Source organism: Microcaecilia unicolor, chromosome 3 (genome assembly GCF_901765095.1).
Source record: "Microcaecilia unicolor chromosome 3, aMicUni1.1, whole genome shotgun sequence".
Taxonomy (NCBI): Eukaryota; Metazoa; Chordata; class Amphibia; order Gymnophiona; family Siphonopidae; genus Microcaecilia; species Microcaecilia unicolor.
The window spans coordinates 185872367-185994272 of record NC_044033.1 but is presented as its reverse complement, the minus strand read 5'-3'; the positions used below and the strand labels follow the sequence as shown (position 1 = coordinate 185994272).

General features: G+C 44.2%; 2 protein-coding genes across 7 annotated transcripts; one reads left to right on the top strand and one right to left on the bottom strand.

Moving 5' to 3' along the window:
- Positions 1 to 24686: 24686 nt before the first annotated feature.
- NABP2 (nucleic acid binding protein 2) lies at positions 24687 to 59363 on the bottom strand. 3 transcript variants are annotated; one of them, XM_030196775.1, is made up of 7 exons: positions 59290 to 59363; positions 45998 to 46105; positions 31061 to 31199; positions 30336 to 30407; positions 29629 to 29710; positions 28276 to 28351; positions 24687 to 28180 (listed from the first exon to the last, which is right to left on the bottom strand). In XM_030196775.1, the coding sequence occupies exons 2-7, from the start codon at positions 46074 to 46076 to the stop codon at positions 27978 to 27980; spliced, it is 651 nt and encodes a 216-aa protein (XP_030052635.1). In that variant the 5' UTR covers positions 46077 to 46105; positions 59290 to 59363; the 3' UTR covers positions 24687 to 27977. The 3 variants fall into 3 exon arrangements, with proteins under 3 accessions (XP_030052635.1, XP_030052634.1, XP_030052633.1); XM_030196774.1 differs by having other exon boundaries at positions 59276 to 59360; XM_030196773.1 differs by lacking the exon at positions 59290 to 59363 and adding an exon at positions 47465 to 47497.
- Positions 59364 to 60200: 837 nt separating this feature from the next.
- Positions 60201 to 111142, top strand: RNF41 (ring finger protein 41). 4 transcript variants are annotated; one of them, XM_030196771.1, is made up of 6 exons: positions 60201 to 60250; positions 73974 to 74085; positions 107144 to 107415; positions 108691 to 108826; positions 109323 to 109426; positions 110112 to 111142. In XM_030196771.1, exons 2-6 carry the CDS (start codon positions 73996 to 73998, stop codon positions 110461 to 110463), a joined length of 954 nt encoding a protein of 317 aa, XP_030052631.1. In that variant the 5' UTR covers positions 60201 to 60250; positions 73974 to 73995; the 3' UTR covers positions 110464 to 111142. The 4 variants fall into 4 exon arrangements, with proteins under 4 accessions (XP_030052631.1, XP_030052630.1, XP_030052628.1 ...); XM_030196770.1 differs by lacking the exon at positions 60201 to 60250 and adding an exon at positions 60270 to 60351; XM_030196768.1 differs by lacking the exon at positions 60201 to 60250 and adding an exon at positions 60423 to 60510.
- The last annotated feature ends 10764 nt before the right edge of the window (positions 111143 to 121906 follow it).

Genomic DNA, 121906 nt, shown 5'->3' with positions numbered 1-121906 from the left:
AAAGAATTTTCAGAGTGATAGGGCTGAATCCGGGAATCAGCTGCCATTGGGGTTAAGAGAGCAATCCTCACTGTCCTTTAGGAAAAGACTGAAAACCATGGGGGGTCTATATTAAAAGCAATGTAACCAGCCAGAAATGGCTCCTGGCCAGTTAAATCACTTGTGCAGGGCTATCCGCTGATATTCAACGGCACTTAACTAGTTAGTACTGTTAAATATCACCACAGACTGCTAAACTGAAAGCTGGTTATTTGTGGGCGGTTCAGGGGTGGAGTCAACACTTTGGTGGTTAAGGTGCTGAATATCAACACTTAACTGTATAAGTGGCTAAATCAGACTGTCTAAAACTCAGTTCTATCTTATGCAGTGTGCTTAGGCGGTTAAGTGCTAAATACCACACTTAACTGTATAAAAGATAGCCAGCAACATAAACTCAGATATTCAATGCCACCAGCATTAGTGACGGCTAAAAATCCACTCACCGCCGCCAGCTGAATATCCCTATGTTGTACGATTAGGCCTATGGTTGCCTTAATTCATTTTGAAAGTACCAAAATCAGTTTGCGGGTGTTTATAGGAGTGTGCTTAAAGATTCCAACACGGGAATCTATATAACTAAATTATTCAAATAGGAACCTTAAATCTCCAAATAGGGAAATACATATGTATTAAGTGCTATCCCTATAATATATGGAGTCCGTTACTAACATAGTTTCCATATATTATAAGGATAGTTCTTAATACATATGTATTTCCCTATTTGGAGATTTGAGGTTCCTATTTGAGTAATTTAGTTATATAGATTCCCGTGTTGGAATCTTTAAGCACACTCCTATAAACACCCGCAAACTGATTTTGGTACTTTCAAACTTCTTAGAGGGGTCTTATATTTATTTAGCAAGTTTGAATTTCCCTGAATTATATAGAAATGTCTTAATTAATTGAAATTTGATTACTTATCTGTTTCTTTTCTTTTTTTTTTTTTTTAACTGATTTGTTTGAATGGAATTTTCCATAAAAATGGCATTTTTTTTTCTTTTTAAAAATAAACAGGATGGCAGAGGATGCAGCGAAAGCAGTCAGCATGGTATCAGAGGGACATGACAAGCTGCTTTGAAGGAGCAGATGAGGATCCCATCAAGTTCAGGACACATTCACTTAGGATTGGAGCACCATTGCTTGCCAGAGAGTTAGGCATGGAGGATGAGCAGATCTGCCAAATTAGGGGGTTGAAAATCAGATGCAGCTCTGAGAAAAGAGCAGTTCTGGCAACAGTGTTTGATCATCTTTATTGTTACAGTAAAGAAGACAACATGGAGCAACTAGTTATATGGATTGGGGGCCATTCATTCCTATTTTGGAGCACAGAATCAGTGGCAAAAGCAGGTGGTGAGGCTGTGGTAAAATAAATAGAGTGCTCAAGCTGGCTGTCATTATTATTCACTTACAGGCAGATGATCAAAAGCCCCGCGCTGTTCCAAACAGCGCTCTAAAATAGTGCTGGAACAGCGCGGGGCTTTACCGCACCAATGATCAGAGATAATGCATGCAAATTTAAGCAGCACAATTATCTCTGATTATGGGGTAGAAGTGCAGGAGAATTGTGCCTGAGCATGTGCTCAGCACAATCCTCCCCCACTTGTTTGACAGGTCTGGGCTGGAGACCAATGAAAAGAGGACGTCCATCTTTAAATCGGAAGATGGACGTCCTCAACTGCCCTGTTGCAGGGATGGCCAAATTTCAAGGAGGTTTTGGAGCTATAGCGACGGGGCAGTTGAGGACGTCCAAAATTTGGACTTTTCTGCAATAGGCAGTTAAGGACATCCAAAATTGGATGTTTCTATGAGAAAGACGGTCGTCCAAAATTGGATGTTTCTATGAGAAAGACGTCTTTCTCATAGAAACATCCAATTTTGGACGTCCTTAACTGCCCATTGCAGAAACGTCCAAATTTTGGACGTCCTCAACTGCCCTTGCTGGCAGGTTTGCTGTAGGGGGCAATGGGGGCCTGCCAGCATGCAAATGCATGCTAGACAGGGCTCTCCATTCCTCCCCAATGATCTGCAAACCCTAACGCCAGCTCAGAGCTGGCATAGGGTTTGTCGCGGTCAGTGACCCAATATTTGGCATGCTGGACGCTGATCATTGGTGATGAATGCGTTAAGCGCTGATTAGCATGCATTTGCAGGCTACTTGCACTAAGAGCCATGTTTAACATGCATTTGCATGCTACTTGCACTAAGAGCCCTCGAGCGCGTTGTTTCACGCGCTCGAGGACTCTGATCATGGGGCAGTAGCAAATGCCGGCACTAGTATGGCGCTAACAGCCTCTAGCGCCGGCGTTTGCTTTTGATCATCTGCCTGTTAGTAAGGAGTGATTCTGATGTGATAAGAAATCAGTTAATCATTAGCATTAAAATACGAGAAGGATCACAGCACAGTGGCAAGGTGTGGTTATCTTCAAGGTCCATCATTCCACAGTTCATATAGAGAAGACTCAAAGCAAGAGAGCACAAGAGGAAAGTAGGATAATGGCGAACAAGGAAAGAGGCGGCTCTTGTTAGGATCTTAGATTACATGCAGATAAAACATGACAAGCTAACTACTTAATGCCCAAGTTCATTTAGACTGGATGGAGTTTACCTCACAGATATGTTTGGAAAGTTTTAATTGGAAATTATAATTAGAAGCTGAAGCCTTAGTGAAGTCCTAGTGCAGGGGGTGGTGGGAGGATAACAGTCCTAATATGGGTTACTGGCCTTCCTTTGGTGGCAACTCACCAACCAACAAAGAGAACAGTTAAAACTGGGGGCACTTAAAAGTCATTACCTAGGGGTACATGGGAGGTAACTTAGTAACATAGTAGATGACGGCAGAAAAAGACCTGCACGGTCCATCCAGTCTGCCCAACAAGATAACTCATATGTGCTACTTTTTGTGCATACCTTACTTTGATTTGTATCTGTCTTTTTCAGGGCACAGACCGTATAAGTCTGCCCAGGACTAGCCCCGCCTCCCAACCACCAGCCCCTTGATTTGTATCTGTCATTTTCAGGGCACAGGCTGTATAAGTCCGCCCAGCACTAACCCCACCTCCCAACCACCAGCCCCGCCTCTGCCATCCAATCTCCGCTAAGCTCCTGAGGATCCATTCCTTCCGAACAGGATTCCTTTATGTTTATCCCACGCATGTTTGAATTCCATTATCGTTTTCATCTCCACCACCTCCTGCGGGAGGGCATTCCAAGCATCCACCACTCTCTCCGTGAAAAAATACTTCCTGACATTTTTCTTGAGTCTGCCCCCCTTCAATCTCATTTCATGTCCTCTAGTTCTACCGCCTTCCCATCTCCGGAAAAGGTTCGTTTGCGGATTACCTTTCAAATATTTGAACGTCTGTATCATATCACCCCTGTTTCTCCTTTCCTCCAGGGTATACATGTTCAGGTCAGCAAGTCTCTCCTCATATGTCTTGTAATGCAAATCCCATACCATTTTTGTAGCTTTTCTTTGCACCGCTTCAATTCTTTTTACATCCTTAGCAAGATACGGCCTCTAAAACTGAACACAATACTCCAGATGGGGCCTCACCAATGACTTATACAGGGGCATTAAAACCTCTTTCTGCTGGTCACACCTCTCTCTATACAGCCTAGCAACCTTCTGGTTACGGCCACTGCCTTGTCACACTGTTTTGTCGCCTTCAGATCCTCAGATGCTATCACCCCAAGATCCAGGGCCGGTCTTAGGCAGAGGCGACCGAGGCGGCCGCATAGGGCCCCGTGCCTAAGGGGGCCCTGCGCGGCGCACCTCGACCCTGCCTCACCTCTCCGACCTCGCTCGCCTGCCCTTCACCCATGTACCGCACGCGAGTCTCCTCATTCCCCTGCTGCTCCCCCTCCCTCCAGGCTACAGCCACCTGATCCCCCCTCCCATCTGAGCCCCCCCCTCCCCGACCCGCCAAACGACCCTCTTCTGCCACCCGACCCGCTGGCACCTCACCTGACCCAGCATTTAAAAAAAACCTCCAAGCGGCGGTGCCTCGCGTCTGAGAGAAGAAAACTCGCTTCGTCGTTGGCCGGCCTTCCCTCATGTCCCGCCCTCTGATGTAACTTCCGCAAGGGTGGGATATGAGGGAAAGCCGGCCAATGAAATGTGCATCTGTGATATTTTTCATGTAAGTTTTAATTTTTGTAGTATTGCCGCATGCTGAGTCTGACTTCTTGAGGTAACTTTCCAGTTCAGTATTTTGCATTCATGTGTTTTTCAGGTGTGATCAAGGAAGGTGCAGTATTCTGCTAGCGTATAGTTTGCAGCCCTTTTTGTTTTTTGTTTTTTCACTAGTTTGTGCACTGGTGTTTTAGAGCCCGGTGTAATTACAGTGTCCTTTCCACGCCACGCATAAGGTTGTAGCTCGTCCTGTCCTTGGAATTAGTGCTGTTTATGGTTTGTTAAGGTTATGAGTGTGTTTTTGCACACGTTTGTGTATAGTGTTTTGCAGTGGAGAGATTGTGTGTTGGCCTTACTAAGGTGGCACCAAACATCGGAAAGGTTGTAGAGCCTAAATCATGACACACTATCTCTAAAAGGGTGTTTTGTGGCTCTACATGAGAATTGTGATATTATGATCCCTTGCTAGCTTCATATTGTTGACAGTCTGCATTTTCCGTATGGCTGGTATATTGGTGTATAAGGTATTAATTGTGACTATTTTATTTTTACTTATTTTTTTTCTGTGTGTTGTCAGACAATTATGGATGACAGACAGTCGGAGTCTTCTTGAGTCAGAGAGTTGTGCTACATATTTTAAAACAATTTTAATACCTTGGTGGTCTATATGTTTTTATATTGTACATTATATTTTACACATCACTTTATTTTATTGTATATCTTTTCATTTCATTTTTATTTTATTGCATATATGGGTTACAGAGTAATAGGGGAATTTGAAAGTACTGAATCTCTTCTTAATATTTTTCCTATATTCTCCTTTGTTATGAGAATTGGAACTACTAATTGTAGTGGACTTGAACTGAATAATTTCTGGGGAGGGGAGGTTTCATGATAGCATTGTGCTTATTATTTCAATCAGTTTTTTTGTACAAGTTTAGCTTCATTTGTCTTTATTTGAAATTTCATAAATAAAAAATGTTCTAAAAATGGAATAATCTTATCAATGGGGTGGAGCTAGGGTGGGGGCGGGGCTACAGTGGGGGTGGAGCTATGGTAGGGCGGGGCTAGGATGGGGCCCCACCAAATTGGTCTGCATAGGGCCCCGCACTTGCTAAGACCGGCCCTGCCAAGATCCCTCTCCCCGTCCATACCTATCAGACTCTCACTGTGGATATTAGTCCTCTGGAACTCAAACTGATGAAACTATAAATATGAAACAAAGGTTGACTCAGACCACAAACAGAGGTGGCAAGGGATGTGTTTAAAAGAAGTTGGTAGGAATGCTACAGCACTGTCATCCCATGCCCAGACATCCAGTACTGCACAGCTGAGGGGCAAGAGTGGATAGTAATAAGCAAGGAGGAAAATGTGTCCTTGGCAGCATGTGCTGCATTGCTGTAGGCTTTGGTTAAAGTGAAATGTTCTATGAATGTATTTCCTATGGGCTATGGCCTATTTATTCCACTTATATTAAAGAAATTGGTCTGAATGGGTTAATGAAGAGACAAAAGGGAAGAAGCCAAGTGGTATGGCTGTGCCTACTTCATGCAGCATCTTCCAAAATCCCTGCTCACACCAAGTATGACCACTAGATGTCACCACTGTATAATAATAGCTGGAGCTTCCTCTACCTAGAGCTCTGAACGCTATCTCTCCCCCCCCCCCCCCAACAGTATGCTCTGCATAAGTTCCAATCCCAGCTCTGCCATTGACTATGGGGCTAAGGCAGAAAATTAGTGCAGGCAGAGGTGAACACTTAGCAAGAATTCTGCATGCAATTTTATGGCCGCAGACAAGTGTTTAAAGTAGAAGATAAGGTTGTACGGATCCATGCATAGGACACTGGGGTACAGCATATTAAAATTATTGCTAATAAGGCTATTATTTGGTTCTAATGTAGAGAAGTATGCAGAAGACTAAGGCAAGTACAACACTAGAACCTGAATGCCAGGCAGTGGCATAGCCACAGGGTGGGGAGGGGCAGCAGTGGGGGCCTAGGCCCCCTCCAAACATGCAGCTCTCATTAAATGGCTGGCAGGGATGCTGAAGCCCTGCCAGCCAAATAAGTCCATTGCAGAGCTGCTTCCCTCCTCCTCGCACTGTGGCAGTACAGAAGTCAGTGGCGTGCCTTCAGCCGCCAACGCTGGAACTCCTCACTCTTGCTCAGTTCATGCAAGACTTGAGCATGTTCAGGGAGTCCCTAGTGTCGATGGCTGGAGGCCCGCCGCTGTCGACTTCTGTACTGCAGAAGTGCGAGGACAAGGTTTGGCTAGTGGGGCTTCAGCATCCCCACCAGGAAAGGTATTATTTTCAGCACACTCGGGGGGGCAGGGAGGGAATGTGTTGCTCTACAGTTCACTTTTGGGGCTCCTCACCCAAATTAGAGGGCTGGCTATGCCCCTGATGCCAGGTCTGAGTTGTAGAAGGATTGGTTGAGAGGATTTAATGCCAGTTTTTGGGATCAATACCAGTTGTTTTTGCTGCAAGCATAATAATATCCATGACTTTTAAGTAGAGAGGCGTGGTAGCTGTGTTAGTCCACTTTTAAAGGTAATCAATAGAAGTAAAACAAAATAAAACATGGAAAAGAAAATAAGATGATACCTTTTTTATTGGACATAACTTTATTTATTTATTTATTGATTGCATTTGTATCCCACATTTTCTCCCACCTCTTTGCGGGCTCAATGTGGCTTACAATACATCTTGAATAGTGGAAGGATATAAGAAAATAGACATTTAGTGTTAGAAAGGGATCTTAGGCAATATGATAATGAAAAAAACAATATAGTAACATGAAGCAAATATTGTAATACAGTTCTGAATATATGTGGAGGCGTTATATGTGTTCACATTGGTTAATCTTTGTGGTAAGCTTTGTTAAAGAGATGAGTCTTCAGCAATTTGCAGAAGTCCGTTATACATTTCTTGATTAGCTTTCAAAGGTAGCCCTTCTTTGTCAGATCGGAAATAAGCAGATGTTGGTAGATGACAGTATATGTAAGTGAAACATCAAAGCATTTCAGTGACAGTCTAACAGGATGAGGGTGGATAGGTGAGAGACAGGAAGAGTCGGGTGGATGAGGGACAGGGAGATATGCATGGAGATAGGAGGGTGACAAAGCAGTACAATTTTATGGGTTATAATGGGCTAGAAAACCCAGATCTTTGTTAAGTCCTGTCTGGTGGGTGTCAAAATATTTAATCATTCGGACTTCAAAGGTCTTGCGTTCCTGTATTGTTTTAACGTTCCCTTTCAGGATTCTTACCATGAAATCACTGGTACAGTGAGACTGTTAGACTGTCACTGGAATGCTTTGATGTTTCACTTATATATACTGTCATCTACCAACATCTGCTTATTTCCGATCTGACAAAGAAGGGCAACCTTCGAAAGCTAATCAAGAAATGTATTAAGTTATGTCCAATAAAAAAGGTATCATCTTATTTTCTTTTCCATGACTTTTAAGAAAGAATGGGAGGTGATGGTTCTACGCACAGCTTGAAGCAGAAAAAACACTAACTGTATCCCTGCATGTACTGGAATGTTATTCTGCACATAAATTTCAGTATTGCAAAGAGTTTGTGCAAGACATTTTTGCAAGACATATTTATTTGCAGAATAACATTACTGCGTAAGAACTATAATCCGCAATACCTGTTGAGGTTGGCTCATCCAGCTTTTTGTCTTTTACTTGGTTTGTTTGTTCATTTTTGGTATGAGTGGCACTACATCAGTGATGGTGAACCTTTCAGAGACCGAGTGCCCAAACAGCAACCCAAAATCTAATTATTTATCGCAAAGTGCCATTCCCCTCCCCCCTCCCTCTCCCCCTCGTCCCCCCTCCATCTCCCCCCCCCGAGTTCCAGGGTCCCCCTCCCTCTGAGTTCCACAGGGTCCCCTCTCCATCCCAGTTCCAGGATCCCCCCTCCCCTCTCCCTCCCTCCCACCCACCCAGTTCCAGACAAAAGCTTTTCCTGAGCAGCCCACCCTCCCTCCGTTCGAGTACCAGGGCCCCCTCCGAAATGTAAAAGTCATACCTGGTCGGGGTTAAGGCGGCGTCGGCGGCAGCAGCAGCAGCAGTGAAAAGCGTGCTGACTCGGTGCACCTTCAGCCTTCCCTTCTGTCTCTCAAGCTCTGTGGTCCCGCCCTTGCAGAAACAGGAAATGAGGGCAGGACCAGAGCTTGAGAGACAGAAGGGAAGGCTGAAGGTGCGCTGAGTCAGCACGCTTTTCACTACTGCTGCTGCTGCCGACGCTGCCTTAACCCCGACCAGGTATGACTTTTAAATTTCGGAGGTGGGCCCTGGTACTCGGACGGAGGGAGGGAGGGGGGCTGGAACTGGCTGAGGCCCTCTCTGGCACGCGTGCCATAGGTTCGCCATCACTGCACTACATGATAGTTTTGGTCAGGGCTTTTTTTGAGGGGGTACTGAGTACCGGCACCTTTTCCATTGTCTGCTAAAATTGACCCATGGTCCCCAAGTTTTAATGAAAGAGCTCAGGCTCTACACAACAATTTTGACTTGTCATAGATTCTGTGAATGGTTGCAGGAGGCCTGGCTATTGTGGGGTGGGTCTCTCAGTGATCACCCCACCCCTGAAAGGTGGCCTGGCATTTGAGTACCAGCACCTTTTTCGCTAGAAAAAAACGCACTGGTTTTGGTGGTGATTTTTTGAATGCCTTCCTGGGACAGTTGCACGCAGTCAAGCTCATTCAGCTAAGTTGAATCTTTAAACTAAGACTACAGCATTGCGGTGGGGAGAGTTTGATGATTGGATGCAATTTTCCCTATTTTTGTTTCTTTCACATAATGCAATAAGAAAACAACAACGATTATAAAAGATTTGTATAACCACACTTAGGTTGGTTAGGGTTTTTTTTATGACCGATGATTATAGAGAAGAACCGTGATCAGCAAGATTCAGCCACTTCAGTTTTGCAGCTGATGGTCACCATTTTCTGAGGTCTTTTCCCCCATTTTTTATATTTTACGTTGCTAACCTATACCAAAACATAAGCTCGCTTTTTGTTACATTTTGAGTGTCTACGTTGATTCTAAGTGAGCTTCCCCTTTGCGTTTGTTATTTCAGAATAATATTCCACTACATTCACAGATGGGTGCTGACACTTTTGATTTGCTCGGACACATGCACAGTATTAGCTGCCCTTGGCAAAAAACTTTGTGCACATACGTTCTGTAGGCTTACCCTGATTAGCGCACAAGTTCTACATTCTTCAAATTTGCATCTGATTAATTTACTGCATTTTGATTAAAATTTTAATCACAATTAATCACATGATTAAAGGTGGACATAGCCAGCAGTCTTTAGGGGGGGCACAGGGATGGACTAGGGGGCTACACATGTCCTCTCCCTTCCCTTCCCCCACATTAGGTATCATACCTTTGCTGATAAGAATGCCGAAGACTTGTCAACTGAAGAAATCCACTGCCAAAGCCGCCCCCTTCCTCCTTGTACTGTCTCAGGAGTGAGAAAGTCAGCGTGGTGCCTCCAACCGCTGATGCCGGCACTCCCCAAGCATGCTCAGTTCATGCACAAACTTGGGGAGTTCAAACGTCGGTGGCTGGAAACATGCAGTACAAGGAGAAAGGGGGTGACAGGCAGCAGATTTCTTTGGCTGATGGGGCTTCAGCTACCCCACCACTCTCCCTCCCTCCTTCTGAGCCCAACCCTCTCTCTTTTGCCTCCACTGCCCTCCATCAGGTCCATTATCTCTCTCTTCCCTCTCTCTCAATCTCCCCCCCCCCCCACCCGGTCCATTATCTCTCTCTTCCCTCTCTCCCTATCCAGCACCTCTATCTTTTTCTTTCTTTCCTCCACCCTCGGTCTATTATCTTTTTCTCTCTTCTGTCCCTCCCTCCATTTGAGCCCAACATCTCTCCCTCTTTCTTTTCCCTCCATTGACCTCTCTCATTCCTTCTCTCCCTCAGGACCATTCTCTCTCTCTTCCCTCTCTTTTAACCCCCCAGTCCAACACCTCTCCCCATTCAACACTCCTCTGAAGAACCCATCTCTCTTCCCCCTCCACTGCACTCCCTCCATCCTTCGTTCCCTGTTTGGCTTCTCTCACGATTTCCCCCTTCCCTCCCTGCACAGTCCACCATCTCTCCCTCCCCTTTTGGCCCTGCCCCCAGTTCTCTCAATTCCCTCCTTCCCTCCCTCCACGGTCTGGCATCTATCCCTTCCCTTCCACACGGTCCTGTATCTCTCCCTGCCCCCAGCTCTCTCAAGTCTGCCTCCCTCCTGCACCTCCCCCTACTGTGCATGGTCGGGCATCTCTCCCTCCCTCCAGTACCTGCCTGCAGCTCTCTCAGGCTCCCCCCCCCCCCCCCCGCTGTACCTTTTCAAATCCTAGAAAGTCTTTGGCCCTGCAGAACACCAGCGGTAGCCTTACTCAAAGGCTGCCTGCAGCCTGCACCAGCCTTTCCTTCTGACCCATCCAACCCCCTTCTGACATCAGAAGGGCGAGACGAGTCAGAGGGAAAGGCCTGGTGCAGGCCATAGGCAGCCTTCAGAGTAGGGTTGCTGCTGGTGCGCTGCAGGGCTGAAGACATTCTCAGATTTGAAAAGGTGTAATGGGGGGGGGGGGGGCTGAGAGCCATGGGTGGGGATGGGAGAGGAGAGGGAGATGTTGAACCATCCACAGTGGGGAGAGGTGTGTGAGGGAGGCAGAAGGTAGGCAATTATGCTTCAAATAATTTTTATTAAGGCAACAAGTAGGAGAGCAAACACCAACTGCAGTAGAACAGATCTTCACAAATCCAAAGTTCTTCCCAACCCCCCCTCAAAAAACCCCCACTTACAGCAAACTGGAAGGAAAGAAACTCATAAATTCAGCAACTATATGCTGCTGGGGATAACCTGTTCCAGAATAGAGTCCAGAGTAATTGACGTCCCCTGAGTGAAGCAACATATTGGACCCCCAGTCACTTCAAGTCCATTAACATAATCATCTGGCCACATCACTGTTGAAGTGAGGGGCTAAAAGAGTAAGCCACTCCATCAGTATGACCTGCTTAGCCACTATTGTTAACTGAGATACAAAGCCCCTCATACCTCAGGGCACAGGTGAAGTCAGCTTGGGGCAACCAAAGAGAAAGTGCCAGCGCACTTGCCAAAACTGAGAAACGTGGCTCAAGACTGTCCACCAAAAAGTGACAAGCTGAGGGCAAGTCCAAAACGTATGTCCCCAATGTCACTCCCTGCATGCCACATTTCGCACAGGAACCAGTGGAGGACAGCCCCATATGAAATGCCCGTCAAGAAGCCACACAGAGTCTAAGGGCAAATTTATATTGTAATTTCCAATGAGAAAAAGTTGTAGTTCCTCTGTGGAGCGACTTGACATGAATTTTAAATTGAGATGCAAACAATGAGATGGAAAGATTTGTGCTCCAGAGGGCAGCTAATCGAGTGTAATTAAGTTCTGTCATTGTGTCTCTAAGTTGTCTGTGGTGAAAGGAAAGGGGCACCTCAGAGTATATACAGTGGTAAGCTCTTCTTGGCCATCTTCTGCTAAATCCTCCCAAGTCAGGCTGTTGACATAATGGCGCAACTGGAAATAATGAAAAATGTCTGTAGCTGATGATGAAAATTCTTGTTGAAGGGTAGGGAAGGATTTAACTTGTCCTTTTTCCGTCACCACATGGTACAAATAGGTCACTTCCCGCTGATGCCACCTGCGAAAAGTAGAATATTGCCCCAGTAGAAAAGTCGGATTCCCACAGATGGCTAAAAAGGGAGACACCTTTGATGAAAAGAGATGATGTTTGCAAATCCATTGCCAGATTGCTTTTGCTATTGGAAAGATGGAGGAGCTTTTCAATATTGGGGGTATACTGCCTCCTCCTGTGGTATGTAGGAGGCAGGAGAAATGAAAAGTGACAATCAATTGTATTTCAAGTGCTGTGGCTGAGAAGTCTTGTGTGGATCTAAACCTGTCATTGATTTGTCTCATGACACTCAAAATCTTTAGGTGGCATAAACTCACCAAACCAAGTCCTCCATATTCCACCGGAATCTGCAAAGTGGATACTGGGAGGTGTGCCCTCCTTCCCTGCCAAAGAAACTTTTGTAAGTAACAATTTAGACATTTCTCATCAGAAACCTTGAAGTACAGGGGTAACATCTGAAACATATATAGCCACTGAGGAACTATAAACATGTTGTAAAGTGAAATATGCCCCAACAGTGAGAGAAGGGTGCATTCCATGTCTGTAGCTTGGTATTAGTTTCTTTAAGCAGGCGAGTGACATTCACAGAGTACAGCTGAGATGAATCTGGGGGAATATACACACCTAAGTATTTGAGAGGGCCCTCTGCCTACGTTAAAGGAAAATGTCCTTCCCATGTCGCTTTCATACTAGGTATCACTGGAAGTTGTGAGGATTCCCGGATAATAGGTGAGGAAGTTGCCAGGGAAAAGAGCGGGAAGGGGAGATTTCCCCATGAAAACTTAAACTACAAGTCCCAGGTTCCTCAGGGGTAGATGGCCCACCCTTTCTCAGAAATACAAGCATCTTATTTCCTCTGAGATGGAGGAAGACTACAGTTCCCAAGAGCCTCTGCATAAAACTTGTGTATCTGTTCAGTTTAAAGATTAATCTTGCAGCGTGTTCTGTATGATTTGTAGTTTTTTTTTGTTGTGTTTGCTCTTAATGCCCAGAAATATGGCATTGCATTAGTCAAGCTGCGTAGGATAAGCATTTGTACCAGTAGTGCGAAGGCTTTTTGATCAAAGTGTGACCTGATCAGGTGAAGTTGTCTCATTTTGAACATGGTTTTCTTCCATAGTTGGTTTATATAGGATGTGAATGATAGGGAGGCGTCAAGGATGACTCCGAGAGCTCTAGTTTCTGATTTGACGTGAAGGTGATGTTGTTGGGGAGTATTAATGAGTCTGGGGCCCTAGTTTATTTGCTAGGGCCAAGGTCTGAATAGTGTTCATCCCAATCATTACCGATCGGATTAGATCTTGGTGTGAGGAAGTCACACCCTTCAATCATTGTGGGTTGAAATTCCATGTATAAAAGGGAAAAGGACGGTGATAGGAGTGTACTACCGTCCGCCTCACCAGGATGAGCAGGTAGACGCAGAAATGATAAAAGAAATCAGAGATGCAAACAAAATGGGCAATGTGATAATAATGGGTGACTTCAATTATCCAAATATAGACTGGGTAAATGTAACATCGGGACACGCTAGAGAGGTACAATTCCTTGATGAAATCAAGGACAGCTTTATGGAGCAGCTGGTGCAGGAGCCGACGAGAGAAGGAAAATTTCTAGACTTGGTCCTTAGTGGAGCGCATGATTTGGTGAGGGACGTTATGGTACTGGGGCCGCTTGATAACAGTGATCATAATATGATCAGTTTTGATATCGACCTTGAAGTCGATATCAAAACATCAAGTACGTTAGCGTTTAACTTTAAAAAAAGAAGACTATGATAAAATGAGAAGAACAGTGGAAAAAAAACTTAGGGGGACAACTGAGAGGGTAAAAACTGTACAACAGGCGTGGACGCTGTTCAAAAATACCATCCTGGAGGCCCAGGCCAAACGTATTCCACTAATTAGAAAAGAAAGACGGAACTCCAAAAGACAGCCGGCCTGGTTGAAAAGTGAGGTGAAGGAAGCTATTAGGGCTAAAAGAAATGCCTTCAGAAAACGGAAGAAGGAACCGTCTGAAAATAACAAGAAGCAGCATAAGGAGTGTCAAAGCAAATGCAAGGCGCAGATAAAGAAGACCAAGAGGGATTACGAAAAAAAGATAGCATTAGAGGCAAAAAAGCATAGTAAAAAATGTTTTTCGGTATATTAAAAGCAGGAAGCCAGCAAAAGAATTGGTTAGGCTGCTGGATGACCGAGGGGTAAAAGGGGCGATCTAGGAAGACAAAGACGTAGCGGAGAGATTGAATGAATTCTTTGCTTCGGTCTTCACCGAGGAAGATTTGGGTCGGATACCGGTGTCGGAAATGATATTTCAAGGGGATGAGTCGGAGAAACTTACTGACTTCACGGTAAACCTGGAGGAAGTAATGGGGCAGTTCAGCAAATCTCCTGGACCGGATGGTATTCATCCTAGAGTACTGATAGAATTGAAAAATGAGCTTGCGGAGCTACTGCTAGTGATATGCAATTTATCCTTAAAATCGAGCATGGTACTGGAAGATTGGAGGGTGGCCAATGTAATGCCGATTTTTAAAAAAGGTTCCAGGGGAGATCCGGGAAATTATAGACCGGTGAGACTGACGTCGGTGCCGTGGAAAATGGTAGAGGCTATTATTAAAAACAAAATTACAGAGCACATCCGAGGACAAGGATTACTAAGACCGAGTCAGCATGGCTTTTGTGTGGGGAAATCTTGCCTGACCAATTTACTTACTACTACTACAATTCATTTCTATAGTGCTACCAGTCGTAAAACATAAAAACATAAACACAAAAAAACATTAAAAAACATAAAAACTTTAAACCTCTGTATGAGAAAGATTTTACTTCAATTCTTTGAAGGAGTAAACAAACATGTGGACAATGGGGAGCCGGTTGATATTGTGTATCTGGATTTTCAAAAGGCGTTTGACAAGGTACCTCATGAAAGGCTACAGAGTCAATTGGAGGGTCATGGGATAAGAGGAAAAGTCCTATTGTGGATTAAAAACTGGTTGAAGGATAGGAAACAGAGAGGGGGGTTAAATGGGCAGTATTCACAATGGAGAAGGGTAGTTAGTGGGGTTCGTCAGAGGTCTGTGCTAGGACTGCTGCTTTTTAATATATTTATAAATGATTTAGAGATGGGAGTAACTAGCAAGGTAATTAAATTTGCTGATGACACAAAGTTATTCAAAGTCGTTAACTCGCGACAGGATTGTGAAAAATTACAGAAGGACCTTACGAGACTGGGAGACTGGGCAGCTAAATGGCAGATGACGTTTAATGTGAGCAAGTGCAAGGTGATACATGTGAGAAAAAAAGAACCCAAATTATAGCTACGTCATGCAAGGTTCCATGTTAGGAGTTACGGACCAAGAAAGGGATCTGGGTGTCGTCGTCGATAATACACTGAAACCTTCTGCTCAGTGTGCTGCTGCGGCTCGGAAAGCGAATAGAATGTTGAGTATTATTAGGAAAGGTATGGAAAACAGGTGTGAGGATGTTATAATGCCATTGTATCGCTCCATGGTGCGACCGCACCTTGAGTACTGTGTTCAATTCTGGTCGCCGCATCTCAAGAAAGATATAGTGGAATTGGAAAAGGTGCAGCAAAGGGCGACTAAAATGATAGTGGGGATGGGACGACTTCCCTATGAAGAAAGACTAAGGAGGCTAGGGCTTTTCAGCTTGGAGAAGAGACGGCTGAGGGGAGACATGATAGAGGTATATAAAATAATGAGTGGAGTGGAACAGGTGGATGTGAAGCGTCTGTTCACGCTTTCCAAAAATACTAGGACTAGGGGGCATGCAATGAAACTACAGTGTAGTAAATTTAAAACAAATCGGAGATAATTTTTCTTCACCCAACGCGTAATTAAACTCTGGAATTCGTTGCCGGAGAACGTGGTGAAGATGGTTAGCTTGGCAAAGTTTAAAAAGGGGTTAGACGGTTTCCTAAAGGACAAGTCCATAAACCGCCTTTGGCCTGGATTGGCCGCAGTCGTGGACAGGATGCTGGACTTGATGGACCCTTGGTCTTTTCCCAGTGTGGCATTACTTATGTACTTATGTAAGTCAGAGGTAGAAGCAGCATGATGTCATATGCGTATGGTAGAAGTAGTAGTTCTCCTAATCCCAGGTTTATAGAGCCAAGGGTGGACATGAAGAAGTTGAACATGTTGGATTATTTGTAGTAAATAATTAGCAGATTCTTATACACACAGCTTCAGCTTTAGAAATGTTAATTTCTTTTCTTCATCTCTCTCATACACCCCAGAATAATTCACTGCTGAGTCACTTTAAAGTTGAAGTAACAAAACATCTGTTTACTCACAGTTTGTAGTTTGATTATATTCAGACAGGCATATATATACATAATACTATACATTTGGATTATCAGCTCTTTCCATGTGCTTAGATGGTAATGGATGCTCCAGGGGCGTATCTGCGTGGGGCCTCAGGGGCCTGGGCCCCCGCAGATTTCGCCCTGGACCCCCCTACCGCTGCCAACCCTCCCCCTCCGTTGCTCGCCTACCTTCGCTGGCGGGGGACCCCAACCCCCGCCAGCCGAGGTCCGCGTCCTCCTGCCGCTGCCGGCTGCCTTTGGTCCTTTAATTCTTCCATTGAAGCTGGCGCCGACGAAAGTTTCTTTTGAGTCTGACGTCGCTGCACGTTGTACGTGCAGGACGTCAGACTCAGAAATTGTTTCTGAGTCTGACGTCCTGCACGTACAACGTGCAACGTGCAGCGATGTCAGATTCAAAGAAACTTTTTCGTCGGCGCCAGCTTCAATGGAAGAATGAAAGGACCAAAGGCAGCCGGCAGCGGCAGGAGGACGCGGACCTCGGCTGGCGGGGGTTGGGGTCCCCCGCCAGCGAAGGTAGGCGAGCAACGGAGGGGGAGGGTTAGCAATGGCAGCGGCTGGGGGGAGGGGGATCGGCAATGGCGGCGGCGGCGGGGGGGGGGGCTATAATGTGCCCCCCCTCTCTGGCCCTGGCCCCCCCTACCGCCGCAGTTCAGATACGCCCCTGGGATGCTCACACCACCATAGATCCTCTCAGCTTAGGAGAGATCATGAGCTCCATGTGCTGTGCCTAACCCCCACAGGAAGTTGCATGGGTGTGACCTCTCTAAGTAATTCACATCACAGAGTAATCACAGAGAAAAAACAATTTCTGACAGGCAATGCATGTAAAATACAATACATTCCAACAAACCCCTTCTCATGCATAACTGTCATGCAATTATTAATTCATACAAAGTCCAAGCTTTATACGCAGATTCTCAAAATGTTCTCTGGGTAACGGTTTGGTCATGATGTCAGCTGTCATCTCACTGGTGTGACAATAGTGTAGACTGATGACCCCTTCTTTCGCCAACTCTCGCACGTTGTGGTATCTCGTTGCGATGTGCTTGGTGCGTGACTGAACCTTGTCATTCTGTGACAGTCGGATGCAGCTCTGATTATCTTCCATTAACTGGATTGGTCTCTGTTCAGCTATTCCAAAATCCAGCAAAAGTTTTTCAATCCACATCAGTTCTCTGCATGCTTCTGATACGGCCACATATTCAGCTTCTGTAGAAGACAGACTCACAATACTTTGTTTATGACTGGCCCATGAAATTTGTACATTTCCATATATAAACACATATCCACTTGTGGATTTATAATCAGAATGATCCCCTGCCCAATCTGAATCACAGTAACATATTAGTTTTGGATTACTATTGGCTGAAATCTTTAATTTACAATCAATGGTACCTTTTAAATACCTTACCATCCTTTTAACTGCAGTCCAATCTGATTTGGTAGGTGAGCTGACCCTTCTGCTCAAAATTCCTACTGCATTTGCTATATCAGCCCTGTATGTGGTAGTCAGATATAAAAGCTTACCTATGGCTGATCTATATTGGATGTTATCTGGTAAAGGTTCTCTTACTGTTTCATCCTTCAGAAAATCAGTGATCATGGGAGTGCTTACAACTTGGGCATCTTGCATACCTAAACTTTCAATAAGCTCATTTATTTTCTGCTTCTGGCTTAGAAGATAAGAACCATCATTTTGTTTCTCAATTTCTATACCAAGATAGTATGACACATTACCAAGTTCTTTTATCTCAACATTCAGGTTTAAATATTTTACAATGTCCTTGTACTCTTGCTCACTTTCGCTTGCAATGAGCAGATCATCAACAAAAGCTAAAATGTATGCATATTGTCCATTTCTGCACCTAGTGTACAAGCATTTATCTGCTTCACCTTGCTTAAATCCTAAATTTGTCAATATTTCATGCAATTTGTCATTCCAACATTTTGCACTTTGCTTTAATCCATAAAGACCTTTGTTTAATTTACACACTAGCTGTCTTTGTTTTGTATTTATGAAACCTGTTGGCTGTTCCATGTACAAGTCTTCAGTTATATCTCCATGAAGAAATGCTGTTTTCACATCAATGTGGTTGACTTGCATGCCTTTTGAGACTGCAATGCTCAGAAGTGTTCTAATTGTCGTGTGTTTCACTACAGGTGCAAACACTTCATCAAAATCTTCTCCATATTTTTGAAGATATCCCTTTGCGACTAATCTGGCTTTATACCTTTCCACTTTTCCTTGTGCATTCCTTTTTAACTTGAATACCCATTTGCATCCTATAGCTTTCTTGCCAGGAGGTATTTTTGTAAGAATCCAAGTATTATTTTTATGCAATGCATCAATTTCTTCTTGTGCCGCTTTATGCCATTCAGCAGCTTCTTCTGCTGGCATTTTCTCAATCTCATCCCATGTTAAGGGCTCTTGAGCTTCTGCTGACTTTGTTAGGTAAGACAGTCTTGGGGGTGGAACACCTTTGTTTTCCCTGGATGAGCGTCTGACAACAGGTTGGTCTGACCTTTCCGCATCCTCTAAATCTGAGAGTCCTTCTCCAATTGATTCCCCTTCTCCAACTGTACTGTCTCCTGTGATGATCCTTTCTGTGTCTGCTTCCTCTGCCTGTTCCTCGTTAGATACAGATGAGTTGCTTTCAGACATCTGCCTTGGTATGGCATTATATACACTGGCATGTCTATTATGGTTCTAGTTTCATATTCTGGATGATAAGGCTCATCTGGGATAATCCAGCCTTTATCAACCCTTTTGTTTTCATCAAAATATGTAACATGTCTTATGCCAACAATGCCAGTTTTCAGATTCAAAATTCTATATCCTTTGTGTCCTGGAGCATAGCCAACTAAAATGCCCCTTTCTGTTGTGGAATCCAGCTTATGCCTTCTTTGCTTTGGTATATGAGCATATGCTGTACTTCCAAATGTTCTTATGTGTGACAGGTTTGGCTTCCTACCATGCCATGTCTCATGTGGTGTGCGCTCAGCGCCTTTAGTTGGCATTCTGTTTTGTAGGTACACTGCTGTGAGAATGGCTTCCCCCCCATAGTCTTTTAGGGAGATTGCTATCTGACAGCATACATCTGGTCATTTCCACAAGTGACCTAAATTTTCTCTCAGCAACAGAATTTTGCTCTGCTGTATAAGCTACTGTTGTGATATGCTGAATGCCTTCTTGTTCTAGAAATGTGCGCATGCTTTGTGAAGTGAACTCACCACCATTGTCGGTCTGAAGAACCTTTGGTTTTCTTTCAAATTTATTGCTCACCATGGCTACGTATTTCTTCAGCATGTCTGTGACTTGACTTTTTTCTTTCAGCAAATAGGCCACACAGTATCTAGAGAAATCATCCAAGAATATTAGCACAAATCTGTTATTTCCCAATGATGGGATATTAAACGGTCCACATAAGTCACTGTGTATTAAGTCCAGTACTTTATTACTCCTATTTCCTGTGTATGCAGGAAATGAGGGTCTCACACCTTTTTGAGTAACACAGTCTATGCATTTCTCCATTTTACCAGTATCTGCACGTATCTGAATGCCAGTGGCTAGTTGCCTACTGTAAAGATCCTGGATCACCTTAAAATCATGATGTCCCAGGCGGCGATGCCAGATTTCCAGACTACATTTACCATCATTCTTCCTTACTTGCGCCATATGTGAGGCTTCACCTGAAATGCTCAGTTTATAAATATCATTATGCATAAAAGCTTCAGCATACACTTCATCATTTTTAGAGATTGTGCACTTACTGTTTTCAAAATGAATCACAAATCCCTTCTTATCTAATGTAGATACACTAAGCATATTGCAAACTGCTTGGGGAATATACAAGACATCACTTACAGGAATTTCTTTAACTTCATTAGACACTTTGCATTTTAAGAATCCAATGCCTTTTGCTTGGATCTGAGTAGTCCCTGCGTTTGCAGTTTTAAGAATACCTTCTTCTGGACTCATTTCCTGAAAGAAATCCTTAGAATTGGTTAAATGGCATGTGCTCCCCGAATCCAAAATCCAAGTACTTTCATTTGAATTATTATTTACCATAGTCAAAGATTTTTCTACCATTAGAAAGCTCTTATGTTTATTATTGTCCTTCATACATTTCCTGGTTGGAGAATTCTTTTGTTCCATTGCCTTAGGTGAGCTAGAGGGGGTGTTTTGTGTTTCCTTACACCATTTAGATACATGTCCCTCCTTTCCACATGAGTAGCAAATCAGCTTGCCCTTGGGTGGAGTTTTCCCATAGCTCCGCCTTCCTCTGTTCTTTGCCAAGAAATTTGTTTCATTTCTCTCTGACTGACTTTGAGAACACTTCTCCTCAGAATCATTAATTATGCATTCCTGCCTCAGTTTTGATGCTGCCTGTTCAAAAGATTGCCCTTCAATGGCTTCATTTACAGACCTAAAAACATCAAACTTCTTTGATAGTGAGGTAAAAAGAAATGCTCTTTTCAATGCATCACACATGGGAATTCCAGAAAGTTCTAACTTTTGAAATGAAGACATAAGATGCATAATGTGATCACTACACTTACTTTTATCCCTTAATTTGGTTTCATTCAACTCTGCCAACCAAATTGGTTGCTGTTTTGCATATGTAGTTGCATACATAGTTCTCAGTTTATATAAAATTTCGTTTGCTGTATCTTTTTCTTCCAGCAATATGGCTTGTTTCTCTGAGAGAGCTTCCAAAAACATGCACTTCACATAATAGTTTGCATTGTCCCATTCAGCCATATTTTCAGCTGTTCTGTTTTGGTCTAAGCATATACTTAATTTCTTTGCTTGAAGGAGACATATGAATCTTAGTTCCCACTGCTGATAATTAAATTCAGTTAATTTAGGCACCTTGAGAGAGTAGAAAAATGGTGAATTTCCTCCCTCAGCCATTTTCTTAGCCTTCTGTTTGGTGTGTGGGGGGAGAGAGAGACAGACTGAATCTTTCTTTTAAAACTTAAGAGAAAAATGTGCCTTTTTTTACTGCCTGGTAATATTTCTCTTCCTTTTCAATTCCTGGCCCTGGGCCCATAACCCTTTTGTTGGATTATTTGTAGTAAATAATTAGCAGATTCTTATACACACAGCTTCAGCTTTAGAAATGTTAATTTCTTTTCTTCATCTCTCTCATACACCCCAGAATAATTCACTGCTGAGTCACTTTAAAGTTGAAGTAACAAAACATCTGTTTACTCACAGTTTGTAGTTTGATTATATTCAGACAGGCATATATATACATAATACTATACATTTGGATTATCAGCTCTTTCCATGTGCTTAGATGGTAATGGATGCTCACACCACCATAGATCCTCTCAGCTTAGGAGAGATCATGAGCTCCATGTGCTGTGCCTAACCCCCACAGGAAGTTGCATGGGTGTGACCTCTCTAAGTAATTCACATCAGAGGTCACAGAGTAATCACAGAGAAAAAACAATTTCTGACAGGCAATGCATGTAAAATACAATACATTCCAACAGAACAAGATAGGAAAGAGAGCTTTAGGGGACCCCACATTTTGGAATCCAGTATTTGGAAAGGTTATTGTTTTTGTTTCACAGAGTAGCTATGATTTGAGAGGAATTCATTGAACCATTTGAGAACCTGACCAATTATTCCAGTTTAGTTCAGCTGCTCTACGGACCACCTGCAACTTTGCCAGGTACATTAAGGAGAATTTGAATTTCTTTTCAAACAAGGTGGCACATATTTGGGAGAATAATAATAAAATTTATTTCTAGTCTGTATTATCTTTATGCTCAGCCACTCCATTAGCAGAATAGTCCTGAAAACATAACATTTTCTTGCATTCTTAATACACTAGCTTATCAGACCTCACTGCATGTAGTATCATCTGTTAGGAGTTTAAAGATAGAATTAAAAAATCATTCATTCTGCAAAAGCAGAACAATATAATCTCAGTGTGGTTTTAAACAAGATTATGCACATATTGAAGCCTTAAAACCTTTCTATTTCCTAAACAAAAATATATATTGGTGTTAGCTTCTATTGCTGGCATTAAGATCCTTCTTTAACACTGGTTTTGAATTCAAGCTAAGTTACAACCCCTGAAGGCGTCTCATTGCCGAAACAATACCCATGTTGGGTCTGGACTGCTTATGCTTTTTCTATTGGAGAATAAAACTTATTATATTTGGAAGATATTGGACTTGTAAAATTCTTGGACTTTTTTCTTCTTCTTCCACCCTGTGATGGTTTGTGCGATTACTGTGGAAGCATTTATTCCCTTTCCTGTTTGATAGGAGAATCTTATTGTTAATCACCTCATAAGTGTTACCATACCATACTGGGATAGACTGAAAGTCCATCAAGCCCAGCATCTGGTTTCCAGCGGTGGCCAATCCAGGTTACAAGTACCTGGCAAGATCCCCAAACAGTACAACACATTTTATGCTTTGAATAAACTTCCTGAGCCCTTACGCCAAGCCCCCTCCCTACCCATCTTCAAATCCTTGCTCAAAGCCCACCTTTTCAATGTTGCTTTCGGCACCTAACCTTTATACCTTTCAGGAAATCTAGACTGCCCCTATTTGACTGACTGTACATTTGTCCTTTAGATTGTAAGCTCCTTTGAGCAGGGACTGTCCTTCTATGTTAAATTGTACAGCGCTGTGTAACCCTAGTAGCGCTTTAGAAATGTCAAGTAGTAGTAGTAGTATGCTGCTTATTCTAGAAATAAGCAGTGGATTTTCCCATCTTAATAATGGCTTATGGACTTTTCTTTTGTAAAACCCCACTAACTGCTTTTACCACATTCTCCTCGAACGCTGTTGAGAATTTAGCAGTATCGAAGCCTCAGATTAGATTAGGTCACTTGCACCTTACATACTGGAAGACACATGGTGTTTTAGAGTCCTTAATGTGATAGTTTTGCTTTTGCGGAATAAAGTTCATTACTGAGGCTCAATGAACGGCGGGTAAGATTAAATAGCAGTTCTGGAAACGATTCTGCCAGTTTTCTTCATTAATCATTTAACCCATACATTACTTAAATGTTATTCTAGTAAACTTTCCTATTAATATTTCTGGGAGGATTTTTGAATTCTATTGTTGAGATTTTCCTCTCCTTGGGCTTTTTTTTTTTTTGAGAAGTTAAAGATGACAGCAAGAGGGCAGGAGCCATTGGGCACTTAGGTCCTATCCTATGTACCCTCTCAACCATTAAGGGGCCTGCATTATGGTTTAGTTACAAAGTCGGTGGCAGACAGTTTTCCAAGAAGCTGAGCAATTCAATGTCCAAAATCCTCTCTGGCAAGCTGATCAGACGTAAATTATTTGCTGAAGACCTATTTTGAAGGTCATCTACCTTCAACTGTGTGCATAGTTGTTCCTGTATGTGCTGTGCTGCTTGTAATTTCTCCTCTAATTTACTTGTGATGATTTGGCTCAAATTCCAAATCAACTATGACAGGGTCTATGTCCTATCCCAAAAGAAAATTCAGGCCTGGGAGGTGAAGGTGGGGACAGAAAGAAATTCTTTTATTTATTTATTGCATTTGTATCCCACCTATTTGCAGGCTCAATGTGGCTTACATTGTTCCGTCATGACAATCACCATTTCTGGAGTGAGAGATACAGTGGTATTACAGTAAAGATCTTAATTGATATAGTAGATTAAGCAGTCAGGTATAAGGAGTACATATTCGGAATAAGAGATAAGGTGGTATTGCGTTAGTTCATTCGTGGAGTGGGCCTTGGTAGTCAAGTATAGAGAGTTAGGTTTTATCCAGTTCAGGTTTGGATTTCGTTGTTTGTGTGATTTAGTGTGCAGGGTCCCACATTGTGGAACTCTCTTCCTTTAGACCAGTGGTTCTCAACCAGTGTGTCAGGACATACTGGTGTATCCCCAAGAAGTGGGAGGTGTGTCCCTTGAAAAATCCGTAACTGGTCCCTACTTCTGCTTCTTGACTATCCTACATAAGTATTGCCATACTGGGACAGACCGAAGGTCCATCAAGCCTAGCATCCTGTTTCCAACAATGGCCAATCCAGGTCACAAGTAGCTGGCAAGATCCCAAAAGAGTACATTTTATGCTGCTTATTCTATGCTGCCATCAGTCCCAAAAAGAAGTGCTGCAGATCTGCTGTCCATATCTTCTGTATGCTACACAGTTTCTCAGTAGCATATTTGCTGGTTTTTGTGTTACTTTCACAGTATATGACAGTAGAGAGATTTTGCGTTGCTGTTACTGAGGGGACACCAGAATTTGAAAATATATTTCTTTTGTATGATAAGCAGTTTAGACTGTAGTATGGATACATTTTCTTGACAGTAATGTTATTATAAATTTGCCTACTATACAGTCCCATATGGAAAAAGTGCATGCAATTCAGTCCCAGATTTCTCATTGATAAAGATAAAAATTTCTTTAAAAATGTTTAAAATCTAATAACTCTGTTTTATGAACTGTTGTTAAAATTAAACTAAATTGTTTAAGAATATGTTATATTTTTATTTCCCCTTGCATCATTTTTAACAATGAAATATACAGGTTTTTTTTGTTCCGCTGTGAAGTTTCGTTTTCAGTGTGTCACACACATCAACACTGTTTGCCAGGTGTGTCACAACAGAAGAAAGGTTGAGAACCGCTACTTTGGACCTATGCTTGACACATTTCCTCGACTTTAAGATTAAATTTAAAAATTGTTTCATCAAGCATTTGGGGTTTAGGCGCCTTGTTGGTGTTTGATTGGGGGGAAGGGGGGCCCATTATGTGGCAATACTGCTCTTTGACCTTTTCTTGGCTTTTCTTTTATGGTTCTCATTCCTTTCTATTATTGAAATTATGAAATTATAAATTGCTCTGATAGTTTTTCTCTGGAGCTGTATATTAAGTGTACAATAAAGTTAAACTAAAACTGACACCAAAGAATCAGCTTCAGTCCCATAAGGGAAAAATAGAGCTCACCTGCCATGTGAACCACAAGATCAATTCCCAGTGAAACAGAATAGGGAGAGCAAATGACAGATAGAGGGAGGTCCTCTGGCCCTTCTACTAGGATCCATGGATCAGCAGAGCCTCCAATCAGGCTGGGGGGTAGTGCATAAGGGAGGAGTCTACTGCCCTATAAAAAGAGGGAAGTGAGAACAGAGAGAGAGCTCAGTCTCCCTATGAGGCTAAGATGTAAAACGTTGGAACCCAGTCTGAAGCTTGCTACACTGTCTGAAGGTATGGGGTAGTCTTGCTTGTTTTATCTGTGGGTTATATTTTGCTGAGTATTTTTTTTCCCCACAGGATGCCTCGTTTTGAATGTGTTTTGGAAAAGTCCAATTGTGGTTTTATTTTTCCTGCCGGTGAGAGTTTGTAGCAGGCAAGTGGCCTACGTAGGTGGTGGCAGGCAAAAGCCAGGCCTAGCCCTAACCTGGGACCTTTTTGTCTTGGTTATTTGTTTAGCTAATGGTGCAATCGGTATGAACACTTTTCCTTTTGACTCAAACCACTAACTGTTTCGACTTATGCTAATGGATGAGATCTGAACTGGACTGTTTTGGGATCTGCAAGGACCCAGACTGTTTACCCCAAGTCGTCGAGAGGGTCCATTGGACATTTGATCCATGCTTATGGGTGGATAGTGTGCACAATGGGAGACTCAGCTCATACAGACGGGTGGGTGGCAGAGCGAGAGAATACTCAGCCTAGGCCCACGGGTAGACGGCATGACACCAATACTATCTAAACGTTCATGGACAGCTTCTACTTTGTTGAAAAGACTTCACAGTTGTTTGTCTAAATCAGCTTCAACTGCATTAATCATTTCTGCTGTTACTTCAGCCATCCATGCAAAGCTGACAGAAGGGCTGAGAGGGCTCTGTAGATCCACCATCTTGCCTTCAGGTATGTGCTGTTTTTGTCTCTACATTGTAATTTAGATGCCATAAGCAGATGATCTGCAGCATGAGTCCCACTGGTTGTTATTCACACTGAACTCTTTATTTGCAAGGATGGAGGGCTGTGAAGAATGGCCGACTCCAGAGCTCAACTTTTTAGCTGCTGTTTCTTCTCATGGCCCCATGTGACCTCAGGTTTAAGCATGGAACTGTGTATGTTCATCTACCCAACACATAGACAGCCAGAGAGGATTCCAGCCTGGGCAAACTGGATGGACTAACTTGTTTTTATCTGCTGTCATTCACTGTATTTATAGTCCCCTGGTTTTCTGTGGCAGTTCAAAGGTAGATTATGTGGCAAAAGTTACAAAATTATGTGGCACATTTGAACAAATCTTGAATGCTAGATAATGTCAATTTACATTTTTCTTTACAAAAATAAAATCATCTGCTGACATTTATTGTCTGGATAATTTATTTGGTTCTCTTTATGGAGAGAAAAGGGTTTAATGATTGGTACTGCAAAAGACAGGAGGATCTTGGAGTACAAAGACAGCATCCGAGGGACAGAAGAATAGCAGATGGAGGGGATGGATGGCCTGAAGGACTGGGGAAGGAACAGAAGAAAGTGAGATTTAAGGAGAAAATTGAATGAGAATCCAGGATTAGGATTAGGAGGGTAGGGAAAATCTACTGTCTCATATCTATTCTCCCAATGCTAATCCCCTCACTTATACAACCTCCTCCACAGGCCTTCTTGATTCCCTCAGTCTCCCCACCCATTCCAATCCCATCATTACCCTATTTCTCTGATCCCTTCATTCATACACATACATTCCTAAATAAAACACCCCCTTGTAATCCTTGTTCCCTCTCTCACCAGAAACCTCCTTATCTTTGTTGCTAGTATACCCTCTACTCTTTCATTCTCCCCACTTCAATCATTAAGAATCTAAAAACAGCATCAGTGGCGCCTTGTGCCATGTCCTCTTTCCCTGCAGCCTGGGGCTAGGGTGTCATTCTTCGCAGTGCACAGTTGAAAGCATGACACTCTGTTCTTACGCTGCAGAGGGAAGGGACACACCTGGAGGCATCACTGTTTTTAGGTTTATCACAGCCATGCTAGCAGCCTGTAGGGAGGAGGCACGTTGACCAACACTGCTGTTGTTTGACCCAACTCTCAATCTCCTGTGACAATCATTTGGCAAGTACTGAAAATCGTAGGAAACTAGGCACCCTGACTATATTACCATGCATCAAGCAGCAGGGAAAAATAGACCATCTCCAGGTATATCTTTTCCCTCTCTCTCACTGTATTTTCTACTCTCTCCTTGGAAATTTTAGCCTCATTTCTATACCCTTCACTTAGATATGCTCAGGCAGTAGTCATTTCTCCACAAAGAAGTGCAGCGCCCTCTAGTCGCCAGAGCTCAGTACTGTTGCTGGAGTCTGGCCCTCAGGCATGGTTATAGCACATTTGTTTTTACAATAGGCCTCACAGCACTTGTTATCCCCACTTACTCCTTTTCTATCCTACTAAATAAAAAATGTAATTTATTTCTATATTTCACTATATTCTCTCATGTTTTTGTGTAAATGCTGAATTCCTCTTGACAGTTTCTCTCAGGTTATGATATACCTAGTATCTGAAACTTCCTTTCTTCAGTCTTTGAGAAATATGCACCCATAAACGGCTCCACTTCTTAACTTCCCCCTGCTCCCCAACACATCCCTCCCTAGAGACCTACATACTTCTGATCCCTAAAACTCCCCACAGCTTCTGCGGCCTGCGTGTGGGGAGGCGGTGGGAAAAGAGGTCCGTGAATATTGGTTTCTGAGGGACGGGTCATGGCTCAGTAAATGGATAACACAGGAGGATGTGTCATATTATCTCTTGCTGCTTCGTCGGCTCTCTTTGCCGTTGCTGACAGAGTTACTAGACGTTGCACCTCCTGCTGAGCCCTGGAGCTGGTGATTCGGTTGACTTCTGGTGATCCTACCACTGGTAGGATGGGATGGGGCTTGTGGCGGATGTGTGGAATTTGCAGAGCCTGAAACGCCCAATGTGTTCCCATTCTGGTTATCGGTGGCTGAAAAAGAGAGATGGACAGAGAGTGACTGGTCTGTAGCATGGAAGCCTGCATGCATTACTGACAGGAAAAGGTAGGGAGTGGCTGCTCTGTACCTGGAGAGGTGCCTGCACTAGGAGGAGGTTGCGTAGCAGGGGGAGCAGAATTCTCATTCTGTGGCAGAGACTGTGCCTGTAAGAAACAGGAAAAAAAGTTAACAGTTTAAGCAAGCACAGAAACAGCAGATTTTCCTAGAGCACTCACTCCCTTCTCATGTAAATCTGAGAACTCCATCTTACTCCCAAATCTCAGGTCTCAAATTCTTCATCCTTCCCCCCCCCCCCTCCTCCCACCATTTTCTCAAGTTCTTATTCTACCTGTGACAAGAGGAAACACAAGCAGGTAGATGATCAAAAGCCCCGCACTGTTCCAAACAGCGCTCTAAAATAGATCAGAGATAATGCATGCAAATGTAAGCAGCGCAATTATCTCTGATTATGAGGTAGAAGTGCCGGAGAACTGTGCCTGAGCAAGTGCTCAGCACAATCCTCCCGCACTTGTTTGACAGGTCTGGGCTGGAGACCAATGAAAAGAGAAGAACGTCCATCTTTAAATCAGAAGATGGACGTCCTCAACTGCCCTGTTGCAGGGACGGCCAAATTTCAAGGGGGTGTCGGAGGTATAGCAAGGGGGCAGTTGAGGATGTCCAAAATTTAGACGTTTCTGCAATGGACAGTTAAGGACGCCCAAAATTGGATGTTTCTATGAGAAAGGCATCTTTCTCATAGAAACATCCAATTTTGGACATCCTTAACTACCCATTGCAGAAACGGCCAAAATTTGGACGTCCTCAACTACCCCGTCACAGAAACGGCCACATTTTGGATGTCCTCAACTGCCCTCGCTGGCAGGTTTGCTATAGGGGGGAATGGGGGCCTGCCAGCATGCAAATGCATGCTGGACAGGGCTCACCATTCCTTCCCAATGATCTGCAAACCCTAACGCCAGCTCGGAGCTGGCGTAGGGTTTGTCACTGCCAGCGACCCAATCTTTGGCACGCTGGATGCTGATCACTGGTGATGAATGCGTTAAGCGCTGATTAGCATACATTTGCAGGCTACTTGCGCTAAGAGCCCTGTTTAGCATGCATTTGCATGCTACTTGCGCTAAGAGTCCTCAAGCGCGTTGTTTCACGTGCTCAAGGGCTCTGATCATGGGGTGGTAGCAAACGCCGGCGCTAGTATGGTGCTAACAGCCTCTAGTGCCGGCGTTTGCTTTTGATCATCTGCCTGAAGGTGCCTCACTTCCAGAAACCACTCTGTACCCCACCCACCCCCAACATCACAGGGGAGCCAACATCTAAGGGTACTGGTGCTAGAGTGCCCATATTCCCTACAAATGAAGGCATGCTTCCTTTCTCTTCACTACATCAGAGATGGGGAGGGATTGCCTGCAGCCTCTAAACTCACCGGTTTGCTCTGAGCTTGCTGTGCCATGTATTCTGGGTTTGGTTCACTGAAGTTTGGCACCTCAGAGTAAACCATGCAGAATCTGGAAGAAAAAAAAATACTTACTGAAAATGGGACCAGATCCAAGCTCTCTCCCCCAACCTCACAAACATGCAGACACATTTTAACCCTGGTGCTGTCTCAGGACATGGACTCATTAGCAGCTTCATTTTAACTGCACCTGTTTGAGACAAACCAACAGGAATAGCCGGGATGAAAAGGCCTAGGTATACTTATACCTACTGTACCTGAATATAACTCACCTTGAACCTCTGCTGGAAAGGCATGAGCTAAACACTATACTTAGATCTTTTTTTTTTTTTTTTTATTAAGCTCAGAGCAAAAAACTGGACTGGTCCACCCTGGTCTGGAATTAAGCTTTTAAAATTCCCCTCTCTGGGAGTTATGTACTGCCAGTGTGGATGATGGGAGGTTATCAAAGAAGGCAGATCTTTAGCAGATCTCCTGAGACCTGCAGATACAGATCTGAGTGTATACAAATAAGTATATCCGAGTATAGTGAATTAGCAAGCACCCAAGTGTGCACATGGGGTACACAGAATTCTGGAATGTTCTTTAGTGTCTGTGCTTGGTTGGATCTCGAGCTCTGCCTTTGACCCTTTTGCCACAGTTCCTGAAATACAACTTTGAAGAACAATGTAACTTACTCTCCTATCTTCTGCAGCTCTCCCCCTCGCCCAGTGTAGAGAGTCAAACAGCCTTTAAACACACTTGCGTACCTTAAAAATAAAAAGACATGTTTTATAGGTGGGTCAGCTTCTGCCTGGGGCCCAGTCTGTACTGCTTTCTCCCCCCCCCCCCCCCCTCATGAGAACAAGCCTATTTATGTAAGTCTACAGACTACACACCTCTCTCCAGGATTAAGGATCAAAGAAAGTGATACTGATCTCTGGGGAAAGGTGGTTTCCCATCTCTGGGACCTGTACACTCCAAGAAAGAGGGCACCCAAACAAGATGGAGTATAGGGAACCATGCGCTAAATAAACACCCAAGACATTTGGGATATGCCCTTCCAATATCTGACAAAGTGAGAATCTAGCACACAGAGCCCAACACTACTGTTGGGCAGATTGGATGGACCGCACAGGTCTTTATCTGCTGTTACTACTGTCAAGGTGGAGCAGTGGCAACAAGTCAGCCCTCCTTTAAGGTCAAGAAAAACTCCTCACACAACTGGGTCTTCATCCTCCTCCTCCACCTCTCTACTACCATGGTCATCCAGCCTCTAGAAAGCTGCACCTTTATTTCAGGTGCAATTCAATTTCAGAGTCCTGCTACACTATTGTTGGAAGGAGAGTGCTATATACAGCCTGCCCGCCTTTGGGATGTTACAAGGCCTATTCATGTGGTGATAACATAGGCCTGGCTTTACCCTTTGGTAAGTCGAATGATGTCTCCAGGCTGGATAAGGTTTCCCACGTCGTCCCATATGGATATGTTGATACTGCCAGTTTTGTCAGCCACCCTGCAGGTCCGCACCTCGTGGCCATCTTTTGTTTTAGTCACTCTGCCTGAAAATGAAAGTCACAGTGTCACGAAGGTGGCCATTTTCAGAAACCTCAACAACACACAGATGACACAGTAGCCAGACACAGCACTACAGGCAAGACCATTTCGAAACTTTTCCTTAAATGGTGAAAAAGTTAAATGGATTAAATTTACAGCAATTTCTTGTTGAGTCTCTACAATTTTTTTTCACCAAGGGCCTCAGTCTGTTTTTCCCAACTTTCATAACTAGGAATTCATTCTATTTAGCTTCAGGGGCCTGAAACACACTTACATAGACAGAGGTTGACTCATCACTACTGGTTTTGAGTTCCAGAAGGCATCTCTCTTAGAAAATTTGGGCTTTGCCCAAAATCAACTGTAGTAAAAAAAATGTTAGTGCAGTGCTTCTCAATCAGTCTGTCACCAAGAGCTTGGGGGGTGTAAATACTTGACAGACAGCAAGCTTATGCTTTCCCTAACGACCACATATGACTGCAGGCTGGAGAGAATACAAAGCAAAGAGCCAGGTACCCCATAACTGCTCCCTTCTGGCCACAAGAGAGAGAAAAGGATGCAGCATTTCCAGCCCGGACTGGTGACTGCACTGGAAGCACAGGTATGTTCAGGATGTACTGCTGCCGATTGCTGGTGGGCGGAAGGAAACATGCAACATTTCCAGCTTGGGCTGGTGATAACAGTGATCACTGGGGTTGGGTGGGCAAGGAGGGGTGAAGCAGAATAAGGGAGCAGTTTAGAGGCTGACCGAATTTCAGTTTCGGCACTGAAACCCATGTTCAGTCGTGTTTTGGTTTCAGTCGAAAATGCCAGTGCATTTTTGGCAGAAAGCGAAACTCCTCCCCCATGACCACACTCTGCCTACCTCCATCCCCACTCCCTGAAGGCCCTCCCCAGGTCTATCTTTAAATGCCATGGTGGTCTACTGGCCTCTGCCCCTGCTGGTTCCTCGTCAAAATGGCTGCCGGGACCTACAGCAGCAATCTTGCAAGGCTATCACGGGAAGTCCCGGCAGCTATTTTGACTGGGGATCGCAACTGCTTGGAAGAAGTCACTAGACTACCAAGGCAGGGCCTTCAGGAAAAAGGAGGGGGGGGGGTATGGGTGTGTGTGCAAGGACCCACTCTCTTTTGGGGGGAGGCAACATTTTTTACATTGACTGAAATCAAGATGCAAAGTTTTGTCACCGATTTGTTTTTGGTCAAAACTGAGAAACCCCATTTTGGTTGCACTCTACAGCAGTTCTAGGCACACACTGGTTGAGAACCACTGTTGTAAGGGAAAATATCTGCTCTGTATAGGCTCCAGAATAGGTTAAAACAATTCTAAATGTTAACAGTAAGTTTAGTGTGAATTTGTCTACCATTAACCCCAGAGCAAAAAAAAAACAACCTGTACAGCACACCGGTCTCTGATTTCTTACTTATGAAGTAAGAAAAGATTAAAACATCTACAGAAAAAAATAAAATGTAACAACTGTGATTTCATTTACAGTTCATAAAAAAATAATTCTGTTAAGAATAGTTTGATTTCCCTTGCATTATTTTTCCCTACAATAAAATAATATTTGTGCTCTTTTTTTTGTTAGGCCACAGATCATAGTGCTCAGTATGTCATACATGGCACGTGTGCCATAACAGAAGGTAAGTTGAAAAGCACTGCATTAAAAAGAGATTTATTTAAAATAGCTTATGCCAATAGAGGAGAGGTTTGTTTGTTTAGTAATATTTAGGAAGGAAAGAAGGGAGTACCCCAGAGCCGTAGCGAGGTGAGCTGACACCCGGGGCGGGTCGCGGCTGCGCACCCCCCCCCCCGGGTGCAGCACGGCGCACCCTCCTCACGCTGGAGCGCACCCCCCCCGGAGCGCATACCTGCGGCGAGGGACGGGCGGGAGGGCCGATCCGCCCCGACTGCACGTTGCTGGGGTGTGTCGGCTCCGCGCTGGTGCACTGCTCTCTCTGTCCCGGAACAGGAAGTAACCTGTTCCGGGGCAGAGAGGGCAGTGCACCAGCGCGGAGCCGACACCCCCCCCCCAGCGGCGTGTGCACCCGGGGCGGACCGCCCCCCCTTCCTACGCCACTGGAGTACCCACACAGAAAAAAATACTCAAAATTCGCTTCAGTGGCCATACTCTAAAAACTTCAAGACTAAAACTACTGAAAAATCTCTTTCAAAAAGTACCAGGGGACACTCAATGAAATTACATGGAAATACTTTTAAAACAAATAGGAGGAAATATTTTTTATGATTCAACGATTTTTATTGATGACAAGTCAATGGTAACAAATCCACCAACGAGTAACCAGAAGGTCCAAAATCAAAGCATACATAAAAAAAGATATAACAGTACAGGCAGTCATCAAACTTTTGACAATTACTTCCCCCCTCCCCTCCCCACTATAGTACTGATATTATGTTACAACTTTTTTTTTTCACTGAAAGGATAGTTAAGTTCTGGAATGCGTTGCCAGAAGATGTGGTAACAGCGGTTAGCGTATCTGGGTTAAAAAATGTTTGGACAAGTTCCTGGAGGAAAAGTCCATAGTCTGTTATTGAGATGGACACAGGGGATTGGTAGCATGGAATGTTGCTACTATTTGGGTTTCTGTTAAGTACTTGTGACCTGGATTGGCCACTGTTGAAAGCAGGATGCTGGGCAACTTGCACCATTGCTCTGACCCAGTATGGCTATTCTTATGTTTTTATGTAAACAGCCAAGTTTGCACGGCTTTTTTTTAAACCTCATGGGTGACATTTCCTATCTCAAGTCCAAACGCAAAGCATTCCAAAGCTTCAGAATAAAATTAATAAAATAATGTGTGGAAATCTACTATTAACTGGCCCACTGATTTGTACTGTACTTATTGATTTATGTAAATTGTTAGCATGACTTTCAATAAAGAGAGTACAGTGGGCATATCAGGGGAAGGGGGGCTGGGGCCAGGGGGTCTTGTCTGCAGGGTGGGAGCAAATGTATACTTATAGTATTGGCCTTGAGGTGAGTGTGTGTGTATGTGGGGGGGGGGGGGGGGCGGAATGTAAGTGATTGTGTACTATATTGAGTTTGGTTATATTTGAGTTGACTGTAGAAGTTACGAGTCTCACTTCTTTCTTTGATACAGTGGTAGTTGTAGTTGGTGGTATTCCCGCTTAGGGTGTGGGGAGTTGGCTCTAATTTTGATTCCAATGGACCTCTCTACACTTATCTTATAATGTGTGGGGACTTAATTCCCCCTTCAAGTCGGCACAGATGTTTAAAGAGTTGAACAGATTACAAGGGGCTATTTGTTTATTGCAAGAGACCCATCTTCGTAGGGTACATAAGAAATTGGTGGTGGATGCGAGACATCCTACCCAAATTTGGGCCTCTAATGTTAGGGAGCCCAGGAAGGGAGGGGTGGGTATACTATTTGACAAAGCTCTGCAAGTCAAGATTTGCCATGTGAAAAGGGGTTGACAAAGGTCACTCTCTCCTAGTTGTGGGCTTGGTAAATGGGCAAAATTATGCCATAGTTAATATGTAGGCTACCAATGTGGGTCAAGAGTTTATTTAGATAAATGTTTAACTGAAATTCTTCACTATCAAGAGGGTACATTATTGATTGGGGGAGACCTTGAGTAACCCTGAAATTGGACAACACAGGGGGAGGACAGGCATATGGGCAAAGGGAACAAAGGCGATTTCATAAATTTTTGTTTAAATTAATGATAAATAGTTGGAGGGCAAAACACCTGTTAGATCAGGATATACCTTTTTCTCCTAGGTTCACCACTGTTACTCAAGAATTCATTTTGTGTTTGTGGCGAGGACACTGTTTTCATCCACAGAGTGGGCTAGAATAGAGGTTATCATGTGGTCTGACCACGACCCTGTGTGGGTGGATCTGCAGAGGAGAGAGAGGACTCTGGAGGAGTACAATTCTGGCATCTAAATGATTGCCTTTTAGATAAGCCCCAGGTGGCTTGTAGGGTCAAGGGGGTCTCCTCTGGAAGTACTTGATTTTGAATAACTTGGGGGAGGTATCACCTGTGACCTTATGGGAGGAACTAAAAGCAACAATGCAGAGACATTTGATAACAATAGCTGTCCAGAAAAAGCGCCAGACACAGAGGAAGTTGAGTGACCTGTACCACCTGCTTATTACCTTAGAGGGGCAGCACAAGCGACAGCCAGGTAAAGAGGGAGATTTTAATGCAGCTGGGGCAGGTGCGGAAGAGGCTTATGGACAAAACTACAGCTCCTCCATCTCTCTATCCACAACCTATACAGAAGTTCTACTTGTTCTTGTTAATGATCAGAGAATATGAGAGCAATTTATTTATTTTTATAGAATGCTATATGCCCCTGAGGTGGTGGTGGGGGACCAGGAGATTGGGGACTTATTTAGAGGGGACACAATAGGGGTCTGTGGGGGAATGGGAGGTGGAGCTATTATGCAGACTGACCACCGGAGTGGAGGTGACACGTGTTGTGCTCAATGAAACCAGGAAAGTCACTGGGGGTTGATGGCTTTACAGTGAAATTTTTAAGTGCTTCCAGCATGTATTGGTGGACCACCTGGTTAGACTAACTCCTTGAAAGAGGAGTTTCAGCTGCTGTATTATATATTGTTGTTGGGGATTACTCTTATTCCAAAGGAGGGGAAGGACCCAACGCAGTGCAGTCCTACTGCCCGATTTCTTTGCTGGGGGTTGACACTAAGATTTTTACCAGGATCCTTGGGAGTGGTTTCTAAGTACACCCACACCCAGACCAGTTGGGCTTTGTGGTGGGTAGGCAGGCAGGGGATAACATCAGAGGTGGCCTTTGATTGGATGTCATGGCCCTTCATGTTCCAGGTGTTGGGTCAGATGGGGCTGGTGCCCTGATTCTTGAGCTGGATCCGCACTGTTTACAACTGTCTGCTAGCATGCTTGAAGATCAATGGGGGATATTCAAAGATGTTTGAGCTTGCTAGGGGTACACGACAGGGATACTCTCTATCCCTACTGTTGTTTACCCTGGTGATTGAGCCCTTTGCCCAGAGGGTGCGGAAGGAGATTAAGGGACTCCAAGTTCGTGGTAAGAACCATAAGATTAGTCCCTTTGCAGATGATGTTTTGTTTACCCCAACTAATCCCCAGGAGCCCTTGGTGGCAGTAGTACAAGAATTGGAAGCCTATGGCCGTGTGTCAGGGTTTTGAGTGAATATGACTAAGTGGGAGGCTCTTAATATTTATTTAATTCAGAATATTTGATATACCACTATGGCCTACAAAAGGCATGAAGTGGTTAACAATGCATAAAAAAAAGAACAATCCTGAGATTAGGGAAAAAATGTGGTCAAGAAATCAGGAGGAGGGAGGGAAAGATATAGAAATAAGGTTTTCAGGGCTTGTTTGAATGCAGGAAGAGTTTGGGGTGAATGAGAAGTTGCCCAGAAAACAGGTGAACAAGGAGAAGAGAGAGAATAACATAAGAACATAAAAGTAGCCCATACTGCGTCAAGGCAATGGTCCATCTAGCCCAGTATACTGTTTTCCAAACAGTGGCCAAGCCAGGTCACAAGCACCTGGCAGAAACCCAAATTGTGGCAACACTCTATACTACAAATTCCAGGGCAAGCACTTGCTTCCCATGTCTGTCTCAACAGCAGACTATGGACTTTTCCTCCAGGAAGTTGTCTAAACCTTTTTTAAACCCAGATACGCTAACCGCTGTTACCACATCCTCTGGCAAAAAGTTCCAGAGCTTAACTATTTGTTGAGTGAAAAAATATTTCCTCCTATTTGTTTTAAAAGTATTTCCATGTAATTTCCTCGAGTGTCCCCTAGTCTTTGTACTTTTGGAATGAGTAAAAAAAAATTGATTTACTTCTACTCGTTCTACACCACTCATGATTTTGTAGACAATCATACCTCCCCTCATCCGTCTCTTTTCCAAGCTGAAGAGCCCTAACCTCTTTAGCCTTTCTTCATACGAGAGGAGTTCCATCCCCTTTTATCATTTTGATCGCTCTTCTTTGAACCTTTTCTAATTCCACTACATCTCTTTTGAGAAATGGTGACCAGAACTGAATGCAGTACTCAAGGAGCGGACGCACCATGGAGCGATATAGAGGCATTATAGTATTTTTGGTCTTATTCACCATCCCTTTCCTAATAATTCCTAGCATCCTGTTTGCTTTTTTGGCCGCCACCACACACTGAGCAGAAGATTTCAGCGTATTATCTACAATGACATCCAGATCTTTTTCTTGAGCACTGACCCCCAAGGTGGACCCTATCAGGTAACTATGATTCGGATTATTCTTTCCAATGTCGAGAGAAGTGGGAACCTTCTCAATGCCAGTGCACTCCCAGTGATTACGGTGTTTGGCATGGTGGGGGTAGGTTATCCTGTGACTGGAAAGAACACTCATCCTGCCCCCCCCCCAAATCATGATGTCAGTCCTCGACTGAGACAAGGCCCCAGCCTTACAAAGAGATTGGATGCCAGACTGATGTCCCTCCAGAGAAGAACGCTGGGCCTATAAAGCAGAAAACACCAGAACCCGCCAAGCAAAAGGCAAGTGGCCAGCACCACAAAACAAAAGGCAAGATGCAAGCCTCTGAAAATCGCTCAAAGAGACAGGATGGCTTTCCTACAAGAGATCAAATCCCAGACCTAAAGACGGGGCCCCCGTAACATAATGGGACCGAATGACAAACTTCTGGCCAGGTGAAAATGTCATAAATTCAGGAAAGGTCAGTTCCACAAGAAACAGGATGACAGCCATGGAATAAATCAGATGTCAGGGCTGAAACCCCCCCCCCCCCCCCCCACACACACACAAAAAAAAAAACAGATGCCAGCCCTGGAATGAGGCAGGACAACAAATTTGAAAGGGACAGGATGACAAGCCCCAAAGAGGCAGGGTACTATATCTAAAACAGAGCTGAGGTAGAAACTGAACCCAAGTGCCATGGTGTACAGACCATTGGCACAGAGAAGCAGGCCACCCACAGGCCAAGAAAGGAGAAATTGTCACACATGCCAAAGGCATAGAACAACAGTCCTGGAAAAAAAGAACAGTATGCCAGCACTGGAAGAGGCAACCGGACACTCCTGCCAAGAGGTACCAGACCAACTAATAAAGAGGCAACATGACAATCCTGTAAAGAAGCAGAAAAACCGCCCCATGAAAGACTGGATGGCAGTACTGCCATAAGATAGGACGTCCATTCTGTAAGAGATACGTCAGCCCAGAGACGGGGTGGCAAGTCATCCTGAAGGAAGCCAGGAAGGCAAACCTAGACAGGATGGCCGTTCATCTTGAAGGAAGCCAGGAAGGTAAACCTAGACAGGATGGCTGTTCATCCTGAAGGAAGCCAGGATGGTAAACAGAGACGGAAAGGAAGATCACACCGAATCGAGCCAGGATGGCAAACCTGATACGACAGACTGTCAATCTCTACGGAAACATGTCCAACCAGAGAAGAGACAGAATGCTACTGCGTATAGAGCAAGGGGACCAGAGACTACTCCTGGAAGGAAACAAAATGTCAACACCTATGCCATGCCAATCCCCTACACAAAGTCAAGGACAGCAGTCCCCCTGCATAAAGACAAGGACAGCAGTCCCTGGAGAAAAACAAAATGGGAACTGAATTCCAAAGGACTTGTCCCATAAAGAATAGCAAAGGTCAATCTGCCAAGAAGACTTTATTGCTGCGGAGCACTCAGAAATGAAGCAGAGCAACGGAATCCCCGCTTGCAGGACTGCAAGAGGCAATTCCTAAGGGAAAAAACTCGCCAGCAGGTTAAAAATGAAAAGAAATCGTTATGCTCTAGAGATTAGAGAGACAGCCTAACAAAAGGCATTCACACCCGGACAGGGAAGGAACATCCAAATTAAAGAACCTGTAGATGACATCGTCATGCAAAAAGGGCGTGAAGAGCACCTAGGACTGCGAAAGGCTACAGTGGAATGTGCACCATGTGAAGCCAGCAACCAGCATAGTTGCAGAGAAAAACATACAAACTGCGCAGGACCTGAGGCGATACTGCACCCATCCGGAGCACTAAAATAAACAGTCAACTGCAACCGGGGAAACTGGACCTCCATGAGGCATTCCACAGCACATGACCTCTGACTCAGCCAGGGTAGACATGTACTACGCAAGAAGCAGAATGCAGTAAACAGCCAACTTGAAGTAGAGGCAGATGGCCCAACATCGAGATTGAGCCAGATATAATGCTAGGCAAAGAGCCATCCCCATAATCACAAAGTGCTGCCTCTACCCATGAAATATAAGGCCCACAGCCCTTCATGCTTTGGGAAAACCAGACACTCAGCCAGAAATGAAACTGAAGACAGGACAGGAAACAGACCTGCTGGGTGGGGGGTCATGCTTTTTTTTTTTAACAGCGGGAAGAGATGGATAGGTCAGGTGATGCCACCTAAGCTTTAGGGGCACCGAAAGTTCTAATCACTGAGATTTCCCACCTGAGAGAACAGTTGAGAAAGCAACAAATCGAAGACCCCCCCCCCCCAAAAAAAAACCATCTCAATAGAAGAGAAATTAAATAAGGGGGGGGGGAAGGTCCCCTCCCCAATGAGCCACAGATCAAGCCCACCTGCCTGGAGAGCAAAGACAGGTTGAAGACCCAGATGGCTTTCTGCAGTCAACTGCCGCCAGCACCGGCTGAAGACCCTACTTCCTCCAGCCCAGGCAGCTGATGGTATAGACTCCGAATCTGGCTGAAGCCTCCACTTCCTCCAGCACAGCCATATGCAGGCAAAGAACCGTGGCTTGTGCAGCAGAACTTGAGGTGAAGGCGCCGAGAGGAGGAAGGGATAGGGGGGACCAGCAGAACTCGCACGCTGCCTCTAGTTATTTAATGTACAGGCATAACTGCAGTGAAAATATACTGACAAAACTGCAGCTCAGCAAGCATGGGAGCGAAAGGTTCACTGGCCGCCTCTCCAGAAGGACTCCATGTTGGAGACTTGCCCCCAACTCAGCATACCCCCGCAGCTGTGGTCAGAGCGCCACATGACTACAGAAAGGGAGGAGAAAGCCGCGGTCCCTCAGCTGGCGAATGTGGTTTGTTTGGTTTTTTTTGGTACTTTACTGACGAAGGCAGAAGTCCGTTCCCTAAAAATGGCACCAAATACCAAAAAATGCCACTGTGAGGCGACCGACAGCCATGGAGCCTACCAAAAAAAAAAGGAAGCTCTGCTGATTCCCCATTGCCAGCCCTGGGGAAGAGCCCTGGGGCTGACCAGTGGGGGGGGGGGGGGGGGGGGGGGGGGAAGCCAGATTCTGCTAACGAGGCAGGCAGTACAAGGTCCCAACACTGCTCACTGGGAAGCCTAAATAGGAACAGACTAAAAACTCTCCAATGGCGTGGGCAGGAAGGGAGGGTTAGAGAACACTCACAGTTCTAGGAGTCTGTAGTCCCCCGAGGTAGAGAAACAGCCAAACTAGTGCAAAGGCACCCGCTGCACTCATGACGCCCCGACCTTCTGTAGCTCCACTTATTTATTTATTTTTTGTTGCTTTGACAAGGCAGGAGAACAAACTTCCAGGGTAAACACCCGAGTGCAGAGAGGTGGAAAAGCAGTAGTGATAAGGGGAGGGGGGGGGGGGGGGGGGAGGAGGAACCAATTTTCGGAAATCACTGAAGACCTATCTGTTTAATAGAACATATCACAAAGACCCATCACCTGAACTTTAGTACATTACTGTTTTAATTGTTATTTCATCATTGATCTTGTTATACCTAATGTTTCATTTCACTATGTTACCCATATTCTTGTGTTATTATTAATTGTATCTCTACTCAATCATGGCAATAGCCAGGCGGAATATTGTAAGCCACACTGAGCCTGCAAATAGGTGGGAAAATGTGGGATACAAATGCAACAAACAAATAAATAAATAAAATAAACCTGGCCCCACCAGCTGTACCCCACAGGAAGGCAGAGAAAGCCAAGACCTCCAGCTCAACTAGATCTGTGAGAACAGGCCAGGCGCAAGCACCATCCAGAGAGCTGCACAGGATATGTCCATTCAACTGCTGAGATAGAGAGAATACTGAAAGTGAGGCTGCTGCACAGTATCCTTTATGGCAGAGGTCTGGCATTCTCTCTATCTCCACCTGCTGGTAGGAGGACATAGCCCACTTTTCTCTGGATTGATCTGTGGGACATAATGGAATAGAACAATACTATACTACTACTACTACTACTTGACATTTCTAAACTATACTACTTTAGGTATGCTACCAGACTTGCTCTGGATGCCTCTGGGGCGTACAGCTCAGTCCTATAGCATTAATCCGTATGTAAATCATATCTTTCAGCTATGGGCTTCTGTGACACTGTCCGCACAATTCCTAGTCTCTCCCTTGGCACCCTTGATAACTTTGTTTCCAGACACTTCCCCTGAACATGCCACATTAGTCAGACGATAGAGGGAGAAAGGTATTTTTCAGTTATCCCAATTGTTTCAAGGTGGTCTGCTAGCTCCCTCTGCAGAGGTTATATGGGTTGGGTAAATCTGATTTTTATTTCTACCTGCAATGCAGGCATGGTCTGCACTGTGAACCCTTTAGAGTGGTCCACACATGCGAGCTGAGCCACTTAGAACAACTTTGAGAGGGCATGAGATTGGGGGGAATGGCTAAGATGGCGCCGACACGCCGAGAGGAGTGAGTCTGCTTTGCATGTGCTGGAGGTTTCTTTTCTTTTCCTTTTGTACCGGTATGCCACACACAAAAAGAAAGGGGATTATTACGGCTTTACCAGCCCCAGCCCTTGTATCCTCTCCGAAACAGCGTAGATAGACAGTTTCACTCTCCGGCGCCCACCGATTGAGACCGGAGTTGGATTTCCGTTGGACGTCGGAGAAGGGAGCCCAACATCCCAGGAACACGAGACCATGCTTTCCCCTCCGGAGCCTGGAATTCCACCATGCCCAGCCGTAACGCGGGAAGAGAAGACAGGCCAGCAAGACGCGGAAGGCGCGAATATTGGGGCCTGTGGAGTTGGTTCTCCCCCGGAGCAGTTAACGGCGGGTTTTGAGAACTTGGAAAGGAAGGGGTCTATAAACCCCCCCATGGTGGTGATGCTCGACACTCTCTGGCAGGCTATAGAAAACATGAACTCCCTGATTATAAGATCAACTCAAGAAACAACATATTTAGTTTCTATGGTGGATCAACTCTCTAATTCGATGGATAGATTGAAACAAGACTTTAATGCCCAGGTAAAGAGATCTCAGAATGATATTTCAAGTATAAAGGAAAATGTTGCCATGGTTATGAAAGACAATTTAAGTTTACGTCAGAAAATAGAACAAATTGAAAACTATAATAGATGCTTGAATATGAGGATTTTGAATTTTCCTAAGCCAGTAGGGATCCTCCCCTTAGAACTATTTAAGAAATACCTTGTTGAAATTTTGAAGATTCCTCCTCAAAATATTCCCCAAATAAACAAGATATATTTTCTTCCTGTGAAAAAGAGTCAGGGAGGGATCCCTGAAGATTTGGAACAAATTCACCAAGAAGAGCAGAATGATGAATTGAAAGATATCTCTTTAATATTGGAAGATTCACTATCAGAAGTAATAAACAGGGCTACGCTTCTGATTTCATTCGTATTTGAGCAAGACTTTAATGCTATACTTAAATTATACTTTAAGTATATACATCAAACGTTTTGTGGACAAAAAATATGGATTTTTCCTGATGTCACTAAAGTTACTCAAGAAAAACAGAAACATTTTTTAGAAATGAGAGAGGAGACGAAGTCTATAGGTGCAACATTCATGTTAGCATATCCATGTAAATGTATAGTGAGATATCTGGGAGTAAAGTATGCTTTCTTTTTACCAGCACAGAAAAAAGAGTGGGAAATGGACCAATGACTCCAGGGAAACGGGAAATGAAATGCCAAGGAACCACTAAGTGGTTCCTTGGCATTTCATTTCCCGTTTCCCTGGAGTCATTGGTCCATTTCCCACTCTTTTTTCTGTGCTGTTATTTTCACGTGGGAGTTTGTGTTCATCCACTTAGGTGGATTACTCTCTCTTCTTTTTACCAGAACAACTTAGTTTTCATAGATCTGAAGAGGGTGTTGAGGTAATAATATCAGTAAGGCTAGATAGTTAACATAGGTGGGTGGGCATATTGCCTTTTTTTCTTTATATTCTTATAGTGATTTCCCTGATTTATCTGTCACTCCCCCTTTTGAATGTGGTCTAAAGAAGGGACAAAAGTTGAAATAATTTACCTTTGGTTAATCTCTGTTTAAGAGTATATATAGAGGCTTATTTTCAAAGCACTTAGACTTACAAAGTTTCATAGTAACCTATGGAACTTTGTAAGTCTAAGCGCTTTGAAAATGAGCCCCATATTGTTACATATCTTGATTTCTTTTCATTCCTGAATTGCATGTAACAAATTTATTACTTGTGTAAAATTATAAAAGTATAAATAAATAAATAAATAAAAGAGAGGGCATGAGATTGTTAAACTCCCGTATATACACCAATGGGAAGTGGAATTACACCATGAATTTGCTCTATCTCAACGATCAGAGACTGTGCTGAGGGCATCTAAGAGTAATATCTCTGCAGCTCTGAGAGAACAGCTCTGAGATACCAGAACAACTCCATAAATTTGAATAAGCTATACCATTGCAGTGTTGGAGGGGATGTGCAGAGCAGGGATCGTACCTCTGCATGTCGTGGTCTTGCCCCGTTACCAACACTTTTGGGTTGAGGGTGTTACACATTGCCAACTCCAATGCGGGGATCACCATGGACCCAATGCCCAGACTTTGTCTATTACTTGAGGGGTTTGAGGACTCCGCAGAGCATCCACAAAAGAGTCTAATGACTCGCCTTTTAGCAGCTAGATGTACTATTCCAGGGAACGGAAATCACCTCATTCGCTAACCATTAGAGCTTGGCTCGTAAACCTGCGCTTTGTGGTACTGACGGAGAAGCTCACGGCTTACCGGAAACATATTTACCAGAAGTTCTTAGACTGGGGGTCACCTCTTCAACAATACCTGGACACGGTATAAATATTGCTACCAGATACTGTCTTTAGTATTATTATTTTTTTAGAGTTGTTTCTTTGCTATGTAGTCAAGTGCCACAAGGATGGAAAAGGGGGGGGGGGGGGGATTGGGGGGTAGTTGGGTTGGAGGTTTATGCATTTTTTCAGTTTTGTGCAGTGTTCTATTTGTACCAGTTTCCAATGTGTATAACTATGCTCTGATTTCAATAAAAAAAATGTTCAAGTTAAAACAAAACAAAAACAACCCACTGAGCTTCATAACAGTACAGCTTCAGGGATTTCTTTACTGGTCCTCCCTTGTTGAGGTCCAAGTAGCACTATTTGATTGCCTTATAATGGGAATTATATATATATATATATATATATATATATATATATATACTAGTAAGAAAGGCCCGTTTCCTTCCCATCCCACTCCCCTTTTTCCTGGCCTTACCCTCCGTGCTTCAGGGTCGTGGCCCCCCCCCCCCCCACAGTGCCACGTGGAGACTGACTGGCTCCCTCGCTGCCTCCGACCTTCAGGCTGCCTGCCTCACTCCCTCCATTCGTCCGGGCTGGCTGGCTGGCTCCCTCGCTGCCTCCGACCTTCAGGCTGCCTGCCTCACGCCTTGCATTAGTCCGACGTTTGTGGTTTCGGGCGAACAGCTGACTCCCCGTTGCCAGACGACCCTGCAGGCGAAACGGCGCCCTCGCGTCAAACGTGATGAGGTCGAGGGTGGAGCAATGCGATTGGTAGAGTGTCATTTCTCCGCCCTCGACGTCATCACGTTTGACGCGAGGGCGGAGCAAACAGTCATGGGGAAAAATTCCGATCTCTGCCACCTCAGGAAAAATTCCGATCTCTGCCACCTCAAAAACCAGAAGTTGCAGCTTCATTAGAACGTTGAGGTAGCGAATTATGTGCGGAAGGGGCGTGGCTGCGGGCGGGTCTATCAGTGAGAGTGAGTGGTGCATGAGTGGTGACAGCCTAAGTGCAGGGCTTCAGTGTTTCCCTGCCACAGAGTGAGCTTCAGAATGTTTGAGGTGAGAATTATTTATATAGATAGATAGATAGATAGATAGATAGATAGATAGATAGATAGATAGATAGATAGATAGATATACAAACTACAGGGCTTTTTCGTAATTGAGCTTATATTTGTGTAATTATTTTGAGAAAACTGAATAAGTAGAAAATAAAACAAAAATACATAGGGTGAACTGAAATGTAACCCCAACTGAATACAAAATGTCTCTTTCAGTCTCCTCTGTGATATTATATGTTTTCTTCTGCTTCAAATTTCCATTACCTTTCTTTGTTTCTCTCTTCTCCCCCTGTCTCTTTTGAGATTATTTCATCACTTTCCACTATTTTCTGGCCTTCATTACCTTCCTTTTCCTTCTCTCCCATTTCTCCATCTCCCCTGCCCCATCTGGCTCTCTCACCTCTTTTTCACTCAATTCACCAACTTTCACTCTCCCATTTGCCTCTCCCTCTCCCAGTCTATAATTTTCCTCTTTCATCTTCCACTCAGCTCATCAGCTGCCAGATCACCTCCACCCATCTCCTCCCTAACTCAGCAAAGTTTCTTACTAATTGCAATATGAAAATAAGGTCATGCAAGAAAAACAGAACAGAATTCTAAATGAAAAATGCAGAGAATCCCGAGAGCCGCAGATTTTACGATCTAGTTATGGCCCTGTTCAGAACCCCATTTGAACCCACTCTTAACCCTCGCCAAACCTTCACACCCCAAGTACTTTACTTACCTGTCTCCAACACGATAAAAATTACATTTAAGTTTTTCAAACCGGGCTTCACATCTTTCACAAACGTCTCTGTCGTCATCGTATGTGTGACAGCTGTCCAATAATTAACTACAGAAAAGGAAAACAAATAAAAAAGGTGAACTGTGCAAAAACATCTAATATTCTCAAGACCCCACTGTCTAAAGAATACTCCCCTTTCTGGCCTGGTTTCTGCTTGGCTCTCCATCATCTTTCTAATCATTCTTTCGGGATGCTCATTAACAATCCTATACGACTCCAGTTCTGCTGCTCTTCCCCATACCCCTCTCTACAGATGACCACTATTAGCCTTCAAGCAGGGGTGGCCTGTGGGCAATGTGAAGGGATCCGAGGCCATGTGTAAAGACTCACTGCAGGGCTTCATTTGAAAAAAATGAGTAGAGCCTGAGAAGTGGGGCCCGAATGCAAAACGTAAATTCACTCAATTGTAAGGCTGTCCTGGCTTCATGCATTCATTTTCTGTGCGCCATCTCTGGAACAGAGACTACCACATAGTCCAATCAAAAACTCACCAATTCAAACTGGTGCATGATGACACACACTCATGCTACCATCCGATTCATTCCTAATTTTAACAATTATCAACTATGCCCTGTTCAATACTGCCATGTACAGATAAAGAGAGCAATTAGTAAGGAATCGAGCTAGGAGAAGTTGATATTATAAAATAGCTGCACTTTCTTTAGAACAGAGAAGGAATGAAGGCCCCTGAGACCAAGTGGGTTGACACCAGCAAGTTGGCGATCTATCGTCCAGGAAAACCAGAGACCAAAGGGGCAAGATGGTTTGGACACCAGCTTGACTAGTTCTTTTTGTGTATGTGTTTTTAGAATTAAACCTTTTAATGAAATAAATGTACAACATATAAGAAAATAAGAATAGTCATTCTGGGTCAGATTAATGGTCCATCTAGCCTAGTAACCTGCTTCCAACAGTGGCCAATCCAGGTCACAAGTACCTGACACAAACCCAGTTAGTAGCAACATTACATGCTACCAATCCCAGGACAAGCAGAGGCTTCCCCATATCCATCTCAATAACAGACTATGGACTTTCCCTCCAGAAACTTGTCCAAACTTTCTTTTAAAAAACCTAGACGGACTAACTTCTGTTACTGCATCCTCCCGCAACAAGTTCCAGAGCTTAACTATTCGTTGAGTGAAAAAATATATTTCCTCTTATTTGTTTTAAAATATTTCCACATAATTTCATGGACTTGTTCTACTCTACTCAAGATTTTGTAGACCTCAATCATATCCCCTCTCAGCCATCTCTTTTCCAAGCTGAAGAGGCCTATCCTCTTTAGCCTTTCCTCATATGAGAGGAGTTCCATCCCCTTTATCACTTTGGTCACTCTTCTTTGAATCTTTTCTAATTCCACGATATCGTTTTTGACATACGGCAACCAGAATTGAATGCAATACTCACGGTGAGATCGCACCATAGAGCGATACAAAGGCATTATAATGTTCTTAGTCTTATTTTGCACCCCTTTCATAATAATTCCTAGCATCCTGTTTGCTTTTTTGGCCACCGCCGCACACTGGGCAGAAGATTTCAGCATATATGACACCTAGATCTTTTACTTGAGTGCCGACGCCTAAGGTGGATTTTAGTACCAAATAACTGATTTGGATTATTCTTCCCAATGTGCATCACTTTGCATTTGTCCACATTAAATTTCATCTGCTTTTGGATGCCCAATCTCCCAGTCTCCTAAGGTCTTCCTGCAATTTTTCACAATCTGCATGTGTTTCTACAACTTGAACAATTTTGTGTCATCTGTAAATTTATTCACCTCGCCTAGTGGGAGATAAAAAGAAGCCTCAGCTGACTTCCCCACAGGGAGCTGTGGACCAACGGGAGGTTTCTTCTGAGACCTTGGACCTATCAGGTTTTTTAGAGCAAACTACAGAAGAAATTAAAACACGAGCAACTGCAATTGTTACATTTGTGTTTTTGCAGGATAAGGAAGCAATGCTCCGTCTACACTTTAAAAATATCAAACCTGAATTTATGGGAAGTAAAGTTCTAAGTTTCCCTGATATTTCCCGTTAGGCACAATATAGAAGGAAGGAATTCTTGGAATTGAGACAAAGAACTCTGTTGATTAATGCTTCCTTTCAGCTGAGATTTCCCTGCAAGTGCTTGATTACCTTTAAAGAAAATAGATATATATTCTATGAGCCAGAACAGTTGTGTGCCTTTTTAAATATGCAAGACACCAAGAAAGACTGACCGATAGAATTAGCCGGACTTTAATATATAGGATAACCACCTACTCATATTTCTTTTTTGTATTTGCTGTTAAAATTCCAACTTCCTGTGATAAAACCTTGGATCTCTCACTTTTGTGGACTATTAATCCAATATTTTTCTTGTATAAATATGATATTTTTTGTGTTTATATAACATAATAGGCTTATGTAATATTGGTATATCAGTCAAAGATTTATGTCTTTGTAATTATGAAAAATCAATAAAGAAATTAAACATAAAAATTAAACATAATCACCTCACCTATCATTCCGATTATCAGATGAAGGAATAAGCATTATGTATATGACGCTGGGAGTTTTTTCATAGAATGTTTGGCATAGAAAGAGAGCTTCTTTTTGGCTCAAATTGTTATTGCACTCTTTTGTATTGATGTTTATTTGTTCAAGAAAAAATAAAAAGATCCTATATTTAACCTGACATCCAGTTTGCATCTTCCTCTGTCCCATTATCATAACCTGCAACAATCCAACTACCACTAAAACTAATCAGGCTCAAGAGAAGAAGTGCTACTAAGCAGTGTGTGTGTCCCAAATTATATGGATAATACCCTTCACAAACACTTTGAGGCTCATTTTCAAAGCACTTAGCCTCCCAAAGTTCCATAGAAACCTATGGAACTTAGCCTCCCAAAGTGCTTTGAAAATATGCCTCTTAGTAACCCTATTGCTGAATCGAGATCAAAAACATTTGCTCGTTGGAGGATCCTACAACACAGCTTGGGACCCCGACCTAGATAGGTTACATAACTCCAAGAATTTAGAGACTAACAGGCTTATTTTCGAAAGAGAAGGACGCCCATCTTTCAACACAAATCGGAAGATGGCCGTCTTTCTCACAGGGTCGCCCAAATCGGCATAATCAAAAGCCGATTTTGGGCGTCCCGAACTGCTTTCCGTAGCGGGGACGACCAAAGTTCACGGGGCGTGTCGGAGGCATAGCGAAGGCGGGACTTGGGCGTGCCTAACACATGGGCGTCCTCGACCCATAATGGGAAAAAAAAGGGCGTCCGTGACGAGCATTTGGACGACTTTACCTGGTCCAATTTTTCTTACGACCAAGGCACAAAAAGGTGCCTGAACTGACCAGATGACCACCGGAGAGAATCGGGGATGACCTCCCCTTACTCCCCCAGTGGTCACTAACCCCCTCCCACCCTCAAAAAACAACTTTAAAAATATTTTGTGCCAGCCTCAGGTCCATCGCAGCAGTATGCAGGTCCCTGGAGCAGTTTTAGTGGGTGCAGTGCACTTCAGGCAGGTGGACCCAGGCCCATCCCCCCCCCCCCCCGTTATGTTTGTGGTGGTAATTGTGAGCCCTCCAAAACCCACCTGAAACCCACTGTACCCACATCTAGGTGCCCCCCTTCACCCGTAAGGGCTATGGTACTGGTGTACAGTTGTGGGTAGTGGGTTTTGGGGGGCTCAGCACACAAGGTCAGGGAGCTTTGTACCGGGGAGCTTTTTATGAAGTCCACTGCAGTGCCTCCTAGGGTGCCCAGCTGGTGTCCTGGCATGTCAGGGGGACCAGTGCACTACAAATGCTGGCTCCTTCCATGACCAAAGGGCTTGCATTTGGTTGTTTCTGAGATGGGCATCCTTAGTTTCCATTATCGCCGAAAATCAGAAACGACCAAGTCTAAGGACCACCATCTCTAGGGACGACCTAAATGTCAAGATTTGGGCGTCCCCGACCGTATTATCAAAACGAAAGATGGACGTCCATCTTGTTTCAATAATACGGGTTTCCTCGCCCCTTCGCCGGGACGTCCTGTGAGGACATCCTCAGGAAAACTTGAACATCCCTTTCGATTATGCCCCTCCACCTGTTCTAGAGTGCACCCCAGTTTGTGCTACCTGTTAGATCTTCTTGATGTTTGAAGAGTTTTACACCCATTGAAGAAAAGACTTTACACGCTTGTCATGGGCACATTCCACACAATCTCACATTGATTTATCTTTTTCTCTCGAGGAAAATGTTCACACCTGTTACTGAGTCACAGATAGGGCCATATATGGTATTAAATCATGCTTTAGTGTGGTTTGACTGGTTCCCCTGCGGAACTAGTAAACAGGATCATATTTGGACATTTCCACACTATCTATATAGGAATATTTAATTTAAAGAATGGCTACTAGAGTGGTGGAACACCTACAAACATACTAACTCAGTTCACGAGACTAACCCAGTGCTTGATTGGGAAATAGTAAAAGCTGTTTTCAGGGGCGAGATAATCAGCTATTCTAGCTACATAAAAAAAACAAGGGACTGTAAAATCTTACGTCTGGAGTGACAGTTAAACAACGTAAACATTTTGGGGACATGCACAGTGAGATTCATAAGCAACGTCTGTTGAATATACAAAGCCGCCAAATCATTGGCATATTATAAATATCACTTTTATACATTTGGGAACAAGGGTGGTAAAGTTTTGGCATGACTAGCTGCAGCTAAGCAAAAACTCTGTTGTGCAAGTAAAGGGTGGGTTACGTCTTTACTGCTTAGATAAGGGTATTATTTTATGCCCAGTAAGAGATGTGTGGAGGGTGATCGTGAGTAAATTGGGAGAAGACTCAACTACTACTGATCAGATACCCCTGAAAGGGAAATGTGGACTCTGAGCTAAGGCTAGAGAATCTTAACATTTTCCACCTGGGAAGCACAGAGAATCACCCTCTTGGAACATGAAGTAGGGGAAAACGGATCAATTATACCTTTTGACATTTTGCAGCAGCGAGTGGAGTTTGTTGGGGAAATAAGCATTATGTTAACGGATTAAACAGGGATTTGATTAAACTTCAAGCAGGGAAACAAATTAGGTCATTTTTTTTATGAAATATCCAAATTTACCACTTCCATTTCTGGTTTGCACAAAGCCCTTTATAAACTGGAGTGGTACAAAGATATGAGAAAATGAGAATGTTATATCGCTCCATGGTGCGACCGCAACTCGAATATTATGTGCAATTCTGGTCATCGCATCTCAAAAAAAGATATAGTGGAATTAGAAAAGGTATAGAGAAGCGTGACTAAAATGATAAAGGGGATGGGACAACTTCCCTATGAGGAAAGCCTAAAACAGTCAGCTTGGAGAAGAGATATGATAGAGGTCTATAAAATACTGTGTGGAGTGGAACGGGTAGAAGTGAATCGCTTGTTTACTCTCTCCAAAAACATTAGGACTAGGGGACATGCAATGAAGCTACTAAGTAGTACATTTAAAGCCAGAGAAAATATTTCTTCACTCAACATGTAATTAAACTCTGGAATTTGTTGCCAGAGAATGTAGTAAAAGCAGTTAGCTTAGCAGGGTTTAAAAAGGGTTTGGATAATGTCCTAAAAGACTATAAGCCATTATTAAGGTGGACTTGGGGAAAATCCACTGCTTATTTCTAGGATAAGCAGGAAAAAAAACTGTTTTACTCTTTTGGGGTCTTGCCAGGTACTTGTAACCTGGATTAGCCACTATTAGAAACAGGATACTTGGCTTGATGGACCTTTGGTCTATCCCAGTATGGCAAACCTTATTTTCTTATGGAGCTGGTGAAGTGGAAATGGGAGCAAGATTTAGGAAAAAGTTTGGGAGACTGGGAATTCAACAAAAATCAAAGGAATACCTGGGTTGACTTCGAATGCAAATTATAGGGAATGCTATTTCAGAGTGTTGCACAGAGCCTATTTACATAAGTACATACCGTATTTTTCGGACTATAAGACGCACCGGACCATAAGACGCACCTAGGTTTTAGAGGAGGGAAATAGGAAAAAAAAATTTTCCTCTTTCCCTCCTCTAAAACCTAGGTGCTCCGGTGCGTCTTGTCCGGGTTTTGGACCTCCGTCCTGTACTTACAGGATTCCATGTTCCCTGGTGGTCTAGTGACGTCGGGGCAGGAAAGAGCCCCCTCTTTCCTGCCCATCGCGCTGCTCTCCGTGCTTCTCAATGCTTTCTGACGGTCTCGGCGAGATTCAAAATGGCCGCCGAGAATCTCGGCGGCCATTTTGAATATCGCCGAGACCATCAGAAAGCATTGAGAAGCACGGAGAGCAGCGCGATGGGCAGGAAAGAGGGGGCTCTTTCCTGCCCCGACGTCACTAGACCACCAGGGAACATGGAATCCTGTAAGTACGGAACGGAGGTCCAAAAACGCTACCTTCGGACTATAAGACGCACCCCCCATTTTCCTCCCAAATTTTGGGGGAAAAAAGTGCGTCTTATAGTCCGAAAAATACGGTAAGTAATGCCATACTGGGAAAAGACCAAGGGTCCATCGAGCCCAGCATCCTGTCCACGACAGCGGCCAATCCAGGCCAAGGGCACCTGGCAAGCTTCCCAAACGTACAAACATTCTATACATGTTATTCCTGGAATTTTGGATTTTTCCAAGTCCGTTTAGTAGCGGTTTATGGACTTGTCCTTTAGGAAACCGTCCAACCCCTTTTTAAACTCTGCTAAGCTAACCGCCTTCACCACTTTCTCCGGCAATGAATTCCAGAGTTTAATTACACGTTGGGTGAAGAAAAATTTTCTCAGATTTGTTTTAAATTTTCACAAAGTTACATCTCTATAGGGCAGGTAGAGTGTCATCTCCATTTGGTATCAAATGTCAAGGGGAAGACAGGAATTTTACCACTCTTTCTGGGACTGTCATGTAATTCAAGGATTTTGGAAAAAGATAGCTCAATATATGGCCATTATTTCAGCAAAAAGACTTGAGGGGTCACCTGAACAACTATTGCTGGACAGAACTGGATCCTTCTGAGGTTACGATAAAGGAGGAACTTTGTTATTCAGGAAAATGAGCCTCTTGGCGCAGAAATGCATTTTTCAATCTTGAATGGAAATAATACCTCCTGAATATTGGAAATGGAGAAATAAATTACATTTGTTGGCTGTCTGGGAAGCTCATGGCTTCCCTAAATGCATGAAACAGTTTTTATAGATCTGGAATCCTTATATTCAGTCCCTAATCCCACTTGGGAGAAGTTTTATTTTAAACACCTTATGACTGCATGTGGTGGTGCAGAGAATATTGCTGAGATTTCATTAGAATATGGTTTGGCTGATTCCTGGGTTAGTAATGGGGTAGGGAGAGGCTGAGCTCATTTAGCTTCAGAGGGTCATCAGAACCAAGGCTTCCTGAGGCAAACCACTTGGGATACATTCTGGATTGTGTGGTAGGGTGGAGATGGGTATGAGAGAAGGGGGATTTTATTATTGGTGAACATGTCTTTTAAACTTTTGTATAAATGCACTAATTGTGCACGAAATGGAGCGAGACTTGGGTGTGATTGTATATGATGATTTTAAGGTGTCCAAACAGATAGAAAGGTCTTGAACGTAAGACCTTTGAAGTCAGAATGATTAAATATTTTGACACCCACCGACAGGACTTAAAGATCTGGGTTTTCTAGCCCATTATAAACCATAAAGTTGTATTGCTCTGTTTGTCACCCTCCTGTCTCCATGCATATCTCACCTATCCACCCCCATCCTGTTAGACTATCACTGAAATGCTTTGATGTTCCTTTCCACCCCCACCCTGTTAGACTGTCACTGAAATGCTTTGATGTTTCACTTATATATACTGTCAACTACCAACATTTGCTTATTTCCGATCTGACGAAGAAGGGCAACCTTTGAAAGCTTATCAAGAAATGTATTATGTCCAATAAAAAAAAGGTATCATCTTATTTTCTTTTCCATGTTTTATTTTGTTTTATTTCTATTGATTACCTTCATAAGTGCAGATAACCAGGCAATTAGCAGAGCTCAGCACATGTCCATCCTGGACACCATCTTGTTCCTCTTATGATAGAGAATGTTTTATATGTTGAAAACAGATGTTATGACATTGCACACGAGTAAATACGAATACAAGTACATATGCTAGTAAGAATTTACATCTTTGCATTGATGGTCCAGGGGATGTACCTTGGCTGGGGCAGAGATGCAATGTACATACTTATTTTATAAACTATATTTATACCTGGAGTAAAAGCAGTAGCCTAGTGGTTATAGCACCAGGTTAACAACCAGAGAAGCTCAGTTCAAATCCTATTGTTATGGCTCCTTGTGATCTTGGGCAAGTCAGTTTACCCTCTCAGATTATAAGCCCAACAGGGAAATACCTAAAGGGCATAATCAAAAGGGGCGCCCAAGTTTTCCTGAGGACGTCTTCGCAGGACGTCCTGGCGAAGGGGTGGGGAAACCCGTATTACATAAGTAATGCCACACTGGGAAAAAACCAAGGGTCCATCGAGCCCAGCATCCTGTCCATGAGAGCGGCCAATCCAGGCCAAGGGCACCTGGCAAGCTTCCCAAACGTACAACATTCTATACATGTTATTCCTGGAATTGTGGATTTTTCCCATTTAGTAGTGGTTTATGGACTTGTCCTTTAGGAAACCAGCTAACCCCTTTTTAAACTCTGCTATGCTAACTGCTTTTACTACATTCTCTGGCAGCGAATTGCAGAGTTTAATTACACGTTGAGTGAAGAAACATTTTCTCCGATTTGTTTTAAATTTACTACACTGTAGTTTCATCGCATGCCCCCTAGTCCTAGTATTTTTGGAAAGCGTGAACAGACGCTTCATACCCACCTGTTCCACTCCACTCAGTATTATCGAAAGAAGATGGGCGTCCATCTTTCGGTACGATAATACGATCGTGGACACCCAAATCTTGACATTTAGGTCATCCCTAGAGATGGTCGTCCTTAGACTTGGTAGTTTCTGATTTTCAGCGATAATGTGGTAGCCGTGTTAGTCCACTCTTACGGTTATCAATAGAAATCAAACAAAATAAAACATGGAAAAGAAAATAAGATGATACCTTTTTTATTGGACATAACTTAATACATTTCTTGATTAGCTTTCGAAGGTTGCCCTTCTTCCTCAGATCGGAAATAAGCAAATCTTTGCTTATTTCCGATCTGAGGAAGAGGGGCAACCTTCGAAAGCTAATCAAGAAATGTATTAAGTTATGTCCAATAAAAAAGGTATCATCTTATTTTCTTTTCCATGTTTTATTTTGTTTGATTTCTATATTGATAACCTCAGCGATAATGGAAACTAAGGACGCCTATCTCAGAAACGACCAAATACAAGCCCTTTGGTCATGGGAGGAGCCAGCATTTGTAGTGCACTGGTCCCCCTGACATGCTAGGACACCAACTGGGCACCCTAGGGGGCACTGCAATGGACTTCATAAAAAGCTCCCCAGTACATAGCTCCCTTACCTTGTGTGCTGAGCCCCCCAAACCCACAATTGTACACCACTACCATAGCCCTTACGGGTGAAGGGGGGGGCACCAAGATGTGGGTACAATGGGTTTGTGGTGGGTTTTGGAGGGCTCACATTTACCACGCCAAGTTTAACAGGTGGGGGGGGGTGGGCCTGGGTCCGCCTGCCTGACGTGAACTGCACCCACTAAAACTGCTCCAGGGACCTGCATACTGCTGCGATGGACCTGAGCATGACATTTGAGGCTGGCACAAAATATTTTTAAAGTTGTTTTGAGGGTGGGAGGGGGTTAGTGACCACTGGGGGAGTAAAGGGAGGTCATCCCCAATTCCTTCCGGTAGTCATCTGATCAGTTTGGGCACCTTTTTGTGCCTTAGTTGTAAGAAAAAAAGGACCAGGTAAAGTAATCCAAGTGTTCGTCAGGGAAGCCCTTTTTTTCCCCATTATGGGTCGAGGACGCCCATGTGTTAGGCATGCCCAAGTCCCGCCTTCGCTACGTCTCCGACACGCTCCCATGAACTTTGGTCGTCCCCGCGACGGAAAGCAGTTGGGGACGCCCAAAATCGGCTTTTGATTATGCCGATTTGGGTGACCCTGTGAGAAGGACGCCCATCTTCCGATGTGTGTCAAAAGATGGGCGTCCTTCTCTTTCGAAAATAAGCCTGCTAGTGTGCCTGAATGTAACTCACCTTGAGCTACTATTGAAAAGGTGTGAGCGAAATCCAAACAAATAAATAAAAGCAGAGATGGAGCAGTAGGAAAATGGATTGGTGTCCCATTATTCCAGCAAAGAAAGTGCTGTACTGAGTCAAGTTGACAAATTAAAGAGTAGTAAATCACCTGGACCGGATGGCTTATATCCAAGTACTCAAAGAACTTAAGCATGAAATTGCTGATCTGCTGTTAGTAATATGTAACCTGTCGTTAAAATCATCCATAGTACCTGAAGATTGAATGGTGGCCAATGTGATGCCGATTTTTAAAAAGGGTTCTAGGAGTGATCCGTGAAATTACAGACCCGTAAGCCTAACATCAGTGCTGGGCAAAATAGTGGAAACTATCATAAAGAATACAATTACAGACTACATAGACAAACAAGATTTAATGGGACAGAGTCAGTATGGGTTCAGCCAAGGGAAGTCCTGCCTCACCAATTTGCTTCATTTTTTTGAAGGCGTGAATAAACATGTGGATAAAGGTGAGCCGGTTGATGTAGTGTATCTAGAGTTTCAGAAAGCTTTTGATAAAGTTCCTCGTGAAATACTCCTGAGAAAATTAGAGAGTCATGGGATAGGAGGCAAGATTCTGGTGTGGAATAGGAATTGGTATTGGACAGAAAACAATGCGTAGGGTTAAATAGTTATTTCTCTCAATGGAAGAGGGTGGAGGAGTGCTGCAGGGATCTGTATTGGGACTAGTGCTATTTAATATGATATGAAAATCGGAAGAATGAGTGTGATTAAATTTGCAGATGATACAAAACTATTCAAGGTTGTTAAAACACGAGCAGACTGTGAGACCTTAGGAAACTGGAAGACTGGGCATCCAAATGGCAGATGAAATTTAAATGTGGACAAATGCAAGGTGATGCACATTGGAATGAATAATCTGAATCATAGTTACCTGATACTAGATCCACCTTGGGGGACAGCACTCAAGAAAAAGGTCTAGGTATCGTAGATAATATGCTGAAATCTTCTGCTCAGTGTGCGGCGGCTGCCAAAAGAGCAAACAGGATGCTAGGAATTATTAGGAAAAGGATGGTGAATAAGACTGAAAATACTATAATGCCTCTGTATTGCTCCATGGCAGTGGCGTAGCCACAGGTGGGCAGGGGCTCACCCACTTAGGACTCAAGCCCACCCAACACAGGCACACCCTTAGCAGTAGCTGGTGGGGTTCCCAAGCTTTGCTAGCTTAAGACCTCTCCCTGTTGGAGCTGACAATGCTGTTCTCCACTTCTGCAGTCTGAGCTTCCTAAGCTGTGAATACCGGCATCTGCGCATGCTCAGTTTTCAGCACCTGCCTGCTGCAGACTGCTGAGGTGGAGAGCAGTGTTTTCCCACAAGCTGAGATATTTTTTTAAGTTGACGAGGTGGAGGGTGAGAACACTTGGTGACCATCCACTTCTTGTCTAGGTCTATCCAAAATCTGCTGTCTGGCTACACCCTTGCTCCATGGTGCGACCGCATCTGAGTATTGCGTTCAGTTTTGGTCGTCGAATCTCAAAAAAGATATAGCGGAATTAGAAAAGGTTCAAAGAAGAGCGACCAAAATGATAAAGGGGATGGAACTCCTCTCATATGTGGAAAGGCTAAAGAGGTTAGGGCTCTTCGGCTTGAAAAAGAGAAGGATGAGGGGAGATATGACTGAGGTCTACAAAATCCTGAGTGGTGTTGAACAAGTAGAAGTGAATCAATTTTTTACTCGTTCCAAAAGTACAAAAGACTAGGGGACGCTTGAGGATGTTATGTGGAAATACTTTTAAAACAAATAAGAGAAAATATTTTTTCACTCAACGAATAGTTAAGCTCTGGAACTCTTTGTCGGAGGATGTAGTAACAGAGGTTAGCGTATCTGGGTTTAAAAAGGGTTTGGACAAATTCCTGGAGGATAACTCCATAGTTGCTATTGGTAGCATAGAATGTTGCTGCAGGATACTGACTAGATGGACCATTAGTCTTACCCAGTACGGCTATTCTTATGTTCTTATGTAACCTGGATGCAGCAGCTGATAGTTATCTTGCTTTGTTTTGGGAGTACCAAGATGGCAGGTGCCAGGAGAGACGGCTTCAGCCTCATGACATCAGGCCGTCTCCTGTTCTTTCACCAACCTACTCGGCATGGTCACTCCATACTAGTGCATTATGGGACTTGCAGCACTGATTTCAATAGGCAGGATCAGGTACTACAAATCCCACACTGCTTTGGAATGTAAAGTTCACATCCAGAACTGGCACAAAAAGTCTCCAACCCGGAACTGGATAACTTAGCATCTCTGCTATGCTAATATTCTTGAAACGGAAAGTAGGCGCCCATTTTCCTTATAGGCACATTGTATAACATAATTCCTTATGGGCATACTTGTAAACATATAGGTGGGCAATTACATAACAATGTTTCCCAAGTCTACTACTACTGCGCTGCACAAACATAGAAGAAAGACAGTCCCTGCTCAAAGAGCTTACAATCTAATAAATAAAGCAAGCAAGTCGATCTGGAGTCCCCTCTTGCCATTCATGTTTTCAGGATATCCACAATGAATATGTGTGAAAGAGATTTGCATATAATGGAGGCAGTACAAGCAAATCAAGTTCGTGGATATCCTGAAAACCTGACTCAATGAATATGTGTGAAAGAGATTTGCATATAATGGAGGCAGTACAAGGAAATCAAGTTCGTGGATATCCTGAAAACCTGACTGGCATGGAGGTAATCTAGGAATGACTGAAACGCTGGTATAGAAGACCAATCTCTTAGGCAATAGTGTTTTGTTTTGTTTTTAACTGTTCTCTTCGAATAATCAGGTGTTTTTGTTTTACACATTTTCTTCCTAAGAGCCTGATTTTCAAAAGATATCAAGTCACACGCCTTCGGCTGCCCTCACACTCTGACCACCCCCTCCTCACACGCATTCGGGGACCCCGTGGTCTGCCATCTCTCCCTCTGTCTTCGGTCTAGCATGTCTTCCCTCACCGCTGTTAAACTCATCATACCTGATGTTACCCACCAACAATCCCGCAGCTTTCTTTCTCCGGTGCCCTGTCCCCTATGACACAACTTCTCTCTCCCTCGGAGGCCTCCCGCCTTGTGCCGGAAACAAGAAGTTGCGTCAGAGGAGAGGAGAGACTACAGCAGAGCAAAGAAAGGTTTGCGGGAATCCCGCGGGGATGGATGTTGTGGTACCGCCTCCTCCTCAATAATTCAGCGCCGCTGCCGCATTTGTTCTCTGTCCGGGATGAAGCAGCGAAGCTCACCACCAAGGAGGTTAGACAGATTGAGAACAGGAAACGGTAGGAAGCTGCTGAGCCCTTTTGGCCTATTAGGTCAGGCAAGGAGGTTAGATTGAAAGCAGGAGATGGTACGAGGCTTTCTAGATCATGGGTTGAAGCCAGTAGGCTGAGATTGCCACCACACTGGTTCACCCAAAACAAAAAAAGATAAATGTCTAAACCGGAAAACAATAGACAACGTGATTAGCAATAAAAATCTTAAATTGTAAGATCTGCAGACCGTTGTAACTATACAAATATGCTATAATATACTAATAAATAAGAACCCCTATCTGTCGAAACGAGATGATGATAGAATGACATTCGTTCATTATGACAGTTCTACCCCGCATTTTCCCAAGAAAGCTCAGGTTCAATGCGGCTTACATATAACATATACAACACATGAATGATGAAGGCGTGAATATATATGTGAGTGGATTATGACAGTTATATTGTAAGGAAAAATGGAATACGACATGAAAATGGGAAGATGCATGAGTGAAGTGATAAATTTCCAGTTGCACTCTACACAACCCGCAAGCTTAATCACCCCGGGAAAAACCACAAAAATTGGAAACACGTGGAAGCCACACCCGGAAAACTGACGTCATAAACCTTAGGCCGCTGTCCGCGTGAGAGCGTCATTGACGTGCTTCCCTTTTTCTCCCGGCGCTATCCTCTTCTTTCACCAAGGAGGTTAGATTGAGAATGTCTGCGTAGTTCTTTCGCTCCGCCTCAATCCTTCGCGGTGCTCCTCTTCTCTATTGTCATTGGCTAGGGTCGCCGTCAGTCAGAAGGTGAGGGCGGGTTTTCGGCCCGGCTACGGACGGACGGCGGTGTGTGTGTTGCGTAGCAGCGCTGTGACAGGGGAGACGAAGGCTGGCGGGCTGCGACCGGGGAGGCGGCGAGCGCCGTGGGGGGCGGGGGGGAGAAGGCGGCTGTGGAGGCTCAGCGTGGTGAGTTACCGGGTCTAGGGCCTTTATCTACGGCTGGGTAGGGGCAGGACCGTGGCTTGGTTTATTGCTGTGTAATCCCTATCCCAGGGCAGTACGTCGTCGAGCTGGGGACAAAGTTAGAGTTCCACCCCGCCCCCAACCCCCCGGCCTCCTTTGTGGTCAAAGCTGCAGCGTTTTTACTTCATTCTGCCGTAGCTGTGGACTTGAGATTGGAGGGAATGGAGTGACGTGTGTGTGTGACCGGCGGTTGCCCTTCCTAGAGGCGGTGGTGAGCGGTTGTGGACGAGGCGGGTGAACCACCGGACTCGAGGCAGGACAGACCTGAAGTGAAATGTTTTCTTTAGAAGCTGGTGAGGGGGAGAAAGAGAGAAGTGTGTAGCTTGACCCCTTATTGCGCTTCCTCCCTCCGGTGAGCGGGGAAGACCTCGAGTTTTTGTCGGGTTTAATTTGGGTCCTGTGAAGGAGGGGACCCGCCTGGACTCAAAAGTTTACGTTGTTAGAAGGCTTTGTCACTTTTCCCCCCCCCCCCCCCCTGAGAAAATGATCTGGCTATTGAAATCTTTCCTTTGCCTTGTCGTGGGCCAACCTCGCTTATAGGTACCAGCTCAGTGGGGGTGTTGAGCAGCCTCCCCCCCCCCCCCCCCACACACACAAAATTGAGTAAATTCTCCCGTTTTATCCAAAGAAGGGTAGTTTGTGATGGGTTTACCACCCCCTGTCATTCTGAAAAGTTTGTTCCCATGATCTCGCTTTGTTTTCTGTTCTCATTCCTTTCCTGGGGGTTTTTTTTTTTAATGCTTGTTTAGTTTTTAGTTTAGCGATACATTTGTAAAATGTGTTTCAGGCGCGATTTGTTTTAGCTCTAGCGTTTGGAGAAAAATCATTATTGTAGTTTGCTTTATTGGGAGACGTATTTAGAGGGGCTAAATTCAGCATTAGTACGTGCTGCTTTTTTTTTTTTTTTTAGTAAGGGCACTTCAACCTAGGCAAAATGTTCAGCAAGCAAAGTACTTGAAATTTTGGGTAGAAAAATCAGTTGCATGAGTACAGATCAATCAATGTTAGGAGTTTCTGCCCAGGGCTAAGGTGCACTGGTAAACTTCTAAACATGAAGAAACTTGTATCTGATACTAACATTATATACTTCATAAATATAACTAAACTTTTTCACCAAATCACAAAGTACATTCTTAGCCTAGGGTTTTCAGTGTTTTTGCCTGACCTGCTGTGCCCCCCTAAGAGAAGAGGCTTCTTTTTTGTTGTTATCACAAAGGAGCAGTATGTCATCATTTAAATAAGAATTCTTTCAATGAGTATCTTTGGTTTTGATTAGACAAACTTTTTTTCTAGCAAATTGCTTTTTTTTTCTCTGCTTCCACATTTTTCTATTTTTAGTTTTCTATCCTTTTGTGATGAGACATCCACAGAAATGAGTCCGTCTTTGTAAAGAAAAGTGAATTTCAGTTAACGTAGAAAGGGCAGGTTAATGAGCTGATAATGGAAATGAAAGTGTTTTTTTCTCTCATATGCTATGTGTTTAAAGCTTGGACAAACTCTGTGTACTGATCTTAGAAATGTTTTTTAGAGAAAACATTGTAAAACTTAATGTTTGGCGGGAAGTGAACTTGTCAAGTTCTGTTTCTAAGGGTTAAGATTCATTTTGAATGATTGTTTCCATTACATTAAGACATGCTAATTGTTTATGGTTTGTGACCTTGTCTGATGGTACATCTGAATAAAACAAATGTGTGGTAACGGGAATGCATAATTTGTGGTCAAACTGCAGTTTTTATGTTTCTCTTACATGTCAACCTTTATTCCATTCTAAGACCTCATTTTCTTGTGTACAGTTATAAGGAAAAAATCCATGCTGGGGGGGGGGGGGAGGACAAAAAGCTACATTTTTTTCTGTATTATAGAATGTCTAATATATCTGTCAATCATTTTTCTGATCTGTGACTTGAAATGGTAGTTTAAAGTTTCAAGCTTGCTATTTCCAGATTTATGGCTTGGAGGCTAATTCAGCAGACTAAGCAGGCCTTTTTGTGGCTTTTGGATTGTTCTTCCGTAATGGCATAGCTACCTTTGTCTTTATAAAATTCTAGTGTATGACAGAAATTGCACCTTGAATGTAGAGGTGGACATGCTTGCAACCTTTACATGTGAACATTTTACGACTGGTCTCAAGAATGAAAAATTGAGTTTTTTATAATCAATGTATGTACTTGCAAGCTCTGTCCAGGCTGTGCCTATCAGCAGTGTGTATGTGCCTTTTGACAACATGCATTTAAACCAGTCGGTATAAAATTACCCCCATAGTGTCCCGGCTAGAGTTCTGATTGGGCCCTGAGAGGAGGTAGGACAGTGAAGATGAGCAGTACAAGGGAAATGGCTGAGTTAGTGGTATGACACCATGCTCCTTTGCTTAGCAGTGGATTTATGTCACAAACGTGCCTTGATGACTACTGCATAGTCTGTAGAAGATGCTGATTTGCATGCTGTTGCTTTTATACAATCTGGGAGCTAAGGATAATGGCTGTGGAAGAACTCTCATATGTAAGTGCCTTGTCTTCCTCCACCTAACAGGGATCCATTAGTCTTAGAACGTATATGAGCAGTTGTGACTTTTTTGTTTGCTTGCCCAAGTGATAGTAGTCATTAAGTTCACGTGTAGAAGTGGCAGCAAATGGTCTGATGCAAAGCAATTATGTAATCCAGAATAATTTGCATGTGACTGACTGCAGTGCAGGAATATAGTGCTGTGTATGGCAGAGGGAAAGGAAAGGCTTTAGTTGAGAGGCAAAGCAGCCCCATGTATATTGTGCATTGATGAAATAGCCTCTGCAATTATTAATTCTTCACTTTTAATGTTTGGCATCAACCATCTCTAGATCTGTAAACAGGACCTCATATAAGACAATTTAGAACAGATTGCCTCAGCTTGCATACCTGTGTCTGAGTGACAGTTTGTGGTCCACAGCACACTTTCTGCTTCTGCTGCTCCTGTTTTTTTCATTTTGTGTGCTTTCATGGAATTTTGATAAGTTCCTCCAAGCAGTATTCCATGAGTTGGATGTTATATTGCACATTGTCCTTGGAGATATCTTGGAAGTACCATAACAATCATCCCGAGAGAGAACTGAAGGCTTTGATAGTGTCGTCTGAAAAACTAGGGTAGATGAAGGCCCAGTCAACATAGTGAAGCCATTGGTTTTAAGATGAGCTGCTCTCATGAAACTGGTGTGCCTTTTTCAGCCACGTTTCTTGGGCTCTATGGCCAGCACTTCTCTAAGGAGGCCTGTGAGGTGCTGCAGAAGCACCCTAAGCTTTCATGGGAGACTGTTCTGTTGTTGAAATTAATTCATAGAACAGACCAGAGGGAAATACAAACCAAACATACAATGTATTGGGTCACAGGTGGAACAGTGAGACAAAGCCAATGATCAGAGGAAGTAGATTTTATTAGACCTGCGATAACCCATGTTTCGGCAAATGCCTTCATCAGGTGTCAATGTCATTACAGCAATACTAAGCTTCCTGTTTTGACTTCACAGTGATAGTATTATAGTATCAGAGATAAGCAAATTCATGCACCCTTTGCTTGAACAAACATGACAGCAAGTGAGTTTACCTGTGAGTTTACTGATCAAAACAGGAAGCTTAGCATTTCTGTAACAACGTTCTGACCCTTGATGAAAACATTTGCCAAAACACAAGCCATGTTGGATCCAATAAAATAGCTATCTCTGATCCTTTGTGTCGTTCCATCTGCGGCTCGCTATACTGTTCCATGAAATTAATTCATAAGCAAGAAAAGAGCTGGGTATGAGTTTAGTCAGGGAATAAACAGTCAGGAAGAGTAGAAATACAGAGCCAGGGCCAAGACAGAAGTGTGTTCTTGTTTTATAAATGTATCATAACAGCAGAATTGTGAAAAGTGCAGCTGTTCCAGGTTAAAATTGGTATTCGAGCTGCCCCTGTGGCTCACGGGACAGTGTCATTCACTTTGGTGATATGGGAGTACAGAGCTTGCAGCTGCACCCCCCCCCCCCCCAATCCTTTTGAGACTAGAAGTGCTTATAACACATCAGAGAAGGCATGGGAAGGAATGGTAGACTGTGCTTCTGCTCTTGTGATGACACCTACTGCCTAATGATCAGTGCTGATGGGGCACTTTTTACAGATGATCTTTGCCCATTGGGCCAGAAGGTGTCGCTCACATATGTTATCTGTGGATGGAGGCGCAAAGTTAGGAGGCAAAAAAAGGCCTTCTCAGTTTCAGGTGGCTCATATGACTTTTTTTTTTTCTAAAAGGGAAATTTGAAGTTACCATTGTATGGAAAGAATATTGGTAATGGACCTGTGGTTTTGCTGCATTTAAGCTTCCTCTGCTTTATTAATGCCTATTAGGAGCAAATAAGCCCTTTGCAGTCAGTCTCTTATTACAAAGAAAGTTTGTGTAGTAGTTTAGTGATGCTTCAGGGAAGATAATTTTCCCTCTGCTGCTCTGGCTCCAGAAATATTTTTGTAAACAGCCACGAAGAAAGCATTCTTTTTGCAAAAGCTTTGGGTAAAAGGAATTATTTTGAGTAAATCCAGAGGTTGTCCAGGTCTCTTTTGATGTCTAGCCTTTTCAACAGCTGCTGTGCTAGTTGTGGATTAGAGCCTTCGGTCCTTTTTCATGCTGGGAGCTGAACTTCTGTGTGGCTATGGTATCCGTATAAGCTTGGGATGAATAGCTGCTGTCAGAGTAGCAGTGCTGTCTCTGTACCTGGTGCCTGGATATTAGGGGCAGGGTGTGTAACATTTGGGGGTACCTGCAAGTGGGACAGAGGCTGAAAGTAGAACTTTTCCAAAACAGCTTATAACTGATTAATTTTGATTCTCATGTTGCTAGCGTGCCTAGCACTAATATCTGGAGGCAGACACTGACAAATTGACAAATGAGGCTGTATATATTGCAGCACAAAAGCACTCTGCTTTAAAAATAAACCTGGTGTATCTGCTTCTTAGAGGGTTTTAGATTTAGCTCAAGTCTTTCTCGGAATTCAAGATGTTGTATTTGAGAACAGTAGGTATTTTTTTCCCTCTGAGGCAATGGTTAAGTGACTTACCCAATGTCACAAGGAGTGTTGGTAGGATTCAACTTGGCTTCCCTAGTTCAGTCTGCTGTTCTAACCACTAAGCTATCTCTTCCCCAGGTGACAGTAGTCCTATGAGTAACTCTGGAGCTTGTGGCCAGTAGATACCTTTTGTAAAAGAACTAACCGCCGTTGGACTAGTTCTCTCCAATCCATGTTAAGCAGCAGCCATACAAACTGATGTGGCCTGACATTTTTACTATGAGAGCATATCTACTGTATTGCTATGTGCAGTGGTGTGCTGGTAAATTTTTAACAGGCTCTTTCCCCGGTCCACCTCTGTGCCCCCCTCCCAAATTGCAGAGCTGGCTATACCTGGGGAGAGAGCCTGGGGGGGGGGGCAATGCATTTCTCCAGGGGAAAAATGTTTTAAATGCTCCCAGGTTCCAATCTAATTCATGTTTAATATGGGATAAAATGCCATAAATAAGTAAATGGAAACTCTGAACGTTGAGCACCTGATTCCCATAACATGTCTGTTTTAGAAGCCCTTTACCAGGAGAAAAACAAAATCTGTGCACCAATAACAGGGTTAGGTGTCCCTATAACCATCCCCTGCAAATGACACACTGATTACGATTTATTACAAATTACCACTCTACCTATGAAAAGTATTCCCTTATTGTACTTCCTCTGTGTACATCCCTATGCACAAGCCGGCGGCATTTTAAAAAATGTAACTTTTTTTTTTTTTTAACAGTATCCTCACTACCCCTATTGCAGACCCTCCTCCCTGCTGCCCCAAGCTGAAGGATCCTACTCCCAGTGTTAAACCTGAAGGCAGTGTCCCTGATGGTCTAGTGGATTCTTTGGGGCAGGAAAGATCCCTAGTCTTTCCTGCCCGCTGCCGGCGCTGACCCTCCTCCTGCTGCATCTTCTTAAAAAAATTTTTTTTATTTTATTTGTTACATTTGTACCCCGCGCTTTCCCACTCATGGCAGGCTCAATGCGGCTTACATATTGTATACAGGTACTTATTTGTACCTGGAGCAATGGGAGGGTTAAGTGACTTGAGTTAGTAAGACTCTGAGACTGGAGTTGCTGTGTGCTCTGGGCGGCAATACATTCACCGGGTTGGGGAGGGGGGAATCACCATGACTCAAGTGGAGCCCCCAAGTCAGTCTGCCATCCTTGCCGATGAACTAATTTCCTCCTCAGTATATGTTTTTAACAGTACTTTCTTTTATGTATACTATAATGTATTCATAAACTCTTCAAAAGGAATGAGAATTATGTAGCCTTCCCCAGACCTGGATTTTATTAGCATATTTAGAGGTTCTTGTACAAAGCGGCGTTACTGATCAGCAGTGAGCTGAATATGAAGAAGGCCTTTCAGTTCCCATGGACTTCTTCACATTCATACTGGGTCAGACCAACGGTCCATCTAGCCCAGTATCCTGCTTTCAGCAGTGGCCAATCCAGGTCACAAGTATCTGGCAGAAACCCAACTAGTAGCACTATTCCATGTTACTAGTCCTATGGCAAGAAGTGACTTCCCCCTGTCCATCTCGATAACATATGGACTTTCCTCCAGGAACTTGTCCAAACCTTTTTTTTAAACACAGAAATCTCCTTCCTCTTTTTTTTTTTCCCTCTCCTCCATTCATATGCATCTCCTTCTTCTCTTCTCTTCCCTTTCATCCATCCATGTCCAGCTTTTTTCCTCTTCCCCCGATCCATGTCAGCAGTTCTCCTCTCTCCTCCGCTCCATCCATGTTCATCTCACTTTCTCTCTCTTCCCTCTTCCATCCATATCTGGCATTTCAACTCTCTCCCCTCCTCTCCATCCATGTGCATCTCCTTCCTTTGTCTGCCCTCCCCTCCATCCATGTCCAGAATTTCTCCTCTTCCCTAAATCCATGTGCATCCCCTCCCCACCACTCATGTCCTGTCTTCCCTCCCCTCCGTCCATATGCAGCATGTCTCCTCTCTCCCTTCCCCTCCATCTGTGTGCATCTCCTTCCTCTGTCTTTCCATATCTCCAACATTTCTCCTCTCTTCCCTTCCCTCCCCTCAATCCATGTGTATCTCCTTCCTGTCTTCCCTCCCCTCCATCCATCCATGTCCAGCTGCTCTCCTCTCTGCCCTCCCCTTCCTGTCCAACGATTCTCCTCTGCCCTCCCCTCCATGTCCAACGATTCTCCTCTGCCCCTCTTCTCCCCTCCCATCCATGCGCAGTGACTCGCCCCAGCCTCCACCTGCCCCCCGAGACGAATTCCAGTTCCAAACCCCAGCGCCGGCTCACCTGCCCGCCCTCAGCTCCTTGATAGCCTTCTTTTCCTTCCTGGCGCCACCCTGCCTTTAAATATTTTATTTTAGCTCAAGTTGCGCGTTGGCACTGAAAGCTGCAGGCTTGCCTCCAGTCTTCCATTTCTTCTGTGTCCTGCCCTCGCAGAAACAGGAAGTACATCAGAATGAAGAAGGCTGGATAGTGAGAGGGAAGGGAAGACTGGAGGCGGGCCTGCTGCTTTCAGTGCCACCATGCAACTTGAGCTAGAATGTGCAATAATGTTTAATATTATACTGCCTTATCTATTAAAATAGGTGAAGACAATTTCTACTTTTAGAACATGTAAGGGAAAAAGGAAAGCCAATTTCTGATAGGACAAACAGCCAATCTGAGAGCCAAACACTCTAAACATAGCAAATGCACAAGAAAACAAAACAAAAAAAACACTTCCAAATGCAAGGGCACAGAAATGTTTTTATTAGAGCTTTGAATTTTTTTGTATGATAGCTTTTCATAGAAAGTTGCTGGGAGATAATTCCATAGCTTAGGTTCAAGAAAGTAAGAAACAGAACATCTAGTGGATTCTAAATATGCTAATTTTGGTGAGGGTAAAACCAAACAATGGGAATCTATAGATTGAAGAGCTCTAGATGGTGTATATGGGTTAGTATAGGAAGCTAGAAACAAAAGCTGACCTGTATGATACTCTATAATCCAAGCAAAGATTGTATTAATGTTCAGAGCAATCGATAAGGGATTGTAGAAGTTAAGCTTTCTGGCATCATGCTTTATCAAGTCTACATGCTTTGTGCTATCCAATAAAACCTCTGTTTTTTCTTAGGCTGCTGTTGGGGTACATAGGCCAACCATTCATTAGCCATGAGTTTGACGTACCTGGTTTAAGTAGTAGAGAATTTTATTTTTGTGGCATTTATACCCCGCTCTTTCCCGCTCGATAGCAGGTTCAGTGCGGCTTACATGTATGGTACAAAGTATAACAGAGATAATACAAAGTATCGCATAGATGACAGTTACATAGAGTAGGACAAAAGTAATAGGTGTGGGGAGAGAATTGGAGTGTGGGTGATGCTAGTGGTGTGACTTAGGATCGGGGTTTAGGATTGGTCATCAGGGCACAAGGCTTGGCTGTGTGTCAGGAGGCAGTAGGTTATATTGTTAAAGCTTAGTAAAGGAATAGGTTGGAGGAGTGGTATTTATAGGTGACATAGTAAAACTTAATTTACAAGAGGTTGTGTGATAATGGGGGAGAAGGCCATGTATATTTTTGTGTTGGCTCCAAAGTATTTGGTCATCCTCGTTTTAGATTTTATCCTCTTTGTGTGGTGGTTCTTGGTGTAGTTCTGAAATTATTTACTTTACAGCTCAGTGGGGGGGGGGGCACTCGAAATTAAGATAATCAAATACTTTTGAACTGGTGTGAACGGATTTAGATAGATAGTGGCTTTCTCATCCATTCTCAGACACATGACAGATAATCTGCAACTTCCTGACATATAGAGCCAGCCTTATGCCACACAGATTCTGCAACTTTAAACCAATGCTGTCTTGTCTTCACTGAGCTGATGGAGCACAGCTCTCGAGCCAGTCAGTTTGGACTGACTTGGTCCAATAATAAGATAATGTATACAACAGGGCTTCCCAAATCTGTCCCAGTAACCCCATAAAGAAGAATTTGCTAGAACGCTTGTATAAGTTGCCTAAACCTGTAGTATGTTATGAACTCGAGAAGGAAGTTCTTTGGCATAATGCAAGTACTACAGGGAGTTCTCAGTTGAGATGGATCATACTTAACGTACCCTGGTTTAGTATTGAGGTTCATTACTGTCATGGTATGTGCAAAAGTTACCCGTTTGGAGAGATTGCCCCTGATAGTAACCTAACAACTTGACACCATTGCCAGTTTTCAGCATAGCCACAAAGAATATCCCCAAATCCTGACAGGCTATGTGGTCACCAGTACGTTTGGGAAGCCGTATAATTTGCCACTGGTTTCTGGATTGTTTCCACATATTCAAGGGCACCTACACAATAACAGCAATGCTTGGCTTTAAAAAAAAAAAAAAAGAGTCCGATTTGGAGCTGAGACTTCCCACGTATATACCAGTAATTCAGGAGAAATGCAGAAGCAGCCAGTAATCAGAATGACCTCCAAAACAGTTTCATGGTACATTGCCAAGAGCAGTTTCAGAGAAAAACTTGGGCTGCTGGCATCTGGGTTCCAGTACTGAGATGTGCTTGGGCAAGGTTAGGAGTTTAGGCAGGTACGCCTTTCATGTTAACCTCCTTCATACCATAGCCAGTATTATCTAATACATCAATCAGATGAACTTGTCTTTGGCTTCACCTAATTAAATTAATGAAGGGGTGTGATTTTTTTTTTCTTAGAAAAATTTTGTATATTTTTGGTTGTCATAAAGATCCAATATATAGAGATGTATCTTCATTGTTGTGGTTTTAACAGTGAATGGGCAATGTCTAATGTTAAATAGATGCAGCCAAGTCCATTCTCTAATCTAAGAGATGGAGTTAAACAGGCTGCTCACTGAACATTTTCATGTTCCACTTTGCTGGTAGGAGAGCACCTGGTTCCTCTGCAGAAGAATGCTCACTGGCTTAAGGTGCATTTCTTTTCCTTTTATAGAGGTAAAACTGTTTATTGTAGACGTGAAACCTGATAGGCCCCTTATTGTGGTGGAATCTGCATCATTTGGCACTAAACTGGACAGGTGTTCTAGTTTTCATACTGCCCATGGCGCAGGGTTGCAGGAAAACAACCTTAGCATGTTTGCATACCAAGCCTTATACAGGGATGTCATTTTTTTTAATTTTTCTTATATACCACACATGTAAGCCCAAAAGCCTTTGAAGTGGTGTACATTCGGGTACAGTAGGTGTTTTTCTGTCCCTAGAAGGCTCACAATCTGAGTTTTTACCTGACACAATGGAGGATTATGTGATCTGCACAAGATCACAAGAAGCAGTATTGGGATTTCAACCAATTAGGACACTGGACACATCTTGTTATAGGCCAAAACATTTTTTTTTATTGGGGGGGATGAAGGAGTTTGTTTTACCTTTTCCTTTCTGGACCTTTCAGCTTTCTGCTCATTCAGAACCAGATGTTGTAGGGTTCTAGCACTACAGCTCACTTATGACTACCAGGAGTGAAATTTTATTTTCCCATTTTAACCCCTCATCTGGTTAACCTAGTAATTGGTGACAGTCCTCTAGGCCTGAGGCTAGAGGCACCGGGTCCTTCTGAGTCTTAATTCTGGGTGCTGGCATTTAATGACTTGGAGACTTCAATCTCCCCTCCCTCAGGGTTTATCTGCATGACCGCCTAGGAACTAAACTTGGGTCTCCAACATGACAGCAAGCAGCAGTATTGCCTTGGGTCACCAAACCAATACTTCTTACATTACTTATTTCCAGGTGGTTACTGGAAGATTAATTATTTTTCAAAATTTTAAAAAGTTCAGTAGAGGAGTGTGGTAGCCGTGTTAGTCCACTCTTAAGGTTATCAATAGAAATCAAACAGAATAAAACATGGAAAAGAAAATAAGATGATACCTTTTTTATTGGACATAACTTAATACATTTCTTGATTAGCTTTCGAAGGTTGCTCTTCGTCAGATCGGAAATAAGCAAATGTGCTAGCTGACAGTGTATATAAGTGAAAACATTCAAGCATTACTATGACAGTCTGACAGGGTGAGAGGATGGGGGTGGGTCGGAGGTATGCATGGGGACATGAAAGCATATCATTGATATTCTAACAGGATGGGTGTGGATAGGTGAGGGATGGGGTGATCAACAGAGACATACAGCTTTATGGTTTATAATGGGTTAGGAAACCCAGATCCTTGTTAAGTCCTTTCTGTTGGGTGTTAAAATATTCAATCATTCTGACTTCAAAGGTCTTACGTTCTTGTATGGTTTTAAAGTTACCTTTCAGTATTCTCACTGTGAAATCACTGGTACAGTGTCCTGGTTCTGTGAAGTGCTGTCCCACTGGGGTGGGGGCCCTACTGGCTGTATTGTTCATGTGATGTCTATGTAAACTGAATCTTGTCTTAAGCATCTGGCCTGTTTCTCCAATATAGCATCCTTCATTACATTTTTTACACTGAATGATATATACCACATTGGAAGATGAGCAAGTGAAAGATCCCTTTATGTTGAATATCTTTCCTTTGTGGATAACTGTGGGGTCCTGTGAAATATTTTGGCATAGTTTGCAACTGGATAAATTACAGGGACGTGTGCCCTTCTGTTCCTTTTCAGTCTATGATGGAAGTTTACTTCTGATTAGCTTGTGTTTTAAGTTGGGTGGCTGTCGGAAGGCCAGTACTGGTGGGGATGGGAATATCTCTTTCAGTAGTTCATCCTCCTGGAGTATAGGTTGTAGATCTCTATGATTTTCCTCAGTTTTTCCAGCTCTGGATTGTATGTCTTTACAAGGGGGATTCTGTCTGTGGATTTTTTCTCCTTGTACTGTAGCAGATTCTCCCTGGGTGTTTTGAGGGAGGAGGCAATATTCTTGGAGATTATTTTGGGGTTGTAGCCTTTCTGTTTGAAGGATGCAGTCAGGCTTTTAAGGTGTCTGTCTCTGTCCCCTGGGTCAGAGCAGATACGGTGGTATCTTGTGGCTTGGCTGTAAATGATGGATCTTTTTGTATGTGAAGGATGGAAGCTGGAGTTGTGGAGGTAGCTGCATCTGTCTGTGGGTTTCTTGTATATAGATGTTTGTATACAGCCATCACTGATTGAGACTGTGGTGTCCAGAAAATTGACTTTTTCTGGGGAGTAGTCAATTTTGAATCTGATTGTAGGATGGTATGTATTGAAGGCAGAATAAAATTGTTTCAGAATTTCTTCACCCTCCGTCCAAATCATAAAAATGTCATCGATGTACTGGTAGTATTTTAGAGGTTTGGTCTGGTGTGTATTCAGAAATGTCTCTTCCAGCTCAGCCATAAAAAGGTTGGCATATTGGGGTGCTGTCCTGGTGCCCATCGCAGTGCCCATTATTTGCAGATATCATTGTTAAAGCGGAAGTAGTTGTGAGTTAAAATGAATTTGATTAATTTTGTAATAGTTTCTGGTGAGTATTGATGGTCCAGTGTGGATTTTTTTAGGAGTCTTCCACATGCAGCTATGCCATCCGCATGTGGAATGTTGCTGTATAGTGATTCTACATCCATCGTGACCAGAAGGGTGTTAGGTGGTAGTTGCTTGATATTTTTCAGTTTATTCAGAAAGTCTGTGGTGTCTTGTATGAAGCTGTTAGTTTTGTGTACGAGAGGTTTCAGAATTCCCTCTATGAATCCAGATATTTCTTCCGTGTGTGTGCCAATACCTGATATGATTGGTCTGCCAGGGTTTCCCGGTTTGTGGATCTTGGGTAGAATGTGCCCACAGCAGGCTGGTTTGGTATGAGTTTCTTCAGGTGAGGTTGCGCTTGTGTAGGAAATGTTTTGATAAGGTCTTTCAGCTGTTTTGTGTAATCCTGTGTGAAATCCTATTGCTGTGTAATCTTTCTACTTCAAGATCCTTTTGAGTGACCCTTCCCAAAGCTGGCTCCTGGGCTTCGAGTGAAGGATCTGTGTGTCAAGTAGCTGTTCTAGAATACAAAAATTGCATCTGGGATACTGTGAAGGGGTCAAGCTGACCTGTGCTTTTACAAGGCAAAATCCTGTTCAGTTCTCTGGAGCAGAAATTAGATTTGATGTTTTTTTTTTTTTTTTTCCTTTATCTAATCAGGAGATGGGGAGGATACAAACTTCCATGAAAGGGTTAGAGCAGTATTACAACCTGAAATATGAGAAGTGTTCTTTTTTTTTTTTTTTTTTTTTTTTTTTCCGCACCACACCCCAGCTTTTTTGTTTTGCAAGTGATTGAAACAGGTCTATAAGCTGTGGGGAATTGGAATGCAATGTTCACTTATCTTTGGAATTGCTAACAATTTGCCTGTAGAGAAGTTTTACAAGTGTCTCGGTGAGTTTTTGGTCAGGAGCAGCAGAGCAAGGTGTCCAGTTATTTGCCTCTCATACTTCTATTTGCGCTGACAGGTTCCGTTGCTGGTGATGAGCAATGGGGTATGATGTAACTCGCTTTCAGGGTGATGTGGATGAAGATCTCATTTGCCCCATTTGCAGTGGGGTTCTGGAGGAGCCTGTGCAGGTAAGCTACTTTTTGTATATTTTCTATTGTTTTTTGAGTGTAATGGATTTTATGTTTAACTTTTCCTGCAAAACACTGGAAATTTGATCTTCTCAACAGGTAAAGGGTAGGTGGTAGCAGCAGTACAAGCTCTACCTACCCATCTTATGCCTTTCCCCCACTATCTGAGATTAGGTGACAATCATGGTGGTGCTTTTAGTAGGATCTGTAAGTATCCATTGGTTGTAGTGCCCGCATATGACTTGTAGGAGAGATGGCCTATGTTGGATTTTGAGGTGATGGATCCAGAATTTGCATTCTGCTTATGTAACCAAGCAGTAGTACTGTCTGCATTACTTATAATAATTCTCTGGCTGTTGCTGGGCTCCGGTGCTGCTTCTGCCTGATTTCTTACAACTCCTTTCGTTTTTTGTTTTGTTTTTTTTTTAGTTTGGAAACTAATAACTGCTAAAGAAGTCTCCATTTTGTATGGATGCTTTTAGGTAATTTGCTGTTTAGCTTACAGAAATGAGTAAAGCATATTTGGCCTTTTATAAGAGGGCCATCAAAAAAAGCAATCCGGGTCAGTTAGATGGTAAGCCTGATTGCTGGGCAAAATAGTGGAAACTATTATAAAATTGCTGAGCGCAGACAAACATGGTTTAATGGCACAATCAGCATGGATTCAGCCAAGGGAAGTCTTGCCTCACCAGTGCTTCATTTTTTTTGAATGCGTGGATGAACATGTGGCTAAAGGTGAGACCATCTGATTATAGTATATCTCTAGATTTTCAGAAAGCATTTCAGTCCCTCAAACTCCTGAGAAAATTTAGTCATGGGATAGGAAGCAATGTTCTGTTGTGGATTAGGAATTGGTTGATAGAAAACAGGGTGTATAGGTTTAAATGGCCAATTCTGTCAGTGGAGGAGGATGAACTGTGGAGTGCCCCAAGGATCTGGACTGGTGTTATTTAACACTTACTAATGAAATGGGAATGACGAGTGAGGTGATTTAAATTTGCAAATGGCACTACTATTTAGAATTGTTAAAACGCATGTGAATTGAGAAAAATTATAGGAAAACCTTAGGAAGTTGGAAGACAGGGCATCCAAATGACAGATGAAATTTAATCTGGACGAAGCAAAGTGATGCACATTGGGAAAAATAATTCAAATCATAGTTACTTGTTAAGGTCCACGTTTAGGAGTCAGCACCCAAGAAAAAGATCTAGGTGTCATCCTAGACAATATGCTGAAATCTTCTGTCCAGTGTTTGGTGGCAGCCAAAAAAGCAAACAATGCTAGGAATTGTTAGAAAAGGATAGAAAGTAAGACAATATTATAGTGCCTCTATCGCTTCATGGTTCTACAACACCTTGAGTATTGTATTTAATTCTGGTCGCTGTGGCTTAAAAGATGTAGTAGAATTAGAAAATTGTTTTAAAAAAGTTGACTAAAATGGTTAAGGGTATGGAGCTCCTCTCATATTAGGAAAGGATTGAGAGGTTAGGACTCTTCAGCTTGGAAAAGAGACAACTGAGGGGGGGGATATGATAGAGGTCTACAAAATACCTAGTGGTGTAGAATGGGTGAATGTAAATTTTTACTCTTTTTGTACTTTAAAAAAAAAAAAGACTAGGGGGATACAGTTACTACTTTTACAACAAACAGCAGGAAATACTTTTTTCTCTAAAATAGTTAAGCTCTGGAAATCATTGCCACAGGATGTGGTATCAGCAGTTGTGTTTAAAAAAGGTTTGGACAAGCTCTTTGAGGAAAAGTCCAGAGTCTGATATTGAGAGAGACATGGGGAAAACCAGTGCTTGTCCCAGGGATCAGTAGCATGAACCTTGCTACTATTTGGGGTTTTGTCAGGTACTTGTAACCTGAATTGTCTAATGCTGGAAGTAGGATGTTGGACTAGATGGATCATTTGGTCTGCCTTTTTTTTTTTTTTTTTCTTAGGGTCTAAAAATCCAATACAAACATGGATCTTTTTGCAACTGTTACATGTTTGGCCACTGCACAGGTGTATGGACTCCTTTGTATTGGTCCAGGGATCACCTACCCTCCCCCAAGACCAGTGTAAAGAGAAAGTGAACATTGAAGATCGAGGAATTCTTAATCCTGGGAGGGTGGAGAGGGAGAGAACATGGGCCCAGGAAAAGAGATTTTGAGTGATTGCTCTTCAGATTGTCTTTGTGATGGTCGTCTTGTAATGTGTGTAGCTTTGTGTACTGTCTCACTGTTCAGCTTTCCCCTTTCTTATATTGTTGTCCTGCTGCATATGCTTATCAGCAACTAAACTAGCTCACATACTGTAGCATAAGTGTGTGGTTGTGTTTTGCTGATTAGTTTCCATGTTCTGCTTTGGGTTTCTAGCTGAATCAAAACTGGCCTCCACTGTGCTAGCACAATGAGAATGCTTTCACAACTACTAAGAACAAGGATTCCCTACATAACCTGCTGTCCAGCCTTTGAAGCAGCAGCCCTTAAGGCTTCTCAAACTGTGAAGCTCTCTGAAACCTAGTACATGTGTGCCCTGAGTCCAGCAATTGGGTTACATTGTTGTGTGATGGTTGGCCTTGGGAACAAAGTTCTGGCTTGGGACTTCAACCAGATCCTCTGCATAGCAATGCACAGAACATATTGCTAAAAAAATGATTTAGTACTGTACATATTATACTGATGTTTGACATAACAATTAGTGGTTGCTAGATAGAAATATGGTAATTGATGGTATATTTATGTAATATACATGGTTTAGAACCCTTCCTCTGTAGTAAGAGCTTAATTCAGTAAGTTGCTGAAGACATATTTGAACATGCATGGGATTGATTTTGTCTGTTTTTGAATGCTGTATTCTCTAATCCCTGTTGTCTTTTTTTTGTTTTTATTGTAACATAGTAGATGACAGCAGAAAAAGACCTGCACGGTCCATCCAGTCTGCCCAACAAGATAACTCATGTGCCACATTTTGTGTATACCTTACCTTGATTTGTACCTGACTTTTTCAGGTCACAGACCGTATAAGTCTGCCCAGCACTATCCCCGCCCCACAACCACCAGCGCCGCCTCCCACCACCGGCTCTGGCACACATCCCTGTTGCATTTAGACGTCTGCCCTTAATGGATGGTGTAATTAAAGGCACCTGTTAGGCGCGCTGATACTGGGTTACACTAGTATTCTGTAATGGAACCGAGATGCTTTGTTTCACCCTCAGGCAGCTCTGTTAAGAGACCACTATTGTTAAGCATCAAAAACTCACTTATTTTAATGATAATTATAAATATTTGTTTTACAGATGATATCATGTATGTCTATACATGTTTTTTTAGAACTCTTAAAGGATTGTTTTATATATGTTGAATCTCTTTTTTATATAATTGCCTTTTATTAGTTGAATCATGCTTATGACATTGTTAATATGTATGGTTATACATGTTTTTATACTTGTGTTTTGTTTGTTTTTAATAGTTTATACCCCTGACGCAGCCTGAGGGCGAAACGTGGCCACGTCGGGTATTGTTCCAATAAATACATTTGATTCCACTGCTTTGTTGTTTTTCATCTACTGTTTTGTAAGCAGTTGTGTGCCTTTTTGTTTTTTTTTGCAAAATACTAGTGTGACAGGTGAAATGTGCTTCTATTTCACCTGTGAACCATACATGAGCCATGGAGCTGGTGCAAATTCAACATTCATAAGTTTGTGTCCTGCCCACTTTTTGCCCAAATTCCACCCATGTCAACATCCACTTGCAAAGCATGTGCCATCAAATATTCAGTATAGAATAGCAAGTGGCTGGAATACGGTCATATTACACATGTCCACATGCACACACAAACGACTAGAATGTTCATTTGTGATTCGCCTAGTTGTAGTTGGACTAAAAACTTTTTTAAATTATTGTTGCAAAATACATTTTTTTATCCATTTAGACCTGTCCAGACAAGTGGGTTGTGTCCCCCCCCCCCCCCCCCCAAGCCAGCAGATGAATTCAGAGAACACTTTTTGACACCATCACCAATATAAGGATCATTGCATACCTGAATCCTGCCAGTATTCTCTGCCTTCAGCAGATGACTGTATTCTGGATTGGTATAACTAGAGTGCTTTTGGGCTTGGCTCCCCAGGACTCGGGTTGTGACAGGAGCCCTTGGAGGGGGGGGAGGGGGCCAAGATGCTGTTCTTGAATGATTGGTCTGTGAACGTTCCCCTTAGTTGAATGGGGTAGTAGCTCCAGTGCTGAGAACTGGTGGGTCCCCACAGGGTCTCTGCACAAGGGAGGGGGGGTCCTGGTTTGGTGAACAGGTGGGTATCCCTCCCCCCCCTTAGTGTGCTTGGCCTGCTCTTCTTTCCTTCCCCCCCCCCCCCTTCCCCACTGGTATAACACAAAGTAAAACCCTAAGTGGGGAGAGGCTGCTCTTCCAGCAGTTGTCAAGTGATCTACTCCAATGTCCAGCACAACTATGTAGGCTAGGGAATTGCTGCTTCTTGCTGCAGTTCCCACTACATTAGTACTATAATGGGGTCCTTTCCTTCACATGTGATTGGGCTAATGAAATGCATATGGTAGTGGCAATGGCAGAGTTGGAAGCATTACCATCAGAAATGCAACAGGAGATTGCAGCTGCACTGGGGGTAGTCTCTTAGCTTGTGAAGGGTTTCCCACGTGTAGGAACTGTGGCCATATTGCCATCTGTTGGTATTTTTTTTTTCATGCTTGTGAACACAAATGAGGAGGTGATACTGCTCTTTCACAAGCCCTTTCTATTAAATTATTGTCCTCTACAGTGTTCTGTGATTCTCTGCTTGTCTGGATTGATGGAATCGCTGGTATTTTGTTGTGTGGTTTATTGTCTTCCCCCCCCCAACACACACGCCATCCTCCTGCAGAGCTTCCTGGGAACCATGGAGCTCTCTGACTTGTTTTCACTTTATTTTGGTCTCTTGTTGCTTATAGGTAACTTATGTTGGATCTCTTTTTTTAATTGAATCAATACAGCAGCAACCAAAATGTACAATATGTAATAGTAAATGGTTCAAAGTTTTCAACGAAAGTCCATGAACCTCAAGCCCCCTCCAATACCAGTAGTCAAAAACTCCAGAACTTCAGGAGATTTTGTGGCTATCTGGTTAAGAACAGACTTCCCCTATTCCAATCCCTACCCTCATCACCCCCTTCCCTAAGGTTGCTAGAATAATCATGTGAGAACTAGACAAAAGCCTAAATCATTAATGACCCTATTCTGTGCACTAGTCGATCACAGAGCTTGGCTCAGCTGTCCCCCAGTTGTGCTTCTTAACATCCACTGGGTGAGGTTTATTCCGATAGGGCTCCTAGGGTTTTTTTTTGGCTTGAGAGCTTGACTCACAAACAGAGAGCCTTTCATTCCAATCTTTTGTTAAGGAAACAGCTGATGCCATTTCATTTCCTTTAAAGGTGGAGGATGAGCCCAGGGCCAAAATGCTCGAGGTCCTGGACTACACATCTCCTAAGGAGGCTGTGAACAACTGTCTCCATGAGGTGCAAAAGGAAGTCCTCGTCAGGAACTGGGCGTCCCCTCTGTCGTTCCCTGTTGTGCCAAGAAGATTGACACCCAGTATCGGATCCACAGTGAACTTGGCTTTAACCCTCATTTGCCTCAAGATTCCTTTGTGGTGGGCACCCTTCAGAAAAATGATTGGCTATTCTTTCTGGACTTTCTGGGAAAGACTTTGAAACTCGAGCAAGACCGTGGAACTATGATTGATTGCTCCGTACTGGTGATGGTAGATATGGTTCCTTCTGCAATTACCCTCTGAACTGTGGAGATTGGAGTGTTTTCTGACCCTCATCACACAGAATGAGGGGTTGCTTTTACATCCTAGCCTTCAGTCTCTGGCTCTTTCAGCTTGGATGTTGAGAGCCTAGAATTTGCTCCCTTGGGTCTTTCGGAGGGTGTGTCCCGGGTTTTGCTGGCTTCCAGGAAAGTTTCCACTGAGGTGCTACCCTTTTAAATGGAGAAGGTTTGCCGTCTGCTGTGAGCAAGGCCCTAGATCCCCTTACTTGCCCCCACACAGACCCAGCTTGAATACCTTCTACACTTGTCAGTCTGGTCTAAAGACCAACTCTGTAAAGGTTCAGCTTAGTGCAATTAGTATCAACATGTAGAAGGTAAGCCTATCTCTGGACAGCCTCTAGTTTGCTTCATGAGAGATTTGATTTTGTCAGAGCCAGCTGATGAAAGCTTCTTTCGAGCTACTAAATTCTCCGAGGACAAGCAGGCTGCTTGTTATCACTGATGGGTTGACGTCCGATGGCAGCCACATGTCCGGAAATCTTCCTAGCAACAAAGTTTGCTAGAGCCCTCATGCACATGAGTGCCCGCACCGCGCATGTGCATCCATCTTCCCGCCCACCGCGCGAACGTGCCCCTCAGTCTTTTTTTTTTTTCCCCCTTGGTCAGGGTGGCTGTTTTTCAGTCGCTCTGCGCCTCAGGAGAGAGCCCTTGCGTTTTTTTGCCGTCTTTTTTTCTAGTTTTGCAAGTTCGCTCGCTTGTGTTCATCTTAGCCGCCCTTCTCTTTAGTTTGCGGTGGTTTTTTTTTTGTTTTTGTTTCATGTGCTGCCCTCTTGGCCACCCGTACCGGGTTTTGTTTTTTCCCCTTCTTTTTGGCACCATCGCGTCTTTTGATTTCGCCGCCGCGATTTTTCCGTTGATGTCATCAAAGATCGCCAGCGGCTTCAAGAAGTGCACTCAGTACAGCCGGGCCATCTGAGTCACTGATCCACACGCTTCGTGTATTCAGTGTCTTGGGGCAAGTCACCGCCCTGACGCTTGTACTTTGTGTTGCGGTCTTAAAAAGCGGACACAAGCGTCGAGATTAGCTCAGTGGGAAGCGCCTGTTCCACGCTTCGCCCGGTCCTTCGACGTCAGCACCGGAGAGTGCTTCGACGTCCGGAGCACAGGCCAGAGACCATCTCACGCTGGTAGCAGTGGGCCATAGAGTGGGTCTCCACCTTCCTTCGAGGACCCCTGTGGTGCAGGCCCATCGGGACCGATCTTCGGACCCGACCTCGAGGAGACGTTTGGATTAAACATCTTCCTCGTCGGTACCGGTAGGTTCCGAGACCATGCATCAGCATCGGTCGCCCTCCCGCCACGGTACCGAGAGCGGGACGCCGAAGGATTCGGCACCCATGAAGCGTCGACGCCGGGAGGACCGCTTACCCTCCATTCAGGAGGTGTCGATGCGCACTTCTCCGGGCCTCAGCAGATTCGGGCTTCGACTTCTGTACAGACTCCCCAGCCTTTCACCGCAGCCACTCTTGACGAGTGCCTCAGCCATTCTTCCAGGGATCCTGGAAAGGCTGCTGTGATCGTCTGTTCCGGTATCAGCGGTGCTTGCGCCTGCGGTACCGTCGATAGATGCAGCAGCTGGCTCCCTATCCTTGGTGAGGCCTTTGGCGTTGGTGCTGCTTGCGGTGCCGGCGTCGGCTGCCACCCAAGTGGCTTCCCCGTCGGTGGAGGGAACTTCATCAGCACGGGAGTGTACTTCGATACCATCATCGAGGACCGTTCCTTGGCGTCGAGACAGGCCCGGCTTCAGACTGCGGTCAGAGAGATCGTGTCTGAGATCGAGGGAGAGGCCTCGTGGGAGGCAGAGGAGGACCCAAGATATTTCTCGGATGAGGAGTCTTGTGGTCTTCCTTCTGATCCTACTCCTTCACCAGAGAGAGAGCTTTCTCCACCCCCCGAGAGTTTCTTTCTCGTTTTTTGTCCGGGAAATGTCTATGGCCATTCCCTTCCCAGTGGTCACTGAGGATGAGCCCAGGGCTGAGATGTTCGAGGTCCTGGACTATCACCACCTAAGGAGTCATCCACTGTTCCCCTACCTAATGTCCTTAAGCAGACATTGATGGCGAACTGGATGAAACCATTAACTAATCCCACCATCCCTAAGAAAGGAGTCCCAGTACTGGATTCACGGGGACCCGGAGTTGATGAAGACCCGGTTGCCTCATGACTCTGGAGTTGTGGATTCCGCTCTCAAGAGAGCCAAGAGTTCTACGGATTACGCCTCGGCGCCCCCGGGGCGGGAGTCTAGAACTCTACTCTTTTGGGAGGAAGGCCTATCATTCCTATATGCTCGTGGCCAAGATCCAATCCTACCAGCTCTACACGAGCATCCATATGTGGAATAATGTGAAGCAACTGACGACTTGGTCAATCAGCTCCCTTCGGAGCAGGCCAAGCCTTTTCAGGAGGTGGTCAGGCAGCTGAAGGCGTGTCGTAAATTCCTGTCCAGGGGTGCTTGACACTTTTGATGTTGCATCTAGGGCCGCTGCTCAAGGTATAGTGATGCGCAGACTCTCATGGCTGCGTGCTTCTGACCTGGAGAATCGTGTCCAGCAGTGGATTGCAGATGCTTCTTGCCGGGGGGATAACATTTTTGGTGAGCGCGTCGAACAGGTGGTAGAACAGCTCCATCAGCGGGACACCGCATTCGACAAACTCTACCACCGGACGCCTTCAGCATCTGCCTCTTCAGGTAGACGTTTTTATGGGGGTCGGAGGAATGCTCCCTATGCTTACAATAAGCGCAGGTACAATCCTCCTTCCCACCAGCCTGCTCAGGCTAAGCCCCAGCGCGCTCATTCTTGTCAACAGCGTGCGCCTCAACAGGCCCCTGCAGCTCCCCAGCAAAAGCAAGGGACGGGCTTTTGACTGGCTCCAGGCGAGCATAGCCTACACAAGTGTCTGTGCCGGACAATCTACCGGTCGGAGGGAGGTTAAAATTTTTTCACCAAAGGTGGCCTCTTGTAACCTCCGATCAGTGGGTTCTCCAAATAGTCCGGCTAGGATACTCCCTCAGTTTGATGTCCAAACCTCCAAATTGTCCACCGGGAGCTCAGTCCTTCAGCTTCCAGCACAGGCAGGTACTTGCAGAGGAACTCTCCGCCCTTCCCAGAGCCAAAGCGGTCAAGCCCAGGGCTGGGATTCTATTCCAGGTACTTCTTGTGCAAAAGAAAACGGGGGATGCGTCCCATCCTAGACCTTAGGGCCCTGAACAAATATCTGATTCGAGAAAAGTGCAGGATGCATTCCCTGAGCACCCTTCTTCCCATAATTGGCTATGCTCTCTGGACTTGAAGGATGCTTATACGCACATCCTGATACTGCCAGCTCACAGGCAGTATCTTCGATTCCGTCTGGGAACCCAGCACTTCAGTATTGTGTACTGCCCTTTGGTCTCGCCTCCGTGCCCCGGGTGGTCACCAAATGCCTGGCGGTAGTGGCAGCATCTCTAACGCAAGCTGGGAGTGCATGTCTTCCCTTATCTCGATGATTGGCTGGTGAAGAGCACTTCCGAGGCAGGAGCTCAGCAGTCCATGCAGATGACTCTCAAACTCCTGGAGCTACTAGGGTTTATCAATTATCCAAAGTCCCATCTTCTTCCAGTCCAACAACTAGAATTCATAGGAACTCTGCTGGATTCCAAGACGGCTCACGCCTACCTCCCTGAAGCAAGGGCAGACAATCTTCTGTCCCTCGTTTCTTGGGTCAGTGTCTCAGCAGATCACAGCTCGGCAGATGTTGAGATTGTTGGGCCATATGGCCTCCATGTGACGCCTATGGCCCGCCTGCGCAGGAGATAGCTCAGTGGACCCTAGCTTCCCAGTGGTATCAGACTGCGGGGGATCTAGAGGATGCTGTCCACAGAGTTTCTCAATTCCCTCTATTGGTGGACAATTCGATCCAATTTGACCGTGGGATGTCCCTTTCAAATTCCTCAGCCACAAAAGGTGCTGACGACGGATGCATCTCTTCTGGGGTGGGGAGCTCATGTTGGTGGGCTCCACACTCAAGGAGTTTGGTCGCTCCGGGAAACCGGTCTTCAGATCAAACTCCTGGAGTTGAGAGCAGTCTGGAACGCGCTAAAGGCTTTCAGAGATCGGCTGTCCTATCAAATCATTCAAATTCAGACAGACAATCAGGTTGCCATGTACTACATCAACAAGCAGGGGGCACCGGATCTTGCCCAGTGTCAGGAAGCCGTTCAGATGTGGCTTTGGGCTCGCCGGCACGGCACGTTTCTCCAAGGCACTTATCTGGCGGATGTAAACAGTCTGGCCGACAGATTGAGCAGGATAATGCAACCTCACGAGTGGTCGCTCAGCTCGGGCGTGGTTCGCAAGATCTTCCGAGCATGGGACACCCCCTCGGTGGATTATTTTGCCACTCAGACCAATCACATGGTCCCTCAGTTCTGTTCCAGACTTCAGGCCCACGGCAGGCTAGCGTCGGATGCCTTTCCACTACATTGGGGCAAGGGCCTCCTGCATGCATATCTTTGGTGGGGAAGACTTTGCTGAAACTCAAGCAGGATCATGGAACCATGATTCTAATCGCTCCTTTCTGGCCGCCTCAGATTTGGTTCCCGCTTCTTCTGGAGTTGTCCTCTGAAGAACCGTGGAGATTGGAGTGTTTTCCAACCCTCATTACTCAGAACGAGGGGGGCACTTCTGCATCCCAACCTCCGGTCCCTGGCTCTCACGGCCTGGATGTTGAGAGCGTAGACTTTGCCTCCTTGGGTCTGTCGGAGGGTGTCTCCAGAGTGCTTGCTTCCAGAAAAGATTCCACTAAAAAGTTACTCTTTTAAATGGAGGAGGTTTGCCGTCTGGTGTGACAGCAAGGCCCTGGACCCTTGCTCTTGTCCTACACAGACCCTGCTTGAATACCTTCTGCACTTCTCTGAGTCTGGTCTTTAGACCAACTTCTTAAGAGTTCATCTTAGTGCAATTAGTGCCTATTACCGTGTAGAAGGTAAGCCTATCTCTGGACAGCCTTTAGTTGTTTGCTTAATGAGAGGTTTGCTTTTGTCAAAGCCCCCTGTCAAACCTCCTACAGTGTCATGGGATCTCAATGTTGTTCTCACCCAGCTGATGAAGCCTCCTTTTGAGCCACTGCATTCCTGCCATCTGAAGTTCTTGACCTGGAAGGTCATTTTCTTGGTGGCTGTTACTTCAGCTCGTAGAGTCAGTGAGCTCCAAGCCTTGGTAGCCCATGCTCCATATACTAAATTTCATCATAATAGAGTAGTCCTCCGCACTCACGCTAAGTTCTTGCCCAAGGTGGTGTCAGAGTTCCATCTGAACCAGTCAATTGTCTTGCCAACATTCTTTCCCCGTCTATCTGGAGTGGACAAGCCCATTCAGACAGTCCGCCCAAATGTTTGTTTCTTTTGATCCCAACAGAAGGGGAGTGGCTGTCAGGAAACGCACCATTTCAAATTGGCTAGCAGATTGCATATCCTTCACTTATGCCCAAGCTGGGCTGATTCTTGAGGGTCATGTCATGGCTCATAGTGTTAGAGCCATGGCAGCGTCAGTGGCCCACTTGAAGGCAACCACTATAGAAGAGATTTGCAAGGCTGCGACGTGGTCATCTGTCCACATATTCACATCTCATTATTGCCTTCAGCAGGATACTCGACACGACGTCGGTTTGGGCAGTCTGTGCTGCAGTATCTGTTTGGGGTCTAGAATCCACCTCCACCCCCCCCCCGGCCCATTTTTGTTCTGTTCCAGGCTGCACTCTTAGTTGTTTTTCAGGTCAATCTATGTTATGTCCTCGCCGTTGCGAGGCCCAATTGACCCTGTTGTTTTGAGTGAGCCTGGGGGCTAGGGATACCCCATCAGTGAGAACAAGCAGCCTGCTTGTCCTCTGAGAAAGTGAAAGATACATACCTGTAGCAGGTATTCTCCGAGGACAGCAGGCTGATTGTTCTCACCAACCCGTCCGCCTCCCCTTTGGAGTTGTCTCTTCCCTTGTCTTGCTTTGTAAGTTGACTGAGGGGCACGTTCGCGCGGCGGGCGGGAAGATGGATGCGCGGTGCGCGCACGAGGGCTCTAGCAAACTTTGTTGCTAGGAAGATTTCCGGACCTGGGGCTGCTGTCGGACATCAACCCATCAGCCTGCTGTCCTCGGAGAATACCTGCTACAGGTATGTATCTTTCGCTTTCCTGCCATCCCGAAGTACTTGACCCAGAAGGTAATTTTCTTGGTGGCTGTTACTTCAACTCGTAGAGTCTGTGAACTTCAGGCCTTGGTAATGGATGCACCTTTTGTACTAAGTTTCATCACAACAGAGTAGTCCTCTGCAGGCACCCTAAGTTCTTGCTGAAGGTGATGACCGAGTTCTATCTGAGCCAGTTGATTGTCTTGCCAACATTCTTTCCCCAACATCATTCCCAGCTTGACCAAAGCAGCTTGTACACCTTGGATTGCAAGAGAGCATTGACCTACGACATGTAGTGGACAAGGCCCCATAGACAGTCCACCCAGCTTTTTTGTTTCTTTTAATCCCAACAGAATGGACCCTGGTTTCTCAGGATGAGGGTTGCCATCAAGGAATGAACCATTTCAATTTGGTTGGCAGATTGCATTTCCTTCATTTAATGGCTGGGCTGGCCTTGGAGGGTCATGTCCTAGCTCATAATGTTACAGCCATGGCTGTGTCTGTAGCCCACCTGCGGTCAGCCTTCATTGAAGAAATTTGCAAGGCTGTGAATTGTTTTTTGTCCACACATTCACATCACACTACCACCTTGAGCAGGATACGCAACACGACAGTTGGTTCGGGCAGTGTTACAGAATCTGTTTGGGGTCTAGAATCCAACTCCATCCTTCTAGGCCTGTTTTATCTGTTCCAGGCTGCACTCTCAGATTGAGTTTCAGGTTAATCAGTGTTATGTCCTCGCCACTGTGAGGCCCAATTGACCAATGTTTGTTGATTTGCGTTAGCCTGGATTCCTCACATGAGAATATAGAAGCCTTCTTGTCCTCGGAGAAAGCAAAGGTACTTACCTACAGCAGGCTCTATATTCTCACATTCCCTCCCACCTCCCTTTGGGGTCTCCTTTGTTATTGTTTACTTTGTTTTTGCTGTAGAGCTTTGTGGAGAGTGAGACACGCTCCACTGTGCATGCGCATATACCTTCCCACCTGCTGCGAAAATGCGGTCTCAAATACTACAGCAAAAGTTTAAAAAAAAATAACAGGAGGCAACTCCCAAGGGGTGATGGGAGGGATTGTGAGAATGGAAAGCATGCTGTCCTTGTAGAACTGCTACAGGTAAGTACCTTTTTCTATCTTTTGACTCTGGAAGATAAGATCTCTGAGCTTTCCCTTCATCTGTGACATACTCTTGACCAGCTTGCACCCCACAGGTTAAATATCTTGTTGCGCTGCTCAGCCATGGTTCACCATTGACCTTACACAAGATCAATTCATACTGTTGAGCGTCAGTGGAGGAATGGATTGCCCGCCTCTCACTCGTCACATTTTCCAGGATAAATATACAGTTGTTGCTTGAGAAGTAAAATCTTCTTATTTTTCTGCTCAAGCGTTGCCATGCGGTAACTTCATCCATTGTTTGGTTGATGGGCTTTTCTCTGCTGATTCATAGATCAGTCACCTTGCCATATAGCTTTGCCTCATTCTTGAAGGTTCCTTTTCTTTGGGACACCTCAGTTTTTAATTCTCATACCTTTCTCCGCTTCCTTTTCTCTCCTCCCCCTAGCCTCTCAATTCTCATTAGAAGAATTAATGCTGTTCTAGTGGCTGCTAAGCAATTTTACCTCACTTTCAAAGGTCAATCTATAAGCTCATAACCTCTGGAAACACTTGGTGTCACTCTCCCCCCCCCCCCCCCCCCCCCCCCCGACTTGAATCAATACTAGCCTTCAGCAGGTTGGTGGTTCCTTTTCCTGGAAGCAGGCAGTCATTAAACCACAGCTCAAAAAGCCTTCTGCAGATCACTCTAATCTCAAATTTTCAGACATATTGTAACTCTACCTTTTCTTGCTAAGATGACTGAGAAAGCGGTCTGTCAAATTACAAACTTCTGGAATTCTAATACCTTCCATCCATGTCTGGTTTCTGAGAAGTCACTATTCCATATAAATACAGAACCCAGTTATTAAATGTAAGGTTACACTTTTCAAAAATGGCGGAAAAACGCCTCAAGAAAAAGCTTCTCCCAAAATTGTAAATGGGATAAAAGCTATCATTTCATCATCATGGGCGACACAAAAAACCTCCTTTAATTAATTATTTATATTTTTTACAATTTTATTTATACTTTTGCTATCCCCTTTGCCAAAAAATAGGACAAAAGATTTTTCACCCTGCCATCCAAATTGAAAAATTTTTTTACTTAGCTTGGGCAAACTTTAAACTCTCTCCTTTTGTGACCGAAATAAGACTGTGGTCCTATTTTTTGGCAAAGGGGATAGCAAAAGTATAAATAAAATTGTAAAAAATATAAATAATTAATTAAAGGAGGTTTTTTGTGTTGCCCATGATGATGAAATGATAGCTTTTATCCCATTTACAATTTTGGGAGAAGCTTTTTCTTGAGGCGTTTTTCCTCCATTTTTGAAAAGTGTAACCTTACATTTAATAACTGGGTTCTGTATTTATATGGAATAGTGATTTATTAGATTGAACCAGTTTCCTACCGATATTTTTGGTTTCTGAGAAGAACATGGTTCTTAATGATCTAGGTGCATGTAAGGATGTCCTTATTTAATTTGATCTTACATCAACACTTTGAAAACTGTAGACCACTCCCTCCTATTGTCCCGCCTTATTGAGACTGGTCTAAGAGAGACAGCACTTGGTTTCACTTTTTCTAACAGGACTTTTCAAGTATTTTTAATGAGACCCTTTCTTTTTCTTTGTGAAGCTCAAGGATCTGTTCTGGCACTCTATTTCTAGGATCTTTCACTACTTTGGCTCAACAGCTAGGGTTTTCTCCATATGTATGCTGCTGCTGTTCATCTTTTAATAGCCCGTGACACTTCGGTCCAACCTCTTTGAGAATCTGATCCAACCTCTTTGAGAATCTGTACCAGCTTGCAATGTGTGTTCCTGGTTCACTGCTAATAAACAGTCTTTAAATCCTCAAATGTGAGGCCATTTGGTTCTCATCTCAATGTTTCACCTGCCTTTCACACTCCATAAATGGGGTTTGGTTACCTCTTATGGACTCTATTTGATCTATTGGTGTGATCTTAGATTCTAAACTTACTTTTTCTTGTTTCTAAAGTTATACAAAAGTTGGTTAATGCTTTGGAAAACCTTTGGCCATAGCTTTATTATTGAGCTATCTGTACACGCTTTGGTTCTTACCAGACTAGATTATTGTAATTCAGTTTTTAATTGGCATACATTTATATCAAATTTATTGGTTACAGCTTATCTGAAGTACAACAGTGAAAGTTAAGTGGTGGCATTTTTCTCCATTCTTGTTTGAACATTATTGGCTCCCAGTTAGATCTCAGATGCTTAAGATATTGGTACTCAGGCATATTCCATAATATCTTATGTAGCTTCCCTTTTGATTCCATGCTCTGTCTGTTGATCCTTGATCATTTTAACTTTTTTTTTTTTTTTAAATCAATTTTCAAATTACAACCAACAATATAATTTAACTTTGGAGAAACAGTAAATGGCTAACATTTAAAAAAAATTAAAAGGCTTTAGTCCACCTGGACCAAATCAATTGAAGACTGTTGAAAGTTGCCTACTGTAGCTGGCTAGTATGAGTTTAGTCCATAACTACCTGTAGTATTACAAAGCACCTCCTTCTCTGACTCCAAGGAAAGTCATCAGCTGTTTGGGTTCAAAAAACAAATATGTCCACTCAGTGTCACATCTGCAGGAAAACTTTTTCAAACATATTTTTGTTTGAATTCCAATATACAATTATACTTAAAGTAATAGTATAATTTATACAGAGCATATAAAGAATACTTTTGCTTACTACTTTTTCACTTCATATAACTTTCTCGTTTCTACCGGTGCTCCAATAATCAAGCGTTGAACTTGGATAACTAAATAGTAGAACTTGGATGCTAAATAGTAGATAACTGCGGAGATGTCCACTTTGTGTACGGGTCCTGTATCTTGTGAAAGGCTATTACATGTCCATATTTTTGTGCTGTGAGCTCTGTAGAGGAAAACTTCAACAGGAATACAGCACCTAGAACCAGAATGCTTGATTTTAAAGCCAAGAATTCCCTTTGCCACCTCTTGTGTATCCCTAGAAAAAGCGGGAAAAACTTGTACGGAGGATCACAAAAAACAGCAATGACTTATGATGATAGGATAAATGAAAATATTGTCCATCTGAAGGGCAAAAGTAACATTGAGAATTTGTTCAGTGATGACCTTCAACGAGCTTTCCAAAATGTGGGTAAAATTTATAACTCCCTGTACAGGGCCAGAGCCTCTAGTTCTCCTTATCCCAGTTACATAATGAACATTCACAATTAGAGCATAATAGTAGCCATATTGGGTCAGACCAAATGGTCCATCTAGCCCGGTATCCTGCTTCCAGCAGTGGCCAATCCAGTTTCAAAGTTACCTGGCATTCCAAAAAAATAAATATCAATGTGGTCTTGGAAGTTGTGTGTGTGTGTGTGTGTGTCTTCCCCCCCCCCCGGCTTGGTTCTCCTTTATGCTCCAGTTTTTCAGCAAAAACTTTTTTTTCCTTAGCTATAGTATTCCCCAAATTCTAAAACTTTTCACTTGTTGCTCCAGGGTTAACACTTGGAAATTTGCTATTCAGGCCTTGTGGATAAGCCAGAATATCTCTTGTCCAGAAAAAATTCACCATAATGGAGTGCAAACCCTGTAGGGAATACATAACAGGTCTCACCAAAACACCAAGTTCATCCTCGCTTTCTTGTGGTGCTCCATTTTTATTCACAACTGCAAAATATTTGGCTTTAAAGCCAAATCGTTTCAACTAAGGTGTAGAAATCACAGCTCAGAATCCTCTGGGGCTTCTGCTCAGAAGAGAAGCTTCAGTTCGAGCCCTTCCCTCCAACACCACATCTGCTAAATTTTAGCGGTTTGGGCTACACAGAGCCAACTTTTCAAAATGATTGGAGGTGTTCAATTTGGCCCAAATTACCAAGTTCATAAAAAGGAAATTTAAAGCATGGTGGTTGTGAACACAACTGGCCATGCTGTATTTAAATGTAGAGCACAGCAGGTGGTGTGCATACAGGGAAGACGTGGAAAAAGATTTAATAATTTTTATATCCCGCTTTTATCCAAGGCAGGTGGTAATATTCAGATCTTTAACAAGGCTACGGGAGAGAGAGCACCAGTGACCTTAAGAGGCAAGTTCCTTCACTGAGAACAGCTGTTACTCCATGGTGGCGGTGCTGCTCAGAGCACAGATGTTGTCACTGGCTTATGTACGAGTCTGGCATGAAGTCTGGATGTGTGGTTCAGTGTTCCATGGCATAGCATGCTGTCATCTTATGTGGTATGGGATTTTTGCAAGATCTACTCAGTTCCCTAAAAGAACACTTGGCAGTTCTACCCTGTTTGAGATAAAGTGGATAAGGTTTTCCTATGGTGCTGGAAACCACCTTATCCACCATGTGAGCCTTTCAAGTTGCACTAATCTTAAAGATTGATCCCTGAAGGTAGTCTTTCCAGTGGCCATTTGTTCAGCCATACATATTTTCAGTTGCAGGTGTTATCCTTTGAGAGAATACGGTGATACTGTTCACAGTTCTTTCTTTCTTTCCAGAAACTGTTTTTCCATTCATTATACAACCAGTCTGCTGAATTTTTCCAGCAGGGTCAGACAGGGTCAAGAGAACAGAGTTCTCTTCTGTTACCTTAAGGTGATGAGCACACATATCAGAAGTCAGATGTCCTTTTTGTATTGTTTGGAGATTTGCACAAAGGAGAGGGGTGTCCAGTAGATAAGAAACCCTTGGATAGGCATATATGCTGAACAAGAAGGCAGTGCTGCCTCATTTGTGGGCACACTTCCCTAAGGCACAAGTTGCCACTTGGGCTGAAGCTAGGAATGTCACCCTTGAAGATGTTTTGTAAAGCAGGGACATGGTTGTCTCTGCTTTCCTTTATAAAACACTAGTATAAAAGGCCCGTTTCGGTAGGCAATGAAATGGGCGCTAGCAAGGTAATCCTCCCCCCCCCCCCCCCCCCGCAGCGTCCTTCCTGTCTCCCCTGCCCCCGCCCCCCGCAGCCACCCATCTGGTCTCAGGACCCCCTCCCCACCAACCCTCCTCTGCCCCTGCAGCCATCCATGTCCAGCGACCCTCCCCTCGGCGCATCACCCAAGCCCCTACCCCCCCCCCCCCCCTCGGGCACATCAACCCTCTCTCCACCCGCAGCCGCCAATACTAACGCTGTCTGGCCGCTGCTGCGTCTCCTGTTGAGAGCAGCGGCTGGTACAAAAAGAAAAAAGCCAAAAAAAAGATTTTAAACCTGAAACACGGCTCCATAGACAGCCATCTGGCATTGGCTGTCATCTCTGCAGCCGCTCCTCCGGGGTCTTCCTGCAGGGGCAGTGACGTGGAAGGGAGAGGAGCGGCTGCAGTGACGACAGCCGATGCCAGATGGCTGTCTACGGAGCCGCGTTTCAGGTTAATCTTGGCTTTTTTTCTTTTTGTCCCGGCCGCTGCTGCTCCACAGGAGAAGCAGCAGTGGCCGGACAGTGTTAGTATTGGCGGCTGCGGGTGGCGAGGGAGTTGATGTGCCCGAGAGGGGGGGGAGGGTAGGGGCTTTGATGATGCGCCGGGGGTAGGGGCTTGGGTGATGCGTCGGGGGGGGGGTAGGGGCTTGGGTGCTGCGCCGGGGCGGAGGGGCTTGGGTGTTGCGCCGAGGGGTGAGGCACTGAGAGCTGATTGGTAGGCAGGGGGAGGAGTAGGGAAACATGCTCCGAGTGTTTCCCTACTCCTCCCCCTGCCTGGCTCGCGGTTTTGCAGGGCAGGGGCTTGGGTGTTGTGCCGAGGGGGGGGGGCACTGACATCAGTGCACTCTAAACTGCCTAGCAGACCACCTCCGAGGGAGCCACGGTACCAGGCACATTAGAATGTTCGAGGTGAGAATTACTGTATAGGATAGGATAAGTTCAATATTCATGATCGTGAATATTTGTTGTTCGGTAGAGTGGTCCTAGAAGGTGCTGTGGTGCTGTCTTGTCCCACCCAGATCAGTGGGGCAAGGAAAGTGAAATTTGGTCTTACCTGATTTTCTTAAGTCCTGTGAAGACCAGTCTAAGTCCTAACCGCACAAAGACTACAGGCTGCTGTTTTGTGCTTTTTCACCATTGAGGACTTAATGGTGTTTGGGATAAATTTTGTATAGCTTTGGTGGGGGGATGTCTTGTTTGTGTCCCTTCTTACAGGTTCATTTAACTTTGCTTTGTCACAAGTACACTGGTAGGATTCAGGGACACACCAATCCTTAATAAAGAGGTGATCTTCCATCTGCTGGTTGGGGAGCATGACTCAATTGTCTGGACTGGCCTACTGAGCCTCAAGGAAAAGAAACTTCATAGCAAATTTTCATCTTTCTCTAATTGAAATATATTTTTTTCTTTTTGTTGTACTACATAGTAAACAGTTTTTTTTGGGCAGGTTTCTCCAAGGTGTATGATACGCAGGAATCATTTTTAAAATTAATTTTCAAATATACTTGCAATTTGTATTTTCTGTTATGTCTTACAAGGGGGGAAAATAGGCCCAATAAGAAAAAAGTAAAATACTTTGGAAGCAAATAAGAGCCTCATTGAAAGGAAATAAAGGAGATCATGATGGATCTGAAAACAAAAACAAAAAATCCCCCCCTATCTATAAACTTCTAGGCAATTGGTCTAGGCAGACATCGCCTGACTAACAATATTCTCTCCTCCACCCCCCTCCGATTTGGCTGTAGAGTCCAAAAATTGCTTAAATTACACCAGGTCATAAAACTAGTAGGGGTTTTTTGTTTTTTTTTAAGGAGAGAACACATTTACAAGAATCAAACATAGAAAAATATAGGCAGATACTCTGTATGGCAGTGGTTCCCAGACCTGGGCCTGGAGGCATCCCAGCCAGTCGGGTTTTCAGGATATCCACAATGAATATTCATGAGAGGGATTTGCAAGGACTGCTTCCACTGTGTGCACATCTCTCATGAATATTCATTATGGATATCCTGAAAACCCGACTGGCTGGGATACCTCCAGGATTGGGAACCACTGCTGTATGGCCTATCCAGTCTGCCCATCCATGCCATCTACTTTCCCTGTCAATCCCTTAGAGATCCTATGTACTTGTCCCAAGTTCTCTTGAATTCAGAATCTGTTTTCGTCTCCACTTCCACTGGGAGGCTGTTGAATTTTCGCCACCCTTTTCATGAAGTATTTCCTCAGGTTACTTTCAGTGTATCTCCTTTCACCCTCATACTATGCCCCCTCATTCCAGAGCTTCCTTTCAATTGAAAGACTTGCCTCTTGTGAATTTTGGTATGTGTGAAGAGGCAAACATTACTAGACAAAAATGTTAAAGAACCAAACTTTGTAGCACACCACTGGTAATGTCCTTTTTCTCAGAATGAGCTCCATTTACCACTACCCTCTGTTGCCTTCCACTTGACTAGCTCCCAACCCAGTCGTCACTTTGGGGCCCATACTAAGGGCACTCAGTCGTCTATGCAGAACCGTGTCAAAGGCTTTGCTAAAATCAAAATACACCACATTTAGCGCTCTCCCTTGCTTCAACTGTAGTCACCCAGCCAAAGAAATTAATTGGATTTGTCTGACAAGACCTGCCTCTAGTGAAACCGTGTTGCCACAGATCCTGTAGTCCATTCGGTTTCAATAACTTTATTATTCAGTTTTAAATGCACTTTGATTAATTTATTTACCACAGAAGTCTGATTTAACTGGCCTGTAGTTCCCAACCTTTTTTTTCTCTTTTTTTTGGAGAGGGACACATCTGCTGTTCTGCAGCCTTCCGGGACCACTCCCAACTCTAGAGAAACATTGAAAGGTCAGCCAGCGGAGCTGCTAGAGCTTTTCTAAGTTCTTCAGTACCCTTGAATGTATGCCATCTGGCCCTTTCTCCACCTTTTAGTTTAACCAGCTCCTCACAAACACAGTGCTCTGAAAATTGTTCAGGGACTAATACCTCTCCATTCTTCACTTTTGCACTTTCTCCTATCACAATCCATATCTTAGAAAAAAAGTCTTTTTTTTTTTTTTTTTTTGTTTTTAGATATGTTATCCCCCCCTCCTCCCATTTTACCATATTGGCTGTTGTGTGTTTTTTTTTTTTTTTTCTTCAATTTGTACCTTTGCTTTCTACCAGCTTCTCTTGGCTTTTTGAGGTATTGTCTTTCTCTTTCTGCAGTCTTTTGTAGTTAATAAAGGCTAACCTTCTTTTCATTTTTCAGCTACCACTTTTTGAGAACCAAAGGCTAAAGGGGATGGATGTATGGTAGACCGTTTACGGAGGACTGTGCTTGTGAGGAGCTTGCCAAACTAAAAGTAGACAGAGCGATGGGGCTTGATGGGATACACCCGAGGGTGCTTAAAGAACTCTGAGAAGTTCTGTCTGCTCCGCTGACGGACCTCTTCAATGCTTCCTTAGAAACTGGAGAAGGGCAGATGTGGTTCCTTTGCACAAGAGTGGAAGTAAGGAGGAGGTTGGAAATTACAGACCTGTCAGTCTGACCTCGGTGGTGAGTAAGCTAATGGAAACAGTTCTGAAAAGGAGGATTGTGACATTTCTTGAACTACATGGAATGCGAGACCCGAGGCAGCATGGCTTCACTAGTGGCAGGTCGTGTCAGATGACTCTGACACTTCTTCGACTGGGTGACCAAACAATTGGATGTGGGAGGGGCGCTTGATGTGGTATACTTGGATTTCAGCAAAGCCTTTGACACTGTTCCGTACAGGCGACTGATAAGTTGAGTTCCCTCAGTGCGGGACCTAGAGTAACTGGGTAAAAAATTGGTTGAATGGTAGGAGACAAGAGGGTGGTGGTAAATGGAGCTTGCTCTGAAGAAAAGGTCGTCGTCAGTGGAGTACCGCAGGGATCGGTCCTAGGGCCGGCTCTTTTTAATGTCTTTGTGAGCAATATTGCTGAAGGGCTGTCTAAGGTTTGTCTCTTTGTGGATGATACTAAACTCTGAAACAGGGTGGACACCCTGGAGAGTGTGAATGACATGAGGATGGACGTAGTGAAGCTAGAGGAATGGACCGATATTTGGCAACTAAGGATTAATCCCAAAAAATGCAGGGTCATGTACTTGGGTCGCAAAAATCCGAAGGAACAGTACAATATAGGGGGTGTAGTGCTTCAGTGTGCAAAGGAAGAGCGGGACTTGGGGTGATTGTGTCTGACGACCTTAAAGCTTTTAAACGGGTAGAAAAAGCGATGGTCAAAGCCAGAAGGATGCTTGGGTGCATAAAGAGAGGCCTGACTGAGAGGCATGACCAGCAGGAAAAAGGAGGTGATAGTGCCGTTGTATAAGTCTCTGGTGAGGCCTCATTTGGAGTACTGCGTGCAGTTCTGGAGACCGCACCTACGGAAAGATATAAACAGGATGGAATTGGTCCAGAGTGCGGCTATGAAATTAATAAGCAGTCTTGAATGCAAAAATTATAGGGACAGGCTTATGAACCTCAACATGTATATGCTGGAAGAGAGGAGGGGGAGAGGAGACATGATAGAAACGTTTAAATATCTCAAGGGCATTTATGTACAGGAAGAGCCTTTTTCAAATGGAGAGCTCTGGAATGAGGGGGCATATGACAAAGTTAAGAGAGAATAGGTTTAGGAGTAACCTAAGGAAGTAGTATTTCACAGAAAGGGTGGTGGAGGCATGGAATGGCCTCCCATGGAGGTGGTGGACTGTTCCAGAATTTAAAAAGGCATGGGATAAGCATGTGGGATCGCTTAGGAACAGGAAGAATTAGGGGTTACAGAGGATGGGCAGACTGGATGAACTGCAGCATTCAGTGAATCACAGCACTGGTTATAGCCAGTTGATACCACGGACCCTGAGGCAGTCATCGAAACTCGGGCTGAAGTTGGGCTGTGGAGGGTGTGAGACACGACTACAAAGCTGTTGAGATAAGTGCAACTTAGAACAGTTAAGATTTAAATCATTTGGTTCAAGTGTGAAATTGCAATTTAAGAGGTTTTTAGCCCGTGATGAATGAAAGGGGGATCCCTTAAGTTGGTGTTCCAACGAAGGAGTTCTCCTTGGCATTTGAGGCTTTTTCCTCGTTTAAAACATTGCATCACGCATAACCAGTATTTGGATATTCTAGTACATTTTATGGTACTCTGTGAGGCATGTCTCTGTTCGCCACTAAATTCAAATCAGCCTCTTCATCACAGCCTCAAGATCTAAAACCTTATGTCCTATACTTCGGACATTAGTATATACTGTTTTATAAACATTACTCCTTTTTCCCATTTGTGTAGAAGTATTTAATGCTTCACAATTTCAACTGTTTATGAAAATGAATATAGGAAGGACATAATCTAACTTAAAGATTTGCTATTTGAAATGTAATAGACTTCTTCTTTCAATTTAACTTTTCTAAAAGATGCCCCAGTGGAGCAGTAAGGAGTTTGATCCTGATATATCCAAGTCTTATCTACACGGATAGCTAAAGGCTTGAAGTATGCGAAAGACATGGTTACTTCAGAGTTGTTTTAAATCCTTTGAGAGACATTGCAGGCAGAGGGCTACCTATGAGCCCAAGACTCACCTCAACTCTGACTGAAGATGCAATAGATCTTATTGTGGAAAGCTTTACTCTTGCTAAAGACACTAGAGCAAGCCTATTTTTATCAAGCCAGTTTGGGTAGTCTAGACCTTCCATGGGACTATGAACCAATGGTATCCGCTTGGAAGAGAGAGCTTGTGGATGCTGATACATATATCAGGGGACACTTTGCATCTCCTGATGAACAATATAAAAAAAATTGTCATCTCTCCTACAGGAGCAACAGTATAAGTTTCTGATGCATATGTATGTCTTTCCACAATGTGCGCTTTTATCACAAATTGCAGATTCTGCAGCTTGCCCTTGGTATGGCACTTATCCAGCATATTTGAGACATATATTCTGGAGCTGTGTGCAGATTCAAGACTTCTGGAGGAGAATTGTGACCTATCTGACTGCTGCTCTGGGCAAGCACATTCCAGTGCAGGTCAATGTTATGCTGTTTTCCAACTTTGTCATGCTGGGTACTAGACAAAGTGCCAGTGCCATATTACATGAGGTTTTTCTGTTGGCAAGAAAATGTATCTAAAGAATTGGGAGACAGTTCTACTCGTTGCTAGTGGAATGGAGAAATGAGCTGTATCAGTTGATATGGTGAGAGTGGATGTAAACCAGGGGTCCCCAAAGGCCTAGTAGACATTCCAACAAGTCAGGTCTCCGATTTGGAATAGACTTTCACATACAGCACACAGTCTTCTGCTAAATTTGTGACATTGGAGCACTGGGGGGGGGGGGGGGGGGGCTGTTAAAATGCAGTGTGTTGGGATTGTAAATGAGTGTATTGGTGAAAGGGTATGGAGGATATGGGGGTTATATTGTAAATGTCACACTTGGTTTGTGGCAAAGCGTGTTTTCATGCTGTTCCTTTTTGTGGTCTTTATATATTAAAAAAAAAAAGTTGAGGAAGGGATATTGTAACATTAGATAAGTACAAGTTTGATTGCTTTGTTGGGTGACTTCAGTAATGTCACATCAGTTGGGACAGTGACAATTGTAAAAGCAAGACAGCATTTTAAAAACTTTCCGTTGCCTTGGGTACAAACTTTAAGCTCGCTGACGTAATGCCTACTGTACTTGAATGTAACTCACTAAGCTAAACTTAAAAAAAAAAAAATGCTGAAACCCAAAAGAATTCCAAAAAGGCTCATTTGGAATGCCAGTGCTCCAAATGGTGCACACTAAATCCAGAATACCATCAGTTGACTTGTGCGTCTTACCTTCTTTTCTGAGTCCCCTCACTTGTAGCCCTAGCATTGATTTCTGGAGGGAAAGATTGCCCCAGCTCAGCATTACAAAACAGATAAGCCCTGTCATGTGTGAGGATTGTCTTTTGCCAAATCTCCTCTGCTTTTAGCTTGCAGTGCCTAATCAACAGAATAGTGTTCTGGTGCTGGAGGAGTCTTTCTTTTGATGTTGCTTGTTAAAGCCATGTACTTGAAGGCACACAGTATGTTTTATATTGTCGTCGTAATTGTTTATCATTTTAAAATACAAAGTAAAAAAAAACAAACCCTAAAGAAATGTTAATATCTTTTTATTTCTGGAGGAAGTGATGTTGACAGCCCTGATGGCAACTTGAGCTTGTAGTGCTTCATTCTTTGTATTAACGTAAAATCCCAGCCCATCAGCAATATTTGAGGTTGGCTTGATATTGAATGGTACATACATGGCAGCAAAGTCAAAACCAATCAAGGGGAAATAATGTTGCAGAGTTTAAAATGGGTGAACCTCAACAGTGCAGTACATGTGGCTTCTCTGGCTAGTATGGCGTCATATGAATCTGGGGGTGAAGGCTCTGAGGAAGAAATAGGTAAGATTGGATTAGACAAGGTGAAGTAATCTCATGAGATCTTCTATAAGAATTGAGATTCATAGCTCCAGGAGCAGAGTGTATGCATGGAGGAAACAAAACAAGCTAGAAAATAAAGTGGAAATATTGGAGGAAATACAACTCGTCTATAGTCGGAACCTACAGAGTGACATGTTACAGTACAACATTAGTGATACTGCAAATAGAAAATATTGTAATAACCCATAGTTCTGGAGGGTGGCAGATCCTAAGGATCCTTAAGACATGACAATAGTAGTGTGAGATTTGTGCCCTGATAGAGAACAGTGTGAAAGGGTGACTGCCCTTATATTGAGAGTTAGGGCTTTTGAATTTTCTCCCCTCCCCCCTCAAAAAAAATAACAAATTAGATAGTGGTAAAGCTTTTGTGGTACACATGTATCATGGCACTAATACAGAAATAGCGTAAAGAGAGTGGGAAGTGGACCAATGACTCCAGGGAAACGGGATATAAGGTTTATATCCCATTTCCCTGGAGTCATTGGTCCACTTCCCACTCTCTTTACGCTGTTACATTTACGTGGGAGTTAGTGTTCATCCACTTAGGTGGATTACCTTCTCACTAATACAGAAATAGAATAGTAGCAGGAGTAGAGGATGAAGTACAACTTCACATGGGGTGTAGCAAAAAGAACAACTTCATTAAGGCACCAGAAAAAGACCAGACACTGGGCTGCGTTTTGGCAGCACAAATTGCCTGCTTCAGTATCTAGTTCCCTGGTTTGGTTGTACGCTCTGCAGTTTGTTGGCAGAGATCTTTGCTGCTTTAACTTTTTACCACACACTGCATCAGAATCTGTTTGTGACCCCTGAAGCAGGAGCTTGTCACTGCCAGACGTCTGGTCTTTTCCTGGTGCCTTAAAGTTCTTCTTTTTGCTACTCATCTTGTCTCATCTGCTTCTCCTTTTGCTGCTGTTTGGATTTTCATAGAGGTGGTTTCCTGCCTTGGTTTGGACTAATACAGAAATACCAGCAAGGGGGTCCAGTGGCCTACAAGAAGGAAAAGATCCAAGTTATCAGGACTTGTCTTTCACCCTTTAAAAGAGGAAAGAATTGAAGCCAAAACTGAGGTCCTCTAAGTTAAAAGTGAAGTACTCTTGGTCTGCATCCCATCTGTTGGTGGTCTATTATAGAGGGGAGATCTTATCAGCTAAAGAACTGGCAGGTGCTATGAGAGGCATTTATTAGGATTTATTTACTACCTTTTTGAAGGAATTCAGTCAAGGTGGTGTACAGCAAGTGTAAGTCAAGCACAAGCAATAGATAATTACAGCAGTAAACATATTCAAATTATAATACAAATTATAGCATAGTGTGCTGTATTACAATTCAACATACATAATAAAATATTTTGAGAGCATATGGTGTAAGCAAAGATGGAACATATAAGAGTTACAGGAGTTAGACTAATTTAAAGAAAGTTGCACATGAGGTCAGAATGGTGCTTAAATTCTTAGCTAGGATAGGAATGGGTACATGTCATGCTATAGTATATGCAGCCATTCTCCGAGGACAAGCAGGCTGCTTGTTCTCATGATTGGGTAGTTGTCCGCAACGGCCCCAGGAGACCGGCAAAAACTTGCATAGCAAAACAAAGAATTCTCGAACGCTCCGTCGCACGGGCCGAACACACCGCGCATACGCGAATGGCTTCCCACCCACGATGCGAGTGTGCCCTCTTCAGTTTCTTTTTATCCACGTCTGAGGCGACACGGTGTCCTACTGTGTTCCTTTTAGGCCCAGGAGACTTTTTGCGTACCTGCTTCATTCTTTTTGTTTTCACAAAACTAAAAAAAAAAAAGTAGAATTTATAGTTTCCCTTTATTTTCTTTAGTTTTTTCACACTACTGTTTTTCTTCTTTTTTTCGCCATGGCCGCTTTTTAGGCTGCTCGGCCGGTTTTTGCTCCCTTTTTGTGCCTTTTTATTGGCATCGAGTCTTTTTTATTTCACAGCCGCTGTTTTTTTCCGTCCATGTCATCGAGGACACCCAGCGGCTTCAAGTGTTGTACTCGCTGCAACTGGACCATCTCGGGTACCGACCCCCACTTGTCTCCAGGGCCCTGGGCCCGATCTTCTTCCAGCTGCTTGTAAGCTGTGTCCTTTGATGAAGAAACAGACCCAAGTGTCTCGGGAGGTTCAACGGGAAAAACTTTTTTTTTTTCCCACTTTAAATATTTTTATTAATGAAGCAACTTGCAACATTCAAGACAGTACAGATAATGCCAAGTTCGGGAAAACTTTTTGCTGATCGGTCCGGTCCTTCGACATCGTTACTGAGGTCGGCAGCGTCGACGTCGCGGGAAGCATCGACATAGAGAGCGCAGGTAATCTGCCGAACGACCACATCGTGCTGGGAGCAGTGAGGCATCAAGTGGGTCTCCACCTGTCTTGAGGACTCCTGCTATACAGGCCCCCCAGGACCAACCTTCGTCGGACCCGGCCCCGAGCAGGCGTGTGGATTCCACATCCTCTTCGGTACCGAGGAGTCTTGATGACAGGCATCGAGCGAAGGCTAAGAAGCACCGTCATCGTTCTTCCATGCACGTTACCAAGAGCTCCGGAGAGCCGAGGGATTCGGCACCTGAGAAGCGTCGGCGCCAGGAGGACTGCTCACCCTCTATACAAGAGGTGCCGATGCGCCTGTCTTCTGGCAGCCTGGTACCAGCTCTCGAGCTCACTCAGATTCTGCCTCCGGCTCCTGTACCGACCTCCCAGCCATTTCCGATGGAAGCTCTCAACGAGCGCATCAGGGCCCTTCTTCCAGAGCTTTTGGAGGGATTGCTGCGCCAGTCTGCTTCAGTGCCAGGGGTGCTTGCGCCTTCTGCATCGCCTGTGGTGAGGTCCCTGTCCTCGGTGCTGCTTGCGGCATCGGCGTCAGCCGCCACCCGGGTCGACTCTCACTCGATGTTGGCGGAAGAAGCTTCGCGGCAGTCCAGGCAGGGGTCGACTTCTCGACATCCCCCTCAAGGTCATCGTTTTTCGATGTCTAGACGGCTCTGGTTCGGGCTGCTCTTGGAGAGCTTTTGTCCGATAACGATGATGAGTGCTCGTGGTAGGAAGAGGAAGATCCCAGATAATTTTCAGAAGAGTCCTATGGGGTCCCCTCTGATCCTACTCTGCCAGTTGAAAGAAGATTGTCTCCACCTGAGACAAAACAAAAACATATCAGTGTTGTAGAGCTCAATTTTCTCTTTCAGATGATACTGTTCACAAGCTGATTCAGGTAGACTTTTTTTTTTTTTTTTTAATAATTGGCTTTGAACTTTGGTACATTTTACCATTTGCGCTGACAGTGCCGACTTTGAAGAGATCCTGCAGGGCGGTTATAGATGCTGGTTAGTTGCAAATCTAGCTTGTTCAAAATTTCCATATCTTTGTTTGCATGGAAGTTGTTGCGGTCTAAATATTGGTCCAAATATGTTCCGATGAGTCGTGACCAATTTTGATGCACACCTTGAGTCAACTTGTTTGACTGGATTTTGCATCCATAATGTTAAAATGTATTTAATCGGAATTTAGCATCAAAAACTGTACAGGATTTGAATTTTTTAGCCATTCTTATAATGTTTAGATTTTATTAGACCCCAAAAATGGCATTTTGGTAAATGTCGCGCGCTCATGGACTGACAATCTTTCAGAAAAGGGGGTCTAGATCTGCAACTATTGCAGTTAGAGACCTCAAATTTTGGGAAACTTCGTTTAACACCTGACTCGCGCAATAGATAAAATTTGAACAAAATTGGAGACATGATGGTGGGAAGGTTTAGACCACTTGGCATGGAATGACCCAGGGAGTAAAGAATTTGACAAATATACCTTTAATTGTTTTCTAAATTGTGTAACACAAGTGATCTGGTGGTCATTGACAGCGGGTGTGTTCTCTAACATAGCCCCTTCTACATGAAACATTGAGGAGCGGTACACACTTTGAGTGTGATGTGATAAAAAGATGGGACATCAACAATTTGTCAGACCAGAGAATGAGTTGGTCAATAGATCCTCGGCAAACTCACTACAGCAAGCAGAGTAGTATTGTTCAGAGCTTTGTATATCAAGGACAAAACTACACTTGCTGTTGTATGTAACTCTGTGTTGGCGTGATGTGATAAACCAGAAAGCAAATGTGCATCTGCATTCTGCACAACTTGAAGTACACAAGTACAAGCAGGGATTCCTAAATAAAACAAATTACAGTCTCGTAGTGGTGTTAAAACATTGTACAACTGTTAGTTTGCAGTAGGCAATAGGCCTTTCAACTTCCTAATCCATTTCAGCTTCTATATCATACTACTAAATTTGAGGTTGAAGTGATAGGGAAGGGTGCACCATAATGTTGAGCTATTTATTTTCAGAAACAATAGGGGTTTCTAACCATCAGTATTCAAAGGTAAAGGAACTGGAGTTGAAAAGGTATTCCCAGATATGAACAAAATGTGTTTTGGACAGATTAATTTGAATCTTTGTGCTCATCCATGACTTCATGACCCACAAACACAGATATTGCAAAACTGCAACAATAGTGCCTATTATTGGGGGAGGGAGGGGGAAGAATTGCAAATCTGCATATAATCTAAAGTGAAGACCCAAGCAAGTAAGAACATGACTCTTATAGATATTGAATAGATCAGAACCACAGACAAAAATGGAGCCCTGTGGAATAATAGAATCTTCCATTCAGATTAAATCTTGCCTTGACGGACGCGAACTACACTTTGAAAGAGGTAAACAAAGAACACCTTGTGGGACAGGCTATAAGCGCTGCAAGAGTTATAATTGCTGCCCATTGGAAACAGCCCATGACCCCACCCATTACCAGGTAGATCCAAAAATTGAGGCATGTCTGCGAGATGGAAAAACTTCTAGCAGAAAGGCGTAATCGAATGTGTAGATGGCATCAGATCTGGGATTCTTGTCTCCTTCATGTATAATTTGATCGATGTCTTCTGTTAAGGTGGTGCTCGGAAGGGTGGGAGGGGGTTCTGTGTGGTAAAGGTGCAAATGAAGCTGGGACCAATATATATTAAAAAAAAAAAAACTTTGAAAAGTTGAAGTTCTGGAATGGTTACTCTGAATAGTTCACTAGACGTTTTAATGCAGTAAGAATTGTTCTTTTGGTATATCATGATACTCACTATGCTCTGTCTTGCATATATGCTTCATTCTAAGAGACTTGTGTCTTACATAATTGACATGTAACACGATATGCACGATGTACTATGTTTCAGATTTTTTGTATTACTTATTAAAGACTTCTTGAAAATTAAAAAAAAAAAAAAAGATAACACCTTCCCCTTAATACCCAGGTCTTTCATTTGTTTCAAAAATAAGTTATGATGTACAGTGTCAAAAGCAGCAGTAATCTAATGTAACATACAATATTCTGTGTTGCAATCAAATCCAGCACAAGTAGCCAAACTCAGAGCTTTACTACTACTAATCATTCGTATAGTGCCACGAGACGTACGCAGTGCTGTACACTTTTATATGCAGGTACTTTTCTCTGTCTCTAGAGGGCTCACAATCTGTTTTTGTTCCTGGGGCATTTGAGGGTTAAGTGACTTGCCCAAGGTCACAAGGAGCTGCAGTTGGAATCAAACCCAGGCCACCAGACGCAAAGCCTGTGGCACTAACCATTGGGCTACTCTGAATCCAATTTGGGCCCCTCCCCTTCCATAGAATGTACTCCCATAGTGGTTAGGGTGGTGGACTTTGGTCCTGAGGAACTGAGTTTGATTCCCACTTCAGGCACAGGCAGCTCCTTGTGACTCTGGGCAAGTCACTTAACCCTTCATTGCCCCATGTAAGCTGCATTGAGCCTGCCATGAGTGGGAACGTGCGGGGTACAAATGTAACAAAAAAAAATAAATAAAAACAAGACATGACTGGTAATTCCTTGAAGATAGCTGTTACAGGGATATTATGGGCAGAACTACCTTACTGATAGTTTCCTCCAAGGACTGGGTTGTCGCAATCAATTTTTCACTTGCAAAAAATGTTTACTTCCCTGTGAAAACTTTCTATTATGCAGTATAGTAACTTATTACAGAACATATTTCAAAATATATTTGACATGGCATGTTTAACTGTCCAGGCCCCACAATACACACTACCCCCCCCTTCTCAGCACACATACTCATACCAGCTAACACATTCTGCTCGTGCACCCACCTATATATACTGCATCAGTCCACATTTAACACCTCTCTGTCCCTACAAACAATCATGTCACATATAGTCTTGTTTCCGCCCTATCTCCTGTTGTCCACCATCTCCTTTCTCTCCCCCCCCCCCCCCCCCCCCCCCCACACACACACACACACAGGGTACCTTCAAAAATGTTTACTGCCAGAGGTGGCTAGCAGCAGCATTGATTCACACATCCTGCCTGTGACTGGCCCTGCCAGAAAGTAAGTTGCATCAGAGGGGGTGGGGTGTAGCAGGGGGGAAGATTCCAGGGCCAGCCCACAGGCAGTATGTAAATCTTTGCTATTGCTGAAGACCGCCCACCCCCGTAGTAAAACCAGATCAAGGTAGATGTGTGTGTGGGGGGGGGGGGGGGGTGCTGAGAGAGGAAAAATTCTGGACCCAGCCTGGCAGGCTCTGATGTGGTGGCAGGATGTGAGCTCTGCAGTGCAGGTATTTTCCCTGCCATGTGGCAGTTCTAGAAGTTGATACATTTCTGCAAAATGGCTTGTGCACTGGGCTTAGAGGGGAACACTGCTGACAATTACACACCTAGTGTCTCCTTCCTCCTGTAAAATTTCAGTTCTTTTGTAGCTATGCTGCCCTGTAAAGGAGGGTAGAGTTGAGCTTATTTGTTGTAAAATAATTTGAACTTCCAGTTGTAGCAAAGGGCTACTTTTGTTAAAATGGCTGCTGTCTCTTCTGAGTTGGTCTACTGTATCATGGTTATTAATATTTCTTATTAATTTCATATTCCTCTGAGATACGATGCCTCCATATTGAGTTTTTATCCTTACTCCTTAACACCACGTCCTGATAACTGCAGTTACGTAGATGCCTGCAAATTACATTGGTTCTCCATCCCATAAACACATAACCTTCTCATTTAGTGTTCTTTATTTGTAACTTTGTTTTGCACAATAATGAACTGGTACAGGTCTATCAGTGGTTAGATTCCCTCCTCCTGGCTGCCTCGCATCAATTTCCTGGAAAGGGTACCCTTAACATGAGAGAGGGGGGAGGCCTTTTACTACAAAGTGAAATGTGGTAATTGAGTGGAGTTCATTCACGAGCTCTTCAGTCCTAAAGATATGCTATAAATCTTACATAAATACTAATGTAACATACAATATTCTGTCTTGCAATCAAATCCAGCACATTGAGCCTGCCATGAGTGGGAAAGCACGGGGTACAAATGTAACAAAAAATAAAAATATGAAGTCATTAATCTGGTGTCCAATGGATAGTTGTCTAAGGAAATCTGGTGACTGCCTCCTGTTGGAAATGACTGAATGTGGGGTAAAATGAACTTATTTATTGCTGGGTCTAGTAAATTTTCTAACTGCTGGTTTGGATGTGTTTTGAACATAACGGCTCTTATGTGCATAGTAGATAGTCTAATACTGCTGTGCCTTCTCTCCTGTCTGCCAGGCTCCTCACTGTGAACATGCTTTTTGTAATGCCTGCATCACTCAGTGGTTCTCCCAGCAACAGACCTGCCCTGTAGATCGCAGTGTGGTGACTGTTGCCCACCTCCGCCCGGTACCACGCATTATGCGGAATATGCTCTCTAAGCTGCAGATCACATGTGATAACGCAGTTTTTGGCTGTACTGCAGTGGTGCGACTGGATAACCTGATGTCTCATCTCAACGACTGTGAACATAATCCAAAGCGCCCTGTGATGTGTGAGCAAGGATGTGGGTAAGTGAAAAGGGAGGAGTTGTTTTGAGTCTACCATAGATCCTATAGCTGTTTACTACAGTTAGAGGAGGAACAGCCTAGCAGTTAAAGTAATGGCCGGAGAAGCAGGGATGCCAAGTTTCAAATCCCAATGCTGCTCCTTGTGACCTTGGGGCAAGTCACTTCATCCTTGTGTTGGGTACAAAGCCTCTGGATACAGGAAAATGCATATGGTACCTGAACGCAACATGCTTGAGCTAAATCCCGTAAAGATTTCATGTGATCTCTGGCTTGCCCTTACTTTTCAGTTTGAGGATGCTCAAACTACTTTAAAACCTCCCTGAATGCTAATAATTGGGAAAATGTTCATTCATCTACCACCCTTTCCATGAAGGACATACTATTTCCTTATGTTACTGTTGGGTCTAGTCCCTTCCAGTCAAAAATCATGACCCACCCCATTGATTAAGTTTTTCTCTCCACTCATGAACATTAGCTGCTTGGTATTATTTACATCTTTGGAGGTATTTAAAATAGAGATGCAACAATTGTATCTGACCCATAATCCAGGAGTTCTATGGAGTTCTTAGTCTGATTAAGAATATTACTAAGGCTTTTTTTTTTTCCAATTTTTGACACTATCAAACTGATTCTGTAAACTGCTTTTTCCATAGGAAAATCATAGGACATATAGCTGTAGATCCCTGCCAGTGTTTTTGGCTTAGTCTCTTTCCTGTTCTGGATTTATCATCCCCCTCTCCTTTCTCAGCTATAGGGTTCACATATTTGGGGCAGACTCTGCACATTTTACGTGGCCCCTTTGTGGATGAACTTTGCTGTCTTTCTGGAGGGGTGTCCTCCGGAACTGAGCACAGTATTCAGATGAGGTGCCACCACCAACCTGCATAAGGAGAGGAAAACCATTTTCTACTCTTCCTTTTGTACCCTTAGCATGCTTCTGGATCTGGCGTTAACCCACCCTCCCCTTTAGTAATTTGATCATCAAACATTCCAAGATCTTCCTGTTGGTTGGTGCATGTCAGTACCTCACCCCATCTTGTGCTGCTCACCTGAATGACTGTTCTTTAAGAATTAGATCTTTTGGTGGTTGTTTTTGTGTTTTATAAGGTTTTGTGGTATAAAAATAAAAAGCCATCACAGTCCATTCAATCCTAAAGGAAACAGGATCGTTTGCATTTAAAAAGATGTTTCTTGTTTAGCAGGTGCAATATTTACAGGAGAACTAAATATTACCCCAATGTGTACCTTCATACAAAACTTTTTTTCCTCTCATAGTTTGGAAATGCCCAAAGATGAGTTGCCGAACCATAACTGTATTAAGCATCTGAGGTCTGTGGTGCAGCAGCAGCAGATGAGAATAGGGGAGTTGGAGAAGGCAGCTGCAGAAAGCAAACATCAGCTCTCGGAACAGGTAGCAGCTTTATTTGGGGGTGTAGAAGTAAATAAAACTCATCCCTCCCCTACCTTGTGATGGCCTAAAGTTTTTCTTTAGCAGCAGCATTCTGTACTGTCTATTTAGAAATAGTGATGACTCCCTGCAAAGAAGAGATGCATACCCCCATCCTGTGGTACCTTATACAACAGATGTCTAGTGTGATATGAGGAGTCTGGATGTAGTCCAGTCCAGCGCATCGTCTTATAGCAAGATGATGCCAGAGAGCACAGTAGAAATCCTAGCAACAGATGCTGATCTCAGTCTTCAGCCTGTTTGGTGCTGGCTTGATATGAGCTGAGGTCTGCAGCCCTGGGCCTATGCTCCAACAGGTGAAGCTCAGTGTCTGGCCTTGATCTTTCACATTTTTCCACATCTACTTGTGTGGTGAAATTGGAATGAAAGGAAGATGTAGAGTTGACAGGTGGTGGCTCTCTTACTGGTTTCTTTTCTTCTGTCTTTGCTACTCTTGCAGAAACGGGACATTCAGTTACTGAAAGCTTATATGAGGGCGATACGCAGTGTCAACCCTAACCTGCAGAATCTGGAAGAAACAATCGAGTACAATGAAATTCTCGAGTAAGTAACGCAAATGAAAATGCTTTGGTGAGGATAGAAGGGTAGTATGGGTTTAAGTTCCTTACTCCCCTGTTTAATGAGTTGCATCTGGTTGGAAATCTGCCACTGCCTGGTTTATGTGCTGTTGGCTAGAAGAGAGATGTGTTAATGCTGTGAATGGATAGAGACACCCTGCAAGGACTGCGTTTGTATCATGTCATTTTATGACATTGCAGCCTGCCTGATAATACTTAAAAGGTAGAGATCTTGCATAAAAAGAACCAGGAAAATTAAACATTTGTTTCAGGTCTTTGCAGGATTGCTGAAGCCTGATATACCAGGTGGTGATCTTTCATTTTTAAAGCAGTAGTAATTTTATTTTTGGTTTAGAAGTTAAGCCTCCTTTATAGGGTATGGTGGCATAAGCCTTCACAACTTCCTGAGGTATTTCCCTTCATTTTATAACCTTCCTTAGCCTAGCCATTGCAGTGACTGCCTTTTTCACAGGGAGCCACAGCTTGCTGTTGAGCCTGGTGTATGTGCATAGTAGTTTCAACCAGAATACTTCACTGTTTAGCAATGGCTGAGATTCCTCCCCATCCCTGTGCTTGTTAATGTTTCCTGCCCTTGTACAAAGAGGCAGTCTGCTAAAGCAAACTTTCAGGGCTTCACTTCTTTGACCTACCTTCTCTTGTATGTTGCACAGATGGGTAAACTCGCTGCAGCCAGCACGGGTGACACGTTGGGGAGGTATGATTTCCACACCAGATGCTGTGCTCCAGGCAGTCATAAAACGCTCCCTGGTTGAGAGTGGCTGTCCCACTTCCATCATCAATGAACTAATAGAGAATGCACATGAGCGCAACTGGCCACAAGGCCTGGCCACGCTGGAGACCCGACAGATGAACCGTCGCTACTATGAGAACTATGTGGCCAAACGCATCCCTGGGAAGCAGGCAGTGGTTGTGATGGCATGTGAAAATCAGCACATGGGTGAGGAGATGGTGCTGGAGCCTGGCCTGGTGATGATATTTGCACATGGAGTGGAGGAAATCTAAACCTACAAGAGGAAAAAGAAAAACACAAAAAAACTTAACTGAGAACCCAGCACTATGAAGCTTTCAAAATTAAAGTCTAACTTTTAGAAAGTGCTGCTCTGTCCTGTTGGAGCCAGCCAGCTGTGTGTGTTCTAGCTTTTTCCAAGGACACTATTCTCACATATAGACCTGTTTACACCCTAGCCAATGATCACCCATGGCAAATGTTTCCAGGCACGAGGGGAAAGGGCTGCTTCTCGCCCTACTGCCCCAAAGCTATGGAGAGCATACTCGTCTTTATTTTCCCTGGAATACATGAAGAAAAACTTGATTTCAAAAAAAGGTTGTATATGGAATACAGAACACTGTTTTGAAATACTTAACTCCATGGAAGGTCTTGGCCAAGGATAAGGTCATGGGTTAGAAATCTCAAACATTTGGCATCGGCCAAGCTGGCTGTGCTACAGGAAGGGAAATTCTGCAGGGAGGGCTGGCTTCTTTGCATTAAGAGCTGCTGAGGGATGCTGGAGTTAGCATTCCACTAAGGTTTGTGTGGGACCTGTTACAGTAATTTTAAGGGTATAGTTATGGATGGAAGGGGCTGCATCCAACACCTGTGATTTTATTGATATGAATAATGGTAGAAACTGATTACAGGTAATAGGCAGCTATATCATTCTCCTCCTCCTGTCCCCCCCCCCCCCCCCCCCCAACAAAAAAAAAAAAGTTGTCATGGCATTGTGGCCTTAAGTGCTTAGGAATGAAGCTATACCATGCAGACCAGCTGGAGTGGAGGGGCTGAGGAAAGACTGTGGGGATTCAGTGTTGAGAAGCTGCAGTACAGATAGAAACCAAAGCTCTTACTGGCAGTGCGAGTGTCTCCTCTTTCACCCATATATTTTGTGCCCCAGGAATACACTGAACAGGGCTTATTCTTTGTTCCCAGTTCTGTGGCCCATGATGTGGGCCCCTTGGGGGGTTTCTGTGAGCTGTTCTTTTGTTGCCCCCCCCCCCTTCCTTGTTTTGTCTTGGAACTTGATAAGAGCTTTATGTATTCTGTTGCAGATGTTATGTAATTGTGCTTAAATATTTTTGTATTTTGCTTCTCTTTCTGTTTGTATTGTTTGCCTTTTTTTAAATACAGTTTAAAAAAATATTTTATGTATTGGTATTATTTTCCCTCCCACCCATTTACAGTCTCATTTAAAAATGTATTTTGTGTCCCATTTTCCATACTTTTGTGCTCAGCGGGAGATGTATGTGTTTTGAGGGAGTATGGTGGCAGGCATGATCTGGGTTTCATTGTGCCACACCAAAATTAACTTTCACCACCTGGTTCTTCATGCCATTTTTGGTTTACCTAAAAGACAAGACAACCATAATGAGGGGTTGCAGGGCTGCCTATAGTGTTTCCATCCTTCAGCTGGTAAGTATAGCCATTTGTATCTAATGCATATTTATTGTGGATAGCCTGAGAAACCAACTGGCTGTGGGATCCCCAGGGCCGCCCATAACCAATTGTATTATTTCCTTAGTATCTCTCTGGACTGGCCCAGCCCAGTGAGTGACGGGTTGTGGAGACTGAGAATTCTGACTCATCCAAGAGAGCCAATAAGAGCCCTTGCTAAGTTGAAAAGATTCCAGTATTCTCAGTCTCCAGCAGGTGGAAGGTGGTGAGCCCTGTCAGTCTCTCTTCTTTCTGCATTGTTCTCTTAGTTCTCTGCTTCTGGTTAAAAAAAATCCTTGTCTGTGTACCTATTGCTGGGAACCTAATTTAGAGGCAGAGGTCAGACGGGGCCTCGGGGGTGTCACACCTGGGGGGGGGGGGGGGGGGCTGGGTCCCTCCCCCTAAGTCCTCCCTGCACTTTGCTCACTATGTTGGGTCTGTTAGCACCTCTTCGAGGGAAGAGTTTCTGAGCCCAGGAGAGGCAGCTGTGCTTTTTTTTTTTTTTTTTGGGTGGGGGAGGGGGAAAGACAGCTGAAAGCCCTTAAAGATAAGGGCGGCAGACAGGTAATGCGGCTCTCCTTTCTAGCACTAGTTTTCATTGTCTCTAGGCTCCTCTCTGTCATTTCGCTGGCTGCGTTTAAAAGAAAAAACATAGACTTCCGGTTGGGGAATGGAGTAGAGAGGCGGAAGGTGAAGCTACTCCGGGACACGAAGTGATCCGCACTCGTAAACAGCGTCCTAAACGAAAATAAAACGCTTATCTGAAAGCGGGAAGGTGCCCTGCACAGGCGAGAACCAAACAGTTGAAAACCGCGAGCCATGGCGGCGAAAATAGGGCGGAAAGAGCCCAAAGATCGAGCACGCCCCGGAGAAAACAAAATGGCGGATAGAGGAGCGCCTGACTCGCCCTCGCCTAGTTCGCTTTGGGCCGCGGAGATCACTGAGGAAGTGAAGGCGGCAGTGGAGCAGACGATCGATCATAAAATGCAACTGATTATAGATAAGCTGGACGGCATGGAAGAGAGGCAAACCACGCTGATGACTGAGTTGCATGAGGTACAACAGCGAGTGGGGCAGGCGGAGGAGGAGATCCGGAAAGTAGCAGAGGAGCACCCGAAATTGACCCGTAGGTTGGGAGAGCTAGAAGCGAAGCTGGAAGATCTTGAGAACCGCTCTAGGAGGAACAATTTGAGACTAGTGGGACTCCCAGAGAGTTTGGGGGAAAAAAATCTGAGTGCTTTTCTGGAAAAATGGCTGCCGGGAGCGCTGGAACAGCCAGATCTGGAAGGCAGGCTGAGAATAGAGCGGGCACACCGGCTGGGACCCAGACGGGACAATGCAGAGAGACCACGGGTGACCATCTTAAAGATCCTGAACTATGCTCACGAGATGGAGATTCTGCAGAGCCTGAGAGCAGGGCAGAAATTGGAATACCAGGGAAAAAAAATTTTGTTTCCAAGACTACTCGCAAAAAGTATCTACAGCCAGAAGGGACTTTGCCCCCATTTGCTCAGCTTTGTTTGATCTTAAGTATAAGTTTAGCCTCCTATACCCAGCAAGATTGAAGGTGATTCATAATGGCCAAGCAGTCTTCTTTGAATCAGTGAGGGAGGCTAAAGATTTTGTGAACAAACTGAAAGGAGCAGAAGGAGGAGCACCTGGAGAAAACATGGGCTGAAGTGAACACCGAATAGCAGGTCACGATGAAAGGCCGACAGAGAGATGGGGGTTAAAGACAGCAGAAACATGGAGGAGACTTTGCGTTGATTAACACACACGTTGATGGTGACTCGCCGTTGCGAGCCAAAAGGATTTCTGGTTGCAGTTGTGCGCAGACTGTTCACTGGTCAAGGACATCAGAGGGTTGTAGCCCTCAGAACAATAAGAGTGTCCTAATCCTGGGGACACGGAAGCTCACTTGCCCTTGGGCATGTTGGGGGTAAAGTATACTGGGGGGGGAGAGGGGGGGGAAGGGTTCAAGGGGAAGAAGGGAGGGAAAAAGAATGGGCGAATGTGGGTGAATGAGATGTATGTAAGAAAGATATGGCTGATTGCAAATAATGGTGGGCGAAATGTAGACAAAGAATTGAACCCGGGAGGTGGAGGCTGGGACACCTCCGGGGTGTATAAAAAGTGGAAAGCAGAATTGGAGTCACACATTAATATACAGGGATGACATGTGTAAAGATTGTGACTTGGAATGTGGGGGGCATTCACTCACCAATAAAGAGACAAAAAATCTTGAAGGTCCTTAATGACCAGAAAACGACAATAGCCCTCCTACAAGAAACGCACTTGACACATATAGAGCATGAGAAGCTAAAGAGATGGTGGGTGGGTGAGGTCATAGATTCCCCGGCAGTAGGAGGGAAAGGAGGAGTGATAATTTTGATTCGTAAGGGGCTGCATGTGAAAATACGGAAAACTGTAAAAGACACTAGAGGGCGGTATGTTCTGGTGGCTCTGGAGATAGAGAGGCAACCAATGTTGATATGCAATATATATGCACCCAATACTTTTGAGAAGGTGTTTTATAAGACGCTCTTGCGCAGAATGCAGGACATGGGAGAAAGCCGTGTAGTGGTGGGTGGTGATTTCAATGAGGTCAGAGACCCGCTACTGGACAGATCGAGGCCGACGGGGAGGGAGCTGTCCAGGGGCCAGAGGGGGTTGGGGTTGCTAGAGGAGGCGCTGGATGTGATAGATGTCTGGAGAACCTTGCACCCTTTGGAAAAAGATTACACGCACCTGTCCAGAGCCCACTCCACACTGTCCCGTATTGATTATATATTGATTGCAAGGGAACTGTTAACACAAGTGCATAGGGCTGAGAGGACCAATAGTTGTTTCTGACCATGCCTGGGTACTGATGGAGATGCGGCTGGATAACAGCGCGCAGAGAAATTTCTCTTGGCGTTTCCCGACATACCTCTATCGAGATAGGCAGTTTCAGTTACAATTAAAGGCTAGATGGGAACAGTATCAAGGGGAAAATGAGGCCCATAGGAATGATCCGGTGCTTTTTTGGGAAGCTGCAAAGGCGGTTCTCAGAGGGGAGACAATAGCCTATAATAGTTTCCAAAAGAAGGTACGAAAGCGAGAAGTATTGAGATGGGAGAAGAGGGTAACAACCTTAAGGAGAGAATATGGCCACACTCAGACACCAGAAGCGAGAGCCCGGTTATTAGAGGCGCAGCAAACCTTAAATGAACTGCTGCAGCAGACAGCGCAAAAGTCTGCAATGTACTACAAATATCAATTATATAAATTTGCTAACAAAGGGGGGAGTTTTCTGGCTAGACTATTGAAAAGACAGGTTGGGTCCAGAAAAGTGCTATCACTAGTTAATGGCCAAAAAGAGTTGAAACACACGGATAGTGCGATAGCGGAGATCTTTAGGCACTTTTACGAGCAGTTGTATAAACGGCAAGCAGAAGTGGTGACCCCGAGTGCAACATATCTGGGCAGTGTGGAGATACCAAAATTGGAAACTGCAGACCTAAAGATTTTAAATGCAGAAATATCAGAAGATGAAGTAGATTGGGTAGTGCAGCAGAGCTCCCTGGGGAAGACACCTGGGCCGGATGGCCTTAGTAATGAATTTTATAAATTACTTAGACCAGGAATTGGACGAAGTCTGGCAGAAGTATTCAATGAAGTGGTTAGAAGGGGGCAGATGCCTGAACATATGAATAAGGCTAATATTACGGTAATACTGAAGCCACATAAGCAGGCACACTTACCGGAATCGTTTCTTTGCTGAACTCGGAGACGAAATTTTTAGCTAAGATTCTGGCGAATAGACTAGCCCGGTTTTTGCCGACATTGCTGGAAGAATCACAGGTGGGTTTCGTGAAAGACCGAAAAGTGGTTAGGAATCTGAGACGAATACTTGGGGCACTGGAGAGAGCGAGGGATGAAGGTTTGCAAGCCATGTTAATAAGCTTTGATGCCGAAAAGGCCTTTGACAGAGTGGACTGGGGCTTTCTGTTTGAGATCTTAACGGCCTATGGCATAAAAGGTTTTTTCGAAAAAGCTGTAAAGACGTTATATACGGATCCTAAGGCGCGAGTTAGTGTTAATGGCTTATTCTCAGACTGGTTTGATATAAGGTGGGGCACCAGGCAGGGATGCCCGCTTTCGCCGCTGCTGTTTGTATTGACCCTGGACCCGCTATTGCGGGAAATTAACAGCAATGTAGAAATTAAAGGTGTTCGGATCCTGGATCAGGAATTTAAAACCGCAGCATTTGCAGATGATTTACTGGCGTTGATAACGGAGCCGAAGACATCATTGACCCGGTTGTTGGAAAGTATAGGGGAATACGTGGATTTTGCGGGCTTCAAACTGAATCTAGAGAAATCAGAAGCCCTAGTCAGTGCGGGGGTAGATCCAGAGATTTGGAGTAGGTCAAAGATTCGCCAGGCGCACATGGAATTTAAGTATTTGGGAGTACAACTGTCGATGGACCCGGCACATTTATATAAAATCAATGTCCCACGATTAATTGGGGAAACTAAAGCACAATTAGCAGCTTGGGTCTCCTTGCCGCTGTCTTTTCTAGGGAGAATACATTTATATCGCATGGTCATATTCCCGAAATGGCTGTACATGTTGCAGATCTTGCCTATCAAGCTGCTGGTCAGGGATCTGAAAATTCTGCAGAGGCACATAGCATGGTTTTGCTGGGCAGGGAAAAAATCGAAAATGAAGTGGAAGTATGTATATGGGCCTCAACGAGAAGGTGGATTAGGAATGCCTGATTTAAAAGATTATAACTGGGCTTGCATGGCTAGACACTTGCGAGATTGGGTCTTGCACTCGACAACATATACTGACATAGGTTGGGAACAAGCTTTGTTTCAACCATGGTCTTTAAATTGCTTATTACACACCAGGAAAGTGAAGATACCAATTCCTTTCCAGGATAGTGTGCTTCTACAACCTCTGCGATACGCCTGGAGGATGCTGTTGTCTCTGGGGGCAAGACCCAGAGGCCAGTGTGCTGTTAACGATAGTGGGGAATGTAGATTTCCCGGCGGGCAGGGAAAGCCGAGTCTTTAAAGACATGGAGCGAGAGGGAGTGACATTACTGGAGAGTTTTCTTCAGGTGGATGGGTCGCTGCTGCCCTATGGGGAGTTTGAAAGGAGGTGCGCAGGAGGCTCATTGGCGAGATTGGCCTATTTACAACTGGAACATTATTTCAGAAGCTTGCCCAGATCTGCACTCACATTGGATTTTGGGAAGAAGGTTAGGGATTTCCTGAAAGGGGATGCAATAGAGCAAACATCAATCTCCTGGTTCCACAAGGCGCTGAGGGAATTAAAACCCCCCAAAGATGTCAAGGAGGTAGTGGGGAGATGGGTGCAAGAGCTGGGAAGTTCACTTGCTATGGAGAAGGTGATAACAGCACTAAAAGGGATGACAGGAGTAGTGCATAGTGCAGAACTACAAGAATGTCATTTTAGAACAATACATAGAGCATACTTCTCGGGTAAGCAAGCATGGCATGCAGGGATAGTGGAGGCCGATAGATGCAGGAAGTGTGGAGGGGCCATGCCTTCTTTGGCACATGGATTGTGGCAGTGTCAGCGAATTCGGGGTTTCTGGACAGCTCTTGCCCGGTTTGTATCAAGGATTATGGGGTGTAGAATACAGTTCACTTTTGAACGAATCATGTTTAGCTCACCAAGAGTGTGGGCAGGGGGAACAAAAGAGGAGAAGCTATTTCTGAGTAAGTCTTGCATTTTGGGGAAGAAATGCATACTGAATCATTGGTTAATGGACATACCGCCCTCCTACTGGTATTGGAGGAATAAACTGCATGCGCTTATGATGTGGGAGGCCAGAGGTGTGCGATTTACTCCCAAAAGAAGGAAACATTTCATAAAAATTTGGACAGCATATCTGAACGTAGTGGCGCCCAGAGTTAGAAGTCAGGTATTGAATGAGTTGGAGTGAATGGGTATGACTGTGGAGATAAGAGCGAATGGTGAAGTAGGGAGAAGTACTGGGGGGAGGGAGAGGAAGGGGTGGGAAGGAAGAGGAGGGGGGACGATGCTGAGACATATATCGTCGACAACTGTTCATATGGGGACTGGTTTAGCCTTTAAGGGTGTTGATGTGAACAATAAAGCTGTATGACTCATGTAAAAGGTGGAGATGCTAGACGTAGGGCTATAAGAAACAAGGCCCTAGGCAGCCGGTTGTGCTTTTAATCTACTGCCTCATGAGGAAGAGTTTTTCTTAATCTCAATACCTTGAGCGATATATCCTACGGAGGGTAGCACTGATTGAAGTTGGTTTTGTTCATAGCTTGAGGGGAGGAAGGGGGGGGGGGGGGGAGGGGATGGGAAGAGGAGGGGGGGGGGGGGGGGAACAAAAAGTAAAATGTTAACAAGCTGATTTGAAGTAATACATTGATCTTTGATTGGATACCTTTCATTGTATAACATGTACAACTGTTGTTGTTCTCAATAAAAAAGATTTAAACATAAAAGAAAAAACATAAACGGGGAGTACGAGCCGCATAGAAGCTGTCCTGCCAGCATGGCAGAGAGTTTTGACGCTGCGGGGTTGGAAGCAGCGGGTGTTGTAAGTTTTGCACCACAATAGAGGGAGCGTCTGATCCAGGTCCCTCTACCACGGTTTTACCGTCCTCGGAGGAGGGGGGGTTGACTCAGCCGGTCCACAGTGAAGTGCCTGCAGTTTCCGTTTTGGTGGGAACCGGCGTCGTTTTGTCGGCTGAACTATCTGTTTCCTGCTCCCCTCTGGGCAGGCTTAGACTGCAGGACTTTCTCTTCTGCCAGCTCTGAGAGAGGATTTCCCCTGGAGTTATGCAAATGTACAAAGCCTTTTTGCCACGTAAGTCAAATCCTTATTCCACTTCTGCAGCAAAACTGGGACAGGGTCAGGTAGTGCTATCAAAAAAGGCCTAGACTGTCCTGGAATCTGGATGAAGGCTTGGATTCAGACCCAGATCACAATGTGCCCAGCCTTACAAACCAGGAATCTTCTCAAGGTGATGCATTACTTGGGTCATTTAGGTTCCGAGATGGATGCCCTTATTCCCGGGGAGGATTCTTCTGTGCTTAGAATTTTCCACAAGGAAGATTTTCAGGAGTTAATTTCCTTGGTATCTTCAACTTTACGTTTCAAGGAGGAAAAGCCTCCAGCTTCGGAGCCTTGCAAGGTGGACCTCCTGTTAGGAGTCCGCAAGCCAGGGAGGACCTTTCCCATGCATCAGAATATCGGAGATGTAATTCAGGCTCAGTGGGAGGCCCCAGACTCCGTGTTCAGACCTGCCAGATTCATGGTCCATTTTTATCCAGTACCGGACGCTAACAAGGTTTTTTTTTTTTTTTTTTTAAAGCCTCCTGCAGTAGTCTGAGCAGTCACAGAGCACAATATAGTACCTGTAGATGGAGGCACAGCGCTTAAGGATATGCAGGATCGTGGCTGGAAATGTTATTCAAAAGTAGTTTTGGCCTTAGCAGTGCAGGCTGCCATTTGTGGGTCCTTGGTAGCTAGAGCTTTCTTTCAGTGGTCTGAGAAAAGGTGTTTGACAGGCCTTCAGATGACTTGTCTTCTATAGTCTCAGAGGTGGCTAAGCTGGAGAGAGGTTCATCTTTTGTTTAGCAGACGCCCTCTACTATCTGTTGTGAGTGTTGGCTAAGTCTATGGCTTTGGCAGTGGTTGCCAGGCGATCTCTTTGGCTGAGAGGTTGGTTCGCGGATATGGCTTCTAAGTCTAAGCTCAGCAAGTTTCCTTTCAGAGGCTCTTTATTTGGTGGGGATTTAGAAAAGTTGGTTCACAGTCTAGGGGAAACTAAGATCCTGAGACTCATGGAAGACCATCCTAAGACGTTGAGTTGCAGCCTGTCTCAGGTAGGAGTTGAAGACGCGACTTCAGACGCTTCCGGTCTGGAAAGTCGGCTCTGGCACAACAGTCGCGTTTCTTCCAAAGAAATCAGCCCTTTCGTGGGTCTCGTAGAGAAGGCAAGGATTCAGGAACCTCTTTCCAGTCTCCCACTCATCCCTCTCCATGAAGGTGCCTGGTTACTGTGGGAGCGCATTTGACGCAGTTCTTCCAGAGGTGGGCCCAGATTACCTCCAATCAGTGGATCTTGGAGGTTATTCAAGAAGGGTACACCTTAGAGTTGGCGTGCCCGTTGTCAGACTCATTTCTGGAGTCTCCTTGCCGATCTTGCTCCAAGGTGGCCATTGTCAGGGGTACTCTGGAAAGGCTTCTCAGCCTCCAGGCCATTTGTCCTGTTCGTGCAGCAGAACTCGGGGGCAGTATTCTTTCTGACCAATTCTGGATCTCAAAGCAATCAATTGGGCTCTCAAAGTCTCTTCCTTTCGTATGGAGACCGTTTGCTCGGTTATTGTAGCAGTCAGGCCTGGAGAGTTCTTGATGGCACTAGATCTGATAGAAGCCTATCTGCATATCCCGATCCGTCCGTTACACCAGCATTTTCTGCGCTTTGCCATTCTCAGGCAGCATTTCCAATTTCGGGTGTTGCTATTCAGCCTAGCAACATGGCGACTACTCTCAGAAAGGAAGGGATTTTGGTTCACCCTTACCTGGACGAGTGGCTCATGAGAGCCAAGTCTTTCTGGGAGAGTCTCCAGGTCATGGAGAGGGTTGTTCAGTTTCTCCAATCTCTCGGCTGGGTTGTCAACTTCCAGAAGTCATCTGCAGTCCCTGGATTACCTGGGGGTTCGCTTTGACACTCAGATGGGTCGGGTGTTTCTTACAGAGGCTCAGATTGTCAAGTTACAGTCCCTTGTTCACCAGTTCCTCTGGTCGTTTTGGCCGTCAGTGAGACTTTCAGGCCCTGGGGTCCATGGCAGCGATGGTAGAGGGTGGTGCCCTGGGCCAGGGCCTACATGAGGTCACTTCAAAGGTCCCTGCTTTCCAGGTGGTCTCCCCAGAGGGATCCCCTTTGGAGGAGTCTGCCGCTTCCGGTACAAGAGCGAGCCAGTCTCCTTTGGTGGCTTCAGACATCCAGCCTATCCAAGGGAATGCCTCTGGATGCTCCGCAGTGAATCATGGTTACAATGGATGCCAGCCTGAAGGGCTGGGGAGCCCATTGTGTGGTACAGTATGTGCAAGGACTTTGGATTTTTTTTTTTAATTACATTTGTACCCCGCGCTTTCCCACTCATGGCAGGCTCAATGCGGCAGGCAGTGGAGGGTTAAGTGACTTGCCCAGAGTCACAAGGAGCTGCCTGTGCCGGGAATCGAACTCAGTTCCTCAGTTCCCCAGGACCAAAGTCCACCACCCTAACCACTAGGCCACCAACTCTATCAATCTCTTAGAGATGAGGCCAATACACTTGGTTCTGCGAGCACCCAGCAAGTGTGCATCATGTCTGACAACGCCACGGCAGTGGCATATGCCAGTCGTCAAGGGGGGACAAAGTCTTCCGTTGGAACAAGAATCTGCTTAGCTCATGAGCTGGGTGGAGATTTATCTTCTGGCTCTCTCGCTGCTCATGTGGCAGAAGTAGAAAATGTACAAGCGGACTTGCTCAGCTCATCTGCAACACTCTGGATCCTGGGTAGTGGGCTCTCAGCAACAACGCGTTTTGAGCAGTGGTGCATCGCTGGGGGCCTCCAGTCATGGATCAGTTCACCTTTCCGGCCAATGCAAAGGTTCTGAAGTACTTCAGTCACCGGAGAGGCTCGAAGGCTCAGGGCATCGATGTGCTGCTACAACCAGGGCCAAGGGGCTTACTGTATGCTTTCCTCTGTGGTCTCTGATAGGTCGCCTAATCCAAAAAGTAAAAGCGCACAGGGGTCAAGTGGTTGTGATAGCTCCGGGCTGGCCTCAGACCCTTGTACGCTGATCTCTGGAGCCTGATTGCCGCATCACTACTCAAGTTTTCAGAGGATCCCGGGCTGTTGGTTCAGGGGCCGGTAGTACATCCAGATCCCAATTTTTTCTTACGGCTTGGCTCTTGAGCGGGTGAGGTTGACTGAAAAGGGTTACTCAGGAGGGGTGGTTGCCA

Coding starts and splice junctions, on each gene's coding strand:
- NABP2 (XM_030196773.1), bottom strand. Junction 31,200..45,997: donor TTTTATCGTGTTGGAGACAG/GTAAGTAAAGTA, acceptor TTTCATTTTCAG/GCAGAGTGACTAAAACAAAA. Junction 29,711..30,335: donor GAGCTGCAGAAGATAGGAGA/GTAAGTTACATT, acceptor TTTTTCTTCCAG/ATTCTGCATGGTTTACTCTG.
- RNF41 (XM_030196771.1), top strand. CDS start 73,996: ATGGGGTATGATGTAACTCGCTTTCAGGGTGATGTGGATGAAGATCTC. Junction 107,416..108,690: donor ATGTGTGAGCAAGGATGTGG/GTAAGTGAAAAG, acceptor TTCCTCTCATAG/TTTGGAAATGCCCAAAGATG. Junction 109,427..110,111: donor GAGTACAATGAAATTCTCGA/GTAAGTAACGCA, acceptor TATGTTGCACAG/ATGGGTAAACTCGCTGCAGC.